Genomic DNA, 128973 nt, shown 5'->3' on the forward strand with positions numbered 1-128973 from the left:
AAGCCTGTGGGAAACGCTAAAAAACGCAACTGATTCCACTACAAAGGCAGGTATGCATAACGACGAATTCCACTATTTTAAATGGCGATTTTTCATTCCGCAAACAATTTGCAACAAAGATCCCCATGCGAAAAGGCCCTCAGAGAAGAGCCTTGCTGGATGTGCATATAGCTGTGAGCTGTACTTAGCATATTACGGGTACATATGCGGTCATGGTGAAATTATGCACATAGCCAGTTTGCAATACTGATTTAAATTGTATTTTAATTTTTTTAATAGTCTTCTAACAAGATTGTTCTTTGGGGGATTTCATGCTGTTTATTGTTATTATTTATTAATTTTATAGTGCCTTCTCAATATGGCTCACCACCTCAAGGCGATTAATCATGAGGGGGCGGTATAAAACTCACACAATAAATTAAACAGGTTACTCTAGCAAAAAAAATAATCAAGGTGACTGAACTGAATTCAATGCAAACTGTAATTGGGTGAACTGACTTCAAAGCAGTCACCCCCAAATATGCTTTGGACAGTCTGGTGGTCTCATTATATTAGCAAGGCTCTGGGTTAGCCCACAGATGCCTGCAAATCTGTATTACTAGTCAAAACAAATCTTTGCAGCCAGACATGGAATCAGGCCCACAGAAAAAAAATTACTGAGGAGATCAATTAGAACAGTGGTTGTGAGCACATAATTATATATTTACTTCATTATAAAATAGCTACAAGGTAGCACAAAATCTCTACAAGAGAACACACTACAAAGAAGATTAAACAATAATCCATTTTGTTTAAAACCTATTATCCCCTTCCTTTATCTACACATGATGAACAGAGTCTTGTAAATGCATGAAAATCTCCACCCCCATATTGTCCTATTTCCACATTCCTGCATTGCAGTGAGCCAAATAGGAACCTTTCCCCTACTAAAGTAGCACAATAAGAGTCTGTACCCTTCTCTGAGCATGAAATGTGGCTTTGCATCACGTAAGAAAGTGTATTTTTTTGTTGCTGGATATATGGCCCCTTTGAATCACAACACCATAATCTTCCATTGAAGATGTTGACCTCACCCCCCGCTTCCCAGAGAACCTGGGTGTAAACTGCACGGAGCTTTTATTCTAACCCTAGGTTGATTTAGTCCCTGCCCTCTACACAGAATGCGATTTCAGTTTGGATTTGGGGCGATTTAAAATTTCCTTCTGCAGCAAGAAGGATTGATCCGGAGTGACCCTACCTTTATTGTGCGATATCTTAGGGTGCTTTTAACCTTCAATATTTAAAGGCTGTTTTGAATCTGGGCTCTCCTCCGTGGTAGAGGACCCGTGATTGGCCACAGGTGGTCATGTGACAAACTTGTCTTAAAGGAGAAGCCCCTAATTTCTCTCAACTTTGTTCGGTTTTGGATTTTTTTTTTCTGCCTTCTTCGATCTCCCCCCCCTTCAAGAAAAGAAAGGATTTTTTCCTCCCTCCTCTGACTTCTTCGATCCTCTTCCCCCCTTCAAGAAAACAAAGAAAGAGTCTCCATCTGCCTCCCCCCCCTCCTCTGAGCTTCCCTAACCACATGCAGAACACTTTCCCTATTTCAATGGGGAAGGGGGGAGAGGAAGACTCGAGTTCAAATCGATCTGAATTCAACAGGATTGGCAATGGAATAAACAAAGTAAGTGCAGACTCTGGCCTAGTTAGTCAGTGTGGCAAACAGGATATTGCATTGGATGGCAGGGCTCTTCGTTGTTCTTATATCACACAAGCACTTCAGAAGAAATTCAATTTTGTAAAATGTTTAGCATCACTAATTTAATTCCAGTGGCACTGAATCAACTAGTCAGGAGAGTCATTTGATCTGCTATGTATAAATAATGAACAAAGTATATGAATATTTAAAAATACGGCACTGAAAGTGTGTAACAGATATACTAGCCATAATGCATGTAACTTCCAGTCACTTTGTACACTTGGAGTGTTTGATAATAAACATGCTGTTTTGGGGCAATGCTTATAAAATATATTTTATATAATAAATATAATAAAAATATAAAACAAATAAAATAAAATAAATATCGGAATAGTCTGAGTCGTTCATTTCTTTAAAAAAGTAGCAATTCCCTGCTAGAGGGATGCACTATTGTAGTGGAAACAACCAGAAACTACAGAATATCCAAGGTTTATGCAAGATTTATTAAATCACAAAAAAAATCTTAGCCCAAACTTACTCTGCATAATAGTTTCAGGAAACTATTACTTAACTTTGGTAATAAGTCTTGGAAAAAAGACAATCTAAGTCATTCTTGGATAATATTGCCCTAAAGCAACCTTTCTCAACATTTTTTACCGTTGAGAAATCCCTGAAACATTCTTCAGGCTTCAAGAAATCCCAGAAGTGGCACAATCATGCAGAGGCATAGCTGTGTATATGCCCACCCAAGGTACCTCCCCTTCCCATCCCCTCCAGGCCCAACATTGGCCATTCCTTTCCAGGGGGTGGGTTGACATGACCATATATGGCCCTATCACCTGATATTTAACACATTTAAAATATATATTAAGATTAATTAACTTCTACCCCTGCAGGAACCCCTTCCAGGGCTGTGAAGAAACTCCAGGGTTTTGCGAAATCTTGGCTGGGAAAGTTTGCCTTACAGAAAATCAGTAGAGCCTGAAACAGGTTATGTTCAAACAGCAAATACATTTGTGATTTCATAAGTCATCTGCAGACTCTTTATGTTCCTGTTATACATCACTGTGTAATGCCATTACATTCGTTTTTGGTAAAAAATGATTAGACCACACAATAAACTCATGCTTAATTGGGGTAGCCACAAAAATATCATAAGGAATTCATGAGAATATCTGCCAATTTTTAACTACCCCCTCAATGTTATTAAAAGTAATTTGATCTTTAGACTTTACTAACTGATAAGACTCAGCTCCACAATGTGAAGAGGTTTATCTGCTGAGCTGCAAATTAAATTGCTGTTAAACAGCACAAGAGCAAGCCACGCATGCCCATCTAGCTGTAATCAATTAGGTTGCCAAGGATTCTAGAGATATAGAATTTGATCTGCCCCCCGGGAGAGACGCTTATTGTGAAGGCACAGGGTGGACTGAAATCAAAATACATTTTTCTTCAATGTGTTACAGATCAGGTACTACAACAGGTACATTCTATCTCTCAAACGTATCACGAGAAAGCCAAAGCTAGCTGAGCAAAGGTTACAGGAAAACAGTACAGCTTTTTGCTCCCTGTATGCAGTGTTTAATTTTTCAACCTCAGGTTTTCTTGGCATCAAATAGAAACTGGTATGTTTAACTATTTTAAAAGGTTGTGGGTATTCAATATTTAATGATCCCCCCCTTAATAAACAAACCTCACCATATTTGTCCACAATTTTCCCCTCTCACATCCTTTAATCACTTAGTTTTGTGCTTGACTGAGAATTTTTTTAAAAAATTACTGAAAAATTCACATGTCAATGTTGCATATAGATGGACTTTCCCAAACCTCAAGTCAGATCACAAACATTCTATGTTGAATGATCAATAAGACATATTGAAAGGAGGGGAGTTCAGTTTTACTCATAAGCATTACTATAAATATATATACCACAATATCCCTAATCACATAACAACCCATTTCCTTTTTAGAGGAGCGCTCTGCATGGACAGGCCCCACATGGGACATTTTAGGAGATGTTCATACATACACTTTTATAAGTGTTTACTGTAATTGGAGGCTTTTGGCTGCTCCATTAATAGCAGACTGTCTGGTGAAAGTTAATTTCTGTTGCCAGAAGAGGGCAAATCCTTATGCTGTTCTCCATAGTTAACACAGCCCATAATGCAGAACATGAAGTCAGCACAGTTCAGGAGACCACTAGCTATTACACGCCAGGGAAAATTCCTTGAGGGCCACTGCCATAACAAGTGAAGGCCCAATAACTCAGCTGCTCTCACCTTAGACCTCATCAGTGATGCCAAGGATGGGTATTGGCTAATACTTTGATTCTTCCGGCAGTGGTGAGGTTAGACCTCCTTATTGGCATTGCTGGCCAAGTCAGAGCTAAGTGGCCTATGTTGTTCTGGCTCATAGAACTGCAGTCTGGAAAGGGGAAAAGACTGCAGTCTGTTTCCCTTTCCAGTCTGCCCTGGGTGCAGCTGACACTGTTAGGGTAGGCAAGACAGAAAAGAAAAAAGCCCCAAGTTTGGTGCATAAGAGAGGCATTTCATTTAATCAAGCATATCCCTGAAAATCAGCAGCATGGATGCTTATACCTTTTCAACGGCACTTTAGTCTACTACACAAGAGAATTGTACAAACCTTCAAATAACATTTCTTCTGGGAGAAACGGTATTTAAACAATAAAAAATGAAAAGATGTTGTTGAGGCAGAGCAGAAGACTAGCACACCAACCCATGGATGTATGTGGACTTTTTAAGAAGAAGTAGAGTTGGTTCTTATATGCCGCTTTTCTCTACCCGAAGGAGTCTCAAAGTGGCTTACAGTCGCCTTCCTTTTCCTCTCCCTAAAACAGACACCCTGTGAGGTGGGTGAGGCTGAGAGAGCCCTGATATCACTGCCAGGTCAGAACAGTTTTATCTGTGCCGTGGTGAACCCAAGGTCACCTAGCTGGCTGCATGTGGTAGAGTGCAGAACCGAACCCTTCTCGCCAGATTAGAAGTCCTAACCACTACAACAGACTATCTCTGAAGCTATTGGAAAAGATCCTGCAAAATTCTTCCTAGATTAAAAACCTTTAAATGGATTTTGTACATGAAGGCACTCATCAGTAACTCATCTCTGCTTTCTTCCTGAATGGCTGTGACTGTACACAGGTGCTAAAACAAGCTGCCAGCAACCCTATGGAAAGAATGCTGCAACTAGCACAGATTGTACATAATTATGCAGAAATTGAGCCAAACAGGTGCCAGCAAAACATTCTGAAATCCAGGAGCCATCCTGCTCAAGGAACCCTGCAAGCCGCAGTTTAGCTTAATCTCCATCTTAAGAGTTTATTAAATTACTATATTTTTATCTCACCCTTTTACTAAAAAACTCAGAGCAGCACACAACATTCTCTTCTTGTCTAATCAAGTCCCCTAAGCAACACTATGAATTAGGTTCAACAAAACAAAATCAGAGTCCAGTGGCATCTTTAAGACCAACAAAGATTTATTCAAGGCGTGAGCTTTTGAGTGCAAGCACCCTTCCTCAGACCTAGGTTATGTAGACAGAATGACTTAGGGCAGGCTGGAATTTCAAACAGGGTCTGTCCAGGTCTAGGCCAACACTCTGGGAGGGGGGGTAGCGGTGGCCTGAAGTAGCCCAGCAAAATCTGAGCCCAATAGCACCTTCAAGACAACAAACATTTAATCAAGGTGTGAGCTTTCATGTGCAGGCACACTTCCTCAAACAATGGAACAGGGATCATCAGAGTACAGCTATAAGGTGAGAGTAAATTAAAACATTTCTCCTTCTATCTGTATTCTGATGATCCCTGTACCATTGTGCGAGGAAGCCTGCCTGCACACGAAAGCTCACGCCTTGGACAAAGGTTTGTTGGTCTCAAAGGTGCCATTGGGCTCCGATTTTGTTGTGCATCAAAAAGCAAGAGACCCACGCCTCATGACGTCACGCCCAACCAGTCTCCGACGGACCGAAACCCAAGTCTCCCCACGCAGCCCAGCGGACGCGGAGGCGATCTTCAGACGCGCCCCTCCGCCAGGACCTCGCGCTCCACCTGGCCCCACGTGACAGCAGCTGGGCGGGGCGCAGCGCCCTCGAGCCGTCAATCGGGGCCTCCCCACGCTCCAGCCCGCAGCCAATGAGGAGAGCGGGGCGGCCGGGCTCCCGTCTGCGCCGGCCGACGCCCAATCCGCGCCCTCACTGCCCAAGCAGGGCCGCCGGCGCGCGCCCCACCTTCTCGATTCGGAGCTCCTCCCCCGGAGGGGGGGGCGGAGAACACATGACTCCGCCTAGCGTCGCCCAGCCTAATTCAACCGTGCCGAGCCGCGGAGCCTGGAGGCGGGAGACCAGGGGCGCCGCGAACTGCTTGCTGCCGCTGAGCGCGAGGGAACGGCTGCTGAGGTAAAGAGGGCGGCGGACGTCTCCACCGCCGTCTGGAGGGGGAGGCGGTTGGGCGCGCGGATTGACGGTTGGGAGGGGGGGTAGCGGTGGCTCCGCTCCGGCAGCGAGGGACCGAATCTGTCTGTGGGAGCGTCCGACGGTTGGGACGTTCCATGTGGCGGTTTTTTTTTTGGGGGGGGGGGGGAGGCAGGTGGTGAATAAAGCGCCGTCTGACGCCCAGCTCCTGGGTACCTGCTTGAATGGACGGCGGGGAGGAAGGTCCAAGATTCCTCCTCGTTTCTCCCGATTCCTCTCCTCCCCTTTCCTGAGAGGAGGGAAACGGGGGTGAGTGGCGCTGTCCTGGCCTCGTCTCCTCTGTGAAGTAAGGTTGCCACCCTCCAGGTGGGGCCTGGAGAGCTCCCGGAATTACAGCTGCCCTCCAGACGACAGAGATCAGCCTCCCCAGAGAAAGTGGCCGCTTTGGAGGAGGTGCTCTGTGGCATTATACCTGCCGAGGGCCGTCTCCTCCACCTGTGTTCCCCAGGCTTCACCCCCAAATCTCCCGGAATCTCCCAACCTGCAGCTGGTAACCCTAATTCTCGTCATGTCACAAGCATAAGCTGATTTTATATATTGTATATGTATGTACACTGATATGAGCTAATAATGACCCTTAAGCTGATATGCTGCTTTTTGAGCATTAGTCGTTCTTGAAGTGGTTTACCGCGCTTTCGTTGGGGGGAGGGAGGCCATACCCCAATTTTAAATTTCTTTGCATTTCCCTCTGAATCCCAGCACCTCTTAATCTTGATTTACAGTATTTGCTGGTGTATAAGAATACACGCCTCCAAGTGGGAGGCCTATACGCCGGGTGCACTTCAGTTGGGATAGACATAGCTGCCCATAGTGGCCCATAGTACTGTATTTTGAGTGGAAATGTTGGGGATCATCTTATACACCCAGTCATCTTTTAAAAAAGCTAAAGGTAAAGGTATCCCCTGTGCAAGCACCAGGTCATGTCTGACCCTTGGGGTGACGCCCTCTAGCGTTTTCATGGCAGACTCAATACGGGGTGGTTTGCCAGTGCCTTCCCCAGACATTACCGTTTACCACCCAGCAAGCTGGGTACTTATTTTATCGACCACGGAAGGATGGAAGGCTGAGTCAACCTTGAGCCAGCTGCTGGGATTGAACTCCTAGCCTCATGGGCAGAGCTTTCAGACTGCGTGTCTGCTGCCTTACCCCTCTGCGCCACAAGAGGCTCTCCCAGTCGTCTTATACGCCGGCAAATACAGTACTTTGGACATTTATATGCTGCCTCTCTAGAGGCTTACTCCAGGCAGCTCACAGAGTAAAAACAAATACAATGAAATAATTAAAGGAACAGTCATAAAACTATTGTGGTAAAAAAAAAGTACTGTAAAATATATTATAAAGTGGAATCTGTAAAACAGCCTCAGGAGAGAAGTAGATGGTGGGAACAGATTAAAAAATTGCATCTGGCTAGGCCTGTTAGTCCATTGCAACAAAGTGAAACAGAAATCTAACAGTGTCTAAAGACTAACATTTTTTTTTTAAAAAACAAGTATTTGTGAATCAGACCTCAATCGTATACATGGAGCATCCATCCAGTTTAAACTGCTTTAGATGGACATGCAGAACAGTGAAATAAGTTGTATGTATTTATTTATATTAATAGTTGCATTTGTTTACTGCCCCACCCGGTTAGCTGGCTCGGGGACAGTTTAAATCAGTATAAAGGTAAAGGTATCCCCTGTGCAAGCACCAACCATATTAAAAATAACAATAACAAACCAACCACTTCCCTCCCCTCTCTGCAGCATGGAGGCTGCTCCTAACCACTTCATGCGGCAAGGTTAGACTTTAAGATGAAACTGGTTTCCAGTTTGATTTAGCTTCAAGCTTAAACTCGCTTTTTTGATTTTTCCTTCCTCTTTGAGATTTTCTGAGGCAGTATGGAGAAAGAGATGGTAAAAAGTAACGGTGTATGTTGATAGGAGATATGTTTCTGTCATTCTTATTTGCTGGTACAACATGTACATGGTGTACTATGAACTTTCTGTAAAACGAGGAGATAGGGTTCAAATGGAAGGTCTACTGACTAATTTAAAATATATAGGAATGTGCTATGGTGTCTCTGTCACCTAACTATACTTAATGCCACATTTTCATCAAATCAGATTTTACAAATATGAAGAAATAGTGTTAATACTTAAGAAAAATACATGCTCAATCTGCTGTCATTAAACCTTGCAGTGCTGGCCATGTTGCAGGGGAAAAGAAAGGTGATTTAAGGCAGGGGTAGTCAACCTGTGGTCCTCCAGATGTTCATGGACTACAATTCCCATGAGCCCCTGCCAGCGTTTGCTTGACTACCCCTGATTTAAGGGAAAATTGCAACTTGTACAGTCTCATGCACCCGCGTTAAGCTGCCTTCTGAAATCAGAAAACATCCCTGTTAAACTGATGCAGGTAATTAGCCCATTGTTTAGATATGAGTTCTTAAGTTCTGGGGTTTGAGCTGTGAGTGTCCCTTTCATAAAAGAATATTGGCTGTGGTATTCTGAATAGATTTTGTCTGCTTAATATACAGTGTAACCAATCAGAATGGGAATCTTAACCTGTATTGTTTCACAGTATTGATGATTCGCTAGGCGCTGTATAAATGTCAAGTGGAAGTTAACACTTGTCTTATGGTGATTCCAGTTCCAGTTGGCAAGCCACTCAGACTGGAGTGCAGGTATATATGGCACGGTGAAAACTGGCAACAGAAGTGTAACAGAGTAAGTGTTGGTAGAACAACGTTTGAGTCCAGTGGCATCTTTAAGACCAACCAGTTTAATTCTAGGTATAAGCTCTGGTGTACATACACACTTCTTCAGTGTTGGCAGTATGAAAGGAAAACAAAGGAAAACAAAGGGACAGGCATGTGATTAAGAGTGAGGAATAATACTGACAGAACGGAGAGCAGGTTTTCTTTCATAGTTTATTAGTTGGAGCAGAATTATCTCCACTTGGCTGCAGGTAGAATGATGAAGTGATATACTGCTCCCAAGGAAATGAGACCTTTTATATGGGTAAAGACTAAGGTGGAACGGATCTGATCTGAAATAAGTATTAGTTATTATTAATTAAATATTATTAGCAGATAGTATTATTAAATATTAGTATTAAAACAAGGTCATAGAATTTTTGTTTAGAAAATTAATTGACCTTCGTGTAGGAAAATACCTTATATAACGTTGAATCTGCTGGTCTATTTTCCTGAAGATTCATAATACTAACTAAAGAACCATCTGTATTCAGGCATGTGCTCTGCCATTGTCCTTCTCCTTTTAACTATGACTCTATGTTTACAGAAGAATTATTTTCCCTTCTTGCACCAGTGGTAGTGCTTCTTTGGTGGTACTTGTTGTGACATGTATTCATGCATCATCTAAAAACAAAGACAGTATGCTGCTTTCGTTGGAATTCTTGTTATTTAATTGATTTGCAAATCTGTATAGGCTTAACTCAGCCCTTTTCAGCTTTTTTGCCATTGAGAACCCCCCCCCCTGAAACATTCTTCAGTCTCCAAGAAACCCCAGAAGTGGGGCAGTCATGTACAGTATGGTGAGAAGCATAGCTGTGTATGTGCCCACCTGGGGCCCCTCCCCTTCCCACCCACTCCAGCCATATGATTGGCCATTTGGGAGTTTGGTGGGTGGATCAGCATGACCATATATGGTTATATCACCTGGTAAATGTTTAATTAAAAAAAAGATGAATTAATTCTTACCCCTTCAGAAAACCCTTCCAGGGCCGTCAAGAAATCCCAGGGTTTCACGAAACCCTGGTTGAGAAAGCTTGGCTTAACTGATTAGTTAAAACTCATTATTATTAATGAACTGCAATTTATTTGACAGCTGTAATAACTTCCAACTGATGCAAAGGTATATCTTTGGAAATCTTTGTCATTGATGTGTCCTGGTGTCACAAGCAAGCTTATTTGATTTTTATATTAATTTATAACATTATGTTGCATCACTGTTGGCTGTTGATATCTATTCCATGTGACAAAGTTTCCTCCTTCATGTTATAGCCTTGGTTTGTCCACAAATGAAGAAAATATTGAATTAAACTCAAAATAATATTCAGTGGTAGGAGAATATAACATGGGGGGCATAGCACAAGAGCTATACTTGTTAATCGTGTTGTTGAAGTGGGATGAGGAAAGTTAAAATTAGGCACCTTACTAAGGCATGTCAAAAGTTAGAAGCTACTGGGAATAGTCAAGAGAAGACTTAATTATAAGATGTCATGGTTGTGATTAAAGTATTCTGTGAGTACGCTGCATAGCTAAGCCTATGAGACTGATAGCACAATTATTTAGGTCATCATGAATGTGAGGTGTTTTCATAAGTTCCTAAAATAAGCATCACTTACCTAACCTCTGAAGAATGCTCACTTTGTTAATACCTGTGTCAGGCAAGTTGTAGAAAAGCTTATAAATAGTGTGATCTGCCCAATTTGTGTACAACCACTATACATTATCATTTTTTATTTGAAAAGATTTAGCTGTGACTGCCTTATTAAAATAGCATCGATATGATGTTGGCTTCAGGAGTGGTTCCTTTCTGTACCTTTCTAGGCTTTTCATTATTTCGATATTTTTTCTGATTTAATTTCACATTAATATAAATGGGGGCTTGGCAAATTATCTTTGGCTCTAGGAACCAAGCCCAAAACGTAGGAGCTAGGCTTTTTACCGACCCAGTGATGTAAACTGGATCCAGTATGATTTTTGTGGCCATATTTAAATTATCCATTAGCTCTTTAAAGTAAAGAAGTCATAATGTGGGACATATACCACTAGCAACATCCGCTGTAATCCTCAATATTTTTTTTCCGTTTTATCTAAATCTCTGGGAACCCCTCTCATCCTTATTCTTCAATAAGAGCTTTAGAAACTGAGCAGAATAGCAGAAGCATTTTCAGATGTCATCATCCAGTCTCTACCATGAACAAAAAAGGGCCAAAGTATCATCCATCCAACTAAAAAGGCTGAGGAAGATGCTGGCTTTGGGCTGGCTCAAAAGATGGATAGAACCTTGCAATGCAGCCACCACAGCATCAATGCCCCCCCTCACATGCTCGTAATAGCAACATTCACTGTGGAACATCTATGGGTCTGACTTTCCCAAGTTGTAATTCATAATCTCTCCCCCCCTGGCCTAAACATGAGGCTTCTCAATTTCAAGGAAAATTTCTATTTCAAGCTTGAGGCATTATAGTCACAATAGCAGCTGCAGAATCTTGGATTGCTTCAGTTGGTGTCCCAAATGTCCTGCAGAGGGAAGGCTTCTTCCATGAGATGTCCGGGCTTTCCCTTGGAACTAGTCAAGGTAGTGCATTTAGTATGGCAAACACAATGCATTACCTTACTCGGAAGGCACTAAATTGCCTAGTTGCTCAGTCCCTGCCCCCAGCCTAAAGTGTGTTGTTTCTGTTGATGGCACTAGGATGAAATTTATAGATTCTTGCAGTGGTCGATAGTGAGTTGAAGTAACACACAACTGTTGTGAGCCACTTGCCCAGTGTGAAAGAGTAAATGTTCCTGAGGAAGGTGAGGCATGTTGGTCCTCCTTGTTGGGAATAAGGTTCTACCAGAGGATCTCTGCTTATAGAGGATTTCCAGGTGGTTGGACAGTTTGTGCTCTGTTGGGGATGCTAATCAACACTGGATTGTTCCAGCTAGTGATTGAGGGGGTAGGGGGTGGGAGATGCCAATTGACTAAACTCCTCAAGGGGCCCTGAGTCCATCATGTCCCTTTAGTACTCTTTCACATCACACATGGTTTGCTATGATACTTTCATTGAGTCTGTATAACACTACTTTAGAATTTCAACCAGGGTGAATGATTTGAGTCAAAATGTTTAAAAGCAGTCCTACTTCTATATTTTAATTAATATACAGTGAACAGAAGCAAATATGCATAGTAATTGGTTTCAGTGAGAATTATAATGCTAATTGTCTTTATGCTACCTACTAATACATTTTGGGGCATGCACACATGTAGTGTACTGCAGAATTATCTGCTTAGAGACAAGTTAGACAATTGGGAAATTAATGGATTTCTGCTTGGCACTCTCTCAACCTGCAAGAACACCAAGAAAGGTTACTTGGCTGAGGACTACGTACTCAGTACATTCCAGAATGAAGGGCTGATAATTACTGAACAGTGTTTCTTTTTGAAATGGAAAGAGAATGTTCACGCTTACAGTCATAAGTACTTGCTATAATCATACATGACGTTTGTCATATGCTCAAATCCAGGATCTTTCAACCTTCTATAGTTCATTCTTTATGTAGAAAGGAACTCTGTTAACTCAATGACATGCCATTCTAATAGAGGATCATTTAAAAATTTTTTATTTAAATAAAAATTTAATCTTTACTACTAAGTGGGAAAAAGCAGTTGGAAGAGACTGCAAAAACTCTTATTTGGTATATAAAAGCTCTTCTATTGCATTTGCCACACTAATGTGTATGTTGAGAAGTGAACTTCTGGCCATTTTGACATCTTTGCAACAGTGTTGTGGTGGGAAGGCATGTATTCCTGTATCAGTAGCAAATTCAGTGTATATGGTTTGCCTATGTGAGAAATGCTCTTGATAGCAAGTGATAATGTTAGTAAATACTGTCTCCCTGAATTGCTCATCTAGTAATACAATTGTGTTGTGCTGCCCAGCATAATATGGCCTTGACTGTTGCTCTTGCCAAATATTATGTGATACTTCTCTCCCCTCCCTGTATTCCAGCCCTCCCCTTATCTGCATATGGTTTATGCTGCCAGGAAGTGGATATTTCTATTTGTATTACAATCACTGTGTATGGAATGTTCCCCTCCATGATTCTCGTTTTATGGCCAGAAATCTGCATTTTATTGAATATGTTGCTTACAATTAGTTGGATATATTACTGAGTCCCAAAGGGGACATTCAAGACAGAGTGGTCTTGTTTGGTGCCATTCCACTTTTGATTATGTATATATGTTACTGTATGGTTCAAGTAATTCTAACCATTCAGGGAGATTATTTGAATTGTGAAAGAAATGTCAAAAATTACTGAAATAAATACACTGTATTTTCTTTCTTGGGTTGAATCGCGTCAGACTCAATACTTTCTTTTCACTGTCAGTCATTAATTTATATGAAATGTATTGTCTTATTTCCCTCCTTAGCTGTGTATGCAGAGGACATCTAGGGCAAGTTCCAGGGTATGGTTGTAGAGTATGAGGTATGGTAACTTTGTTGCAACAAAGCAAGTGTGCATCTGGTCAGTACTTTGATGGGAAACGTCTTGGGAACTCTGTGGAAGAAATGCAAGGTATAACTAGTGTTTTCATTATAAATCATAATTTTAAAGCTGCTTTATTATTCCTTATATTGTTGATTTATGAAGCTGGGGTGTCTGAAACTAGTCATGTTTTATAATAATACTTTCTTCAACCTTTCCACTTGCTCCTGGCTGGTGCACTTTTGTCTGTTTGGATAGGCATTTTTTGCTTTGACAGGCAATGGTTCTTCATAGTCTCAGGTAGAAATATTTCCTCTTACCTGAGATTTTTTAAAAACCCAGAGATACAAGGAAGCAAGCATATATTAATTTAAAATGTCTTGTTTTTGAGTAGTCTAAATCTATAAGGAATGAATGAAAATCAAAGCAAAACAGTTAAAACCATCCAACTATGAATAATTTGCAATGGAGTAAGTCAACATAAGGGCAATTGAATAAAGCACAGACTGATACAGAGGACTGCAGCAATCTAATTAAAAAGCTATTTAAAGAACATTTGGCATATAAAAGGTATTTCATGGGAAAAATAACACTTTCCTTCACAAAATTAAATGTATAAACATACCAAAATCAAGTTCTATGATCCTGGAAGCTCAGGCTATTGCTGTCTCTTGGATAGAGTAGGGAAAGGGTCCCTAGTGTGGTGCCTGTAGGTGCCATGTTTCTCACCAGCCTCGTGGAATTCTTCACAATCCACTTTGCTTTTTATCTTCCATAAAAGTTTCCATAAAAATATTGTCTACAAGCAATATCATCCTACTGCTAACCTAGAATTCCAAATCATTGATGATTAGTGCTGAAATCATATGATTACAATAGAAGCAGAGATGATAATATTAAAAAGCTAGTATATATGTATATGTTCAGCCATGAAGTTCCTCTGACTTAGCAGCATTTCCATTTGTGGAAGAAGGGAGTGGAAATTTTGGTTCTCCCTTACTTTATCCTCCATGCTGTTTCTCAGGATCTGCTGATTCTCAGGAGTTAAATTACAAGGGACTCACTGGACTATAAGCAGGAGGAAAAAGCAGGAAAGTCCTCCACCATAAAAGCTGGTTGCATATGTGTCACTGTTTAAAAGCAGTTGGAAATAATATCTGGGTTGTGTCTTCCTTCCCTACAATCAAATCACTTTCATATTACACTTAGATATTGTGATGGTTCAAACTTATATTATGGCTAAGGTTTCTTGCTTTGGTTTTATCTGTGTACTCAGAACCCTCTTATTTTCTGTTGTTAGCTAAGAAGGTCTGTGGGATTCCTGGGAGCATGACACTGGAGGATTTTTGTTAAAAAAATCATGCTTTCTAGAAGACCATTGTTTGGCATATTTCATGGTGAAAGCTTTGGATTCTAAAATATAGGAGCTGTGGTGGCCCAGCACATTTGTGGGTGCAGCAGTCTCCATTCCTTATTCTTTGGTTATTAGCTGTGTAAATGTATAGGATCCTTGGCAACCCTTTTGAATCTATCGTCAGTGAACCTCCTTTTGGAGCTCTTTGCACAAAATCCAGGTTTTGGATCAAGCACCACTACATTCCAGTTTACAGAGCCCAGTCTCCTGATTCAAGAAATGATTGGTCTACAGTGGTCCAAAGCTTATTTTAAGGTATAAAGTAACTTAAATAATATTCTTTGGGGCTGAATTGGAGAATATGGTGCCAGAAACTAGAAATCAGCTTAAGCCTCCTTAGCTATGGTGGGAGTTCCTTACCAGTTAAAAATGTTTATCCAGCCCCAACCATACTTGAAGTATGAGCTAACTATTTCACATAAGACACTAAACTGTAGTACCACATGACTCTGTTAATTTCATTATTTTATAAGTGTTTGTTAAACCAATAATAGAATTGAAAATAGGCAGTGAGTCCAAGCAATAAATATTCAATGAACAGAAGATCCTGGAGGGTGGGAGGAGAAGAGGTATTACAAAGAAAGGTCAGAAGGCTCAATTTCCCAGGACATAGGTGTGCTACATTACATTGCAGAACATAGATAAGAACAAGATCCTGTCAAAAGAGTAAATGATCTAGTCAGAGTGGTTGTGAACTGCTTCCAACTCTAAATGCTGCCACTTCCTCAATGACAGCTCTGTAGAACACTGGACACTCAAGCAGCCTAAAACACGGGACAACTTTACAAATACAGGTTTGTTTTCGGGGGGGGGGTACTTAAGTGCCCAGTATATAAATCTACAAATAAATTTAAAATCCTGTTAAGGCAGTTTTAGAGCAATGGATTCAGATTGCAAGAAAGGAGGTTTCACTTAGTAGTAGAAATTTGTAGCTGGAATATGCTGTCCTGGAAGGTGGTAGAGTCCTCTTCTTTGGGTTTTTAGGAGGAGATTAGATGAGCAGCTGTCAGGAGTGTGAGATTTTAAGTCCCCAAGAAAGTGGGGTGCTGGACTGGCTGGTTTTATGGTCTCTTCCAGCTTTGTGTGATTCTGATTTTTTTTGTTTAGTTCTTTCTGCTGCTGACATATTCTAAGCCAGAAAGACTAAGAGAAAGCATAGTACCATTATAAAAAGACCCCAGTTTTGTTCCTTCTTTTGACTGGCTAGTGGGTAAGATTTATTTTAATTAAAAATGAAATTAGATTAGACTTCTATTAACAAGCTTTTTCAAACCCAGGTATTTGATTTATGTTCAACCTGATCATATGTACATTCAGAAGCGATTCCTGTTTGGTCTGATGGATTTATTATTGCAGTCCTGAACATACAAAACTGCCTTAGCTGGATGGACCAATGGGCTGACTCAATATATCAGAGATGCCATATGCAATGACTAAGCTAAAACCCATTATCTAGAAAAAAAATTATCTGGTAAAGTAGACTGTACCATATGCAGAACATGTTGGTCTTTAAAATGTCATAGAGCTCAGTGCCTGAAAAATGTATTGTTCCTCTTTACTTTGGTAATAAATTCTTTGGCATAAGTATTCACCAGAATATATGTATTATATTTAGAATCATATCCCTTTCATTATAAGGTTGGAGTCATCCTGAAGCTGTTACTGCTACAAGTTATAGTGTGATGGGATCAGATTTTACAGCTGGCTAATAGGACATAATGATTGGCTACCAGGCACAGCCACAATTTTGAAGAATTATTGGCAAAGATGAGAGACAAGGATATTTTAAATCTCTACATTTATTCAAGCTATATGCAGGACATATCATAAGAAAGACAGGATTAGATGAAGGTGGCGTAAAAACTGGTAAAAGGAACATTAGCAATTTGAGATATGCAGATGACACATTACTGGCAGAAAATAGTGAAGATTTAAAATGGCTACTGATGAAAGTTAAAGAAGAAAGTACCAAAGTTGGATTACAACTGAACATCAAGAAGATAAATGTAACTTTATATTCGTCTTCCATCTTCAGCGCAGCCCCACATTGAAACCATATCTTATAGTTTAATGATGAATCTATTCTTAACGTGTTGTGTGATTTTGGGGTGGATGATGCTTTTTCTTTATTTTTAATTATATATTACATTTTTATACCACTCTCCCTTGCAGCTCACGGCGGTTTACAGCATAGATTCGTAAATTCCATTATGAATACTCACAAACAGTATACCGGAAAATAAGAAATTTAACCAATTTTTCAACTTTTGAAGAAATTTTTTCCAGTGTTCTCCTTTATTTCTCGAAAATGATGTCTACGGCAAGCATCAATGAATTTGGTTTGTTTTGAAAACTTGTAGGTCACCTCTCCTTGAGGGAACTCGCAACGCAATAAAACATAATAAAAAAAGCAAATGGACAAATCAAGCAAGTCAGGGAATAAAGAGCACACAAAATGGAATAGTGTAAAATGTGATGGACGAAACAGTCCTCACGCTAGGAGCAAACATAAAATAGCTTTAAAATACAGAACCACTGAGTTAAAAGCCTGGGTGCTTGGCCACTGTTGATCAGCCTTTTGGAATTTTGAGTATAGGTAGTAGACACTACTTGCATGAAAGCCATTTTATGATGATCACCAAATGTCCTGGAGTATCAAGGTTAATCACAAAATCTTGGGAAATTGCAAGATATGAAAGTGATCTTCTGGTGTGGTCTTCTGAAGAACCTCTGTACTGAGGTGAAGAAAAGCCATTACTGCCTTTTGGTTTTAGTGGAGAAATGCTTTGGCAAAGAAGCAAACGGGAGCTAAGAAAGCCACTGATAAATACCATGCTGAGGCCACTATTGTAGGGAAAGATGTTATACTTCAGTGAAAATACATTTCCTTGTAGCCTTTTTAAAAAGACAATGATTACATATTAGTGGTTGTGTGAGAGGTAGGACTTGATGTTCTATGACAAGAACTTGTTGCTTCTCCTTAGAGAACTTTGAAAGATTTGAATAACCATCTGCCTTTCTGTGTACCAGTGAGAATGAATTCACAAAATGTAACTCCTACTGCCAAAAACTGGGAAAGCATTCAAGAGCCAGTTTTTCCAGTTTTCTTGCGGGTGTGTGCTCTTTTGCACTGCAAAAGAAGAGTAGTCACTTGTTACTATGTATTATAATATCCATGAAGAGAACCCAGATTACTCTCACTGTGCTCCAAATATAGTTCTAAACTAACAAGATATATTTAATATACTATCTTAGAACAACTTGGGGCAATTCTGGAGTGGATGGTCATATATAAGAGTTGAGACAGAGAAGCCTGTCTGATGTTGACATGTTTTTTTTAAATACATCTAATAATATAGATCAAATAATACATCTAATATAAATCTATTAATATAGAAATCAAATGATAAATAAATTAATAATAGCTGATTCTACATTCTGCTAATATATTAGAATCTGCAACCTTATCAAAACTATGTTCAGATGCATTTTGAAAAATACCTTTCAACCTAAAAGTTGATATAAGTAAATTGAGCAGTAAACACAATTGCTTTACAAGTCCTTACAACTAGTATAATGATTTAGGAAATAAATGAAGAGTATCTCAAGCAAGTAAGAAACTTAAATTGAGCAGAATTTGCTTTATACAGTGTATCTGAACACTTACACATTAAAACATAGAATCATAGAGTTGGAAGGAGCCACACAGGCCATCAAGTCCAACCCCCTGCTCAACGCAGGTTCAGCCCAAAGCATCCTAAAGCATCCAATAAAAGTGTGTATCCAACCTTTGCTTGAAGACTGCCAGTGAGGGGCAGCTCACCACCTCCTTAGGCAGCCTATTCCACTGCTGAACTACTCTGACTGAATTTTTTTTCCTGATATCTAGCCTATATCGTTGTACTTGTAGTTTAAACCCATTACTGTGCGTTCTTTCCTCTACAGCCAACGGAAACAGCATCCTGCCTTCCTCCAAGTGACAACCTTTCAGATACTTAAAGGGGGTTATCATGTCCCCTCTCAGTCTCCTTTTCCCCAGGCTGAACATTCCCAAATCCCTCAACCTACCTTCATAGGGCTACATTTGTATATTTGTGCTACAAGTTACTAACTACAAAATTAAAATACTGCAATTTAAAATTTGCACGGTCAATAGTTTTAATGGCCTACCAGTGATGTGATTGTGTTTTTTCACATTTACATATTGTTTTGTAAACAACGTACCTAAATTCTTGTTTTGAATTTTCAGAGGCACAGTCCACCACGATCCCAAGTAACTCTCCAAGAATTGTGAAAGGGAAATGCAGCAAAGATCTCTCGTCCTTGCATGGTATGGCAGGCCAGGGATAATGTCAGCACAGGTGTTGTTGCATTTTCAGGCAGGACAGGGTACTTTGGGGCAGTATTTGTGAACTGCTGGTATTTGCCTACCTGTTGAGAGTCTGAACTATGGTTAATACAAGGCTCAACGCATCCCAGGAGCCAGGGTGCCATGGCCTTTAGGAATTCAGTAGTCATTTGTTATACATGTCTTTTGGTGATTCTCAATAGAAGTATAAAAGTTATTTAGGTGAGGGATAGAGGTTGGCTTTTTGTTGTGATGACACCCAAGGTTACCCCTTATGTATACAACACTTCTGTTATAGCTTTAAAAATTACCGACTGTAAAGAATCTAGGATTTGATTTTCAGACAGTAAAAAGATAGGTAATCCCGTTCTGACTAACCTATGGGGTTACAGTCATAATGTTAAACTGTTAAACAACAAGCAATCAAATGTTCAGTTGTGAGTGATGTTATTATTATTAATTGATGCAGCTATTGAATTTAAGTTGTATCTGTCATATGGTTTTCATGTTCCCTGTGAACTGCCTTGCGCCCCAAGGGATATAATATAAATGAAGAAATAAATAAATACAGGAAATAGTTTTAAATATTTATTGATTTTGTTTTTTTCCTGTGAAGTTGTGATTATGTTTTTATTCAGATTTATAACTTATGTTTTTACTAGTGTGTAAATGGACTTTTTGGAAGGGTGGTATAAAAATATAATAAATTATCAGTATTGACCTCTGGAGGCAAGGCTACTTCGCTGTGAACAGTTGAATTTATGGAAGGCGTTTTGCAGTTTGCAGCTGCACAGTAGACGAAAAGTACAGCCTGTAACTGACATCTGAGACCTTGTACTTTGGAATGTTGGAGTGTCTTGGTTCTCATGCTTGGCAGATCAGCTGCAGAGTGAATGGGTTGTGTAGTTCAGCCTATGCTAGTCTTTACCTGAACTTGCAAGTAGATATGTTGTTCATGATCTTTTCTTTGGCTCCGGTCAGGGACAAGTAACTCAAAGCTCAAAATGAAGTTAAACAGGGACTGTTTTAAGTTTTTTTTTTATTTTTAACCCCTTATCAAGGGGAAACTTAAATTCAGAAGGTAAAAAAAGGTGTTCAGATAAAGGAGCTTTCCTGCAGAAAATAAAGTGCTTTGGCTTCAGCCTCTAGTTTTAGATGCGTTATGATAGTGAACAACAGAAGGCGTTGAATATTGTGAACTGAAAACTCTCTGCCTGTTCATCAGAATTTTTGGGACTGCATATTGTAGGAAGTCGTGCCCAAGTTTTGACATGCAAGATTTCATGTATTCAATACATAGTTTATGATTACCATATTTTGAAAAGCAAAAAAGAGGACATTTGACCGCTGTGCCACGTCTCATTTTAAATACCCTGCCTATCTAAACTGTGATAATTGCTACTTAGGAATATTCCTAAGCTTTGAACCCTAGAACAGGGTTTTTTTTTTATGAGCCCAAAAGAGGATGGATACCAAAATAGAAGACATCTGGTATCACCCTAACATAGTTACTTTATTTAAAAGCCACTTTGAAAATATTGCTGCAGCAATTGAGAACTGTAGTTGCTTACTGGAAGACGTGTGTTATTCTGTGTGCTTGTCTCACTGACCTTTAGAGCAGCACGTAGAGAATTTAGTAGCTCATTGATATTCTGCATCATGTTGACAGCTGTAGAACAGGCAATAATCAAAACCATGATTGCTGGGTTTATACAACATGGATATAGATCTTAGGTTCTTTGCAGCTTGTGTAAAATGTCTTTAATTCTCTCTAGGAAATTGTTTTATTAGTTGTGGTACTGCAAATCTGTCTTTGTATGTGGCATCCTTGTTTAAGTAAACTCACCGCTCTAATTTGGATAAGAGTCTAAATTACCTGTGGTTGAGCTTTGTGGTATTAAATTATCCTACACTGACTTGTGTCTTCGGTGTTCCTGTAGTCAACAAGAAAATAATGTAGGGCCACACCAACAGGAGCAAAGGGGTAATGATAAAAATGGTGTAGTAGGAGAATTTTTTTATTTCAAATGTTAATTCCCAAATATCTTACGTTAACAACATTAAAGGTTTTGTATTGCTAATTCCCAAATATCAATACTGGTATTTGGAATAAAGCCCTCTCCCACACACACATACACACCATTGTTTCTTAATTTCTTTGGTGTTCCCGGTGTCCCTGTCTTATAAGGAGAAAAAAGTACTGATCTCTAATTTTAGTAAATTCTTTGGGCGTTATTGCTAACTTGTTTCCCTTTTGTACCCAAACAGAGCCCCTTTTGAGGTGAATATATAATTCATCAGATAATAGGAGCCATAGATCTCACGTCTCAGTAAATGTCTAGATTTTATTATTAACGGAACATTAAATCAACTATTTCAATGGGGGGATCCTATCATACGAGATTGTTATAAAGCTAAGACAGGGGACAGAAGAGCTCTCTATGTCACCCTGGGTCCCTCAGAGGAAGAATGAGATTAAAATGTGATAAGATACTATACCTAGGGATTTCCCCACTCTCCAGATAGGGTTTCTCATACTATTTCTGCTATCAACGTAGTAATGTTTGACTTGTCTGCATGAGATAGTGAATGAACTTGCTTCCTCTCCTCCTCTAAAGTTCCACAGGAACTATTAACTTGCTAGAACAAATCAGCTTATATCAATAGTAGTAGTTTCCTGGCCTGGTGCAGTGGGAGTTTGACCCATCCCTCTGAACTCTTAGAATTTTGGGGGGGGGGCGGGGGCGGTTGAGTGTCCTTAACACACTTGCCAACAGTGCAGTTGCCAGCAAGAAATTCTTGCTTATGGTAACTGTATTTGTGAAACATTGCTAAATATGGTTGCTAGAAGAAGAGATGATTGCAGCATTTGATAGTATCATGCAACATTATCTTTTGTGACATAACTAAGTTATAATGAAATGCCATCATGCCATGAGACCTTATTGAGCTATTTCAAGTTTTTTTTCCCCTCTGCAGCAACTTCCTTGTGTTCTTTAAGACAGTATCTTCTCTCTGCTCCAAAGTAGCGATCCCCAACTTGTGGGCTGCGGACCACATGTGGTCCTTTGACTAATTGGAGGTGGGCCCTGAAGGACGCCTTCTCCCCCCCCCCCCCCCCGGCCCTTTACAACACACTTCGGGTGTCATTGTCTCCCATCACTCCCAGATGGGACTATCTCGTTGCAGAGAAACAAGCTCAGGGTTCCCATTGATTTGTCATTGTCCTTATGTTCATTGTTGTGGCGTGTCTGTATCTTATTTTGAAGGGATGTTTAAACATTACCATAGCGATCAGAGAGCATTAGGGCAGTGGTTGAGAGTAGAGGAGTAAACTCCCCCCCCCCACCGGGCCTCAGTAAAAGGCGTTGAGTGGTCCCCGGTGATAAAAAGGTTGGGGACCACTTCTCCAAAGGGTTGTCCCTGCCTCTTCAGTCACTTTTAATGCATTATTCTGCCTCACAGAATAGAATCTTAATGAAGTTATTTCTACTCTTTTCGTTTAGATTTCTGTCCTGAAGATTACCATAGGATTGATTACTCTATGGTGAGTTAATTGCTAACAAATTGTTCTTAAACACTTGGAGCCTTCTTAGGTTCAGTTTGTTCAGTCCACACAATGCAGTGGTTCTCAACCTTCCTAATGCCCCGACCCTTTAATACAGTTCCTCATGTTGTCGTGACCCCTCCAAAAATTATGCATGTGTTCTTTCACAGAAATTAAATCGAAACTGACCAATGACATGAAGATCCGTTGTTCATGATTGTATATAAATGTTTTCCCCCCCTGGGGTTTCTCAGTTAAGTTCTGCCTTTTGCCCCACCATGCCGATCTCAATCTTTTCCGCCTGCAGGAGGAGTGGCAACAGTGGTGGCAGCGCCCCCCCCCCAGCAAAGCAGCTCACCCTGGTTTGAGAAACCCTGGTTTGAGAAAGCATGCTCCAGACAGATGCCTCCAGGAAGTCCACAAATAGGGAATGGAAGCAGTTGCCTCTTCTTTTTCCCCAGCACTATTTTGGGACACAGAAGTTTGATCTAGTCACTGGCTATAAATGTTAAATGAGCCAGAGTTTTAGAGAATCCTTTTCCTTTTGTTGTTGTTGTTGTTATGTGCGAAGTCATGTCCGACCCATCGCGACCCCCTGGACAATGATCCTCCAGGCCTTCCTGTCCTCTACCATTCCCCGGAGTCCATTTAAGTTTGCACCTACTGCTTCAGTGACTCCATCCAGCCACCTCATTCTCTGTCGTCCCCTTCTTCTTTTGCCCTCGATCGCTCCCAGCATTAGGCTCTTCTCCAGGGAGTCCTTCCTTCTCATGAGGTGGCCAAAGTATTTGAGCTTCATCTTCAAGATCTGGCCTTCTAAAGAGCAGTCAGGGTTGATCTCCTCTAGGACTGACCGGTTTGTTCGCCTTGCAGTCCAAGGGACTCGCAAGAGTCTTCTCCAGCACCAGAGTTCAAAAGCCTCAATTCTTTGACGCTCGGCCTTCCTTATGGTCCAACTTTCGCAGCCATACATTGCAACTGGGAATACCATAGCCTTGACTAAATGCACTTTTGTTGGCAGGGTGATGTCTCTGCTTTTTAGGATGCTGTCTAGATTTGCCATAGCTTTCCTCCCCAGGAGCAAGCGTCTTTTAATTTCTTTGCTGCAGTCCCCATCTGCAGTGATCTTGGAGCCCAGGAAAATAAAATCTGTCACTATCTCCATTTCTTCCCCATCTATTTGCCAGGAATTGAGAGGGCCGGATGCCATGATCTTTGTTTTCTTGATGTTGAGTTTCAAGCCAACTTTTGCACTCTCCTCCTTCACCCGCATCAACAGGCTCTTTAGTTCCTCTTCACTTTCTGCCATTAGAGTGGTATCATCTGCATATCTGAGGTTGTTGATATTTCTCCCTGCAATCTTCATCCCAATTTGTGACTCCTCTAATCCCGCATTTCTCATGATGTGCTCTGCATATAAATAGGCAAGGCGACAGTATACAGCCTTGCCGAACTCCTTTCTCAATTTTGAACCAGTCAGTGATTCCATGTTCAGTTCTCACTGTTGCTTCTTGACCTGCATATAAATTTCTCAAGTGACAAAAAAGATGCTCTGGTATTCCCATCTCTTTAAGAACTTGCCACAATTTGTTGTGCTCCACACAATCAAAGGCTTTAGCATAGTCAATGAAGCAGAAGTAGACGTTCTTCTGGTACTCCCTAGCTTTCTCCATGATCCAGCGTATGTTGGCAATTTGATCTCTAGTTCCTCTGCCTCTTCGAAATCCTGCCTGTACTTCTGGAAGTTCTCGGTCCACATATTGCTGGAGCCTAGCTTGTAGGATTTTGAGCATAACTTTGCTAGCATGAGAAATTAGTGCAATGGTGCGGTAGTTTGAACATTCTTTGGCATTGCCCTTCTTTGGGATTGGAATGTAAACTGACCTTTTCCAATCCTGTGGCCATTGTTGAGTTTTCCAAATTTGCTGGCATATTGAGTGTAGCACTTTTACTGCATCGTCCTTTAAGATTTTGAATAGTTCAACTGGAATGCTGTCACCACCACTAGCTTTATTGTTGCTCAGACTTCCTAAGGCCCATTTGACTTCACATTCCAGGATGTCTGGCTCCAGGTCAGTAACTACCCCACCGTGGTCAACAGGGATGTTAAGCTCGCTCTTGTATAGTTGTTCTGTATAATTTTGCCACCTTTGTTTAATCTCTTCTGCTTCTGTGAGGTCCCTACCATTTTGGTCCCTTATCATACCCAACTTTGCATGAAACGTTCTCTTCATATCTCCAATTTTCTTGAAAAGATCTCTGGTCCTCCCCATTCTATTGTTTTCTTCTATTTGTTTGCACTGTTCATTTAAGAAGGCATTCTTATCTCTTCTAGCTTTTCTCTGGAATTCTGCATTCAACCTTTTCCTTTACAACACCTTTTTGTTTACCTTCCGTAAATAAGGCTACCAGATCTCAACCTGGACAAAACTACATGTCCAGTAAATGTTATGACAATAACATCAAACTGGTTTGTGTTCTTTTAAAGGAAATAAAACATAAATGTGGAGAATATACCCAGTGTTACAAAGGGAGCTTCGAGGTGCTGACCCTTAAGATTCCTAAACAAATATTTTGCTAGTTCATTAAAAAGGTTGTCTAACATTACTTTAAAGAAAACATTACTTTTAGGTCTAAAAGTAAAATGTAGACCATATCATTCTAATGCAATTTGAATGCATTTATGGTAATGTATACAGCTAGAAAACTGTGCTTCAGATTCATTAAAAATGTTGTATGAAAATATGTTAGGCCAGGCAAAGAGAATTTTTGCTTGTCCATAAGAAGGAGTGTGTTAGAAAGTATCTCTTTTAGAGAATGAGCCCCCTCTTCTGGCCAAAGTCTATAATTTTCAAGACTTGTGTTTCTAAAAACTTTGCTTGTTTACTAGATATTTCCGATGTACAAAAACATTTTTTTGTTTTTAAACTTAAGACTATAACAGTTCATTATTTCTTATTCATTCAAGTATTAATTTGAGATGCACAAATCAGTAGGCTTACCTAAGTTTAGTTGACTGCCTAGGAGCGTTCAGAGAATTCATTATATTGCATTGAGCTCATTTTTAATCAGGGTTTGAAATATTTGTGTGTGGTGCTGAGCTGCAGCAAGAGGGAGAAGGAATATATGATCCAACAGACCGATCTTGGTCCCTAGAACCCAGTTCCTTTTGTGGCTCATGGCTGCACAAAGTAGCCAGAAATTAAGGAGTGAAATGGCTCAGTCATGGAACCATTTAAACCAAACAGCTGAGCCGTTTTTTATGAAGAACAGAAAGCAGAGATTTAAATGAGTTGGAGCCATTTAAACCACTACTTTGTGCTCTTCACAAACCCCCACGAACTTCCTCAAAATTTGTGGAAGTTCGTGGCAATTCTTCAATTTGCAAACATCACTTCATGAACCAACCTAAATATACCTAAATTCATGTGAATAGCCAAGTTGGTCTCAAATAGAAGAAAATTTGAGTCCAATGGCAGTCCAGTCCTGTAGGCTGTCTTGTTTGCTCCTTTCTCTGTTTTCTCCTGCAGGATTGAAGAAATTCTCTAGAGCAGGGGTAGTCAACCTATGGTCCTCCAGATGTTCATGGACTACAATTCCCACGAGCCCCTGCCAGAGCAGATGGGAAGTGTGCATGCACACGAAAGCTTGCACCTTGAATAAAACTTTGTTGATCTTAAAGGTGTCATTGGGCTCGAATTTTGTTGTAAAAATATACCTGTTATATTTTAAAGATACCTGTAAGCACAGTCGACTGTACAATTTGAACTCAAATTTGGATAGGAGATTTTTGTGCTGGATCACTGAATCATTATGGTTGTGATACTGGTATCTAAGCAATCTTGTTTGTCTAGAATACACAAGCTAATAAAGTAGTAATATAGATAATTAAGCTGCTAAATGGAACTACGTTGTGATTTTCCTGTCACAAATTTAGCATGTATAAATATATAATGCCTTAATTTAGGAAATCTCTTTTCATCATTTCACATGATGTAGTCCTGAACTTATTACATAAAATTCTAAATACACAAATCTAAATACCAGTTGCCCGGTAAGCACAATGGAGATAAAACAAAAATTACAGTTTCTCCAAGGAGAATGTCATAAGGCTTATGATATACTTGCATAGAGAGATCATGGAACACTTCTGCAGTTGGAGGAAAGAACCTTTATGTATTGTTGATGATAAATGAATTTGTATACTTTTCTTTATAAACATGTCACATTTTGCCCCTTCAGGAGTATGGGGGGTGTCTCCCATTCACTCAATTAGCAGACAAACTGAGTAGAATAGAAAGAAAATGTCCAAAATACCAAGGTTGATAAAACTAAACCCAAGTAGTGAAATTAGCAATGAAAGTATGAATAATGTGTTTAATCAAATGCCCCATAGGAAGAATGTCTGTGTGCTTAAAAAATTTTTTTTGCACCTTAATATCGCTCCCCTCTACTTCTGCCTTCATTATAGCAACATTTTCTGTTATGAAGTATATACTGTGGGCTATACAGGATATGCAGGGGCTCCAAGTTAATGTTTGCATTTCCTTTGCTTCCCCCCCCTCCAGTTCCCCCAACAAAATGAACAATGCTCCATTGAAATTATCATGACTTTAATAAAAGGATTGTGCTGATTTTTCTATTTAGTTAGAAACTATATTTGATATTTTTATACCTTTAAACAAAACTAGCAAAACTTAAATACAAATGTTGCTTTTTGGCTCATATGAAAGTTTAAGCTCCTGAAACGGAACTGGTCACAGTAGCTCTGTGACCATGCTTAATACTTTTGGCTCTGAAGCTGTAGACTTAAGGAAATATTCTGTTTTTGCATGAACAGGATGCTATTCACTGCTCTTGTTGAATTAATCCATGCAAAAGGCTTCAACTTCAAATGAACGTTCATGCTAAATCTTTAGTTTCTTGTATGCTAGGCCATGGTATTTTAAAAGTATTTAGAGGCTTTTTTCTTGGGGGGTGGGGTGAAATACTGTTTTGTACACACATACATGAAGCAACTAAAACACTTCAGAATCAGATCTGCATTTTCATTTCCCCAAATGAAGTAATAAAACAGCCACAAAGTATGGGACTTGAACATAATGGGTTGTAAATGGACTGTGGAAGAATTGTTAGGAATAGAAATAGATGTCCAGAGCCAGATTTAACAGACACTGCTAGTCTGTGGTAATTCATCATGAGGGTGAATTGTGAAAATAACGATTAAGGCGAGCAGCCCTTGCTTCAGACATACTGACATTTTGAGAGTTCTGGATGCGAAGCTTTTTAGAAATGTGGGATCACACGTTTAACTATTTTCCCATCATTCTCACCACTTGGTAAACTGTTAAAGCATTGCTTTTATTCTCATTTGAAATCTTCTACTAACAAACTGGAAGCATCTACCAGGATTATTAGACTTTGGAAGTAAAGCTGAAGAAGTTGAGTAAGGCTGTAATTGCCAAAGAAACATTGTAGCTACATTGTAGCTACAATCTACTGGAAGTCGCATCAAGGTCAATGCATCTACTGAAGGATATTTGTTGGTTGTATCCCAGGAGCCTGCTCAAGGTTGACTCAGCCTTCCATCCTTCCGAGGTCGGTAAAATGAGTACCCAGCTTGCTGGGGGGTAAACGGTAATGACTGGGGAAGGCACTGGCAAACCACCCCGTATTCAGTCTGCCATGAAAACGCTAGAGGGCGTCAAAACGCTAGAGGCTTTGCGCAGTGGCAGTATCGTAGCCAATGAGGTTAATCCGAGGCGCGATTATTGCTAATTGAAAACTTTTCCCAATACCCCACCATGACGACTTGAAATATAGCACAGGGGACACCTTTACCTTTACCTTTTTAACCATTTCTGAAAAGTCATCTGACATATTTTGAATGCTGAGCATTGATATATCACTTCCCCAAGTCTTAATATTAAAAAAACAGTTGTATTGTATACAGCCTGTTGTATTGTATTGATAGTTGTATATATGTAAACCTAATGCTAGTAGGAATAACAGCTCTCTGTATTTATCTCATTTATTTGTTTTGTTTTAGCATGTTTATAGTCTGCCTTTCTTACTCAGGATTGGCTATGCACTGTTTAAAATAAATAGAATCAAAAGGATTAGACATCTAAAAGGCAGTAGACTAGGCTTTGGTTTACAAAAATATGAAACAAACATAGATGTAATTCTTAAACTGTCAGTTACTGGTGTAGCTTTAAGCTTAATGACTGTAAAGGAAAGCATTTAGGATTGTAATGTTTATACCTGAGTGGACCTGCCTTTGTGTCATTAAGTATCGCAAATAAATGGCAGTGCACCATTTCACATAACCACTAGATGTCACAAGTATTACAGAAGCCTGAGAGGTTACTAAGGGCCTGGTGGAAATTCAACAACATATCACTGAACTTAACATATTTCACTGTTTCCACATAGTAGATGCCAAAAGAATCTGATACAGTGTGATATAGAAGCAAGGTACAACTGGAATAATGAAATTTTTTAAAATATGCCTTTTTAAAGGGCTGGTTCTAACAGTCCTATTGGGCATTATAAATGCCTCAGGTGCACTTGATACTCTTTTTATGTTCCTGGCTTTTGGTTGTGTTTTTATGGAAAGATGGATTGAACTTCAATTTAAGAATATTCGGTAATCCCTCTCAGGACATACTATAACAGCTGGTATTTCTGTGTTGCAGCAAATCGATTCCATGCAACAGTCAGTAGTACTCATAGTTGGGTTCTGACACAAAATTACAAAGCATTTCAAAGTAAATTTAGCCAAATCAAACATCACTAAAAATGTAACTTAATTTACAAGTTTTGAAGAGAAGAATCTTGTTTCGTTCCAGCAAAATATTAAGCTTTTTAGTACTAGGGATTTCATCAGGTCATTTATTTTTCACTAATATATACACAGAGATTCTGTAGGGAATAACTTTATACCACACTTCATATAGTAAAGGTTTTGAAAGTTAATATCGAAGAATTTGACCACAGTAAAGAAAAATGAGGACTGACATCCACACTTGATAATGTACATTTGTTAGATTAATTGAACTTCTGGTCTTTAAATTTGTGATCTTAATTAGCTCTGCAACATATACCATATGTTCATTAATATGGATATATACTTTTGATATAGCTCCAAAGGTTTGACTGAATGAGCACATAACTAAGATAACTTGACAGGCTATGTAATGCTACCTTGATTGTACAGTAACTGTCTTGTATGTGTGTCCAAGTTTTAAAATTTTCTTTTTTGACATGTGCATGTTACACTTGTAGCAGGACAGACTGCTTGAAAAAAGTGTATAATGTACCCTTGACTTGATCTCAAGAGCATATGATTAAAAATTGAAGTCTGTTTTAACTTGTATGAAGACACTTTAGTTTCAAGGATGACGTGCAATTGGACATAATGACCAAAGCCGTTTCGTCAAGTTAAGCACACAAGGCTATTGGGTGAATATTAATTGTTAGAAAGTCAATTTTTTTACAAACTTCTCTAACATTTAAACTTGTGCCTTAGAGCACAATAATTATAATATCAAAGAGAATTTAATCAGCAGCTAGAAAATCCTGTCAAGGTCCTGAACTAATTTTTTTAGGTGTATGTGAATGAATTACACTACTTAAAATGGTAAATAAGTATTACTGAAAGAGTTATTTGATAATATAGGATTGTTTGTAGGGTGAAAACGTCATTGTAATAGTGCCATTTATAGGGAAAATAACTGAGTCACTATAAATAGTGCATTAGCTTTAAATATTATGATAAAACATAATTAGTTAATATATCCATGTGGAAAGCCCAAATTAACCTTAAGTTATCACTTGTGACCAAGATTGTGTTAGAAATATCAATATGAAGACAAGTGTTATAATGCCTATCTTACTGCTCTTGTTTTTTGTTTCACTTCATGTAAGGCTTATTAATTCAGGCTCTGGTTTGTGCTACAATTCAAATTTGGTTAATAAGTACATGATAAGATCATCAGTAGTTTTAATAAAATGATATTGTTACATTTAAATGTTACAGTTGCATTTCTGACAGGCTATCCAGATTTTCAAAATACTTTGAAACAAACTGTGTTCCTCAGCGAATAGAGAAGGGTAGTTAGGGTTATGTTAAGTAAGAGTAAATAGCTGCAGCATTAGAAGTTCATTCAGGCTCCAGGTTCTGTTGGAAAAAATGGGGCCCCAAAAGAACTACAACTCGCAGGACTAAAAGGGGCTGTTGTTTTGTTCCTCCTGATCAGTCGTCTCTTGTGCCATATGCAAAACTATTTTTGAAATTGAAGAGTTTCAAAAGCAGTGTGTGATGTCTCAGTGGGGGAAAGAGTCAAATTCTGCTACAAGCAGTGCAAAGTGTCATTCTTAAGCCTGTACAGTTATTTGGATTCTGGCTAGAATTCACACAGATTTAATTTATTTACTCTGATTACCTATTAGATTACAAGAAACAATGCTCGGTATTTTTTGAGATTCTAAAATAATGCATTTTGTAATAACTTAAACATAAAGTGTTTTGAAATGGCGAAGAGCCCTTTGACCATTGTTAGTAATTTTCCATTTTAACCGCTTTATCATGGTGTATTTCTGTTCTTTCCAGGTTTGCTTTGAAACTACTTTGCAAGTCTTCATGACAAATCCTGAAGCAGCATATTGGAGTTAACTGTCACCTGTTCTAGCATATGTGCATTAGCTATCTGCAGACTGAACCATGCCAGCTTTGTCAACAGGATCTGGAGGTGACACAGGTACATAAACACTGGACTGATGACTTCTACACCGAGTGCTTATTAGAGCTTAGCGATTATGCATACATTATTTGCATATTGTCCCAGAGCCTGCTGTAGATGCATGCAAGAACATATTTAGGCATGACTAGATGTACTGGATGGAGTATGCCCCCATATGAATGCTTATGGATGAAGGTAACTGCAATGCAGCACTGTAGCATCCCTATTCGGATGTGTATCCACTGCCTTTGGTGATCCACAAATGGAAGCTGGGCTTGGTACCAGGCTACTATTTTGTACTAGCCAACTATAATGTTTAATCTCACCACAATATTATCAGTAACAAAGACTTGCTGGACCTTTATACCAAGTCGCTTAAAGAAAACCCATTTTATATGCCTAATTCCTCCCCCCCCCCCATTTTTGTACACAATAGGAGTTTAGAGTCATCATTTTACATACAGTTGCTGTCATCTACTACCCTAACCTCACAAAATGTTGTGGAGAGATACTGTCTGCCTCAGGGCCCTGGGAAAACGCTGTATTAAAAAAAAACCTGGAATAAATAAAACACTTAAGAAAGAAAAAGAAAAACATTTCAGATTTAGAATTTTCCTCAATGAAACAGATATGAGAATTTTACAGTATATGAAGATGGAACTGTGAGAAAAAATTAAAAGCAGAATAAACGACAATTCCGTAAGCATTGAAATCATGCCCCCAAAGTATGGACTGCTTTTATGTAGCAAATTAAACAGCAATTTTGATCTCAGTTTTAAAAAGAACTCCTCTGCTAGATAATACAAACATAGGGCCAAAATGGTGTGCTGTTTATGCATGTTGAGAAGCACTGTGATCATTGAGAGCTCTTGGGGACCTTAAGAAATAGATCACACTATAAACCAGTGGGGCTGTTTAAGTTAGTCTGTCTGGAACTGCTTAGGGGCACCCTCTGACTGTAACCCTATGCATGCTAAATATAAACCAATAAGGATTTTATTCCAAAAAAGATTATCCACTGCTGCAAAAAGTTTGGGTTTTTATAAAAGAGTTGCCATGCACACCTACCCATGTTTATTCAGAAGCAAATCACACTTTCAGTGCTGTTTACTCCGAAACAAGTGGTCACAGAATTACAGTCCAGACGGCAGTCTTCTTCAGATTTACGAGGATATAACCCATCTGAGTTTAATAGGGCTGAATAAACATCTATAGGATTATTCCATTAGGGAAATGCAGAGATAACAGCTGTAGCTGCTTCTGCATAAAATACCGCTTTAGCTCTTCCTTCCGTCCAACGCTTCCTATTGCTGTTTCTGTGTGTGCCCAACCCTAAATGCCACAAAATTTTGATTTAAGTCCTCTCCCCAGTCTATTACAGCAGAGACTTGAAATAACTGCTACAACGCAGCATGGTTAAGTCGTTGGGCTTAAACTTGCATAATTAGCCTTACAGTAAGCAGAGTGCGATCTTGTCCCAGGCAATTTCACTCACCAGAATTGCCTCTGGTGCTTTGGCAGACGGTTCTGTTCCTAATCCAATAAATGGTACATGTGTGTGCAAGCAGTCTTCTGTGTATGGGTCTTCTTTGGCTGACAGGTGTATATGTTTGCAATTCACATTAATAATGAATGACCTAATTTAAATTTAACAAAATAATGTAAGTATCCTTGGATAATGTAGGGTTCGGTATCAAAGTGCTTTCCATTCATGAAAGGAAACCTGCTTGTGAAAGGACAAATATTCAGTCAGGTAGTATTGAGTTAAACACAGCTAATTACTTCTGTGGGTGAAGTGCAGATTTTTACATGTGTGTTTTTAGCATCCTTTTGCATTTCTATTTTCTACAAGGTTACTGTGAATAATGTTTCTATGTGTGCCTCACTTCTACCCTACACTTGGACTAATGGAGGAAAATGTGTCTTCATGTCCTTAATTCTCTTCTTGTTGGTCTGGTACAGTTTTAATATTGTGAGTATTGATTTTAGTTTAGCAAAGCGGACGGCAGCTTAGATGTAAGCTAAAGAAGTCACTTTATCTTGTGGTGTTAACTTCCACAGAATAATACAGTTGGAACCTTTGCATTTATTTAGAGGCTATGTTGGTTTATGTTCCAAACAATGCAGGGAGCTGATCAAGAACTGAGTGGGGAAGCAGTTTTAAAACCATTGCATGCCCAATTTCTCTCTCTGTGATTCTATAAGCTTTCACAGTTTTGAGCAAGTTCACTAGCCCCCTTCTTTTCCTGAGCATAACTCTTCTCAACATTCTGTGCCTCTTGCAGCGTATTACGTTTTCATCAGGCTCTTTCCCACTTTTTTAGAAAGGAGATTTTTCTTCATGCCTTGGGAATCCACTGAATATGTCCAACAAAACCTCTATCAGGGGATTGGTAGATTTTGCATGGAGTTCAGTCACTTTACTGTGGAATATAGTGATATATAGAATCCTGAAAAATTATCATAAGTACTTTTGAAACAAGCTTGTGAGTCTGGATTTGCTTTTGTTAATCTGACTTGTTGAAAAGCACACATGTTTTCTACAACTTGTCGAAAACAGTCATTTCTTTTCCCTGTTAAAAAAACTGATCAAGAAAACAGAACTTCAAAAGCTGTTTGAGCTAAGCAAGAAGCCACACCGGGAGCAACTGACTGGCTTGATAAAATTGGTGAACTGAGTAAAATGGCAAAACTGACAAGCTTAGTACATAGAAGACCACTGGAAGAACTTCAGAAAATTGACACCTGTACTTGGATTTTGGGAATAGGCAGTCCTATAATGTACCTTAGTAACAGAGTTAAAGTAAAATTTGTAATAACCGGATTTTCTTTGCTTATTTTTCTGACTTTTCTATCTTATTAATGGAAACTAATAAAAAGATATTTTTAAAAAGGTGTCGGAGCTGCCTGTTTTTGAGGGGGTTAGATGAAACTAAGAATCCTCGCAGTTGTTTTGAGTTCTCTGTTAAGAGATAATAAAAATTGCCTTGGTGAACAAGGCTTAGTAATCTTATTGAGGTCCCTAGCCGCCCTGAGCCTCAGGAAAAAGTGGTCTACAAATATATATAAACAAATAAACAAATGAACGTTAGCCGTACTATTCCCATGCTGATGTTCCTGATAACAGATGTTGATAACACATGTAACAACGTAATTTGTACAAATAAAAACTGAGTGTATGCATGCCTTTGTCTATGAAGTGTTATGTTTGTATGTGTTAAGTACATGGACAGTTTTTAAAACCATATGAATGTAGTGCCTTATGTGAGCTGGAATAATGAAATGCCTAAACATATCTGGTGTGTGTCTGTTTCATTATTAATATATTCCTTATGCATACTAAAGTCTTCTACATAGGCCCAGGCTATCAAGAAAGCTTGATGATGAAACAGGGCCTTCTTGGGGATGGTGCCTCAGGCATAGTATAGTTAGGTGAAAACTTTTGTTCTCTAGGATTTTGTTTGGTTTGTATGGGGGGGGGGATTTTTAAAATTTGTTTTTGCTACTTTCTGCATTTTTCATTTACTATGGAAACTGCCTTAGAAGCAATGGTGGAAAATGTCAAGGGTATAAATCATTCTAGTAAAAAGAATATATAAAAAGTGTCAGTGTATATTAGATAAAACTAAAATGACAATTGGGTTGCATCTTTTTCAGGCAGTATTCATAGTCTTTCTTCCATTACACTGTACAGTAGCAAATAATGTCAAAATACAGGCACTGGGATTGCTGGATATTTAATCTTGTATAACAAATGTTGTCTGATCCTTTTACAGAACTGTAAAATACTTTACTTGTGAGAAATGTAAGTCTGGTAGAAATAGCAATGAACTGTACTGATTATTCTACCTTTGACAAAGTGGAAAACTTAAAGGTCGGTGTGTTCTGTTTTATTAATACAGTAAAAATTTACAGTGTTGTTTTGGGCTTAGGTGTATGTTCTTTAGTGTTTATTACCCCTTAGTAATAGTTTAAAAACTGAGGTCTTAGCTTGGCATTTTGTTTCAAAATTCTGATGTAGTAAATTACTTAATAAACGAAGGTAAATGGACATCCATTTGTCTTAATAGCAATTAAAAATCTCTTTGACAAGATTAGTGTTTTCTTGTAATATGTAAGAGTGATGGAACGCAGTGACCATATTTTTTATCATTCAGCTGTACCTTATAGCTTCTACAGACTTGTTCTAATAATGAAGCTATGAAGGATATGACAAGAATGGTGATATTAAATTTCTCTAGACTAACAGTAAATTTTTCCACTCTGATGTCAAGAATGTTGAGCATCTGGACTCTGCATTATGAGTGGTTTACCATGTGAACACTTTCCCCAATTTCTTAGCCATTTATTCTCCTCTTAGGAACTAGCTGTCTTGTGTAGAAAATAATAGTAGCGGAAACTGTTCTCTAGAATTCAAAAAAGATTGTGGGCTGTTCATTTTTTCTTGATCTATAAGAATTTGCAAGTCTTTAAAAATAGAATTACTATTATAACAATGGAACGGGACCATGTATTCTGTAAGACAGACTTGAGGAAGAAAGTTCAACAGATGTAGACAACTTTTTCCAGTCCATCCTACAATAATTGGTACTAGATTATCATTTAGGGTGCACTTTATGACAGTTGACCCTTTGAAATAGTTTCTTAAAGTAACTTGTAATTTTGACATCTCGCAGTCATGCATTCCTCCTGTTTCCTCCCCGCCCAAAATGTCATTGAAAGCTGGTCTGTCAGATTTCATTAATGTTGGACTGATTGAAATCTTGTTTTCCAGATCAGGTACAAAATTAAGCTATTTCTGAATTTGCTTTAATGACAGATACAAATAAATCAAAATGTAGGTGCAAATGTTATCATCATCATGCTTTTTAATCAGGTGGACAGATGTTTAATATAAGCAGCAGCAATTCCTAACATGAAAACTGAACTTTGCAGTTCTCCTCCTATCGTCTGTGTGCTATGGATATAAAAATAAAGCATACTAAAAATATAACTTCTATTTATTTAATTAATTATAAAGTGTATGATAATTTATGTGTAAATGTTTTTAATTGCTTTTGCCTGATTACATGTGTGGGAAAGATATTTATTGACTATCTAGCTTTCTTTCTTTCTCTTTCTTTCTTGTCTTTCTTTGAATTTTAAAAATTTGAAAGAAACAGAAGTCAATTTTTGCTGTCCCCAGTATTAAAGCACTGCTGTTTTGATAGGGAATAACTGCTAAATAGTTAGGCAGTGTTATGAGTGCTCAGGAAGCCTTGCCTTTTTTGAAAACCAGGATTTTTTTTTCCTATGAGACTGCAGTAGCATTTCTACCTGGTGAATTCAGCTGCTAAATGACCTTTCTTTAAGACGCTTCCATAAGCATATAATGGTTCTAGGGGAAGAGCACATGGCTAGTTAGTAGTGAATTGATATGATAAGATGCCTTTAATCACATTTCAGACATGCAAATATCATACCGGAAGTATTAGTCTAGGCTTGATGGTATATTGCATTTAACCAGCTCTGTTACTTTGCAAGTGTTGAGAAACATTCTCTTTTCAACAAGACAAACATGCCAGGGAGAAATGCATTTCCACTTTTTGTAACAAGCCAGCTAATTTGAAAATCCTATATCCTACATACCTACCACTACCCTTGTCTTGTTAGATCTAAAATTATTATCTGGGATCTAATAAATAACAGAAATCTGCTACAGCATGTTATAAACCTAGTGAAATTCATTATATAGTTCTGTAGCATTAATTGAAGGGGGAAAATCTTTTTTTCAGACTTAAAATACTAATTGTGTAATTATCAGAAAAGCTTTATTCTTCATTGTCCCAATGGTCATTCTAAATCTTTGTTCAGATTTCTAGGGTTTTTTTCATGATAACAAGGTACCTCACAGAATTTGTTCTGGAATTTAGACTATAATACTTAATCCGATATAGTGGCATTGTGGTACTGCTGAAGTTAATTAAGTTGTGATTATGGATGGGCAGAAAGAGGAAAATTCTGTTTTGGGGTGTTCCCAAAATGAACCCCCAATCAGAACCAGCCAGTTTGGATGGCCGGGAAGAAGGGGGGGTGCCCAGAAAGGGTTAACCATTCTGCTTCCATGCACTTCAAAACAGGAACTGGCTGGCAGCCATTTAAACATACAGTATATACTCGAGTATAAGCTGACCCAAATATAAACTGAGGCATCTAATTTCACCATAAATCTGGGAAAACATATTGACTCAAGTATAAACCAAGGGTGGGAAATGCAGCAGCTACTGGTAAGATGCATTGCAACGATTGGCTGGCTTCTGACAGCCTCAGCAGGCTGTTTAAAAGAATTTATTTCAATTACCATATATACCAGAGTATAAGCCAAAGGGGGCTTTTTCAATGTAAAAATGTGATGAAAAACTTTAGCATATACGGTAACAACTTGGCAGGTCCTCCCATCAGCTGTTAGGTTTAAATGGCTAGCAGCCATTTCACCAATGGATTTCACTTCTGCTGCTGGCAGCCATTTCAGTGGTCCATTTTTGCTTCCTCTCCCCCCCCCCCCCCATTTGACCCAAATATATTCAAGGCATGATAATATATTAAACAGTCCCAGCCACCTGACTTCCTAGATTTCTAAAAATGAAACTGAATCCTATATATTTCAAATGCCTTTTCCACTACTGCTACCTGTAATTTAATATGTCCTTCAAAATAAAATTATACCCAGGTAACATATTCAGGAGGTTGTAAGACAGTAATAAGAACAAACACGTGCTTTGGTTTTGGCCACAGGATCCTTGCTGGAAAACAATACTACTAGTAACACTGAGGAGTTTTTAGCGTAGTATATCTGACAGTGTCTTCATATACAGTCTTTTTTGTTGCTTTAAAGTTAACAAAACATGGAGCATTTAACACTATCCCCTGACAGCATTTGCAAGGGCAGTGGATTTGTGAAAGGGAGATCAGGATGCTCCTTTTCTTGTCTGGGGCACGTAATTCTTGTGACAGGAGATCTTGCCAGACTTCACTGTTAAGTGACCTGTGACTCACCAGGCTATATTTTGGAACATATTAGTCAAATGTAAACTAGGATTGATTTCAATTGCATTTTGGTATCTGCTACCATGGCTGACTGAGGCAAGTAGTACAAACAAGCCACTAACTTCTAATATGCAGCCAAACCCTGTTCAGCTGAGAATAGTAGCTGGGTAAGATGCAACTCCTGCTTAATCCAAAATGCTCTGTCCAATGCTGCAAAGAGAAAGAGTGCTTGAAAAGATTATGTAATCAATTTTTGTTGGGGAGAGGAACAAATGTTTTTGATGGGAAAGAGAAGCTGGAGGGGAGGTGACGGGTGAAAAGGTATAGGATAAGGCAATTTTATTAAATGTTTTTGCTTCAACAATAAATCTAAAATGTAAACAGTATAACTAGTGCTTCTGGGGTGCATGATGATCCTTTAGAACCCTGGAAAGTTTAATTCTCATTTGTGTTGGATAAAAACCTTATACAGATTTATTTTAGGAAAATACTGAACATATGTTCATCGTCTGTCTTGCTGTGCAGCCCCACATTGGGGCGCAGTCCCCATGTATGTCTGCACACAAGACGTCGATGAACAACAGTAAGCAACCCTGTTATGCCATTTTATACAGAGCTTGGGACGGTTAGTTCATCTTAACATGACATTGTCCACTTGCACTGGCAAGTGTGGCTCAAGGAGTCCATCCAGAGGCTTGTTGCTGAGGCACTTTAACTAAAGATGGCAAAGAATGAACAAGACTTGTGGTTCTTGTACTCTAGTATTCAACTATGGCCCTTCAAATCTCTGGCTATCACTGCAGGTGGGGACTGCAGCAAAGAAATTAAAAGACGCTTGCTCCTGGGGAGGAAAGCTGTGGCAAATCTAGACAGCATCCTAAAAAGCAGAGACATCACCCTGCCAACAAAAGTGCGTCTAGTCAAGGCTATGGTATTCCCAGTTGCAATGTATGGCTGCGAAAGTTGGACCATAAGGAAGGCCGAGCATCAAAGAATTGAGGCTTTTGAATTCTGGTGCTGGAGAAGACTCTTGCAAGTCCCTTGGACTGCAAGGCGAACAAACCGGTCAGTCCTAGAGGAGATCAGCCCTGACTGCTCTTTAGAAGGCCAGATCCTAAAGATGAAACTCAAATACTTTGGCCACCTCATGAGAAGGAAGGACTCCCTGGAGAAGAGCCTAATGCTGGGAGCGATCGAGGGCAAAAGAAGAAGGGGACGACAGAGAATGAGGTGGGTGGATGGAGTCACTGAAGCTGTAGGTGCAAACTTAAATGGACTCCGGGGAATGGTAGAGGACAGGAAGGCCTGGAGGATCATTGTCCATGGGTTGGATACGACTTCGCACCTAACAACAACAAAATGATAAGTGCCTGGATGTTTATGCAGTGGATTTCCTCAGTGGCTATTGCTAGGCAGCTATCGTATTTCAAACTTGATTTCTGTGAGTAAAAAGACAAGGAAAGAGGGCAGGGTCCTTTCCAGATCTATTTTGGCATTTGAAGGAGGACTCATTGGGGTCAGGCCTGATTAGGATTGCGAGATCCAGGCCGGGAAATTCCTAAAGAATGTGTGATGGAATGTTGGTGGGTTGGTGATAAAGGAAATTATTACAACTTTGTAATTGATCATACTGTTATTGGAAACTGGCTTTAGTTACATATTGGAGACTAAGATCTGTACAGAGAAAAATTGCTTGCTTGGCTAGGCTTTGCTATGCGACCTTTTACCTACAATGGAACATAGGGGAAATGGTTTATAGAGTGCTTTTCAGATATGCAAAGGAATTACATTATGACTAAAATTAACTTTAACATTTATTTCTAATAGTTTAGCATAAGCTGGCGCCAGAGGTAGAAGGTTGTTTAGGAATATGCTCTTCTGAGTATAAGCTTGAACAATAAGCACTGACCTGGTGATCCTGTCGCATTAGAGGTATGAGATCAGAGCTCCAGGGCTAGCCTGGAGACTCAGGGTGGGAGCTGCAGATGACTCTGTATGAGTGGCATTTTTGCACTGGTCCAGGCCTCTGAGCCAACACTATGAGGTAGACATATAAAACTCTATGTAACTCTTTGTTCTTTGCACAGGTTTTCATGGACATGAGTCCCCTATGACTTATTTTTGCTGCAGCTAAAATAAAAACAGAAAAATGGTTTTCCAACCTGGTGTGGTTTTGGGTGGCGTTAATACTGGGTACAGGACTGGGTTATCAGTCTGAGAAGGGCAGTGTTTGGGGAGAAGTGGGATATAAAAACCAATTCTTCTTCCTCTTCTTCTACTTCCTCCTCATTATTTTTCTCCAAACCTGGGGTCCATTTCAGGTCTATAGGAAGGAAGCTATTGCCCATTCACAGTTCTAGTCACTGGATTTAAGTACCCTGAAAATTTGACCAACTTCACTATTAGAATGTAAGATTATATAGATATATGAAGTCAGTTATTCTCCGCTGATGCAGTATGAGACTCAGTACGTTATGTGTCTACATTATATATGACCACTGAGTTGAAGCAGATGTCAGTTAGTAAAGTGTTTGAAAACGACTAGGTGTTTCTTTATGCTGCTTAGCAAAGAAGTGAATATGCATTGAAAAATTGCCCGTCTTGTTTCTTTCAGTGAAAACCTCTAGCCAAATATACACTTATTCCTTCTGTCTGGCTTAACTGTAATAATATGTTTTGGTTCTGATTTCATTGGCTGAAAATGAAAGGAGCAGAACAAAAAGTGTAAAAAGGTGGTCTGTAAGAAATGGAAATAGTCTTACCAACATCATTATCATAAGGAAATGCTTACAATTAATGTTCATTTAATAATACAAATTAGCAGTTATTGGTGGTTCAGAAGTACAGTGCTAACTTTCCACTCCTGTTTTCCAAAGCATTTATTTTTATATGGAGGAAATGTATAGTTGCTGCAGACAGTTCAGTAAAATATTTAGATTTCTTAAAAATAGATGAAATGGAAATACTCCAACAGGTATTCTGAAACGGAGTTCTGTATGTGTTTTGTACCAGGTGCTCGGCTTTTATAAAAAGCCCCCTGGCTTGAAACTTAAAATCTTTAGATGTTAGTGTAGCCATTGATATAAGGCAGTATTTAGCATAGGTTCAGATTCAGGGGAAATATCAGTAATTTGTGTATGATCCTGTACAAATAGTGTTTTAGAGCCATAAAAGTACCCTTTGAAGGGACACTGGACTTCACTCTCCCATATCCTAGTATGGAAAGAATGCTATTAACTGGAGGGGGCATTATTTTCCAGTGGTACTATATTTAATTTTAGAAGAGGCATCTGATACTTTCAAACACTGTGCGGTAGTGATGACCTAAATAATAACATTTCAGTATCTAAAATACCTAAGCATAAGACCAGTAAGACTACTGATAACATTTTAATTGCAGTGTGTTTGAAAATAGCAATATGGCAATGTTTTGGTAATCCTAAATCTGAGGAACTAATTGCTCTAATGGAGCTTCCTCCATAGATTATGAATGTGTTCAATGCTACAGAATAACATAGACAATAACTCAAGGTGTTAACTAACTATGGTGGTTAGATAGATCCTGTTGGTCTCAGGGTGGGTGGGTATATTGGGACTAAGTGGGAGTACACTCCATCTGTTTTAGCCTTAAGAAATCCCACTGGAAAAATTAGACACATGCTCTGCGTTGGTATCGGCTCATGTTAAGCTACATCCTTTGAGAAAGCTTCTACAAGTCATTTTGCCAAGTTTCTTAGACAGCAACATGATGGATAATTGTTGCTGTTTGCTGCTGTGAAAACACTGTGCTACTGTCTGTCCCAGCGAACTGCTTTGAGATGTGCTACAAAGAACTAGGAGCAGTCATTGCTTTAATCCCTTTCAGAGAAGCCTGGCTAAGTCCTCTGTGCGCATGCCCTTGCTCAGTGCAGCTTACACATATAAGGCTTTTGACTGCTGTTGAGCTGGTCTTGAAGTTTTTATTCCGCCGTATATCTCTTATACCCAAGTTCCTAAAAAAAAAAAACACCAATGTATCAGTGAGAAATATTTAGAGAAACCACAAACTCTTTTTAATGGACCACCCCATCCATTTTCTCTGTTCTTTTAAGGATGTTTTTCCTATTCATGACTCATTGCACTTTAATATCAAGGGAAATGGAATAACGATTAAGCAAAGGAATGTGTGTGTTTCTGGGATTTGTCTCTTTCCAGAAAGTATTATGAATTCTTGGTACAGTGCTAAGTAAATATGTTCCTATAGAAGCTTTAGCAACTGTTAATAAAGTAAAAAGTATCCCACTAGTAACACTAAGAGGGGGAGGAGGAGTCATTCTTTCTCTGACTCGAGTGTTCTTTGGCTACATCCAAACCTATTACTGGTTTAATATAAAATGGTACCGGCAGCAAGTTACACAAGAGGGTTAAGTGAAATTAATGAGATCACCCTTAGCTTTCACTTCTCGTGTTATTTTCACTTTATAGGTTTGTATGAGCTGCTGGCTTCATTGCCAGCCCAGCTGCAGCCACATGTGGACAGCCAGGAAGACCTGACCTTCCTCTGGGATATGTTTGGTGAAAAAAGCCTTCATTCACTGGTAAAGGTAAACCACACTTAAATGCTCATTCTCTTTGAGAAGCACTCATGGAAAAACATTTTGAGCAGCCTCTAGTAAACCAGGAATCAAACTGTTACTCAGTGAAAACAAAACAGCCTTGTTTCAGTGCTCTGCTTCTGCAAGGGATGGAAGTTGTTAAAGGATTCTACCAAAAATACAGGGATGATTTCATTTAATAGTGATGTTTTGGCAATATACACTGATGCAACAAACATATGATGTTTGCTCTTGTTTAGAATGAGGTAGCACGAAATAGTAGCAGGAAACCTGAGACTCCTTCATGGTCAACATTCAAGGCCTGGAGTTTAGCTTAAATAAACAAATGTTCACAGCAAAAATTAGACGGGATATATTTTTGAGGTAAAAGATGGCAACATTTCAGCAGCCACATTAATTTAAAATAATTTCCTTTAACAAAGTCAACTGAGATTCTGGTAAGGTTTTTTTTTTTTAATTGGCTTGCATCCATTGAAAATTGTGTTCAGCATATAAACATATTGAAATAGATCATGAATACATAGATGTGTCCAGTGAAAAATGGTAGTAGAATGTATATTCTACTCTTGAACTTGAAAAATGATTTACACTTTTTATTGCAAACATCTTGTAAATGCCAGCTGAGTCACTAGTATAATGGTTTTGCAAATGAGGAGTTAAGGCTGAGAGGGGCTTGCCTAAGGCTTTCAGCTTGAATTAAATTTAGGGCTCAGCCCTTGGTTGCAGAGGATGCACTGTATGGGAAATAGGTGGGTAGCCATGTTGGCCTGAAGCAGCAGAACAAAGTTTGAGTCCAGTGTCACCTTTAAGATCAGCAAAGTTTTATTCACGGTATAAGCTTTTGTGTGCATGCACACTTCTTCAGATACAATGAAACAAAATTTCGGCAACTCTTAAGTATTGGTAGAAAAAGAGTTGGGAAGTTTAATTGCCAGGAAGGGATAGTTGCCTGCATAAGAAACTGGGTGATTATAGCTGATATAGGATAAGGATATATAAGATTTGTCAAGGCAGTGAATTAGCACACAGTTGGGAGTATATTAGCATACAGACCTGTTGAGAATGCGAGAATGAAGTTTGAGTCCAGTGGCTCCTTGAAGACCAACAAAGTTTAGTCTCTGAGTATAAGTAGAGACAGCTAAGCCATAGGATTGCCAGGAGTCGGACACGACAGAATGGCTAACATCATCATTGTGAGAACTGAGTGACTTAGCATATATAGTGAGATAAGATCTGTCAAGCCCAGTGGGTTCCATTGTCCTGAGTATTGTAATAATTTGTAATTCAGCCACCTCTCATTCCAGTCTGTTGTGTCATTTTTGGATTGTTAGCTACACTCAAAATGTAGGACCTTTCAGTGTCAGAAAAACTTCCATGTTAAAGTGTTTGTGAACTGATCATGATTTGCATTTTAAAGAGACATCCAGGAATCTTTTTTCAACTGGTTATTGTGGGTTTTCCAGGCTGTGTGCCCTTGGATCTGATCATTTTCGTCCCTGTCGTTTCACCGGTAACTGGCTGGCATCTTCAGAGGTAGGACATGGCAAGATATGAATCTCTCCATGACAAAAGTATGGAGTGTGTGAACAGTTGCTGGACATTTTATATGGTCTCAGGGAGGTGAACATAATGTATCACATTCCGATCTTATTTGGGAGTCTCCCAGGGGCTGGAATGGAACTAGGATGCTCCTTTCCAGTGTCTGGGTAGAGTTTATTAGCAAATCCATTAAGCAATTTCAAAAGAATTCCACCAGACCCAGGAAAGAAGCTTCCTATTTCCAGTCCAGCTCCTGGAAGAGTCCCAGATAAGACAGGAACGTGATACGTGATACGTTACATAAAACACACTGAGAAGTATATAAAATGTCTAGCAACTGTGCACACACTCCATATGATAGCATGGAGAAATTCCCATCTTGCTATGCCCTACCTCTGAAGATGCCGGCTACACACTTACAGGTGAAACGTCAGGGACTAGTTACCAGACCATGGCCATACAACCCTGAAAACCCACAATAGCCAGTTGACTCTGGGTGTGAAAGCCTTCAACAATTCAGTCTTTTTCAAGTCTGAATTGTCTTTGAATGGTTATAATCCTGGAAGAAAGGAGTCGGCAGAAATTGCAGCAGTTTAAGTGGCACCCAATTCTGCTGTTGAAAAATTCTGATATAATAAAGACAAAAGTCATCTCAGTCCAATACTGGGCTGCTCTCTCTTCCAGTTGCCAAGTGGCTGTAGTCATTTGAGAAGGGAATCATATCCTGCCAGAGATTAATGGTTTTATAAGTCTGAAATCCATGAATTTGTACTGCAAAAATGGCAATGCAAACTCAACTGGATGTAGAAGAGGCGCTGTAAAATCCTCACAAATCCCCCATGTTCACTTTCAGGAGTCTGCCGTAGCCTTCTTAAGGGATTGCATGTTCTCATTGTAGGGACTCTTTCTGTACCACTTTTGGCTTATTTTACAAGGATATGCATATGCTTAATCTGGATTAACGATAGCTGTAGCTACTGGCTCAAGAAATTAAAGTATATTCTCGGAAATACCTTGTTAAGTGTTTACTCTGTAAGGCTTACTCTGCAATGAGCAGGGGCTTGGACTAGGTGATCTTCCAATTCCAGGGTTCAATGATTTCTTACTCCCCTGATATAGTGGTCCTTTTATTCAAATAAGCAACTTTAAAGAGTAAAGAGATGGCTATTTTAAACTGATATTAGACAGAAGTTTTGCAATAAATGCGATGCATACATTCACCTCATAATTTTTTGTACATGAATTTACTAAGTACATTTGGCCAATAGGATTAGAAATCCAGGAAAATATTTTTGTTTACCTTTGGTAGCAAAAAGCAAACGTTCCAAACAGAAGTGGTAATCCAGTCAAGATGATAACAAGAATTGAGCCCTATTTGTCCTTTAAAATAGCGATCCCCAACCTGTGGGCCTTGGACCACATGTGGTCCTTCGACTAATTGGAGGTGGGCCCCAAAGGACGCCTTCTCTCCCCCCCCCTCCCGGCCCTTTACAACACACTTCGGGTGTCATTGTCTCCCATCACTCCCAGATGGGACTATCTCATTGCAGAGAAACAAGCTCATTGATTTGTCATTGTCCCATTGATTTGTCATTGTCATGAGTTAAAATTTCCATGAAAATAAAATGTTCCTTATGTTCATTGTTGTGGCGTGTCTGTATCTTATTTTGAAGGGATGTTTAAACATTACCATAGCGATCAGAGAGTGTTAGGGCAGTGGTTGAGAGTAGAGGAGTAAACTACCCCCCCCCCCACTGGGCCTCAGTAAAAGGCGTTGAGTGGTCCCCGGTGATAAAAAGGTTGGGAACCACTGCTTTAAAACAATAGAATAGTCTATGAATAATGAATAACATTTAATCTTTGCATTGGATAATTTGTAGGTCTGGAGTTAGGTGTCTTCAATATGCCAGTGACATCCAGATATATCTGAGGTACAATTAAGCCTCTAGATGCGGCGCATCTGGAGGCAGTGGACAGATGGATGAGGGTAAACAAGCTGTAATTGAATCCCGATAAGATGGAGGTGATGATGGTAGGGGAAGCTGATATCCTAGACAGAATGAGGTGAAATTACCTTTAACAGATCAAGTAAAAAGGTTTAGAGAAACTCTTTGCAAATCCACAGAGCTTGTAACTTCTCTACAAGGCCATAATATCTCTACAACCCTAAAGGAAGACGCAGGGTTGCAAAAAAAAAAAAAAAATGAAGTCATTAAAAAGTATGTGGGGTGGGGAGGATAAGCCTCCCAATAACATAAATAGCAGCTGTAGCATTAATTAAATGTATTTATTTGGGGATTTCTGTACCGCTTGCTCGTGACTAGTTACGGGGTTGTTTACAACAAAATGTATAGCAATGCATGTAACCCGATATCAGTTATTGTAAAAATATAAAAAATTAAAATAAATGATGATTAAAAATTTATTCCTACTTAAAACTGCTAGCCCCATGGGGGTGAGGGGGGAAGAGGGTAGACTAGGGTGGAGGGAGGTCTGGATAAGTTGTTCAGTCAGTTTTCGCGCTGGCCTCAGCCATAAGCTTGGCGGAAGAGCTCCATTTTGCAGGCCTTGCAGATCTCCATGGCTTCCGACAGGGCCCTGATCTCTGAGGAGGGAGTGAAATCGATTGGTGAAATGGCTGTCGACATGTAAACCTAACAGCTTGGTAGGTCTGTCTGTCAACTGTTCGTTTTACTCCCCCCTGCTTCAAAGGGGGGGGGGAGTCTTGAGGATTGTATACCTACACATACTTAAATATTTTGCCCAGGGATGGGAGGGACAGCAAATAGTGTGTGATTCTTACATTTGTTCTCTCTATAGCCAGTAGTGTTGTAATTCAGCTTCCTTAACCACAACTGTGGCTTTGTAGAAGCAAATGAAATACAGAAATAAAAATGAAATACAGAAATGATTTAAATCAGAATTTATTCAGATGGATGTTTTGGCATGAAGAAATGGAAATGAAAGAGTCCGCCCTCCCCCAAGTCTTTTTATTGCAAAACGTATGCTTTTCCTAATTGGATGAACTGATAAGTTACATAGTGTTTTCCCTTTATTCCAGAACTGGAATTTCACTTCAGACCTTCTAATTCTGGTTTGGAAGGAAAATGTTAAATCATAGTTTGGTAATTCGAATGTCATGGCAACTCTGGTCTTGGCTATCATGGCGACCTGACCTTTCTGCTCAAAAAGAAACTGAAAGGGAAACCATGTATGGTAAGAGTGGCAGAGCGTGTTAAGCTGCCTTATACAGAGACTTTAGTAAATCTATTGATAGATAATTGATAGCTGTTCTCTGGGATCTCAGGCAGAGAAAGGCCAGTGCTACTACCTCCTTCCCAAGGTACTGTAACTGGAGGTGTTAGAAAGGAAACCTAAAACTTTTAATCTATTTATTTAAAGCATTTTTATTCCACCTTTCCACCCGCTTAAGGCTTGCAAAGTGGCAATTTTGACTAACCCCTGGCCTCTCCCAGAGGAGAAAGCATGTGAACCCACAGTTCATTGATTATCTAGGCCAAGGGTAGTCAAACTGCGGCCCTCCAGATGTCCATGGACTACAATTCCCAGGAGCCCCCTGCCAGCATTCGCTGGCAGGGGGCTCCTGGGAATTGTAGTCCATGGACATCTGGAGGGCCGCAGTTTGACTACCCCTGATCTAGGCGATGGTGCTGAAGACTGCCTGAATAGTCTCTGTATTTGTGCACCATGCCTTTCTAAATAGAAAGCTCTTAGGCATATACATGCCTGGAACTTATGTCCCATGACTTTATAGTTCCTTCTTAAATATATAGTGACTGGTTGACATTGAAAAATTTCTGGGGCAGAGCCAAGATGAATCCCGACACAATGAGTCTTTGTTGGTTCACTTCTTGTACTGTTTAAAAGGGAATACATTGGCTATGCCTTAACACTTTGTTTTTTTCTTACAAGTGGAGCTATTCCAAAATTTATGAGTAAGACAATTTTAAAAATTAAACTTTCATTCTGGTATCTCTTACTTTATTTCATGTCTACCACTTCAGTAAACTACTCTGCTGAATTATTGCTGTCTGCCCATTTAGGCATTCCTGTAGATGTTTGAACAGTCTTTGAGAGAAGAAGAGCATTGGTTAGATCAGGGGTGGAGAGCCACATTGTATTGGACATCAACCAAAAGAGCCACATGAGCTGGCCCTGTTTGCCACCTACCAAGCGTACCTAATTAATACAAGAACTACTCAATATTAAATCATATGGGTATACACGCATGCCTCTTCTCCTCAGCATGAGGAGCTAGATGAGAGAGATTGCCAAAACATCTGAAAGAGAGGGAGCTAGCTTTGAAGAAGCAGAAGTAAAATCAGCATTACTCTAGTATGGCCAGGTTGCTCTTTTCTTGCCTAGCTGCTGTGGTCTTGGTGGTTTTATCCTATCTTCTCTATGGACAGTTTACTGTCCTACCAGCTGATATGAGAATACAGAGGCTGAGGAGAACAGTAGGGGATTGTTGGAGATGACAATGCCCTTCTTTTCTTTCCTTGGGAACATGAGAAAAACACTGCATCAAGAACACTACCCAAAAGAGACATTGATGGTATATTAACAAGCCACATGTGGCTCTTCAGCCTCTGAGTGAGTTTCACTGGGCTAGATAAAGTAAGCTGTGAGGTTTCCTTGGAATATAGGTTGTGGAAGCAATTTGCTGTAACTTAAAGTAGAGGTCTGGGGTTAACTAATCTTCTACACCTCTGTATGCAAACATTGATAGATTTAAATGTCACATAATATCCAGTTCTTGTTTAGGTATATCTAATAAATATACTCTGAGGTTCTTATGGTTAAAGAAACAGAATAAAACAGATTCTGTAGATGAAGGACCTCAAGTTCTAAAGGAGGCAAGGTTAAGTCATGTAACGTGTGCTGTGTGCACGTGTGTTAAAAATAGATTTGTTACTAGGATCTCATGTTCACATTCGCATAGAGATTAATTCAGGTTTTGAAATATTCTGAAGAGTGTAAAAGTTCTAAGAAACTTGAGCTTAAAAGGGCACAACAAAACCACCTCCAATTTAGGAAATTCTTTCTGCAGTAGCTGAGCAGGGAGTTTGGCTCTGAAGGGTCAGGGGAATTTATCTTGGAGGAAGGGTAACTTGTCTGGCTTTAATCTGAATTTCCTCTATCCACCAAGGGGACTTCTTCCTATAAGCAAAGTCATCAAAACCTTTTCTTACTATCTGCTTGAAAAAGTTTGTTTGAATGAAGTCTCTGAATTCCCAAATAATAGTTGCTTTATTTTGTTGTTGTAAGGAACAAAGAAGTCAAAGTGGGAAAGACTTTTTTTTCTCAAGATCAACAAGCATTTAAAAAGCAGAACTGAGTAAGGGGCTTATAGCCAGCATTTAAATTGTTCTGTCTACTTAAAGTGAAATCATTTTCTGTATTAATTCAGTGCTTGAGAAATTTTGCCTTGTGGATTGATAATACATCAGTAGTCAATGAAAATAAGTGGTGGTAGATATTTGATTGTGCTGTGATTGGTGCCTCTTTAGGATCTAGGATTCCAGTCCAGGATCCAGTCTGTGATTGGATCATGCAGACCTCCTAAATAGAGTTGAGTACAGACTAAACTGTGAAGCAAAGTTCATTATCAATTTTTGCCCTGTTCTTGGCTTGCAGACTTTCAAAGATGTTTGTGGTGTTTTGTGGATGGAGCAAGAAGCAGGGATTTAAAGGGACTAGCAGCATATAAATCTGAAAATACATAAAAATCCTGCTTTCTGTTCCCTATAAAAGCCACAAAACTTTAAAGGGATGGCACAAGACAGCCTGAAACATTTGAGCAGCAGTTTTCGGGCCTTCTGAAATCCAGTTCAGTTGTGAACAAACTTCCTGATTCAGTTAAGTTTGTGGCTTGGCTACAAATCATGAACCAAACCTCATTTTCCTGATTTGTGCTCGTCCTTAAGATAGTGGGGTTATAATGAAAAGTGATTGATTCAGACAAGATAACAGTCTTGACATGAATCTAGTATCCAGGAAATAGGCAAATGGTACTTCGTAGCTTTTTTATTATATCATCTGGGACTTGTGACGGAAACAGCAAGTCCTTTATTTATTATGCCACAAAGCGTCCTCTTTTTATGATAAAAAGGTGTAAGGAGCTTTGAAAGTTCAGAAAAACCTTACTGGTATTTTCTCAAGAGTGTTCAGGATATCAGGCTGTTCTCTGCTGGGGATGCCCTCAGCAGTTCTTGCTTTAATCAAAAATCCTGTCTTTAATATCATACTAGATACATTCCCCCTCACTTATGGCATCTGAAGACCAAAAGATCTTACAGTGTCTCCAGGTTGGAGGAGGGGCCACACAATAAGGGAAGCATTTGGTTCTGATCAGTCAAGTCCTACGTAACTGTGGATAACTCAAGGCACCGCAGATTTCTTCCCTTAAATTCCACTTGAGAGGCTTATCCAGTTCTTTCAGAGTCAAATTGTCCATCAACAATGCTTTGAAATGGTGTTGATAAACTAAGAACATAAAAAGAGCTCTGGTGGAGCAATCCAGTGGCCGTCTAATCTTGCCCAGCCTCCTATCTCACACATTGGCCAACCAGTACCTGAGGAGGATCAACAACAGGACATAGAAGCTTAGACCCTCTCCTGATGTTGCCTCTTGGCACTGCTATTCAGAGGTTTACCACCTTTGAACATGGTGGTTCCTTTCAGACACAGGGGCTAGTAGACTTATCCTCCATGAATTGATTAATCCCCTTTTAAAGTTGTCTGCTTGTAACCATCACTACAACCTGGGGCAGCAAATTCCATGTTTTAATTACTTGTAATATAAAGAGATATTATTCCCATCCTGAATCTACTGCTGATCAATTTCACTGCAATGGTTGACTGTAGACTGTCCCCCCTCAAACATTACACACACCAGCCTGGCAAGCTAGGGAGTTCCTCTTCAGGAACAAGTGATTCAAAGGGACTGGAACAGATTAGAATCCAAGAAGAACTTCATTTGGTTAAAGTTATGTCAGGTTCTGTCTGAAGCTGTCTGCCCATGAGGCTAGGAGTTCAATCGCAGCAGCCGGCTCAAGGTTGACTCAGCCTTCCATCCTTCCGAGGTCGGTAAAATGAGTACCCAGCTTGCTGGGGGGTTAACGGTAATGACTGGGGAAGGCACTGGCAAACCACCCCATATTGAGTCTGCCATGAAAACGCTGGAGGGCGTCACCCCAAGGGTCAGACATGACTCATTGCTTGCACAGGGGATATCTTTACCTTTACCTTTATGTCAGGTTGCCTCTTAATTTCAATTTTAATTTCAGTGTTATTGTTACAGTCATAGAACAGTCACAGACATTTACAAAATAGCAATAAAAGGAATTGCAACTAACATTAATTCTTAAAGACAACAGCTATTAATTAAGTGTAAATTATCAGATAAAACAGTTATAATAACAATATAAATAAACAACTATTTATATAATTTTGTGTTAAAATGTAGAGCATTTACACTTGTTTAAATCATCCGCCTAATTCCTTTTTCAAGATACTTCATTTCTTACAAGCAAGATAACAAAATTTTCCCACAGCATATGGTATAGTAGCTTCTTTATCTTCTGATAAGAATTTGGTCAAGAACAACTCTGTACGTTCTGAGTTGTTCAGATGCTTGGATCACACCAGCAGGGGAGTAATTATGTTCTTTCTGTCATCACTATAAAATTCAGAATGGAGGACTATATGGAAAATTGTCTCAGTATACATTAGTGGTTACATGGACAGCAACATAGCTCTATAGGCCAGGATTTGAATTTCCATAAAGTACAGCAGAAGAGAAGCCATCAAAACCTCTGGAAAAGGCCCATCTAAATTTAGTAAAAATAGCAGTCAATAGATAAAGGGCTGCTGAAATTCCTGTCCACGATTTTAGGGAACAGTATGGCTTTGATAGAATTGCCAACTCACTCTGGATTTCAATATCAATGAGCCGCTGATGGACCAATGAATTGTCCTTTCTCAATGCCACCTCCAGAAGTTGCACTGGATCTAGACCTATAGTTAGTAGTTTTTTAATTACTTTAATAGACCTTTCTGCATATGGCACAGCCAAGAGAAAAAAAGGAATTAGTCCAATTGGGTTTTGGTGTATTTTCATCCAGTAATTAATGATAAACAGCCAAACATTTGTTTCTACCTTGCATAGACCAGCCTCCTGCCTAAGTACGGCATTGACTGTGCATTTGGGGGCATTAAATATCACTCTTTAAAAGTCTGATTGAACTCTCTCCATTGCACTGAAGTTATTGAATTGGGCTCCATAAGTAAGTTGGGCTAATGATTTAGCAGTATGCAACTTGATTGCAGCTGGAATAAATCCAGCTCCTTTTGCTCTAAAAAGCCTAGGTATTATATTTACACTTCTTTGATCAGATTGAATTATATTTTGTATGTGAATGGCTCATTTTCCATTATATTGGGAAACTACTCCTAGATATTCAAAGCACTTAACCTGCTCAATATAGTTCCCATTAATCTGCTAGACAAATTTTCTAAATTTGTTGTTAAAATGCATTGTTTTTCTTTTTGAATAATTGATAATTAGATGTTCTGCTTGGCATTGCTGGCTCAATGTTTCCAGGACTCGCTTTAAGCCCACTCAAGTTTGTAAGAGAATAATCACATTATTTGCATATATAAGTACTGGCACTTTTTCCTCTTCAGTTTTGGGGCACACGTATCACTGTTCTGAAGACATTTTATAAGAGAGTTTACATAAATCTTAAATAGAAAGTGGGTCAAAAGAACCTTGCCTCACAACTTTCTCAGAAGGGATAGGGTTAGACAGCTGGCTCTCATGACTGTATTTTACGTGAAGGAGCAATAGAAATTTTTCAGTTAAAGAGCCTGAAAGTTTTGCCCGCCACTGTCCACATGGGACAGTGTAAAAAGCAGCCTTCAGGTCCATAAGTGCTTCAAAAACTGAACCCTTTGTAGAGCATACATGCTTTTCAACAAAGTAGTCAAAATGAATCAGTGATCTATTGCTGACCTGCCCTGCCTGAAGCCTTCTTGTTCATCCTCAAGATAACCTTGGTCTAACCAATTGCAGAGTGACAAACAGAGATACTTAGTGTATAGCTTGTTGATTATGTTTAATAGACTAATCAGTCTAAAGTTATTTGGGTCAGCTCTACAATCTTTCTTAAATAGAGGTGCTTTGATCGTTGTCCACCCATGTTCCCGTAAAGATGAAAACCAGTCTAGCTTGGTAGATGAAGACATCCAACCCTATGCTGGGCCATAAGTATTGGGCTATAAAAGTGAAACAAATATTCACAGATGCAAACTTTTCTGGGTGGGTAGTGACGCTGGAAGGGGATCCGGTACAGGGGCAGTGGAGCAAGAAGAAAACAGCTCTATATATCACTAGAGCTCTGAGCCATTCTTCTAGCCTTTCTATACTTGGTAGCCATGGTCGCCAACTTCCATGTTTTGATAAGGACAGACAATATAGTGGCAAAAGCATATGTCAACAGAGGGGTTCCAGATCATCAGCACATCACAAGTAAGCAACCAAACGCCTTATACAGGCAGAGAAGAAGTTGCTATCCATCTGGGCAGAACACATAAAGGAAACAGTGAATGTACAAGCAAACTGGCTCAGCAGTTAGGTGATCAGGAGGGAGAATGGGCCCACAAGCAAATGATGTTCAACCTGATACCTTGTTCATTTCTGCCTCGCCACCAAACATGAGTAACAAGATGTCCAAGTCAGCCATCAGCAGATGAATTGAGACTTGCATCATAGAGGCTTACAAGCTACACAGTCTGGATGTTCCACAGAGAATTATGCTCCATTCTGTGCTGTTTTACACTGAACTTTCTTGTGTATTTTACATTAATGTTATACATTACCAGCTCTATCCAGTATGGGGTAGATTAACTGCTTTTGAAGTTGTCAGAACTGAAGCAGAGACAGGAGGGAGAAGAGGTAATTGGTGCACAGGAGCAAATGGAAGGAGATAGTCCTTCAAATATGTGGATCACAGGTCATTAAGTGCTTTAAATATTAGAGTTGATCAATTTTGCAATTTTGAGTAATTCAAATATTGACAATTTCTAATGAAGAGAGAATACTCTTAAAACTTATACTCCGAAAACTAGGTTCAAATCTAATTTCTGTCTATATATAATTTGGAGCCTTCCCCCAGAGTGTAGATCAAACATCTCTGTTCAGCAGGGCTAGAAACAAATGTTGGGGGGGGGGATTAAAGTGATAGATGAAGACACCTGAGGAAGGGTAAGTAGAAAGGACAGGGGGAGGATGAAGAGCTGCAAAGGAGAAGGGAGGTAAAGATGGGGAGAACTGTAAACTCTAATACATAATGCATAAAGCTTAAAAATATTACTTGCTTTATGATATGTCCAAATTAATGGCCAAACAAATTTCATAAATAATAATGTGCTTCATTTTCATATCCTCATTTTTATATCTTACGTTGTTTTTCGTAGCAGAATTTAAAAATATGATTAGAATATAAAATAGGTTCAAAAACAGAAAAGGAGGAGGGTATCATAAATGTTTAGTTTTTCTGTGGATTGTTCTACATGCCTAGCATTTTTTCCATCTGACTTCATACAGTGCTTCACCAGAAGCTGGTGATAGATTACATCTACATGTTCACTGCTAAATGCTTCCGTAAGTTGTTTCTTTGCAAATGTTTAGCTAGCCAGTTTTGGTTACCAGACTATTTCTGATGGTAAATCCGCTTTCTTCTCTTGTCTCCTAGATTCACGAGAAATTACACTACTATGAAAAACAGAGTCCTGTCCCCATGTTGCATGGTGCATCAGCTTTGGCAGATGACGTAAGTGTCCTTAGTGAAGCCATTGGGGGCACCATATTTCCCAAACCTGTCTCTGAGCAGAGTGTAAAACAAGGGGATTGTATAAAGTAGATGTCAAAAGTTTCCAAAGAGTATGTCATCATGGGGCTACTGATTTTGTTTTGATGTTATTAAACTTTTTACTGCTATGACAGCTAGGTAGACTTTTGTTCTACGTTAGTATTCCATACGAGAAGTTATATATTAGAAATCTTTAGTGAAACTGAAGCTGTCAGCTACTGATGGGTCATAGACCAGAGAAATGTTTTCCAAAAATAAAGACAAATAATATAGCTAAACTGCTGACAGAATAAGAAAAATGACAGATGATAGTGAAGAAACGAGTCTTGTGAAAGATATAGGAAGGGGCTGTCAGAAAATCCCCTTTTTTAAGCAGCAGAGATTTATGGATATTAAAGCTTTTCAAATTACTTTCATAACTAAAAAATAAAATCTAGAATGGCTGGCATTGATAGAGTATTTAATTTCCTGTTACTGTAATTTCTATTAATAAAAAATCAAGCCTGCTTTTTCTGCATTATATGGTGAGTTCTACAACCCTGATGAATTGTACGCACACCTGTATAAACTGTGACAAAACTTAAGGTGGGCAGAGTAAAGTTAAACTGATTTAAGTGAAACTTTAGGCATGCTTGGCACAGTGGTATACACTGAAGGGCAATTTTTGGTAAGATACTTTTTTTTTTTAACCATTTGTAGGTAACTGATGAAACGCTTGGTTCTAATTAGTTTCTTAAACATTATGGCACACTAAAATCATACAGTTGTACTCTTGGGAAGCAGAAGGAAATTAACCAGTTTTGAACATTCATATTAATAAAATTTGGATCTCCTTCCAGTGTGAAGTTTTAAAGAAAATCTGAAGAACAACAGAATTCAAAAATAGCTGTTTTTCTTTTTTAGAATGATAAAAAGCAGGTGCGAGTTTCTGCTATTATTAATGCATGCAACCTGTCCATATTCCACATATTGTCTGTGAGCTGGCTAGAAGTTAAGTGTTTCAGTATCAATGAGCAACAAATATATATGTATGATGATAAAGTCAGTCCTTTCCTTGTTTAAGGAACGTATGAACAATGGCTGGGCTGCACTGATTTCTCCGCACTTTTCAGGACCATTCTGAATCACCAGGACCATTTTTCAGGACCATTCTGAATCACTTTTCAGGACCATTCTGAATCACCAGTTCAGTTGTCCTGTTATGGCCTCTGCAATTATAAGCATTCACTTTCTCTTTGCTTTGTGCTATTTTACTACATGATTTTGAAAAGGCTCAAACCTGAGACCACGAGCACTGAATCAGATCTATTACTGTCTCATATTCAATGAATAGTTGGTTTATGCACAACTGAAGCTGCTTAGAGTATAACCATAATGATGAGAGGGGGTTGGGTTATGCCATTTTTCACTGTTAATATTTAACCTTACAGGTTGGGGCTTTTCAACGTTTTGTTCAGTGTGAGCATGCTGAATGCGACCAGTTTGCTTCAGCACCACACATAGTTCTCCATAGCTGGAGTTTTTTTTTAACCTAACTAGGCAGTCTTTTTGAGCCTCTTGTGGCGCAGAGTGGTAAGGCAGCAGACATGCAGTCTGAAAGCTCTGCCCATGAGGCTGGGAGTTCAATCCCAGCAGCTGGCTCAAGGTTGACTCAGCCTTCCATCCTTCCGAGGTCGGTAAAATGAGTACCCAGCTTGCTGGGAGGTAAAACAGCAATGACTGGGGAAGGCACTGGGAAACCACCCCGTATTGAGTCTGCCATGAAAACGCTAGAGGGCATCACCCCAAGGGTCAGACATGACTTGGTGCTTGCACAGGGGATACCTTTACCTTTACCTTTAGGCAGTCTTTAGCCTGAACGTATGTTACATTTAAGTGCAATTGTAAACACGATTGTATCCTCCTAAGCTCATTGAAGTCTTAGTAGGGTATAAAATAAAATATTTTTAGTTCACCCTTCCCGTGTTGCTCAGGGTGGGTGACAACATATTATAAAACATCATACAAATAGGTTAAAACATTATTAAATTAAATGCCCCCAACTAAAATTCCCAGATAGGATTTTGGCATTAGGAGCTGGTCTTTCCATCTCTTCCAAGGCTAGCATTTATTAGTGGTTGTTATTTTGGGCCCCAATCATATGAATCATAGAGTTGGAAGAGTCACCAAGGGTCATCTAGTCCAACCCCCTGCGCAATGCAGGAACTCACAACTACTGCACAATGCAGGTACTCACAAATACAACTATATGCTTGGTGGAATAGTTTTGTTTTACAGGCTCTGTGGTATAACTCTCCTAAATCCACTTAATCTCATAATATTGTACTAGGAAATTTTTCTTTTCCCTCTCTTGGGGTGGGAGTGGGATTCAATCTGAAGTAACTGAAATGCTGAAACAATGCAACATACCATGTTAACAGCTTTTCAATGAAGAATTTGGTCTTATCAAATTATTGTATTCAAGTTGGATACTTTGCTACCTCTTTGGTTGTATTCAGGTTGATTATTTGTGGTATGACCAAATGTAAATAATTGAGAGTTATTAAAAGCTGTCTTTTAGCTTGAATATTGTAATCTAAAACCAGTCTTATTACTCTGATTAACCTGTCTAACATTTAACAAGCTTACTTGCTCTGTGTATGTAAACATAATAAAGTTCAGAGTATTAGCACTGTAGGGGCACTATGTTTCCTTCTCCCAGCTCTAAACAGCATAGCTACTGTGGATTTTTGGAAGCAGTGTAGATTTCACCACTTCATTCAGAAGCTGTTTTTTATAGACAGTGTCAAAGTTTGATCCATTCGTTTTTACAAGCAGCCCTTTGTCTGCACGCAAAGGACCATTCACTTAGATGAAGTGCTGGGATTTGCCATCATTGCAATAAATCAGAATGTGATCTGGATGTACTGTTGCCAGATATGATTACTTTAGTTAAACTCAGTTAAAAGACCTGGCCAGAAACTAGCATGAAGGCCAGAAAATGAAGAGTAATGATTGATACTCTGTTTTTCTTCATGCTGAACACACTGGAAAGTAATAACCTTGAACAAGATTGATTTGAGGTTGTCACCAAAATACTGAGTATAACAATGGTCTTGCTGATGTTCTTTTGTGTCACCTCAATCCTCTTTACAGCTGACTGAGGAGCTGCAGAGCAAACCACTAACCAGTGAGATCAGAGAATTGCTGAAACTGTTGTCAAAACCCAATCTGAAGGTGAGGATCTGTTGCTTGCACCTGTTAAAATGCACTCATTTGCCCGTTCTCAGTTTTCAACATTTGCAAATAGTTTGAACATTCCCCGAGACTTTGTGGCTATACAAAACTGCAAAGGAAACTCTGCTTAAGTCATTTGAGACATTATCACTATGTTTGTGGTAGCTTGCTATGATTTGCAAAAGTCTTCCAGTGCCAGTGCTCTTTCAAATTGGATATTATAGAAGAAAGAATACAGGAACATTGTCCTAATTCATATAGGGCCCTGGTGTGTAGAGGGCAAAAGAAATGAAGGTTGAATTTCTTTTAAAAAATCTTCCTTCTGAGTAGGCTGTTTGGCATAAACTAAGTTGAAGTACTTAACATTTATTACAAGATAAATCAACATAGATGATATAATGAGCAAAAATTTCCTTCTGATACCACTGCTTGGTAGCGATAATCTAAATGATTTATAAATATATATATAAGATCTTAACATAGCCACATCAAAGGATACTTAAATCCAGGGATTGGGAACACAGGCAAACAAAACAGATTTCTTAAACTTGAGAAATGGGCAGAGGGGTGGAAGAACTCGGCAGATGGCCTCTCTTTCTTCCCAAGACCTGGAAAGGCCGGAGGCTCCCAGGCAGGGAACTCACCGTCAGGGGCAGCTCAAATGCAGCAGGGATCTGCAGCCTCTGAGCCTCGGAGGGAAGAGGAAGGGGTGGTCAGTGGTGGGGGACAGAAGGCGATTGGCTGGCTTCTGGGCAGACAGGCAAGCCAGTTGGAGGAGGCACTCAGGGGCAGGACAGCTGCCCTGAGTGGGTGCTAAGCGCTGAATGGCACTTAAGTCATGAGACCAGATCCTCCTCCTAGGCCTTACCAGAAATATTAAGTGGAACAGATGTTACTGTATAGCAATCTCTTAAATATTATGTTGTAAGGAATGCATGAAATGGGGAACAACCGCTTAATTCCCACTAGTTACAGATACTCCTGGCATAAATTGGGCCAGTAGTTTAATTTGGCTTTAAAATATGTATAACTCCCCTTTTGATAAGTCACCAAATCCACCTTTGCAGATACAATTTCAAAAACAGTTCCAAAGGCTGCATACCAATATAGTCTTCAGCTCCATTTTTGCAATCACAATTGTTTTGCCATTTTAAAAAATGGATACTGCAGGCCATACTCATGTAGACCTTGGATCAGGGAGAATTTTTTCCATACGATTCTGTATATGGAAGAGAATACGTGGAGAAAACCTGTCGCTGTATATAGGAACCAAGCAGAAGATAACTTGACACCCCTCTCCAGATGTTGCACACATTCAGTATATGAGCACATAGAGTCATATTTGGCAGCTAAACCATAGTTGTGGAACTCTTAAGGGTCAAGATGCAGTGTGATGCTAGGCAGGCATCTTTGGCTGGCTTTTGGTAGCAAAGCAAAACAGAAGTCCTTTGGCACTTTAAAGAGTAACAATTTTTACTATCATTTATTATGATGGGAGTAATAGGCTTGGTGATTGTTGGTTAGGCATCTGTGTACATGTTGTTGATCCTAAAAGTACATTCACAGTCACAAATCAAATTTATTTCCAAAGGCAGTTGATCCTCCTGCAACTCATCTCTCTTGGAATCTTGCCTACATGCACGTTCCTTGAGAATCATAAAATCACCCTGGTTAAGCACTTGCTGTGGAAGTAGGATAGAAGGGAAAACTTTAGATTTAATTTCTTTTTGCTGTAACCCACACTGGGCATTCAGTACAGAATGGGATTAAAATTCCTAACAAATCGACATTGACAGAACAGTATTTTACCCTCAACACATTTGCCATTTTTTTTTCTGGATGAGCTAAACGGTCAATTACAAGTTATTGCTCTGAGCCAGGAAAATAGTATTACACTGCTGGCTTGTGTTTCTTTCAGCAGTTTCTTTTTGGCTTCAATTAGTTCATAATAAACCTATGGCAGAAGTTTATTATAAGCATTAATTACCGGGCAAAGCTGAATGTTCCGTGGTATTTTAAAAAATTACACTTTATTTGAAATACAGGTATAACTTGGTATTACCCTCTCATAGGAAGCACCTAAAATAGAAACATTATTTAAGTGAAAATACACTCTTAACTGTGTTAATGCTCAAAATACCTCTGGCCCTGATTCAGACCAGCCGGTGCATTAGCGCTCATGGACATGTTAACCTGATTGGTATCTATAACCAGACTGTGATGTAACAGACATCCAACCCCAGCAGTGTTCTAAAACCTTTTAATAAGATTGCATTCAAAGCAGGAAAGCCAAAAGATATAAAAAGTTGCTAATCATTGCAAAAAGAAAGATATCCTAAATGTTGGGAGATTTAGCACAGATCCAGTTAGGACAAAGAGATGGTATTTGTCCAGAAGCCATGGGCAGCTCTGCGCAGATGCATAGAGCAAGGGGTTGCTTGCTACTCGGAAGCTGGGACTGCTGCAGCTGTTGGGCTGGAATTTAAACCATGTTCCTCTAGCAAAGAAAGATTTGCAAACAGGCAAATAGTAATGTAGGCCCAAGGTTATCAGGCAAGGTGTCCAGAGCTTCACCTGCATGTAGGAACACATCATGCTGGTAGCTGCCATCCAGCTGACCAATTGAGGAAATCGCATATCAGACATTCTGTGAGCAAAATAGATAACCTCCCTACTGCAAGAATTCATGTGTGCCCACTTAGCTGGCCTGACCAGAAGCCAATTCATAGTCTTGGATTTTACCTGTGAATGAGGGTAGGAAGAGAAGGATTAGCCTCTCTTCATTAAGCACATGGTCCTTGGAAAGTGGCTCAAATGCCAGAGCAGTAGAGTACTGGGAAGGTCATCTTTGTCAAGAAGAATTAAATTCAGAGAAAGACTGGAAAACGATACAAAATTCATTTATAACCATGATTTATTAAGGTTGTATACAGATCTTATAAATATTGAAACAGATGGTTAACTTCATAGAACATTGTGCCCTTCTTAGAGATGCCCGGGGTATTTATTCCACATTACTAAGGTTATGAGGTGGTAGTGATTTTGACCTACTTTAATTTATAAGATTCTAAACACTATTTGTCATTGTGCTGCAATGATTATACACTGCTCCCAAATAAACAGGCATAGGCCCAGCATGCAAGTTGTGAAAGCATGTGATACAGTAGTGAACGTCAAGTTACATATACAGAAAAATATTTTGAATATCGTTTTATCCTGTTGTGACAATAGACATGTCAAATGAAACACTCCAACCTCTTGTGAAGCATTGGAATGTTTAACTAGATGTGAGAAGTGCAGTTTACAGTTTACAAGTACAGTTCAATAATTTAAGTTCATGCCTATTTTGATAAGCATAACTCCATTATTGAAAAGCAGCATTACATGAGATATGCTGTAGCAATATTCTTCTGACTCTGTTTTGCTTGGGAATTGCCTTTTCTGCTTGATGGGGGCATAAGGCTCTTTGGGCACTCATGGTGAGTTTGAACATCTGTGCATGCAAATCGAGCAGCAGGCTTGTCTTTTTTCAGCCTACTTAATGCTGAACAACAACAGCTTGAATACCTTGTTTCAAAATAACAAAATGTCTAGTCTTTCTTTAAAAATAAAGCTGCCAAGGAGGAAAAAGGCAGGCTCTGTACAGCCCCCACCCCCAACTATTTCATTTTGTTCATGAAAGTGTCCTGACTGTCAGGAACAGACTTTGGAATCTTGGTGAACTTCGGGGGGAAGGGGGGTGCAGGAAGGTCTTGTTTTCTGAGTTATGCTCCTTTCTATGGTTCATTGAGTATGAATACGTCCCAGTATTTCTATGGAACAGCAAGAACCATTTCTCCCTATTGGTGCCTTCACATTTACACTGATGTTGGAGTTTGTAGCTCTAGCAGATTTAATTGGCGAGGAGCCTAGCTGCAGGTGGGAAGTGGGGTGGAGAAGCCCCATAGTTCAGTATCCAGTGCAAGTTTAATGGTTTGGTGAAAGTGATTAGACTCTCTTACATGCAGATTCTGGTTTAAATCTCTTTCATTTCTAATGTAAATTTAGCATTGACTTTTATCCCCTGGACATGAATGGTGATGACATTAATTTATTTCCACAAACTTAAAAATGAATGAATGACTCTATACAGGATGATAGTTTATTTATTTACTTATTAGATTTCTATACTCACAAGTGGACTCGGGATGATTTACAATAAATAATAATACAAATAAAACCTATATCTCCCACAGCCTCTTAGTTCCCCTTTGTCAAGTTAACTGGATTTAGAGAATATTAAACAAACTTAACTGGGTTTAGAGAATTTTAAGCCAAGGGGAATGGGAGGGAAGCCTCACTAACCATGGCATCATCCATAAGCCTGTTGGAAGAGTGCCATTTTGCAGACTCTGGAACATTGATTGCTTTGACAGTTCTTATTTTTTCTAGCTTGAAGAGTCTACAGCCTTTCTCAACCTTTTTACTTTGAGAAACTCATGAAACATTCTTTAGGCTTCAAGAAACCCCGGAAGTGATGTCAGCGGGCCACACCTTTCTGCCATGCCCCCAGAACTGACATCACCCAGATACTCCCACCAGGTGTGAGATCATAAGGCCACTCACATAGTACAGGAAGTGATACCACCGAAATATTTTCAGATTTGTGAACAGAACCGTACCTGCACTCTGGGCTGTTTACCAGTTTGCTCAACTTCACTAAAGGGAGTCCTCAGTGGGAGCCTGCAGAAACAGAATGGGGGCAAACCCATGCCACTCCATCACCTCCACACCCACCCCAACACCAGAAACAGGGCTGGAGCAGGCCTATGCTGCTCCATCTCCCCCCACCCCACACACACAATCAAGTGGACTCTAGTTACTCTAGTTACACAATTAAGTGGACTCTAGTTACACTAGTTACACAATTAAGTGGACTCTAGCCATGCATGACAAGCCTCAGCCAGCAAGGATTTGTGTGGCTGGAATCCCTCTCTGTCCCACCCCTCCACACCAATCATTCAGGGAGTCGACATGACCATGTTTGGTCATATCACCCAAATATATTTTTGTAATAAAAATTAAAAATATATACAAAACTTTCTCCCATCCAATTAGCAAAACCCTTCCAGGGGTGTCGTAAGCCCCCAGGGCTTCAAGATGTACAATAAGCATGCACAGTGCATGCAAAACAGTTCAATAGTAGTACTATCATCTAGATTTTTAAAAGAAAGTTAAGTCATAATTTAAATACATTTATAATGTGAATTTTTTAAAATTGTCATCTTGTATCCTGCCAAAAGGAGTCAAAACCAAAACAAAGTGTGTGTGTGTGTGGCGGGGAGATGCTTAACACTTTTACCAGATTACATAAACTGGCTGCATATTTATATGAACTTGAATAGTCTAGATCAGGGGTAGTCAAACTGCGGCCCTCCAGATGTCCATGGACTACAATTCCCATGCATTTGCTGGCAGGGGCTCATGAGAATTGTAGTCCATGGACATCTGGAGGGCCACAGTTTGACTACCCCTGGTCTAGATAGTCAAAGGTGTCTGCTGAGGTTATAAACTGCGAGCTAAAGCAAGTAGGAGTCTGAAGAGACAAAAGTCTCTTGCTTTTTCTAGATGGTTCCGTGCAGGTAAATCCATCAGTTCTGACTAGTGGGTATAAAACATTTTAAAATGTATTTTCAGAACAGGAAATTGCTTATTTTGTGGCAGGAAGTCGCATGCTACAATAACTTTGCAAGGGATAAAAAAAAATTGATTCCATATCGTTTTACTGAGTATAGCAGTCATAGTTTGATGATAAACACATGGTATCATATGGATGTAAATACTGGAGTACAATTGAATTACAATAGTAAGTGTCTGCTGTGGAAAAGATGTAACTGTCCATTTCATTTCTTGTGATAGCAAATATAAAGTATTCCTTTGACAAAACCAAGAGTGCTATGTTGCTTGACTGATGTGGCAGTGATGATCCTACCCTCTGAAAATGGATGTATTATTTATTTCATTTATACCCTGCTTTTTTCCATTGGGTTTCCATAGCAGTTTACATTGTTAAAGTCAAAATTCCAAACTGGAATGTAAATGCAAATGTTCATGTTTCCTTTGCTCTTAGTTTTTACCCTACAACATAGAGAAATGAAGGCAGATAAATGCTTTAATCTGGAAAAAAATGCACCAGACATAGCAGGGGATTTTCTAAGTATATGCATTTTGAGCTAGATCATGTCTAAGAATGTGGCTGAACATCAATATTTATATTTAGGTTGTATAGGAATTTGACTCATACCACCCTTTAAAGTTCTAAATATGGACCATGTTTACATTAGGGAATCATATATACAGAACTGTAGCTAAAACAATTTTTCTAAAGCTGCCTATAATGAATACAATCTTATATGTAGATTGTGATTCTGAAAACCTAGGCCACTTTCCAATAGCAGCCTGTGATGTAAGGCATACCCTCTAGTCCTTTCAGTTTAGTTTCATGAACAGGGAGAGAAACCTTGGGTGAGAGGCTTTCTTCTGATGCCTGAGGAATATGTACATGTGATATAATTTGAAAGCTCTTAACATAGTTGTCCTATTAACATATAGTTTGACTAGCAGAATTTTCTCTTGCATTATTCTAATATTTTGCAAGAGCAGATTTAGAGCATATTCACCCTTTCAAACCATAATAGATTGTTCCTAGCACTCACTTCAACAACAAAGTACTTAATTTCTCTGTTCTCTGATATAAGAATAGATTACTACTGTTAGGCCCAACCCATACAGCAGTGGAACCGGAATTCAGCATTACTGTCCTCTTCTGTAAACTGCCAATATGAACTATTTTTACTTATTTCCTCCCCCCCCCCGAGTTATACTTTGTAGCTGATGATGTATTTGTTAATTTATTATTTTCAGGCTTTGCTTTCTGTGCATGACACTGTGGCTCAAAAAAGCTATGATCCAGTATTGCCTCCCATGCCTGATGACATTGATGAAGAAGAAGACTCTGTAAAAATAATCCGGCTTGTCAAAAACAGAGAACCACTGGTAAGTTACTGAGATATGTGAGTTACAAGGTAATGGAATTATTTCTGTGACACTCATAAATGAGCTGGAGGCATAGCATAGATACGTGCATATCTTTACTACTTTTGATCTCCACATTTAAAACACATTGGGCAAATGTTTTAGTGTGTTCAAGGTGTATTTAATTGTATGCTTAGTCACCTGCAGATCAGTTGTGGTCTACAGCAGGGTAGTCAACCTGTGGTCCTCCAGATGTTCATGGATTACAATTCCCATGAGCCCCATGCCAGCAAATGCAGGTTGACTACCCCTGGTCTACAGCAAGGGTAGTCAACCTGTGGTCCTCCAGATGTTCATGGACTACAATTCCCATGAGCCCCTGCCAGGGAATTGTAGTCCATGGACATCTGGAGGACCACGGGTTGACTAGCCCTGGTCTGCAGGACTGCCTATGTTTATAGCATATCAAGGTCTTTTGCAAGGTACCATCTTGCAGGCAGGTAATTTATGTCAATAAAGGTTATCTGAATCTGCAGTCAGGTAAAGACAGTTGCTGCCTGCTCTGGAGGATTTTCTGTAGAAGCTCCTGCTTTGTAGAATGGTGTTCCTGAATTTGTCAGGAAGGTCTTCACTTTGTTAGTGGTTTGGAGACTTTACAAGACAGAATTGTTCCAATGGGCTTTCTCCTAAGTAAGTAGATACTTGTCTAGGTTTCTCTGAACTGATCTTTGTTGCTGTAAGGCAAAGTGTACTGTGCTATTGTTTTTAATTAGCATTGTAATCTGCCTTGAGTACCTTTTGGGAGTAAGGAATGTTAAAATGTTGATGATGATTGATAAACGCTGATCATTTCCTTTCCTTTATTATCAAGCTCATTAGACCAAATGTCTTGAGCATTAAACCAATGTCTCACAACAAGGCAAAGAAACAAAAGCGCCATTGCAAAACACGACATAACTAGCAAAAGGCAAAACTCAGAACAATAAAATACACCAGTCTCATAAAATACTAAAAAGCATTGGATAAAATATAACAGTAGACTCATTTTAGCAGCATTTTAAGGAGATCATTATTGTAAAATATTTTGCATCAAATTTATTTATTTATTTAGATTTTTATACCACCCTTCCCTACGGCTCTGGGCGGTTTACATAAAACATTTTGGAACATTAACGTAGAACACTATCAAAATCAATATAACAGTATAACAATAACAACACACCAACTAGAACAACTAGAACAGCACTTCAACAATAACTTTGACACTCCCTCAGCAGGTTCGATCTCTCAGATCAAGTTATTACTGGATCAAAATATGCTAACAATAGATACACAACCAAGGATTCAACAAGAACCTTATATCTGGACAGAATAAATATATCTGGGGACAGATAACAAAATAACAAAAAGTGGGCTACAATCACACTTGTCCTGATCAAGCTTTGATGCTTCCTGGTAATCCATATTCCTGAGCATTAAGAGGGAAAGGTGAAAAGGCTCAAGCCTATTTATTTATCTGTATATCTTTCTTCTAAAGGTTTAAAAGCCCCCCACCCCCCATGGATAATCAAAAAAGGACCTTCAGCCTCAGATTTAAGGCAGTAATCCCAGTTCTGGACATGAATATGAGTGATGTACAATCTCTAAGTGCAGTTCCTTTGACACAGTTTGGTGCACCTACCATCCAGGTCAAGAACTGAAGAAGTGTATAATCCATTTATCCAAATGCCTGCCCAAAAAAAGACCTGAAAAATTATTTTAGCATTAATGGTACATACTGACCTCCTTTTTAATTAAAAAAAACCCCTTGTGTTTGTATTGGCTCTTAGCAGTTTCAGTAGCTGAGTGAACATGGGCTTTCCAGGTGAAACTATGGCTGAACATAACTTCCAGATATTTAAAATAAGCCATGTGCTGTATTTCTCCTCTTTTGACAGTCCAGGTTTTCTGTCTAGAACAAGGTCTTTTTGAAAAAAATCATTATTTAAAATTTACCATAATTTACCAATAGCCTCTGCTGAATACAATAACCCAATAAGCACATTTAATACAATTAAATACAAATACAAATGAAATAATAAAATAGTGCCTTGTGAAAACCAACTTCTGATCTAGATTGTAGCAGCATGTCATCTGCATAAAGCAAAATTGGGGTTTTATGGCCAGACAACTTTTGAAGGTAAGGAATCATGTCATTTGCATAAAGATTAAAAAGTAGAGGGGCTAGAAAACAGCCTTATTTAACACCTTGTGAAAGGGAAATAGGACCAGTCAGCTGCCCTTCTGGTACCCAGCAAATTTGTGCCATTAGAGTCTCATATAATTTAAGAAATTAGCCATAGCAGCCTTTTGCTATTAATGTTTTAGCCAGTTTAGTTAGAAACATCTTGGGACAGAATAAAAAGCACCTCTAACATCCATAAGGGCTACATAGAAATGGCCTCTTGGGAGACAAGGATAGTCGTCAGCTAAATGCTACAGTTATGATATTATGATCAAGGACTGAAGCATCCCTCTTACATTCTGCTTGCTCAGGATGCAATATAGATTCTGACTCTACCTGATTCAGAGAAAGGAGAAAGGTGACATATATCTTGCCTATAAGGCAATAATTTGTATATTCTTGGCCTCTTTTTCATATATGGGAACTATTATTGCTTGTTTCAAGCTGTGGGAATGATTCCTGAGACATTAATTTGCTTAAAAAGAGTGGACAGCAGGTTGTTCTACAATAACAAATTGGCTTTCAAAAGATTGACTGGTATTAATTCAGGCCCAGGCACCTTGCTTTGATTGTATTTGCTTAATTAGAAAAACTATGGTCTCCAGGAGAACTGGGAACTATAAGTCAGTCTCTCGGGACTTGACCAGAACCCATCCTTCCCCGGTCCAAGGAGCAATACATGATGGAGTACTGGACAGTATGGAAATGCTATTATTAACTATTATTAATTGTGTTCCAAAAAGTCCATGCCTCATTCTTATTGATAGCAGAGATAAGAATCTTCTATCCTTTACATAAAAGAAGCCATTTTTCTAAAGCATGTTTCAGTCAGATGAGATCTGAAAAATGAGCATGTAGGCTACCGTGTTTAAAGCAATGAAGTTTGGCTCTAATCCTTCCAATATATTCTCTACACTCATCATCAAACCAGGTTTTGCTTTGCACAGTCCTAGAAGTCGCTGATGATTTTGTACAAACTGGATTGAAAAGATGCAGAATACTACATAATACTTCTGTAATTCCTACAGTATCCCTCTTTCTTATAAATTCCATAAGCAGGAGTTTACAATCCCCAGAGCCCATAATATTAGTTGTTGCAAGGATAGGTGTTCATTTAAAACCATCAATGCAAGGTTTAAGCTGCACAGAATAAATTATAAAAATAAAAGGAAGGAAGAAGGGTAAAAGAAATTCCCTTTTGCTATGGGTTTAATTAATTTCCATGTAATTCAGTCATTAATGTTCATATTTTGGGGATGTTGCAGCTGAAAATGCAGGCTTGTTTTTCATTAATAGAGCCTACTAATTGTTCTTTGGGAGAAACTGTGTTAGGTAAAGTGGGGGCTGGCCTGAGCTTGGTGTAGGGAGCCAGCTTGACGTACTGGTTAAGAGCAACAGCATCTAATCTGGCAAGCCAGGTTAGATGTCCTGCTCTTCCGCATGCAGCCAGCTGGGTGACCGTGGGCTAGTCACAGTCCTGTTAGAGCTGCTGTCACAGAGCAGTCTCTTTCAGCCTCACCTACATCACAGGGTGTCTTGCTGTGGGGAAAGGAAGGCGTCTGTAAATTTCTTTGAGACTCCTTTGGGTAGTGAAAAGCGGGGTATAAAAAACTACTCTTCTATGTCAACTGATGATTCTTGGAAAAATTCTGACATTGAATAATGAGGATTTAAATTAAGGAAGTAAACAGATGTAAGGATGGATAGTTACTGCATAGACAAGGATTTATGTAGGACATGGAAAGTAAATGTTTATGCTGGTTGCATTTGGATATCAGTGGCACACTTCTTTTCCTTAAGCAAACCGTCATCTACGATGCGGAGTCAACCACACAGTGTATTTTTCTTTTCTTTCTTTCTTTTACTTTTTATATTTGTCTGCAATACTGAGGCTTTCTGCACCAGAGAAAATCTCCCTGCTTATGTCTGTGGTCCCATTATGGTAACGTTTTTGGTTCAAACTCTGTGGCTCAGTTCAGAATTACATGATTTTTCCCCCCTACTGTTATTTGTAGTATGTAAGTTAGGCCTTATTTTAATTGTGCTGGCAAGTCTAAGGTCTGCAGCTGATGAGCCAAACTGGGACACTACAAGGAAATTTGTTAGCAAGTCTGAATTCATTAGCAAGTCTGAATTTGGGGGCAAATAATCTAAACATGAGCTGGTCCTTGCTGAACCCATTTCCAAAAAGCAAGTTCAGCTACACTCGTATATACTGTGTGTCTGCATACTGGAATCCCAGACTCAACAGTGCATTTTTATTTGCTTTTGGTCACTCTCCATTTAGTGCAGGGGTAGTCAAACTGCGGCCCTCCAGATGTCCATGGACTACAATTCCCAGGAGCCCCTTCGCTGGCAGGGGCTCCTGGGAATTGTAGTCCATGGACATCTGGAGGGCCGCAGTTTGACTACCCCTGATTTAGTTGATTGAGATGTCAAATGGAATTGGCAAGAGAAGCTACAATAAAAATCTTGTACAGAAATATGCTTTTTGGTGAAGTTCACCTTCTTGGTGATGACTTGAATGTGAAAAATTGTTGGGTGGGAAGGAACTTTGTGCCTGGAAAGGGGACTGAAAACTGGGGCTGGGGAAGATATAGGGAAGAGATGCAAGAATAGTTTAACAAAATCTGAGTCCAAGGACACCTTTAAGACCAAGATTTATTCAAAGCATGAGCTTTTGTGTGCAGGCACTCTTCCTCAGATAATGGAACAAAAATCCTAAGAGTACAGATATGAGAGAATAAATTAGTAAATTGATAAACAGCGTCACAACAAATATGCAGCATGATGACGAAGATTGGCTGGTTCCATGCTAAAAAACAAAACCTGTCCTTTGGGTTCAGTTGTTGTTCACAAAAACATGGGGGGGATATAAAAATATTAAGATTAGTGATTAATATTAGAGACTTTCCCAGTTGTAGAAAGCAGTAATTAAAAGAGTTCTTTCCACAACTGGGGAAGTGTCTACTACTAATTTACTTTCTCCTTATATCTGTAATCTTATGATTCCTGTTCCATTGTCTGAGGAAGTGTGCCTGCACATGAAAGCTCACACCTTGAATAAATCTTGGTTGTTCATGAAGGTGCCATTGGACTCAAATATTGTCATGCTACCTCAGACCAACAAGAGCCTCTTGTGGCGCAGAGTGGTAAGGCAGCTGTCTGAAAGCTTTGCCCATGAGGCTGGGAGTTCGATCCCAGCAGCCGGCTCAAGGTAGACTCAGCCTTCCATCCTTCCGAGGTCGGTAAAATGAGTACCCAGCTTGCTGGGGGGTAAACAGTAATGACTGGGGAAGGCACTGGCAAACCACCCCGTATTGAGTCTGCCATGAAAACGCTAGAGGGCGTCACCCCAAGGGTCAGACATGACTCGGTGCTTGCACAGGGGATACTTTTACCTTTTACCTTTACTTCAGACCAACACAGCTATCCACTGGAAAAACTAGCTTGCAAGAGAAGGGAAAAGTGAAGAGTAAAGACCTTGTAGAGAAAACTTACCTGCACTGGGGAGGGTGGTAAGTGATTGACATTGGTAAATGTGCATGCTGGACAGGGGCATGGCTCCTGCTTGTAATAAGTGACTCATTCCCCACCATCAGCTCCTACATATGTCTTGATTCCTGCCGCACTTGTCTTGTACCTGTTACATAATTATAAAAACAGTTACGGTAATGTAAGAGGGACCACTTTTTGTAGCACTGAACTCTTCCCCATATGTGCTCCAAAGAAAGTGGTGCGATGTGGAATGATTTTCAAGGTCACTTTTTTCCTTTGGCAAACTCTCTAAGATTCCTTGGCTGAGCAGGAATTATTTTGTTAAGTGGGATGCTCTTCTTTTAAAGACAGATAATATAAGAGATGTGGAAAACATATTGTGTGTGTATCTTAAAAAAAAAAATCTGAGCAGTTGAAAATGAAATTTTAACCCTGTTATTTCTAAAGGGGGCTACTATTAAAAGAGATGAGCATACTGGAGCGGTTGTTGTGGCTCGGATAATGCACGGAGGAGCTGCAGATAGAAGCGGTAAGAGCTTTTTAATTGTGTGATTCTATAAATGTGATGACCAGCTGGCACGCCAAATAAATCTTAATTGAGCCTTCGAGGAGGGCGGTATATAAATGTGAATAAATAAATAAAATAAATGAAAACAAGTGTTTTCTTCTTGCTGTACAGACTCCAGCAAAGCCATAGTTGTTGTTAACACCCCCAGTTTCTGACATGTCGATTACACAATTTTTTTTAGTATTTTGGTAATGGCAACTGGTATTTTTCAGTTCAGGACTACTACACTCAATTTTGTTGGTATTTTCAAAAAGCTGTTATGGTATTGGAATCCAGGATTTTTCAGAAATTCTGAATTTTTTCAAGCCCAATAGACATGAGAAGAAAAATACCAGCCAGGACAAAAGATACTCGATCTTGGGGCTGATCCCAGGATCTGCTTGCAGCAAAGAGATCTCTCCCTACTGCATGCAGACGTGGCTGGGATGGCTTCTCTTGCAGCATGGCATACGCTTATACTGCTGGGAGGTTTCTCCCTGCCACACCCATATCCTAGTTGAGATGACTTCTCCCAGCTGGCAACAGGCTCTGCCACAGCTAGCAGATTGTTCTTGGGGGCAAAGCAGTTTTAAGGACTGGCTTCTCTTACAGCCCAGTTTAAGCTATATGAGACACCAGCCCCAAGCTGAACCCACAGAAATAGTTTGCTCCCACATCACAGCTGATCCTCAGGGACTGCAGTAGAAGTCCAACAAACAGTAGAGAGGCAGAAGTGATCTACCAGTAATTTCTGAATATATCCAGGATTTTATCTGGATTTTTTCCTGGTTTTCCCGAGAAAACCCAGAAAAATACTGATTCGGCATAGCTGTGCATTCTATCATTAGTGAAAGACGGGGCTCAAATATGTGGTCATACCCCCCCCCCAAAATGTTAGACAGATCCCTGGGAATAGTTTAATAATGAATTGCTCACCTGGTTATTAATATCAGCAGTCAAAATATGTACCACAATTGCCCTATAGCTGTCATCTTTGAGTAGGTGACTAAAGAAGATTCCTTGTTTAGCATCTAGTGTTACAGTGCAGCAAATGCAATATTTTTTTCCTTCCCTGTGCTGCTGCATTAAGGTACCTAAGCAGACCAGTTTCTTCATTGCCTTTTGATTTGAGTACTCCACTGTCTTGTATGTTCCCAAGGACAAATAGAACACCCAGTCCTCATTCTTTGTGAATTTCCTGCATTCTGCAGGGGATTGGACTAGATTACCCTGGAAGTCCCTTACAAATCTATGATTCTGCATACCTTGGGAGCTCCCACACTCTTGTCTTGCACTCAGCTATGATATTTGCTATATGCGAGGAGAAAAAGGATGTACAACATGTTGCAGTGTATTTCCAAGCCCTAACAGGAATAGTTCAGTTAGCAGAACAGGGGCATTGTAGAACAATATGCTATTCTTGTTAGAAGTGGTTGGGGTGTCTTTATAAGGAGTGAAAGTAAAGTTGAGGTTGGCTGCTCTGAAACCTCTTCACATACTTGAACTTACCCCAAATTTTCATTAGCCTTTGTCCCTTAATAACTGGCCCCATTATGTTGCTTTTGGGATCAGAAAGGAGGCAAGGGATTTCTCTAAGGCCCATTATGCACAGAGGGGATAGCGCGCATTCGGGGTGGAATGGCGGCGACTAAAATCACCGATAGCGCACGGCGCCGGCTGCAACCGGCCGCAGATTCAGTGCATGCCGCCGAAAAAGCCGCGTTAGCGAAACGCGGAAGAAAGTGCAGCTTCCGGGTGACCGGGGCGCAACCAGAAGCGGCGCTGGGGTCGCCGCGTGCATAATAGGTTATTCTGGGTTTTGCCGCCGTTACGTCCCATCCCGTGCATAAGCGGTTGGCTTCGCTTCTTCCCCCTCTGCGTTTTCCATGTGACCTGAAATCGTGGTTTCGGCGGCCGTGCATAATGGGCCTTATAGAGAATAAGATGATTTCAGAATCTAGACTTGAAAAAAGAAGGGGGGGGGAGTTTTCTTCTAACTTGCTTTGGTACCTTAATGTACTTGAACACCGAACCCTGAAGGCAGGAAGTTTGTCTTTAAAAAAAAGTACTTTCTCCCTTCAGATTATCTGCATTGGTATTTCATACTGTCATTCAGGCTGCAGGACCAGTACTGCTAAAGTTAGTAACAAAAGAGCAGGATGGGATCCAGATTTAACTGTTTTCTTCATCACAGATGAGTTGAAGGATATTTACCAAAAACTTAGATATGCCTTTGCTATCTTATAGTTGAAGAATATCAGGAGAAATACAGATATTGGGGACTTTTTGCCTAGTCCATATTGGAAAGAATGTGATTAGAAAGTATTTTGGAATGGACCATATTGTGTTAAACGTAAAAACAATTTATATTAAATAATGTTCTGTAGGCCTCATTCATGTTGGTGATGTTCTGAAAGAAGTCAATGGAATTCCTGTGGGTGATAAAAAACCAGAAGAAATTATACAAATTCTGGTAAGTTACAGACATAATAGTATTTTTAACAGAAAAGTGAATGTTTTACATTCATGGCTCGTGGAGAACCATATTCATATTCTGTAATTAGGTACTTTTCCAGTTCTTGTCTAGCATTTATATTGCTTATTTATACACAAAGAGGTACTACAGATAGTTTCTGTAAGTGAGTGAAAGTGAAACACAGTTTCCTGATGCTTAAACGCTGCCGCCAATGGCACCTATAGTGCATTTTGAATTGCACAAATTCCATTGTGTGGAAAAGTTACGACACTTCCCAGCATCCTAGACAGACAAACAAGGGCTTAACACTGAAAGAGACACTTTGCAGGTTTGTTTCTTTGTGTGAGCCTAAGTAGTTCTTTGGTTCACAGCCAGGCAGTTGAATAAAAGCCCAACTCCTGCTGTTGTGTTTTACAAAATTGAACCTGGTTTTAGCTTGGGCCTTTGGAAGAAATAAAACCAATGGCTTCAATATCCTCATTTTCTTAATGTGTCTTGCATTTTATTTGAAGATTTGGTCTAACTGTGCTATAAATCTGTTGGACTTCTGGGTCATGTGAGAGAGATCCAGACCTCAGTAGAGGTATGTGATCCATTAGTAGTTTACCAGTTATAATTTACTGTTGTGCTGAAAGAAAAGAATGTGTGTAAACACCTTTGTTTTTCATGCCCAAAATATGAGCTGGCTCATATCATGTACACCTCTGATGATTCTGGTGCTATTGGCCATGCAGCAAGATGTCTCCCCTCTTCTTCTTCTTCTTCTTCTTCTTTTGCTTGATCTTTAAATAAATATAAGCAGTTAAAATATATTTTTATATTTTTCAGTCTCAGTCTAAAGGAGCCATTACATTTAAGATTGTACCTAGTATCAAAGAAGAAACCCCATCTAAGGAAGGCAAGGTAAAAACTTCTTTGTTCTACAGAAGGCGTTTCTGTTCCATATGTAAAAAATGTTATAATTGTCTTTCAGCATATAGTTTGCATGGCTGCCAATTGGCAATAAGGAGCGGGGCTGGGGGTTAAATTAAAATATTAATTCTAGAACACTCTTCTTCCAGATTTTTATGAAAGCTCTGTTTGATTATGAACCCAGTGAGGATAAAGCAATTCCCTGTAGAGAAGCTGGACTTCCATTCAGAAAAGGTGATATTCTTCAGATCATGAGCCAGGATGATGCAACCTGGTGGCAAGCCAAGCTTGAAGGTGATGCCAATCCCAGAGCAGGCCTAATTCCTTCAAAACATTTCCAGGAAAGGTGAGCATCTAAAGTGGAATGAAAGCTTCCCCCCCCCCCCGATCCTGAAATATGTTATCAGAATATGCTGAGTATAATTAGTATGCTTACCTTTGCAGCTTACAAGGTCAGTAAACTTTCAAACTTTGCCTTGTGGTAAATTGTCTGGGCTTTGGTAAGTCATTGCCCAAATAGTTTGGATTTCCTTACTTGTCTGGTTAGATTAATAATGACAAAACCTGACAGAAGAGCGCTGATCTGGTGGGGAAAACAGATGGGAAATAATACATCATCATTTGTATCTGCATTGATGTACTGTACTATCCTGTGTAGGAAAAAGGACTGCAGCTGTTTCTGGAGCACTTACAGGCTTTTTTCTTTATATTCCAGTATTGCGTAGAGCTTGAATAGATTGTATTGTTTTAGAAGTGCTTTTTTTTTTTAAGGCTGCTATGAAAAAGACTGATACTGGATTTTTATTAATCCCAAAATAGCAATGAAACTTGTCTTCGTCTGAACTATTTTATAGGAGACTTGCATTGAGAAGATCTGATGTTCAGGTTCAGCCACTGAAAATTTCCAATCGAAAATCATGTAAGTCTGTTACCCCATGGAAGAAAATGCTCTCTTGGTCTCACTTAAAATGCCTTGAATCAGCATGATTTTGAGTTTTCGCTTTTGTCCTTGTTGATAGGCCCAAGTCAGTACTACTTTAGGACAAGCACTCTAACTTCATTAAAAGAAAGTGGTTGTTTTGTCTGCTAGAACAGAGCCTCATTCAAATGAAAGAAATACCTAATTACTTCACTGGGTGTCATATTCAAAACAGTTTTTTCATTTCAAGTGATATAATTTTTAAACGTTATTACAAACTGTAAGCCACCCCAATATTTACATACCTTCCTTCCCAGTATGCTCAGTTATTTGGATACACTCAATTACAGCTTCTTTTCTGCATCCAGTGAATATTACTTATTCCAGTATTGAATAACTGGTGACCGGATTTCTTTGCTAAAATTTGCAACATTGTCTTCCTTTCCCCCATAAATTGTAATTTTATCCATTAACATAATTTGACATATTCTTTGTAGCCATGCCTTTCTTCATGGTATAGCTTGGTTTCTCCATATGTGTATGATCATCATTCTTGTGATGAAATTTCTGTATTTCTTTTTGGTTCTTTCTGAAAAATCAACTAATATGTACATTATTGGAGAACATTCACATTTTTGATTTACCATTTCTGCAGTGTGTACATTATATGCTGGAATTTCCCCACCATAACACATCCTCACTACATATGAAATAATGTCCCTTTGCCACATCTCTGATAACAGTTTATTCTCCTGTGAATTCTAGTTTCACAGATCATTAAAGTGAATGTAAATGATCTGTCTGCCTACAATGTTGTGTCAAAATGCATACAAAGATATGTTCTTCCATATGCCTTTACCTCCTTTGTTAAGTCAAACTAAATATTTCCTCAAGTAGCATATGTTCAAATGTGTGTCCTCTTAAGCAGTCTGGTATTTATTACTTTTTCAAATTCTCATTCTGTATCATCATCATCATCACTACCACCATCAGGCTTTTGAGTATGTTTTGAACTTATCAAGAAATATCGTGCCTTATGCATCAGGAGCATTCAGCTATAATGTTCTACCATGTATCTGAATTAACTGACATTACATCAAAGCAAATTCTTTGACAGGAGGATTTCTCCTGTCTATTGCATAGCTATGCACCAAGAATTAGTATGACCTTCATCATACTATAAAGATGCCTGTCAATCTGAGGACTAGGTGTAGTAGTGTTATCTTAAATAAAATTATTGTAATAGCAGAGTTGAACTTGGGCAGAATAGTTGAGTGGCACTTTTTCTTTGGGTTCTGGAAAAACAAGTATTGGTTATCTGCTTGAATATCCTACATAGTGACCTGAGGAGTAGGAAATACTATCTTTAAAAATGTGATAAATAGAATGAAATACTGGAAAAACAGTGGCAGAAAATGGAAAGGGAAGGATACATAAAAATGTGCTATATATTATTTATTAGCTGCTTGGAGGCCTTTGGCCTATGGGTTGGACCCAGCCAGCTCTTTTACTTAATCACACAGAATTCCCCTTTTTACCATAATAGCTCACATCCTAGATGGCTTTTGCCTATGCATGTCCCATGATACTGCTAAGACAGACTTCTTGTTGGGTAAAGGGGACCATTCCTTCCATTTGTTACAACAGAAAATTATTGGATCAAACCCTGGCGTCCATATTCAGCTGTTTCTGGATTATTAAATCTACTTGAAAGAGATTGTTGGGATGGATCTCAGAAAGCTGCTTTGTTAAGAGAGTTGGGAATGTAATAGATCAATTAGATATAAGCCCAATATATTACTCACCAAAAGAGTCTCCCCCTATCGGTCATTCTCTTTTCCTTCCCATTCAAAAAAATAAAATTAATATGCCCAATATATTAAAAGTATTCCGTGCTGGTTTACAAGTGGGAATGCAAATATATAAGATATACTAAAAGCACGTTTTTATAGAGTCATGCCAGTATATTAGTAGTTTAGTTGGGTAAGTTGATGTTGGGTAAGTGCATGGTTGTTGTACCAAATTTTCATGATAGAGAAACAGGTTGAGGTGCTGTTTCTGAGTCCCTTCTGAGCCCCATCACCAAGCCTCTTAGTGACTGACCTTTTTCATCTGCCTCTTATGGCATCATGTGGTGTAGCTATGTTGATGCATGCTGTTCTTTGACGTCTCTGTTGGGCATAGCAACTGGATATTCCTTTCTGAGACAGACTGTAGTTCTTGTAATTGTTTAGCTGAATGGTGAACTGTTTTTGTAGTGCATAATTTTTCATGTGCATTTCACAGGATGTGCATTCCATAATTTTGCAGAACATTGTTTTACCAGAATTCTGTTAATGTCAGAAGTGAATTATCCAGAATGCTTTTACATTTAGAAGAAATTTATATACAAATCTAAAAAGTACATAAAGCCTTGTAAAAGTACATAAAGCCTTTCTCCACCCTTGTAAGCCAGTGCTAGTAGTCTTTCTGGTAGTCTTTTTGATTACTAGAGGTCTTCATAGAGAGGAGATCACAGATAGAGATGTTGTGGAGATGGAAATTGCCATTAAGTTGCACCGAATTTCTTACAATCCTGTAGAGTTTTCAAGGCAAGAGATGATCAGAGGTGGTTTGCCATTGACTCCCTCTGGTCTCCCATCCGAATACTAACCAGTGACAACCCTGTTTAGCTGAAGAGATCAAGCTAGATTGGGTTGTCTGAGCAGAGAATGGAGTAGAATTTTAAAAAGCCATTTGATGCCTCTTTCAACTGGAAACTTCCCACCATTCATTTTGCATAATGTTAGATGCTTTTTTCTTTACATTGTGGCAAATAAAATGAAGAAATGTCTCATTCATATGACTGAGAGGGAGCATAATTAGCAAGAGATTTAATAAGTTTCTATCTAAGAAAGAGTGGGGAAGGCACTGGCAAACCACCCCGTATTGAGTCTGCCATGAAAACGCTAGAGGGCGTCACCCCAAGGGTCAGACATGACTCGGTGCTTGCACAGGGGATACCTTTACCTTTATCTAAGAAAGAAAATAAAAATAAACAATATTAAATTGCATTTTTATTTGTTTATATTTATTTGCGGATTTATATACCATCTTTCTCAGTAAAACTGTCTCGATAATGCAGTAAAAAAAATCATATTTTATTTTCACTATAAGAGAGAAGAAATATTTAACTATAGCCAGATATAATTTATGCACTTTCATAGTCATATCTTCCCAGTGAGAGCATTGGCCATTCAAGGTTATAACACATTTCATGAAATATTCAGAGTATGTATATTATAAGACTTTTGGGGAGGAAAAGTTTTGAGAAATGCACATAATACCAATTTTATATGTCAGGCAAATACTGAAAGTAAAATATGTAAGATTTCAAGATCTACAAGCTGTTCATTCTTCTGGTATAATAAAAGTAAGGCACGAGGACATTTTTTATGTAGATTTCTCTTTGTCACTCAGCCAGATGCAAACTTTCCATTATTTCAGAGCTGGCGTTGTATTTTGACTTTGAGAGTGTCTTGGTCTACTTCTCAATCACCATTCTTAAAAATACGCCAGACTTGGATTTTTGTCTTAGGAACACTTTCTTATAGCATCTAGGTAGCATGTCTTGGGGACATTTGTTCCTGTAGGCATAGCATTCTTCTGAAGTTCAGTCTCTTAGTTTTGCAGTTTCATTAGAAGTATACTGTTGAAATTTAGGATATTGCACCCTATTTTAAATACATCACTACTTTTCATTTTGGGAAGGACTGAGCTGCATTGCTTGAACGTCTGCTTGGCATGCCAAACGTCTCAAATCCAATCTCTGACATTTCTAGAATTAAAAAATTGATTCTGAAGTGTTTTTTTTATTATTATTAGTATTAGTATTAATATTTAGATTTTTATTCCCTGCCACTCCCGGAGCTGGTTACAACAGTCCATTAAAAAACCAATAATACGCTGTTAAAATTACAAATAGGATATAAAAATACAACATAAGGCGGTGTAATCAACTATCCATCTCCCCCACAAACATCCCAAAAGGGGGAAGTGGCAAGAGGGAGCCATGACCCGTCGCAAATAGATGACCCTAGCATACTGCTGCCTTTAATGCTAGAGGGGGGCCACCAGATCTTCCTCTCAAACCATGGCCTCAACCACAAACCTGGTGGAAGAGCTTCGTCTTGCAGGCCCTACAGAATGTTGAAAGCTCCCACAGGGCCCGCAGCTCTCCCGGGAGCTAATTCCACCAGGTGAGGGCCAGGACCAAAAAGGCCCTGGCCCTGGTCGAGGCCAGGCAACCTTCTCTGGGGCCAGGAACAACCAACAAATCAGTACCCGCAGAGCATAAGGCTCTATGGGGAGCATAGGGCGACAGACCGTCCCTCAGATATGTGGGTTCTCATTGGATCTTGGCCTCTTCATTTTTCCCCCCTGCTATCCCATCCCAAATGCTGCATAATTTCCAAATAAGAGAAAAATATTTTCTCACTTTGTGTTTGTGTGAGTGACTGAGAGGTGTAATAGATAAGGCATATGCATGTATTTTGTACGCCAACTGTCTGTAACACAGCATAAGCTCTGCATCAGAAATGAGCTGTGATAATTGCTATATGGTCCAAGGGGATACGTCATCTGAAATAAAGTTAGCAACACTTGTAGGAAGGTTGTGGGACAAACAGTTCAAAGAAAGTGTGTATCATTGCCTCACAGGTTGTGAACAAAGGAAAGGGCCAGGCAAGAGCTTTGAGGAAGGCACCAACTCATTAAAAAGTTATGTTAGTGTAAAAATACATTTGAACGTATCCCTTCTGAGTGGTAAATACAGTTTGCATATTTACAGTTATTTTTCCTGTGGATAAACTAAATCCAGTACAGATAAGACTGTTCCCTAACCAGTGCCTAGGAATTTGTCAGATTGCATGACTCCCTTTCCTCCTGCTTTCTTTGGCTTCTAATTTATGTCTTGACAGCATTAGCTGTGGTTGATACTAACTAGAAGAGGTTGAAACCAGAGTTTGAAGTTTGTTACAATTCTAGATTTCAAACACACTTTGGTTTGCCTTAACGATGATTGAGGTCAGCATGAATATCACAGTGAAAAGAAAAAGAAGGAATCATGCCAAACTTGGGGGGAAAGGATTCTTTGGCTTCTGACCTTTCCTATAATTAAAAAGCAGGAAGCACAGATTCTGCACTGCCTTTTGGAAACTTTAAATCTTCTGGTTTTTAAAAGGGCAGGTTCTCTTCGTCTCTGTAAACCAAGTTGGCTAAATACTGTTTTCAGTGAATGCCCCTCTTGTACATTCTTGCACGTTGCAACTTGAACTACTGCATAGGATGATCGATATGATCTTTATGCTGCTTTCGAACTATGTCCCCCCCCCCATTTTATTAAGTGTTTAAAATAATGTTTTAAAATGTAAATCATGTTTGCTTGTTTTTTGGCTGTTCTAAGCTGAGGAAGCGGTTGCGTGTGGTAGGTGTTTTTTTTCCTCCTAAGTTTAAACTTTTAATTGTTCCACAGTGTCTTCAGTCCATGTAATCACCCTGCCTCCTATTTTTCCCTTTCGTGCTTCTCAGAGGAAATTGAAGGTACATGTACAAGCTTCCCTGCAGAGACCAGTAACTTTATTCAGCAAGCATCCAGATGTAGTTGGATTTCAGAGATGGATTGTCAAATACATGAGCTACACCATCTGTGCTCTAGAAGCATAGAATTAATCTAGAGGAATTATAACTACAGATAATGAAGTACATTAAGAAGTAATATTCCATTGCTGTTATTTAGTTCTGATCCCAAGAATCATGGTAGCAGAAGTCTCTGGACAATATACTGTGCTCACAAAGAAATAGTTCCAGTACACTTAGCAGAGAATGAACATTCTCCTGTTGTCAGAAGTGAGCTGCAATGCTAATACTCCTTTCTTAAGAGTAGTCCCTTTAAATAAAGCATACTCGTGAACAAACCAACTGAAGATTTTGATTCACCCACTTGTAACTTGTTTTACTATTTATCATTTTTAATCCAGAAAGCTGTACCTTGTTTTTTAAAGGACTTCTGGCACGTTAGAAAAATGAGGACTGTTACTATATTATATTAAACAAAAGGATAGCCGTCCTAAAAGAGCCCTTTCTGTCTCATCCATTGAGCCAATGCGAAAACTCTTAATATTCTTTGTAAATATGGTTCTCTGCCTATCTGTTTCAGCCATCCTATTTACCTTGTAATATAAACTAGACTTTTTCTTTTAAAATATTTTTTATTTGCTGTCACGCGGAAGGCATCAAAAAGGTGAAAAGTTAATTCTGCATGCTGCTGTGTTCTAGGCTCTCTTGCTGAACTGTAGAACAATACATTGATTTATTTCTAGGCAATGGCATATTGAAGGCTTTTTATGCTATGCTTTTTTACTGTACAATCGACATTTTAAGTAATTCTTCTTTTTGCATTTATGGCTGGGCTTCTAACTATTCTGCTTTATTTCTTGGCTTTTGTTCTGTATGCTTTTACCCTTCATCCAGAAGAAGCCGAATGTGCTGGTCACAACAGTGGAGTCCTTCTAGGTGAGCGGTTGCTTACAGCATACTTTCTTTCGCAGCTTTTTCCTGGATGGGCTGCAGAGTTTGCGGGTAATGAATGGGCATGTTCGCATGTTGTGGGGCTGTTAATCTTTTTTTTTAAAATGGCTCACTGGATTTGACACAAAGGATTTGCTTACGATCTGTGTAATATATGATGCTAACATTGCAGTAGAGAAAATGTCAAAACACGACCTTGATCAGGAGTGAGAAATATTCTTTCTAAAGCACTTGGTAACCCACTGGTTACTAATCAAAAATGCTAGGCTGACTGTATTCAGCCTATACTGGTGCAAGATGGCTTCTAAGGCGGGGGTCGTCAACCCCCGGTCCGCAGCCACTGGACTGCCTCTCCCCTCCCCGCAGCGAGAATCTCGCCAGGCCGCGAGTGAAGCAGCCGCTTTGCTTGCGGCCCGGCTAGCTTCTTGCTGTGATGGGGGGGAGGCAGGCGCAGCTGCTGGCATGCCGGCGGATGCAAATGTGCATGCGCGGAGCTGCCGCTCATGCGCGTTTGCGCCCCCTGCTGGCACAAATGCGATAAATGCGCATTTGCACACAGCTCCCACGCGTGCGCGGCACCCAGGCCGTCGGCTCTCCCCCACCCCCGGAGGCGGTCCTCAACCGCAAAAAGGTTGGAGACCGCTGTTCCAAGATATTTGTCTTCGGTAGTCGGGTTAGAACCAATAAGAGAGTCATTACCAGTAATGCCACCACCATTTTGTTTTGTTTGGTCAAAACTTTAAAAAAGAGAAACCTTTGGGGAATTAAAACACAGAGAAAGTAAGAGTGATTAAATGCCAAAAAAGTACTCTAATTACAATTTTAAGTGGAAGGAAGAAAAGCTGTTAGTTTTGCTTTTCTAAATTGTTCCAGAAAACTGCATCTTTCAGCATCACCTCTTCCATATGACTATTAATGATATTAACATTCTAGAAAGAAGAATATGGTATATAAGAATGGAGGGGGCATGTTTGATTCCCAACCTTTCTGTCAAGTCTCTGTTGCCTCCACTAGAGGCCTGCCTGGCTTCAGCCATGGCAGTTAGAATACTCCCTCTGACACTCTGGACAATAACATTGTTTTTTACCACTGACAGCCTTTGGTCTACCTATTCTTTGGGCGCAAGTGCAACCAACCTCAGCAACTGAATTAAAGTTACAATTTGAGAATCCTACCTACAATCCTACAAACGAAGGATGCCATTGTGCATAGTGGAACCACTTTATTAGGGGGAGAGGGGGAGGCATTGGTGCCGGTGCGCCAGTCGACGCACAAACACAGGCACAGAGTTCTGCGCCTGTGTGCAGGTGTCAGGTTGCGCACCGCCAGTGGCCCCTCCCCTCCCTGCCGTGGTGCTGGCTTCTTCGGGCACCCAACCCTAGTCACCGATATGCTGATGACACCCAGCTCTACTTGCATGTGGAGGGAAGGCCAAATGCCCCCCCCCGACCCATTGGCCAGATGCTTGGAGACGGTAATGGAATGGCTCCAACAGAGCCCCTTGAAGCTGAACTCCTGTATCTGTAACACGCCTAGTTATTTCCGTGTATTCACACAACCAGATATGAAATGTATTGCCTAAGATTTTCCAAAACAGTCTGGGGGACAATTTCCCATTGATGAAAGAGAAAACCATCAAAATAGGTGCACAAAAGAGCTCTAACAAGAAAACTTCAGCACAGCAACCATCTTTAGCAAGTGAATTTCTGAACTGCTTTGGCAGCTACGGAAACAAGTGGGTGAGATGCTATAAACCTGGCCTCTAAGCAATATTTCAATGTCTTTTATTAGTGAGGTTTCTAAATACCATAAGGTTTATTTTGTTGTAACTTTAGTTAGTGCATCGTTACCAGAGTGTTCAGCTGGAATAAAGAGGTCTAAGGTTCTAATGTACAGTCATCATGAAATGTATTGAGTCAGGACACACTTGGTGAAAAATGCTGTCAAGTCACAGCTGACTTCTGGTGACACATCAGAGTTTTCAAGTCAAAAGAGGTTCATGGGTGGTTTGACATGCCTGCCTGAGCAAATCCTGGGATTCCTTGGTGATCTCCCATCCAAATGCTTATAGCTTCCAAAATCTGCCTAAACCTATACCATTGCCTGCCTCTACATAGCAACCTTGGGCTTCCTTGGTGGTCTCCCAGCCAACTACGAACCCGGGCCAACCTTCATTAGCTTCCGAGATCTGACAAGATCAAGCTACCCTGAGCCATTGCTCTTAATCGGGGTTTAAAAGCCGATTTCGGCAACCTGAAAAGCACTGGTACAGGTCTAATGCTAAATCATAGTTAAGGCTGGAATTCATGCCAGATGGTGTAGGAAGGGGGAACAGCCAAGGTCTATGGCTCACCAGCCAGGGTTGTAACATTAGTAGCATTTTAGCAGTACTAGGCTGAAATCGAAGGATTCATGTGTTTCAAATTCTTAATGAGAAACTGTAACATTTAGAGGACAAGATTATTTTTGCCTTTTAGAAGTCTTATTCCTATGTGGGAAATTACATGTACTTACAATGCAACCCTAAGCAGAGCTGCAGCCTCCTAAACGTTGACTTCTCTGGGCTTCAAGGAGGTTGCATACCTGAAATACTGATTATTTTGGAAAATGATACATGATACTGTACTTGTCCATGATTAGGATGAAACTTCATTCAGGTTGTGTAAATTGAATCTTTAGTTTTGTATTGTGCGCCTGCAGGCAAGGCTTCATTTATTTCTGTCTTCATAAAATGTCTAATTTGTTATGGATTCTTGATTAATAAGCATAATTTCCATAATATGATTTTTGTGTCTGTCAAGAGCTGCTAGGAACTGGACAAAGGATTGTTTTTCCATGGAACAGAAAGTAAAGTTTCTTGCATAGTTGGAAGATAGTACTACTTATGTAGAAATGAAAAAATAGCAATGCATAGGGGACTGAAAGATTTTAAATCATATAAGTCTTAATTATAAACAGTTAGAAACAAAACTAAATTAAAAAATTATAGATTATTTCCAAACACCTGCCATTAAAAATAGTTACATTTTTTTGTGATATGTGACAAAGCTGTGGGCATTTTTGTTGTTCCTTGTCTGAGTAAGTTCGGAATACAATTGAGAATCAGACATCTTTTCTGTCCCATTAACTAGGATCAACAGATTTAGGTTCCACTGCAAGGCTGCAGAAGTGGCCCTATTCTTTTCCCTATATAGATCAGTGACTGCTGTCATTTACTTCAGTATGCAAATGTTTCATTTGCAGTAATATCGCAGAAAGCATAAAACTGAATGCATCTCCTGAACCTAGGTGATCTGGCCTCCATCAGCCAGAACAGCTAGAAGTTGAGTGAGATCACTGGTTTAACAAGTGCAGTATTGTTCACTATGACCAGGAGAGGTTCTCTAGGGCAGGGGTAGTCAAACTGCGGCCCTCCAGATGTCCATGGACTACAATTCCCATGAGCCCCTGCCAGCATTTGGGAATTGTAGTCCATAGACATCTGGAGGGCCGCAGTTTGACTACCCCTGCTCTAGGGTCTTTTGAAGAGAAGTCTCTCCCAACACTTGAGATCCTGTTAACTAGAGGTGCCAGGAATTGAACCTTGAACTTTATTATGAACTACATGTGTTGTATCATGAGCCATATTTCCTATCAGAAGCACATTATTTCAGAGGTTTAGTATCTGCATATCATTTCTAAACTTCCAGGGAACGTTTGTTTTGCCTATAAACAACTCTGTAGAGCGTGTTCAGATTTAATGCCACCTCCTGGCTTGGTTTATATGACTGACATTTGAGTTTATCGTTACCCAAATGGGTAACATGAAAATCATCCTCTACACATGTAAATCTGGCATACTGGCTCTAGAATAGATAGAATCTAGCAAATGCACAATTGAATCTAGGATATACACAATTCCTAGCTTTGATGCTAGGAGAAGGAGAGAAAAGGATAGCATTTAGTGTATTTAAATAATAAAGATATATAAACCTCCTTTTGGTAATTTGTGTAAAAAATGTTGCGTATTAGTAAATTTAGGTGTGGGAGCTTCAGTTTGAGACTTGACGGGCAGCCATGGACAATTTGTTTTCTCTGGAATTGCATCTTGACATCATGATAAATTGTGAGTTATAATTAATCAGAACCCAATCAGTTGAAATGTCTGAATGCTGACTGTCCAATAAGTCAAGGATTGTTGATTGACACCAAATCAGGATTTCATACCTTGATTTTGTGAACAACACTATAGTTTGCAAATATATTGGAGACAACAGTGGAGATAGAGGAAGCAAGGAACAGATAAATTAGGGCTGATCCTGATATCCGAATGCCGCTTCAGTGACTCTGACATGGTGGTTGCAGGGTCAGTTCACCATGCAAGTAGCTACCTGGGATACCCAAATAGGTGGTGGGGTGTCACAGGAGGAGGTGCATGCCACAGTTGCCCAGCCCAGATTCAAGACAGGTTGCAGACCCACTGCCTCAAGGATCTGACTTTGGAGCCAGAGATAGGCAGCATGGAAGGAGGTCATGTAGGGCAGCATAATGCCTTGATCTATTCCACTGTGGTTGACGCTGAATCACTGCTCTCACTTCTCAGTGCTCAGAGAACAGGGCTCTGGAACACCTAAAGGAATGGAAATTCTTCTTACTGGCTATGAAAACTACTAATGTACTGACTTTTAAAAACGTAGTGCTGAATACAGCTTTGTTAGTTGTGGTCTGTTTTATGCCATATTTAATGTAATGCCAATGATTTATTGGTTATTGCAGTTAATATTATTTTATTACAGTTGTCAACATTTGATTAACATCATGCAAGGATGCAACATTAGTATTACTTTAAAGAAACATTCATCATTAAACTTTCTTTGAACCAATGTGAGCATTAAATATATGATATTAGCTGTAACTGGGAACGCGTAGAGATGAATTCGCAGTTTGTAGCCTGTGGTACTCTTCTGTTAAGCTGGAAAATAATCGTTGATATCATGATTCTCTGTTTCTCTCGTGGAATGCAAAATTCCCTAATTTTCATGGCAACACCGATAAATTAGAATATGCGGACATTTTCATGTTGTTACTGTGTTAACAGATTTCTATCCCCTGCTATATCAGTGAGATTTTTACAAACTCCTCTGAAACATTTTTCGTTTTCTTCTGCAACATATACTCCCTGAGATCAACACTTTGGCGGAAGAGCTATTTGCAGTGCGTTTGCAGCAGGTTGCATTTTGACATAGAGGAGAAGCTGCAAGCAGCATGCGCAAGGGTGTGTGCGTTACAAATGGGATGGTTGCTTAGTTGATTTACAGTTAACACTTGAATCTTTCTTTTAAAATCTTGTTGACTACAGCTGGTTTTAGGAGAAGCTTTCGTCTGAGCAGAAAAGACCGAAAAACAAACAAGACTATGTATGAATGCAAAAAGAGCGATCAATATGACACAGCAGATGTCCCAACGTATGAGGAAGTAGCAAAATATAGACGACAGCCTAATGAGAAATACAGACTTGTCGTCCTGGTTGGTAAGTTTTAGGTCCCAAACTGGGAAGCTAGGTCGAGTAAAACAACAGAGCTTGAACTGTGTCTCTTGTTTTTTTCTCCCCTTAGCCAAATGATATTGTTAAATTAGAGCCTCTTGTGGCACAGAGTGGTAAGGCAGCAGACATGCAGTCTGAAAGCTCTGCCCATGAGGCTGGGAGTTCAATCCCAGCAGCAGGCTCAAGGTTGACTCAGCCTTCCATCCTTCCGAGGTCGGTAAAATGAGTACCCAGCTTGCTGGGGGGTAAACGGAAATGACTGGGGAAGGCACTGGCAAACCACCCCGTATTGAGTCTGCCATGAAAACGCTAGAGGGCGTCACCCCAAGGGTCAGACATGACTTGGTGCTTGCACAGGGGATACCTTTACCTATACCTTTATTGTTAAATTCCTGGTTAATGCTTGCAAAATTTCCTCCGGAGTTTGAAGCTTGCTTAGAGTGCCCAGCTCTGTTCATGCTGTGTTTGTATGGCCTTGCAAAAGCAGGCAACTTAAAAAGGTTATGAAGCTCTCATCCTGCCCCTTTCCCATTCTCTGTAAAAAAAATGTCAACCCACTATGGAGCCAGTAATTCCCAAACAGGACTGCAATCTTAATACAGGCCGCCTTATTAAGGTCTTTTGGCATAGGAGTCAGACTTCATCTGCTGCACTTCCTTTAAATTATTAGAATGTTGCTTTCATACTGTTTCTATGACTCAAGGGTATACTTAGCCAACAGGCCATATCTTGTGCTATATCGGTACTGAAGCATAGGAATACAATTTCATGGCAAATAATACTCAAGCTATTATTTACTAATGTGCTGTGTTTTATATACAAGTTATATTGGTCTTCAAATTGTTCAGAATCATTCCATTATAATTAAGAAATAGTTATAAGAGGTCTAGCAAGCTAGTCGCTGCTTGAAATAGTAAAATGAACCATTTATTGCTCCAGTAGAAATTATATTTGATTGATTGATTGATAGTTGGATTTTTATCCCGCCCCTCTCAGGAACAACTCAAGGCGGGTGACAACAGTTTCATAAAATCCCTATTAAAACCCCACACAACACATGATCGGCAGCAGTATTCCCACATGGCCCACCCAGCCTGTCCAGACAACCCCTCTGCCTTTGGGGTATGGGGTTCACCTGATGTTCTAGTGCAGTCCAAGGAGGGGCTCCTGATCTTTCACAGCTCTGGCCTCAACCAAAGACCTAGTGGAAGAGCTCCATTTTACAGGACCTGTAGAACTCAGACAACTCTGTCAGGGCCCTGGGAGCTCATTCCACCAGGTCGAGGTCAGGACCGAAAAGGTCCTGGCCCTGGTTGAGGCCAGACACACTTCCCTTAGGCCAGGGATTTCCAGCAGATTAGCACCTGCAGAGCAAATGGCCCTGTGGGGGGCATAAGGAGACAAGCAGTCCCTTAGATGGGGGGGGGAGCCGTGGGTGGCCTAAACCCGTCACTGTCTCAGAAATGGACACAGTTCATAAGCATAAGGATGATTTCAAAATCAGATGGTAACTGTGCTTCATCTTAAAACTAGGCTCCACTGCCACTTCCTGGCTTGCAGGCTGCTCATTGGCTCATGTCCTGATCGTGGGTGTTCCAGTGAATAGGGGTATGCATTTGGGTTTACCCAGAAAATATACCCAGAAAACACCTTATTGATATTTTTTCAGGTATATTTCTGTTTGCCAGATATATCTTGTATTTTTGGGGAGAATTGGGAAAAGATTCCTGAAAAAAATCCTATATAAATTCAGCAATTGCCAGCAAAACCGGTCTGCCAAGCAGAGCCCCAAGAGAGCCTGGGAGGAGAAATCTGACCACAGGACTTACTCCTGGGTATGCTCTGTGGGACAGTGGGGTATAAGTCAGGCTGCCCAGCAGAACCTGCAAGGAAAACTGTTCTTGCAGAATTGGCTCCTGAATGGGCTTTGATGGGCAGTCTGGTTTAAATTGGGCTGCCCAGCAGTATACCAGCTGAGCCAATGCAGGGAGTTCTCCTCGGCAGGGTCTGTTAGGTAGTCTGCCTAGCAGAGCCCCAGCTGGGCCTGCAGGGGGAGTTCTCCAGGATCGGTTGCTCAGCCAGCTCTTTTGGGCAGTCTGGTTTAATGGGACCACCCAAAAGAGCCCCAGTCACCTCTCTGCTCTTCTTTTCCAGTGTTTCTCAGTTCAGGCCTATTGGATCCCCCCCAAAAAATTGGAATTCCTGAAAAATCCCATATCTGACTACTGGCATTGGGATCTGGGTTTTTCCAGTAGACCTGGACTGAAAAATCTTGGGGGGCGGCGGGGGGATTGCATACTTCTGGTAGTGAGACAAACTTTTCATACTTTTCTGAAATAATACATAGTTCTCTCCTAGAGTTTGAACATGACATTGACCAAGAATTTAACTGTTGAAAGCTGTAGTCAAATTTCATTTCAAAGATACTAGGAGATCACTGTGTATATTAGTTTGCATGGAAGTGCAGGAGCATGAATTGGAAGTCTCAAGAGGATTACCGGGAGTGGGGGAGGGAATGAGCAATAATATTAAAAGTGAGTGAAAAAACAAAAAAGTTTCTGGTTGAACGAAGTGGGAGGAAAGGAAGTATGTTCTTTCATACACCCTGTTTCTGCTTCAGAGGTTCTGTTTGAAGTTTGAGAATTTCACTGGTGCATCCTTAGAACCAATCCTTTAGAATACAGAAAAAGTGAGTTTTTAACAAGATGGATCTTTAGGAATTCTACCATCATGCCTTGGGAAATCACCTTGGGGGTTCTTGTGTCTAGTCAATGATCTCAGAGTCTAATGCCTTTTTCTAGGTTTTCCAACTCATAAAGTATGTTGCCTTTTCAGGAATATTTTCCTAAATCCATGTTAAAGTACAACGGTTAGCCTTTTTTCTAGTACTTGTTGCACCACATTCTTGTTTCTTTTGCAGTAGTATATAGGCTAACGCTTCATTAGCAGAATTTCTTCCATTAAAAAAAGATGCAGACCAGAAGAAATATGACCCTCTATCAGGGACTGTTATGAACTGTAGAACTGCTGTTTTTATAGAGCTCATATCCAAGGGAACGCTTAAAATCAGTTTTTAATAAACAGCTTTGTCATTCTTTAACGTGCAAGTTCAGGCACCTACTACTGTGAGCCAGAGATTGTGGGTTGTACACAGCAAGTAATAACACGATTGAGTTGATTTTACACCTATATCAACAGAGTTCTGTGAAAAGTGTGATAAGTAGGCTTTTTATAACAAGTCACATATGCTGGCTCTGAGGAATATCTAGAAATTTCATTTTATTTTGGTGGTAATAAATCAAATGAAGAAAGTATGCTTTTACAGGAACAAAAGCAGTCCACAAATGTATTGCAGAGTTCAGTAATTCTGCTGTTTTTCTTTTAGCATTAAGGGCAGCTGAAGTCTGGCCAATATCATAAAAATGTCTTGGGTAAAAAGGGGGGGGGAAACTGGCACTGTTATAAGGACAGTAGAAATGATCAGATTTAAAAGCTTTCTGGAAGCTAGTAGCAGTATCCAGTATGACGTGTGAAGTACAGTTTCACTGTTAGTGCCAGGAAACCCAAGGACAAATAATTAAATTTTCACATAATTGGTCATGGCAAAAAAGTTCAGCGATACTCACTGAAAACAACAATTTAGTGTTGGAGTGTACTTGAAAGAACTGTCTGCCAAAAAAGATATTTCTTTGAACTTTATTTTAAATCACTTTATTCTAATTTATAGAACATAAATTCTTTGTAACGGTCTCAACTTTGGTTTATACTTTTTAAATTGGTAGTAACAATAAGCTGATTTTTAAAAGAGCTTGATTAGTCAGGTTATCAAGCAGTCTTCAGAAAGCACGTTCCTTACTTGTACACATGGTCTGAAATAAGTGCTATGCTGATCCTTGACACACTTATTGAAATTACTTTTGGAATCATTCACCTGTCAATTGTATCATAGACTGCTTTCACATGAAGCTGCCTACTAGTGAATCAGACCATTGGTGCATCGTCAGCAGCAGCTCTCTAGGGTCTCACATAGACCATTTATGCACTGGGAACTTCACTGCCCCACCCACCCCTATCAGGAGCACAGATAAGGGGTGGATGAGGTGCACCAGGCCAAATGCTCCCCCATGGGGATGAAGGAAGAGGTGGGGCAACCTGCCACGACTAAAACTCCAGCCTGCAGCCCGGCATGAAACCTCCAGTGCATAAATGGTCGTAGAGATCTTTCACATGACCTTCTGCCTGGTCATAGAATCAAAGAATCATAGAATCATAGAGTTGGAAGGGTCCATACAGGCCATCTAGTCCAACCCCCTGCTCTACGCAGGATCAGTTCTAATCCCATCACTTTCTGCCACTCAGGTTTGGTGGAAGAGTCGTGCTCTGTCTTGCAGGCCCCATTCCACCTTGCCCTCCAAAGCATATGGGTTTCAGTTGTTGCCCAAGGTCTCTGCCTGTCATGAGCCACCCCCCTGGTTTTCTCAACACCTGGAGGAGCTTTTTTTTCTCCTTTTCTCAGTTCAAGCGCTGGTACCACCGGATCTTTGTAGGGCCAGTGCTCCTAGCTTCTTCTCTGTGTTCTGAGGCCTTGCCTCTGCATCTCCCACTATCCAAGGGTACCACAGGAACAGCTCATTTCCTTGTGTGCCACTGATGGAGTAGCCACTCAGCAATTGACTACCCGCCTTCCCGGTGTTCCTGTTTAAAATGGCGTGCTCAGCATGCTTGAGGTCTAATGTGATATAGAGAACCATTGCCAGCATTAAAAGTTACCAAGTATTTATTAGAAAGAAAATGCCTACATGAACACTTTAATCATGACCACAGATTGAGCGAGGGATCCAAAACAAACATTAAAACACAATTTCTCCCTCCCTCCCTCCCTCCCTCCCTCCCTCCCTCTCTCTGTAAGTGCCCCAGTGGATGTTAGTATAAGGCAGGCTCTATAGCTTGAAAGGTTGTAGTTTCAATAGGACTCTCATTACCTTGAAGCCTCTGCCCAGGGCAATGGCTGTCTCAAACAGACCTCAGGTAAGAGTTCTGTATGTCTTGGTAGTACCAGCACAAAACAATAGTTTTTTTTCTTGCTCTCAGAAGTTTTATTATCTCTCTTTTTCCTTCCAATGACCAGATCAGGAAATATTGCCAAATTCCAGGTGAGATTCGGAGATCTCCCAGAATTAAACTGATCTCCAGACAACATAAATGACAATAGAGCCTAAATGTCCTCTTCCTAATATCTACTCTACCAGGCTTCACTGTCAAATCACCAGTTATTTCCAAGCCAAAATCTGGTGACCCTAAGGTCAGGCCAGGTCAAAGAAGCTTTCCTTGAGTTGTTCAGGAAAATTTCTAGCTCTGTTAGTCTTCCTAATCTCTGTTTCTTGCTAGGTATCACCTGCCTAGCTGGCAGTAGGGTTGGGCACTTCGGTGTCCAAAGTGGCCATTCACGCCCGAAGCAGCCAGTACCGCATGGCGGGGGGGAGAGGAGAGGTGTGTGCGCCGGCACAACGGCAGACACACACACGCAGAAGAAGAATAGTTGTTGTTTATACCCTGCTTTTCTTTACCAGAAGGAGGCTCAAAGTGGTCTACAATCGCCTTCCCTTCCTCTCCCCACAACAGGCAGCACTGTGAGAGCAGTAGTATCAAAGCTGTGACAAGCCCAAGATCAACTAGCTGGCTGCATGTGGAGGAGTAAGGAAGCTGGCTGCACGTGGGGGGAGCAAGAAATCAAACTTTGCTTACCAGATTAGAAGCTGCCACTCTTAATCACTACACTAAGGACTTCACCACCTTATTATGGCTACCAGGCTGGCTATTTACACGTCTAAAAGTTTAATAGGTCCCGATAAGCAATTGACTCCTCCCTCCTGCCAAAAGATAAGAAAAAAAAAATAAAATTCAAGGTGAAGGTTTTGCTAAGTCAAACTTCCAAAGACAAATGTGTTTCCCACATCTCCCTCTTCCAGGGTTCAAGCGCTAGAATACCCGTTTGCAGAAGGTTGCTCTGCAGGGAATGAAACACAGATCTCCGGTAGTGTTGTGGTGTGGATAATATGGACAGTGCATGAGTGTTTATCTTTATTCTAGTTCCTAAATCTAAGTAGCCGTTCCTCTTAAATAAGAGGGCTGGATCAGTCATGTCCATGGGATGAGCTCCTGAGGAAGCCACAAGAAGATGTGGCCATTAGCAACTTGACATGCTTTTTTGAGGTGTGACAATGGTGTGAGAATGCTGAGGGATCTGAAGTACTAGAATTTAATCTGAGAGCAAGCAGGAATGAGTTATAGTAGAACATTTCCCCTAATGCTCATACAAGCACACAAAGAAAGTGCATCCTAGTTGGTGGATGGAGAACTTAGAACTCTACTAACTCTAACTAATGCACTCTAAGCAGATATGAAGAAAAGGGGGGGGGGTGGACAGGATGTTCTAAATTGATAGAACATCACTTAGAGAGCTACCAGTTGATTGGTTCCTTCCCTTGGTAGAAACTGTACAGATGACCTGGCTGGTCATCCAGGTGCTTCAAGAAAGCAGTGCGAGATCAGTTACAGTTTATAGGAACTTTGCCAAACAAATGGTTCAGATTTCAAGACAGAATGCCACATTTCAATCAGTCAAACCCTCTCTCAGATGTGAGGATGGGTCCAGAGTAAATTTTCCAGTAGCAGGGTTGGCCATTTCTGCCTCACCTCTCCCACTACAGCCTACTGATCTGCAAATGCCATTCCTGGAAGATTTGGGACCTTGTGAAATGTTTGGGGGGGGGGGGACTACAGCAAGAAGAAGGAATCAGAGGGAATTAACTGTTTAGTCTAGATCCAACTCACGATCTGCGTACCTCAGAATCATGAGCAGGATGGGCAGATATGCTGAATTTTGAAGGGCTGTGCAGAGCTGTAGTAGTTCTTCGGTAGCAGGTTTACTTCCTGCTGTTGCTGCTGAAAATTCGTGTTTCATTATATAGTTAAATTCGCGCCAACAGCTATTAGATATTCTGGAGAGAAAGGCACTCAAGTTTAAATTTCTGCCACCTAGTAAGTGCGGATGAACGTAAGCGAAGAAATACTCCTAACTATATTTAAACATGTGTTACAAACAATTTCCAATGGAAACATCTGATGGTGATGGTTGAGCAGTGTATTATTTTTATAACGTGTCTGTGTTGATGGATACTGCTTTTACATTCCAGACGTTAATCCACAGCAATAAGTTAATATCAGAGTAGCATGTAGTTTAATTTGACATGGCATTTTTTTTTCTATAAGCAAAGTTTAAATTCAGCTACAGTTTACCTTTGCTAGAGAAACTCCAATTTGGGGATAGTGAAAAGCAAAGAGCCCTTATTAGTATGCCTTATGGCACACAAGGGGGGTGTTACCAGTCAGTACTACAGTATTTGCTGGCGTATAAGACTACTTTTCCCCCCTGAAAAACATGCCTCCAAGTGGGGGGGGGTCGTCCTATACGCCGGGTGCACTTCAGTTGGGAAAGACATAGCTGCCCATAGTGGCCCATAGTACTGTAATGTAATGTAACAACATTGAGTGGAAATGTTGGGGAGTCGTCTTATACGCCCAGTCGTCTTATATGCCCACAAATACTATTTATTACTGTCTAGGGCCTGAATTCTATGCTTGGTCTTAGTACTTACTAGAAGCATATCACACTGATCCAAAAATGGTACGAAGATTAATTGTTACACTTAATAAATGTGTACGTTTTTTATTTTAAAATGGATAAGATATTTAATGGGTAAAATATTTTGATATAGCTTCTCACTTAAAGCTGAAATAAGCACTTTCAGGGGTTCGTTACCTTTAGCTGGACGTTGCAGATGTCCAGGGAGGGGCAGCTTACTTACCAGGTAAAGGTAAAGGTAAAGGTATCCCCTGTGCAAGCACCGAGTCATGTCTGACCCTTGGGGTGACGCCCTCTAGCGTTTTCATGGCAGGCTCAATCCAGGGTGGCCTTGCCAGTGCCTTCCCCAGTCATTACCGTTTACCCCCCAGCAGCAAGCTGGGTACTCATTTTACCAACATCGGAAGGATGGAAGGCTGAGTCAACCTTGAGCCGGCTGCTGGGATCGAACTCCCAGCCTCATGGTCAGAGCTTCAGACAGCATGTCAGCTGCCTAACCACCCTGCACCACAAGAGGCTCTTACTTACCAGTTAAAGCCCCTCAAACTCTACTAGGTTACTCCTCTTCTTTCCTCTTGCCACCTTTGCTTTCTTTTCATTCTTTCATCCTTTGCTTGCTTTCTTGCTTCTTTGAGCCCAATGCTGTGGTGGGTGAGGCACAGAAGACACAGCTGCTGCTCTCCCATCTCATGAAACAATGCAAAGACTTAGGCATACTAAATGTACTAGGAGATATTCCTGATTCTTTAGAGAACCCTGTTTAATCCTCTTGTTCTGTCCGTATTTCCTCTTTTACCTTGAGTAGCTCAATATATATGTCACATTTGGGGGGGAACAAAAAAGGCAACAGGATTTTCATTTCACAGATAGCACAGATGTAGAGTCGGTGAATCCCGCAAGTCATGTGAATTCAGGCCTTTGGCAGTCTCTTACATCTGCATAGTGAATACTGCTGATGTTGGAGTTGTTCCATTACAAATGTTTTTTTGGTGTTATGTCTCTAGAATAGCCTCTCAGATTTTTCATCTGAACATAATATGTGGTAGTGTTGGTAATCAAAGAAGGATATTTGATTAAAATGTGTTTAAACTTTCAGGTCCTGTGGGTGTAGGACTGAATGAACTAAAACGGAAATTGTTGATCAGTGATACTCAGCATTATGGTGTAACAGTGCCACGTAAGTGAAAAACTGTTTTGTAAGTCCTTAATGTGTCGGTTGAATTTTGCTTAAGTTGGCATAAGGTCAGTACATTTAAGCTTGGATATGCACATCCATATTAAATTACTTTTTAAAAGAGTACTCTCCTCCTTGATTAAAAATTTAAATTGGCTGTGTTTTTCTTTGGAGTATTTTTCTTAGCATAAGGTTGATACTGTTGCTGTAAATCACCAAATATTTTAGAACACTCAGTTCTCATTTAAAATCTACATGGGAGATGGGAAACGAAGAAATGTACTCTACCAGCATGGTAGAGCACAGCTATTCAACGTCCCCCAAGTGCCATAGAATCATAGAATCATAAAGTTGGAAGGGACCGTACAGGCCATCTAGTCCAACCCCCTGCTCAACGCAGGATCAGCCCCAAGCATCCTAAAGCCCCAAGCATCCTAAAGCGAAAGTTTGTACTCCTTGAGTGGGAACAGCAGAGTCTATGGGCTTGTCACAAACTAGGCATGCACTCAGTTACCTTTCTAGTGCTGCACAGCTTCCTGTTAGTTCACAAAAGAAAAAACATTTCAAAGCACAGAATGGGTTTGTGGGTTTCATCTCATTTTTGTTGCATGTTGTTATGTGCGAAGTCGTGTCCAACCCATCGCGACCCCATGGACAATGATCCTCCAGGCCTTCCTGTCCTCTACCATTCCCCGGAGTCCATTTAAGTTTGCACCTACTGCTTCAGTGACTCCATCCATCCACCTCATTCTCTGTCGTCCCCTTCTTCTTTTGCCCTCGATCTCTCCCAGCATTAGGCTCTTCTCCAGGGAGTCCTTCCTTCTCATGAGGTGGCCAAAATATTTGAGTTTCATCTTCAGGATCTGGCCTTCTAAAGAGCAGTCAGGGCTGATCTCCTCGAGGACTGACCGGTTTGTTCGCCTTGCAGTCCAAGGGACTCGCAAGAGTCTTCTCCAGCACCAGAGTTCAAAAGCCTCAATTCTTTGACGCTCGCCCTTCCTTATGGTCCAACTTTCGCAGCCATACATTGCAACTGGGAAGACCATAGCCTTGACTAAACGCACTTTTGTTGGCAGGGTAATGTCTCTGCTTTTTAGGATGCTGTCTAGATTTGCCATAGCTTTCCTCCCCAGGAGCAAGCGTCTTTTAATTTCTTTGCTGCAGTCCCCATCTGCAGTGATCTTGGAGCCCAGGAAAATAAAATCTGTCACTATCTCCATTTCTTCCCCTTCTATTTGCCAGGAATTGAGAGGGCTGGATGCCATGATCTTTGTTTTCTTGATGTTGAGTTTCAAGCCAACGTTTGCACTCTCCTCCTTCACCCGCATCAACAGGCTCTTTAGTTCCTCTTCACTTTCTGCCATTAGAGTGGTATCATCTGCATATCTGAGGTTGTTGATATTTCTCCCTGCAATCTTGATCCCAATTTGTGACTCCTCTAATCCCGCATTTCTCATGATGTGCTCTGCATACAAGTTAAATAGGCAAGGCGACAGTATACAGCCTTGCCGAACTCCTTTCTCAATTTTGTTGCATACTAAAGTTAAATCTTGGTGACCCAGTACAGTGCTATAACTCACAAAGGCAGTACAGTGCTATGACTCACAAAACTAGAGTACAGTGCTGTAACTCACGTACCTGGTACAGTGCTATAACTTACAAATCTAGTACAGTGCCGTAACTCACAAAGCAAGCACCTTATTCCTAGTATATGTTCAGAAACTGATGAGAATTTACCGTAAATAGCATTTTTTAGGTGTTTGACAAGTAGCGAGCATTTATGCAGTTTACAATTGTTTTTTAAACAAAAAAGACAGCAGTGTGCTGCAACATATGATTTAACATTTTGTTTCTAAATAAAAACAGTGGCATGTCTCCCAGTGCTCTGCTCAGCAGTATTTGAAGTCTTCCTTTTGACACAAGTTGGAGGAAAGCTCCTTAAGTGCAAGGAAGCTTTCAGACTTTGCTGGGCAGAGTGATAGATTTCTGCGTTACTAAAATAACAGTATTTCAGGAATGGGGGAAAGTGGAATTAGTGCGCTGAACTTCAAGAAATTTTTTGAAGTTTGAAATGGTTTCTATCATGTCACACAAAATGTCCTGAATAAACTGTTTTGGGGAATGTATCAGTAATATGTTCTAAGGAACATGAAATCTTGACTGTACATTCTATAATGAAGCATAATTTAATTGCTCTAAATGTGCAAACAGGAGCAGTCATAGGCTATAAATCTTCCATTTTAAGAGAAATCTGTTTTCATTGTGTGGCTTTATATACTCTTCTAACTCCCACTTGTATATTTGAAGTCACTAGATCAGGAGTCACCAAACGTTTAGTTAATAAGAGCTTTTCTGAGTAATTAAACGTTCTTTTGCCACCTCCCCACCCAAGCATGTTATTGGGTTTTCTTCAGTCCTAGAAACAGAGCATGAACTAAGAAGAGGCCCAGAAATGAGGCCATCAGCTAAGTAGCACCAAGAAAAATCCTATAAACTTTTTTTTTTTTAAGCCTAGATCATAATTTCCCAGAATCTCCTTCTGAGCCTTCTGGCAACTGCATGAACTACTTTGCAGCAACCAGTGAGCTACTAATAACTCACAAGCTATCTGTTGGAGGCCCGTGTGCTAGAAAAAAGAATTGTAATGTTAGGTGCAGAATTCTCATTTAGATAACCATAAGACCGTTTATTTGAGCTGTGAGAGACATGTATAAATAGGTAAAGGAAGTAGACAAGCCTAAAATAAGGTGGCCAGATTGTCCCACTTTTGGAGGGACATCTGGGGGCACCTGGCAAATTGTACTTACGTCGAAATTTTAAATATATATATTACAATACTGTTTTTGTGTTCTATGCATTCTATGAAACTTTTTGTTGCTCCATATAGACCAAATTTTAAATCAAGACCCCCCCCCCCCCATCAATGGTGCCCCGCTTTACCAATGTTAAAGTCTGGTCACCTTAGCCTAAAATCTACTTCTGACTTCAGTGTGTTCCTGGTGGTGTGCATGCATGTGAATGTCTTGAAGGCTGAATAGCATCCACTTGCATTTTGACTCTGTGGTGGTGATCAGCACAAACGGTACAGGACCTCCTTGTTTGTTTTTTCCTTCTGTAAACTAGTTTTTAATTCTCTATCAAAACCAGACACCACAAGAGCACGACGAAGCCAAGAAAGTGACGGCGTTGAGTACACTTTTATTTCCAAGCACTTGTTTGAGACTGACGTGCAGAATAACAAGTATGTGGGAAACAACTAAGCAAGAACTACAATAACAACATTTTGTCGTTTTTGTGGCTAGACATCAGTCTGGTAATTGGAGGAATGTTCCACATCTGAATGCTTAAAGAAATTAGAGCTAACTTCATTTGGTTTCTGGGAGGCCAGCAAGCTGAGTGCAGTTGTACTTAAATTTCTGCCTACACCCTTCCCAGCACCCTGCCTGTGATTGGTGTGCTTATGTGAGTTCCCCGGCCTCAACTTGGACTGCTGGCAGTTGCCCATAATTAATCATTGTTATGCTCAGCATCAATATTGCCAATCCATATAGATAATATAAGAACGCCAGTAATGGGGTATAAAAAGCAGGTGTCCAGCGCTGATGTTGAAATGGGGATGGTATTAAAAGAAGCTTTTATAGGAAATGATTGTTTATAGCACAAAGTAGGTCTTTAGTTTCTGTGTGTGGTCACTGCCATACTATGACCCTTTGGTACTGTTCAGACATTCGTCTGTTTCCATCGACTGCAAGGGCTGAAGCTGGGACTCCCTGTAACATTTAATATAGCCATATTCCCCTTAAAAACCCTGTAAATCCTATCCTCAGAAGTAATTTTCATCCAGTGTAGGTTTTGCTTCTTCCTGCCTTTCCTTTCCTTTCTGTTTTACAGTCCTAAGTATTTCCTATTCTCTGGAAGGCTGAACAGATTCAAAAATCTCATTGCTAATTATTGATTCTTGATTGATTTGAGAGAAGTGAGGTCAGGAGCTGTGTTTTATTTTATAGCCAAAGCAACTGCTTTTTAAAATGACTGCAAGTCCACTGTAACAATTACATAGGAGTAGCTATGCTGGGTCAGACTCATGGGCTGTCTAGCATCTCATTTCCAACCTGCCTAATGCTGCAAGAAGGTGCCTGCTAGCAGCAGTCCTCACCTGCTAATTGCTCCGTGACATTTGATATTCAGAGGATTGTGAATCCAGAGCTTGTTCCACTCTCATGGCTGATAGCCAACCATGGGTCTATTTTCCATAAAGCTGGTCCAATCCCTGTTTAAGTCCATCTAAGCTAAAAGCCAACTCCGTTTTTGTTTGTCTTGAATCTGTTGTGAATTGCTTTAAGAGGGTGACCTTGAATTGTTGAATTAGAAGGAGAAAAGATTCTCTTTGCTCCATATAATTTTGTAGACTTCTTGTTACCTCACAGTTGCCTATTTCTAAACTAAATGCCTGAGTGTATTTGCTCTGCTTCATAGAGCAGGTGCTTCGACCCAAAATCTGTTGCCTTTTTCTGCCATTTTCCTAGATCTTCAGCATTATTTTTGATCAAAACTATACACAGTATTTGTAGATATTATTACTATACTGGCAGTTCTGCTCTCAGTCTGTTTCCTGGTGATCCCTAGTTGGAGTTTGCTTTTTAAAAAATCCATGCTGCACACTGAGTTTTCAGCAGACTGTCTGCCACAGCATTTAATCGTCTTTTTGCTGGGCTGTGGCCACTATTTCAGACCTCATAGGGCTATAGCTGAAACTTGTTTTTTTATTGACCTGGCGTCCATCACTTGATACAAATATGCCAATTGGTTCTTCAATCCCCCTAATGGGAAAGGTCATTTTGGAGCTACTCATAATCCCCTTGTGTTGTTTAGCACCTTAAACAAGGTAGCTTTGGCTGCAAAGCAAAATACAATAATCTCCCCACCATAAAACAAGAACTGATAATTAACAAGAGTTCAGGAATGCCACTTTTTTAAGAGCCTCACTCATACACATAAAACAAATCTGGAAAAAGTGGTAAACACCAAAGGAAACACTGAAATGCAGCAGTTTATTGGCAGCTTCAAGAGTTCCATTAAAATTGAGTGAACAAATGCTGGTCATTCCAGGCTGGATGATTAGTGGTAAGTGTTCACATGCACCTGCTTCAACGTAGGGCCTTGCTGGATCAGAACTATTAATTTTACACTGTCTGGTCCAATATCAAGCCGAAGTACTAATACTGAAGATAATGTTATTCAGAGAATTATACAGTTGTGTGCTTTACAAATGGTACATATGTTTCTATCATACCACATTAAAATCCTCCAACAACATGCCAAGCTTCTGATTGGCCCTCAGTGGGAGACATCCCCCATAGGATGATGACAGTCCCCATCTGAGGGCCAATCAGCAGCTCAGGTTCAGCACCCCCTTTTCTCTTGGCCATAGTTGAAAGAAAGGGTGGACACATCCATTAAGGATTAAATAGCTCCCTCTTACTTTGAAGTGGGAGAAAGTGAAACTGATTGATGAAATGACTGACTGCCGTTTCAGTGGTCCATTCCCCCCCCCCGCAACTGGGAAGAGGGGTTGCAAAACAGTTACACAGTCTCAACGGCTATCATCCATTTAACCCTAATATCTAATGAGTGGACCAACCTGCTCAGTTGTTAGGTTTAAATGGCCTGTACTCCCAAATTGAACTGGACCAAAGTCTGGGAAATGTTTGGGAAAGGCACCTTCCCTGAACATTAATTTAGTGGCCACATACGGGGCTAAATTTGTGATGAATTTCGGCTTGCGAGCTGGTTTGTTTCTATCCCTAGTTATTACTACTGTTTCGTTTATCAACTCTCTTACACTGATTGACACGAGGATGATGGAAAACACCAATAAGTTATCAGCCCTTTTTTGTTGATACTAATTCCAGATTTGTTTCAGGGTTCTGGAGTTAACCTTTAAAGCCCTAAATGGATTGGGCCCCTCATATCTGTAGGACCATCTCTTCCACTGTGCCCCGCAGAGAGCACTAAGATGTGGTGAGCAAAATTTGCTCAGGGTCCCTGGTCCCAAAGAGGTTAAATTGGCCTCAACAAGCTCCAGGGTCTTTTCAGCCTTCATCCCAACCTGGTGGAATGCTCTGCCCAGTGAGATTAGGGCCCTGTGGGATCTTAACTTGGCAGGGTCTGTAAGACAGAGCTGTTCATCCTAGCCTATGGTTGAGACCTAGAAATGGTACAAAGAATATACTGGCCTCCCTGCTAGAAAGTCTACCCTTTAGACAAATTCTTAAGCACTCTATATGCCCCCTCCCAGCTCAGTAACCAAATTCCTTGTAAAAAGGAGGTGGCCATAGGTTTTGAACCAATTGATTTAATTTTTGAGTTTAAAAAAAAATTTGGAACTTAAATTAATATTTAATTTTACTCTGTGTCTTGAACTTTTCTGTAAGCTCCCCTGAGCCTCTGTGAAACGGCGGGGCATAAAACCAAAAATTGATACATTAAATAAATGTCTCCGTTCACGAATTAATCCTTGCCAGCCGTGTATATATTCATTTTGAGGTTTAGAGCTGCTCAATTGAAAGGGGAGTCATATCTTTCCAACAGACTTAAAAAAATTCTTTTCTACAGATTTATTGAATATGGGGAATATAAGAACAATTACTATGGTACCAGCATAGACTCGGTTCGATCTGTTCTGGCTAAAAATAAAGTCTGTTTGTTGGACGTTCAGCCTCATGTAAGTATATCGTAAAGCTTTTGCCTTTTCTGTTGGCAACATTATTTTGAATTGATTTGATTTGCATTGTGTTGGGGGGGGGGGAATACCATGCCTCATTTACTTGGTTTTCAGTTGGTTTCCAGATAGCCTTTTGAACTTACTGACTAGGAAGAATCATCAATAAATCATTCAAGAGTAATCTAAACTAAATCATTCACATTTTTTTTCCTGTGTTTGGAAATCTAAATGAGCGGTCGAGTGCCATCTAACAATGGCATTTAGGATATTTCTGTTTCATGCATAACAGTTGAACAGATACCTTTATGTGTACAAGGCTGTTGATTCATACTGAAGTCAGACGCATTAGAACTTCAGGAAATTGTCCATCATAGTAATGTATGTCTGAGACCCAGACTCCTGCAGCAGTATAGCAAAGGATTATAGCCCCTTGCATGTGCCAAAGTAGAATGCTAGGGTGCCCAATTGTGTGGATTACTTCAAATAAAGTAGTATGTGGGGAAAGAAGGTGGATGGCCTGTTGTTAGTGCTGAAGGGAAGTGTCTCTGTGTCTCACTAGCTACCACTGGGATTGAACAGTTTGTACAGAGAGTGCAGAGACCTGAGTACTAGAAGATTAGGTGTTTCACATGCTAACTGTGCACACAAAATTTATTTTTGCTGAATTTGATGCTAGTACTCTTCGCTGCTTGCTCAGAACTGGACCTTCATTGATTCTCATTCCTGTGTCAATAGAATTTTTAAAAACCTAGCTAAAATGAGAGTTATACAAGGAAACGCTATGGATGGTTCCGAATAAAGGACTGTAAATCATTTTCCACAACTCAAGTGCTATGTATATATAAATTATGCATAATAGTGGTAGCTTTGGAAGATGAGGGAAGGAGAGAGCTAGAAACTACAGTGCCAAATGATTTGTCATCTTCAAAAGTAAATACATTTTTAAAACAAGCTGCTTATAACTTGGCATTTTCTTTTCCAGACAGTGAAGCATTTAAGGACATCAGAATTTAAACCATATGTCATATTTATAAAGCCTCCATCAGTCGAGCGTTTGCGAGAGACCAGAAAAAATGCCAAGATAATTTCAAGCAAAGATGAAAAGGGTTCTGCCAAACCCTTCTCAGTAAGTACTTTTTGCCTTTCTACAAGTGTGAAAAGTTGCCAGATGATTTGTATTTATTTTCTAAATTAGATTATTTGTATCTAGCAGTGAAGCTGATCAAATGTTTTTGGAAAAACGCTGTTCAAAATGCACATATGATAGTCTTCAATATAATTTTAAAAACTCAGCAGCTAAATAAGTATGGATGGGCATGCTAGGCCATACCATTTTTGCTTCCTACTCTAGCTCTTCCCTGCTTTGGCCTAATAATTTCTTCAGCAGCAGAACTGAGTTGAAATTATCAAGGTGGGAGGGGAAAGGAGGCGAACTTTCTTCAGGGTTGGCTGCAAAACAGCATTGCTGCAGAATCCAAGGAGTGGGGACAGAGACAAGACAAAGCTGGTCTTGCAGGAGGGGAGGTAGTGAGACCTGTTCGTCTCCTGCTCACTTTATGTGGTAGAAGTATTTAACATGAAAGGGGGAGCAATTATTTCTACTCCCTTCTCTTGTCAGCTATGATGGAGCCCCTTCACACTTCCCCAGTTCAACCCAAAAAACGAAATAGTGTTCCTTCACTGACTGAGCTGCTCTTTTGGCATCGTTTCTTTGTTATAAACAATAACGGTGACTATCCCACCCAGTCACTGACAGTAGATTTAGCTTTAACCCAGCCCTGGAACGTTATAGAAAGTTATAAGAGCTCTCTTTTCTTAAATCTTTGCAGAATGGCACTGAGACACTGTTAAAGTTCAACCAAGACAAACCAATTATTTATCACACATGGCAGGATTACATGGACTGGGAAGACCAAGCTTTGATATAATAAGCAGTTGTGCAGTTTGTAGAATCTGATTTACAGGCTTTGGAGAGGTTTCTGAGTTTTCTCACAGAAGCTTTTGTTTCTGTGTTTATGAAAACGCATCTGAATTTTCTTTTGTCTTTCTCAGTTCCTCTGAACTCTGGTTTTCTAAAAGGCAGGTCCCCTCTGCTAGTACCCCACTCTACCTTCATAGAATCACCAACTTCCCTTTAACTTCTGGGTGTCTGAATCAGGTTTCTTTCCACACCAGTCCAAGAAAAATATATACCAATTTCCCCTTTTTTTGTGGGAAGGGATCCTCCTTCTCTCCCTAGAAGATTTCTCCCCCCCCCCTTCCTTTGGCTTGAGTTGGGAATATCACAATACTACCCAAAAACACTGCCAAATATCATTCATTGTCCTCCTGACTGTGTAAAAATGTTGAATTCAGAGAGCCAGTTTGGTGTAGTGGTTAGGAGTGTGGACTTCTAGTCTGGCATGCCAGGTTTGATTCTGCGCTCCCCCACATGCAACCAGCTGGGTGACCTTGGGCTCGCCACGGCACTGATAAAACTGTTCTGACCGGGCAGTGATATCAGGGCTCTCTCAGCCTCACCCACCCCACAGGGTGTCTGTTGTGGGGAGAGGAAAGGGAAGGCGACTGCAAGCCGCTTTGAGCCTCCTTCAGGTAGGGAAAAGCGGCATATAAGAACCAACTCTTCTTCTTCTTCTTCTATTAGTCAAGAACACTTTCTGTGACTAAAATTCTCTTCAGAGTAGTTATTGTTCAGCTAAGGCAAAGACAGATCTTCTCTAGATGCAAGTTCTGGCAACTCTGAATCAGAATAACTGTCTTCCAACACACATCTCATAGCTGGCCAATCGGAGCACTTGGAGCTGCCTGTCACTTAAGCTCTTTGCTTCAGTGAAGAATTAACCCTTCACTTCCTGTTATTTCAGCATTTGGAGCCTGGATTTTAAAGTGCTGCATGTCACATCAGCATTCCTTCTAGTTGCTGATGCTGCCACTACTGTCAGTGGCGTTGTTATCCTTGTTTGGATCACAAGGGTGTTTAGCATTTCTTAGGGGGATTCAGCTTTTCCCCACAGAGACAAATGCTGAATATGCTAGCACTAGGAAGTACAGTAGATAACAAGGAAATACAAAGCTAGTGATATGCTAGCTTCCGTGACTTGGATCTTACCATGTTGCATGAAAAGGGGGAACTATGAATGCAGGGCATTGGGGTATATCCTAAAAAGATAAGCAGCCACTTCAAGAACTCCCAGAATTACATAGAACTTACCTAATATGCATCTGCTTCTGACAATGCTTCCTGTAAGATATGATTTCCAAAGCTCCATAAGTTTGGAATATTTTATTCAAGTCAACTAGAGTTCTCCAAATGGTTAAATGCAAAAAAACAGTTTGGGAATGTGTAATGCTCTACTCAGTGGTTGCTCCTCTTAAGATGTTCTGTCTTAATTTTATACAGTTGCAGTCTGTATTTCAAACTCCTGAACATAAACCTACTGAATGAGCTCTAATAAGACCCAGGAATCCAGAAGGAGTGATTCTTTGGATTTATACCAAACTTTCAAAAATACAGACTGTGTTCAAGTAAATCCCTTGCTAATAGCAGGCTGAGTCTTAGGTAATGCCGTTGGTAATACATCACTAATGCAAACAGCTTATAAACAGTTTTCCAGTGCTGTTTCTAGCACACATATATTCCTTTGATTATCAGTGACTGGATACTGATACTGATACAGGGAAGAAGCCGATTGAGCAGCTGTCAGGATGCATTCAAAGCAATTTTTGCAATAATTTGAAGCTATGCTCTGTGTAAACAGTCTAATACGACTTGCATTTCTTTCACTGCTACTTTTGGCCTTTGGTTCAGAGATTTTGTGCAAGCAGAAAGCAGTTTCACATGCGTGGGAGAGGGGAGTTGCTGATTCTCTTCCTCCTTCATCATCAGCTCTTTGTGGCCCAGAAATGGGATTCCAGGTGGTTGTGGAACCGAGAATATTGTATGTGCTGGGGGTTGGGGGTGCTACAGATGCAAAAATATGGTGACTAGGAATGTCAACCTGTCTACTTGGAAATAAATCTCATATTCAGTTGGTCTTACTCCCAGGAAAGTATCCCTACGATTGCAGCCTGAGGATGGCAGCTCTAAACTGATTTGCATTTATCTTGACTGGGTGTTCCTCTTTTGTATTATAGGAAGAAGACTTTCAAGAAATGATTAAATCAGCACAAATAATGGAAATCCAGTACAGTCACCTTTTTGACAAAGTGATAGTAAATGATGATCTAACTGCAGCGTACAATGAGCTGAAAACAACCTTTGACAAATTGGAAAGAGACACTTTTTGGGTTCCAGTCAGTTGGGTGCATTCTTAACCCTTTAAACAAAAGTCTCCATGGAACTTTACAAGGGTATTTCGGTGGACCTAAAACGCCATTCTGTTGGTGGAAAGCTTTTCTTGCTTTGGCACATCGATGATTATACAAACTTTGTGCAGTGGAATGTTGCTCTTTTCTGTGTGCGAGCTTTCCTTTTTGGAAATAAGATGTAGGAAGCAGAAGGCAGTAATGAAGCCTTATTTAACTTGATTCAAATAACCACTTTTTAAAAAAAGAGCCCCAATTATTGCGACACCATCATTTATAAATGACTTGTACCAGCATGGGACTTCCATGAAGCCACAGTGATCAGAAGGTGTGCGATCCATGTTTAAGTGGCCTTGAATGTTGCTGGTTGCCAAGCAAGGAGGATTGCTAATGCTCAAAGAATGTAAAAACTGGAGGAGATAAAAGGGGGTAGCCATTTTTTTCTCTGGTCTAAACATTGAAATTGGATTACGATAAACATAGTTGTGTGTGTGTGTGTGTGTAAACTGTTTTCTGTGTTTAACCTGACTCCAGTGTAGGGTTGCCAGGTCCCTCCTGGCAACTGACAGGGGATGGGCAGAGGTTTAGCAGGACTGAGAGGGACACCCAGCTGACACTGCAGCAAGGTGTTGACATCACTCCCAATGTGACTTGGAAGTGATGTCATCAGGCAGCAGCATCAGAGCAACAGTCTGGTATTTGGGCAAAAACTCTATAGTAAATTTGGCTTCTCCCATAGTTTTTGCCCAAATACGAGAGCATTGCCCTGATGTTGCCAACGTGATGACATCATTTCCAAGTCACATTGGAAGTGACATAGATATGTTGCTGCAACATCAATTGGAGCTTGCTCTTTTTCTAGGTAAGTGTCTTGCGCAAGGCAGCTGATCACCCTACTCTGGTGTCTTTCTCAAGAGAGCAAATTTAATATACTATGTTTTAATGTGGTCTTTGAAGCTACAGTCTCCTACTCCTGTAGCTGTGCTTTGAAGGGGGCATATGCTGGAATGCATTGCATGCTTGGAGGTAACTTGAATATTTTAAGTGAACAATAAGCAATAAAATGTTTTACATTTAAAATTGTAAAGTTAAACTATGGTATTCAAAGCAATGGAAAGCTTTAAAACTAAACATCAGATAACTGGGTTAGTTAGAGTAGCTTTTATGCAACCCAAGATTTGGGGTCAAAATTTTGCAATATAGGCAGCAGCGTAAATGGAATTGGTTTATATCATTGTTTGAAAAGTGTCTAAAGTAGCCTTTGTGCGACTCCAGAAGTTATATTTTTAATTTGAATACTTCTTAATTAAAACTTGGGTATCATTCCCATTTTCCATTCATTTTGAAATTAGAAACTCAAGTTGTTTTCTCTAAAATGAGGAAAGGTTTTTTGTCTTGTGTTCCTGTTGAGACAAAGTATATTAATAGCTGTGGATGCATGTTATGTGTAAGTGCATCTGTTTTACCAATAGTGTGTGACGGTGACACATCACAACTTTGGCACGCAAACAGGAAGCCCAGTTATTTTATGTTAACATGTACAAGATTTAGCTGACTTATTTAAAGGCAAAAGAATTTAGCGAGACTCTATATATTTATGAAAAGCGATGAGAAGGGATATTAATTTTTTTTGAATGAGTTGTCAATGTGATCATTTGTTACACAGACCGCTAGGTGTCTGTGATTTTAAACCGTGGCTTTATAAACTTAACATTCCATATAAATATTTTACTTCAGACGCAGGTAAACGACCAGGCCTTTGCAAATGTAGTCTAAATAGATTGTTGGATTTTTATTTTGTTTTATTTTTTGGTTCATTGCACCTGTTTTTAAATTGTGTAATACAAGGGAAGTGCCAACAACCAAATGTAGCCTTTTGGAAACATTTGAGCTGGTTTGACGCATCCTGGCACTGAGCATTTGCAATATAATCTTGAGTGTATCTCAGGTCTTAACTGTTTTGAATGCATTAAGTGTGACTGTGCTTCAGCTGCACCAATTTGATGTGTGAAAATACCGAGCTGCAATTTTTTTTCCCTACTAGAACGTAGTCATTTTTCAAGCATCTCATTGTAAAGTTCACTTTGGTTCTTTAATTAGATACCATCTATATTTGACTTCAGTTCATAGAGTGAGAACCAGTGCGAGGATTACCCGGTAACTCTCAAGGTCTGGTTTGGGCATACAGAAGAGGGCAGTTAAAAATGACCCAGTAAAATGGGGGCTGTTGCAGTAAACTTTTCCAGTCCTGGGACTCTCCTTTAACTCCCAGGTGCACTGAGCTACGAGCACACAATACCAGAGTGATGTGACAGGAAAAGGAGGAGCCAAAGTTATGACCTCTTTGGTATCAAGACCAGGGCAATGGGTAGCTGACAAAGGAAGCTGGGAAAAGGAAACTCAAGGTGAACACCACTACGTGGATCACAGTGTGGAACCAACCAAGGCTCAGAGTCACGGAGGAATTCTCTCTGCTAAGCAACATTGGCTCATCATCATGCTGCTGCTAATGTCGTGCATACAGAGCAAAATTGAAACATGATGCACTTGAGCTCTAAATATGCATACAACAAGCAGGCCCTTCAAAAAGGAGCAGAAGCATGCAGCTGTATAAGGACTCGTGATCCAGCAGGTGTGTTTCTGTGATCCACCTGAGGATTGAAGTATATATAGTATGTAACTCCCTCCATGTTTGTTTGAAAATGGGCATACTTTAGGACAGGGGTACTCAAACTGCAGCCCTTCAGATGTCCATGGGCTACAATTCCCATGAGCCCCTGCCAGAGTTTGCGGGCAGGGGCTCATGGGAATGGTAGTCCATGGACATCTGGAGGGCTGCAGTTTGAGTACCCCTGCTTTAGGATTTTACATATCATAAATTACAACAGCCTTCTCTCTGCAAGAGTAACCGACACCTTTATCTGTGACTGACGCCTGGGCTATAACATCAAGTACTGTGTTCTTACTTGCAATAATCTAAATAATTAGTCAATGTAAGATTTGCCACTGCCTTTGGGCTGAGAGCACTTGCAGGCCCGTGATAGCTTCGGCATAATTTCCCAAGCTTCGGGTGAATTTTTAACATCTTTTTAAAAAAATAAAAATGGCTTACCTCTGACGTGCACATAGCTTTGCACAAATTGGAGCTCTTTGGTGTTATGGAATGCTCCATGTGCACACTGGAACTGTGCTGAGCTTTGGATTTATGTACATAGGACTGGTAAATATTAAAAGCAAAAACTTGATATCTATTCCTGGCTAAAGGTGAAACTTAAAATTTTGAACTCCACATTGTATTGCATGTTTCCAGGAATTCTGTTCTTATGTCTGTGTGCAGATATCCTTCTTGTATTTTTGCTGTTTTGTCACTGTAAAACAAATGTTGGACTTTTATATTTTTTCTGAATTTACAGCAATACTTGAAGTTGTCTTCACTTACATGTAAATAGTGCCAGAACTACAGCTTTATCATAATAAATTATTGTCATAATGTATCTCAGGAAAAGGTCGCTTTTGTAAAAAGCACGCAGTTGTACAGTGGAATTCAAACTGGTCATCATCTTAATAAAATGTGTTAAGTGCACCACGATTGCTTTCAGATAAGTAAATGTACAACCAGTTTCACATTAGCAAAATGCTTTGGTTGAAGCATACCAGTCAACACAGCTGGGCAATATTTTTTTTTTAAATTATAGCAGTATTGAGAGTTTCAGAACTATATATTAATGTACATTTTTGATGACCAGCTTCCAACTTTTTCTTTGTCACTTTAATCACCCACATTCAGAAGCACAGCGAAGGTAACTCAGCACAAAAGCAAGTGGTCCTAACTGAGAGGTAACAAGGTCCTGGATTTATTAGTGAAGTTACACTATTGTTGTTTAGGAGAAACCATTAGCAGATGATGGCAGGAAACCAAAACATACTATTGGAGTGTTCATGAAATTTGCCTTTTAAAAATAATTAACCAAAATGACAAGAAATAATATATATATATATATAAATAATGGTGGCAATTTACAGATAAGCATCTGTAAAAGAGTTCCATGTATCTGAAAATATACATATACAAGCGCCACTGGAGGTAGGCATTTATGTTTTTAGCGTTGTAAAACAAATCTAGCGATAGTAACAGCACTGAGGGTCCATTATTGCAGACCATGAGATAAGCAAATAGTTTAAAAGTGCATAAAGGTAAAGGTATCCCCTGTGCAAGCACCGGGTCATGTCTGACCCTTGGGGTGACGCCCTCTAGTGTTTTCATGGCAGACTCAATACGGGGTGGTTTGCCAGTGCCTTCCCCAGTCATTACCGTTTACCCCCCAGCAAGCTGGGTACTCATTTTACCAACCTCGGAAGGATGGAAGGCTGAGTCAACCTTGAGCCGGCTGCTGGGATCGAATTCCCAGCCTCAGACAGCATGTTGGCTGCCTTACCACCCTGCGCCACAAGAGGCTCTTTAAAAGTGCATACACATCCTCTAATCCTGGCAGAAATCTCAGCCAGAGGCATATTTCAGAAATTAATCAAGAAGGACTTTTTATTGAAAAACAAGAATAAAAGTCGCTAACGCACAATTACAATGTTTAAACTAAACAAGCTCACAGAAGAAAGCAAAGACCTGAGATGGTTAGAATAGAGAATTAAGTTTTTTAATCAGCAAAGGTTTCGATAGCTACTGTCCATGACATGCAGAAGTCCAGTATAGGGGCCTATAGACAAGCAGCAAAGAACAAGCCTTCACACAGTGTTGGGTGAATCTCAGGTCTAAACAACACACACGGACTGTGTTAGGAGCATTGGCTTAAGTAGCCAGAAAGGTACCCTGAGGCCAGGATTGGGTGGTTGGTCCCAAAAACAAAGTGTGAACTAATTATTGCTAACAATGACATTGTTAATGTCTGCTGCAAGTCTGCTGCAAAGAAACTTTTATTGGGTTAAGGAGAAATCTCTGAGTGAGTTTGCAAAGTGGGGGGCGGGGTTGGCCTTAACGGTGCCACTGGACTAAAATGTTCTTCTTTTGCTTCAGTCCAACACAGCTACTCACCTGAATTCTTGGAGACGTGATGTTAGATGAAGAAAAGACAATTTTGATATTTGTCTGCAGTCCGTATCTCGATTAACTTTGCAACAGTCTGGGAACGTGGGCCATCATTCTTATTTCACAATTGGAGGACTGAGACCGAAAAGCTCCCTGAAGAATTTGTGACTAAACCGAGCTTTGAATGGGAGCTTTCCTAGCTCATAGTACAGGGGTTGAACTACAGCGGTTCCAGCCAGTTCCCATGGGGACACACCGCCTCCTGTTTTGTAAGTGAAAGATCAATTCAAGACAGGCAAATCCAGTTGTGCACACTGATCATAACCAAAAAGTAGTCTTGCTCTATCAAAATCAGGATGTTCATTGCTGGATAGGACAGTGCTGTCTACAGCTGCTTTAGCTCATCATCACGGTATTGGAAAAAGGAAAATTGTTGTTGGTTACTTTAACAGAGAATTCTGGTTACATTTGCCTATCCACTGTCAAGTCCTCATATTGGCTTCTGAATGTGGTTTCATTGGGTCACACAGTTATCTGATTCCCCAAATAGTTTGTTTATCTCTCTCTCTATCTCCGGAAACAACTTGTTACTGTGCGGTGCTGACTGTGATTAATGTGCATGTTGCCCCAACAAAATACCGTTTACTGTCCATTTAATGCATGCATGTGCACACACACACAAAGTTGTCCCACTGCATGAACGCTTGTGTTTTTGTTTCCTTGAAAGAAGCATGCCTACAAGAGTTCCTTTCTTGCCTAATGGAAGAAGCATAGCATTTTTCTATCCAGCACAGCAGGCCGGTGAAGATACATAAACTACACAAAGTAGATCATTCACACATCTTGGGGGAAACTTGAATTTAATATTCCTAAACACAGAGACTTTCCCTATATTATTGAAGAGAACCTGAGGAAGCCCAACCTGCAGAACTTTGCATTTCAAAATTTGGCATGACCTGTAGTTTTGCAGGGATAATTTTATACGTTCCAAGTGGGAAAAGTCTGTCCACTGAATGAGATTTTTTACTGATCAGATGGACGGATGCAAATCTGTCAGGAATGAGAAGAGCTTGTAGGAGTGATGGGCAATACTACATATTTAAAGAAAGGCATCAGAGAGCTCTTCCCGTAGAGGCACTAAACAGCCATGTCTAAGGAATAGTTCTGAATTCTGGCATCCAGTTCTGGGAGTTTGTGCCAGCTGAATGTTGCGAAGGAAAGTCCAAGAAAACCATTGTGACCCTGGTGGAGTATTCTGTATGCAGGTCTAACATTTTCATCTGTCTTCGATGTCACATGGTACCTGGAGATATCCCAGCTAAGGGCTGGACGAGACAAAGGCAGAGGAAGAGCCACGTAAATGGTAGCTGCAGTTTGAGCACTTAAGTGGTAGCCTGCTTCACATGTGCATAAATCTATCTCTGCCTAGAATGGTGCTTCTGGGGACCAGGGAGCCCCCCAGAAATGACATGAAGGGGTGGGGAGTCAGCAAGCACAGCCCTTTCCATGAATGGAAAATGTCCACAGGCTCCAAGCCACATTCTAATTTTTATTAAATAAGACTGCATTTCCAAGTTGCACGTAGCGACTTTATTCGTGGTGTGCTGGGGGGGGGGAGGGTGGGTTCACTGATCTCATGGACTTCTCACCTCTGTTTTCAAATGAAATATTGGATTTTCTCCCCTATTCTTTGTGTTTTTAAGATTAGGTCCCTCTGCTGTACCTTTCAACTTGCTTGGCTCCTCTAAACCCTGCCCTTTATTATATTCTTGTTTAAAAGCCACCTGGATATTCATTTTCTTGCCTCCTTGGATAAGCTATCCCTAAGCTCTTTTATATGCTTGTCTGATGCATAAGACAGACTCTTAGGACATGAGCGTTTTTCAAAACACGGGCGCAGCTGGGAAGTGTTTTCGTGTGTCTCTCTTTTAAATTCGGCCTGCCATTTTTTGTCGGGTGCGAGTGCCAATATGAGTCAATTGGCTGTTGTTTCAAATGTGAGGCCCCTGTTTTGCAAGGGTGATATCAGCGCTCCCAGTGGTGTGTGCTTACACCTGTGAGCTCGTAATATTGGAGGAGGGTAAAGTGTAGCAGACGTGTGGAAGTAAACGAAAGAGAAGTGGTGCCAAGGTGGCACCATAAATCTTTGATACTTGAGTGTGGTGCGATAGATTCAGAGAGTGGCAGATGAGAATACAATCAGGTGTTTAGAAGTTATTTCAGACCCAAAAAGTATATTGGACTTTTAAAAGGAAGAATTGCCTAATTCGGGTCAGCAAATGTTTGGAGAAAAGACTGTCCTATACCAGAAATCGGGCTTTCCCAGAAGCAAACATCTTGAAGGTTGTAGCTTTAACGGCTAACGTTGATAGTGGTGTAAACTTTCAAGGACAATCTGGTATGTTGCAAAACTATTTTTGTTGTTGTTTAAACCTGTTTTTCCCCTAACATAGCTGGGGCCTGACGACCTCAAGAATTACAGGACAATATTACAATTGCAAGCCTTCAAATCAGAGGTGGGCAAACTGTGGCCTTCCAGATGTCCATGGACTACAATTCCCATGAGCCCTACCAGCATTTGCTGGCAGGGGCTCATGGGAATTGTAGTCCATGGACATCTGGAGGGCCACCGTTTGCCTACGCCTACTTCAAATAAAATAGCAAATGATAGCTGGAATGTTGTCATCTTGGGACAACTTGTACACCCTATGTGCCAGTATCCTCAAAGCAATGCTCAGCATGCCCCCAAATGCCTTCCTGAATACCTTGATCTTACAGCCCCTCTGGGAAGAAAATGTCTCTTCCAGGTGGCACAAGCTGCTCTTCGGGACGTTGTGCAACAAGCTAACGCAGCAAAAACTCTCTACCCAGAGCTTCCCCTTTAAGGACCTGGCAGTATTGTTTGACTGGCAGCCGCTCTTCAGAGTCTTTTCACCTCAACAACTAGTAGACTTTTAAACCTGGAACCCCCTCGGGTGTGGTGTGCTTTAAGAGCAGCTGCTTCTAATCTGGCGAGCTAGGTTTGATTCCCCACTCCTCCCCCACATGCAACCAGCTGGGTGACCTTGGGCTCATCACAACCCTGTTAGAAGCTCTTCTGTCGAGCAGTAATCTCAGGGCTCCCTCAGCCTCACCTTCCTCATAGGGTGTCTGTTGTGGGGAGAGGAAGGGAAAGCAGAGAAAAGCGGCATATAAAACCCAACTCTTCTTCTTCAGTAATATCAGGGCTCCCTCAGCCTCCCTTACCTCACAGGGTGTCTGTTATGGGGGGAAGGGAAAGAAGGTGAATTTAAGTCACTGAGACTCCTTTGAAGTGGGAAGGTAAAGGTATCCCCTGTGCAAGCACCGGGTCATGTCTGACCCCTGGGGTGACGCCCTCTAGCGTTTTCATGGCAAACTCAATACGGGGTGGTTTGCCAGTGCCTTCCCCAGTCATTACCGTTTACCCCCCAGCAAGCTGGGTACTCATTTTACCGACCTCGGAAGGATGGAAGGCTGAGTCAACCTTGAGCCGGCTGCTGGGATCGAACTCCCAGCCTCATGGGCAGACAGTTTCAGACAGCATTTCTGCTGCCTTACCACCCTGTGCCACAAGAGGCTCTTTGAAGTAGGAAAGTGGGATATAAAAACCAATTCCTCCTCCTCCTCCCACCCCCCAATAAAAAATTCTGCCACTATCCCCTAAGATACCACATTTCTAACCAGGAAAAAAATTGTTTGTAGAAAGATGATGGGGATGAGAGAAGATTTTTTTGGGGGGGGGGGAGAGGATTGTCTTAAGCCTTCCCCCATGCCACTAGATTGTATCCTTTATTCAACTATGCGTAGACCCTTCATCCAGAGGAGGATCCTCTTTTACTGACAGAAGGCTCTGTACTTGTTTGAACGTAATGGTAGCATCCAACCCATCCCAGGAGGAGAGAAGGAGCAGAGAGCAGGGGAGAGCCAGTTTGGTGTAGTGGTTAAGAATGCAGACTTCTAATCTGGCATGCCAGGTTCGATTCTGCACTCCCTCACATGCAGCCAGCTGGGTGACCTTGGGCTCGCCACGGCACTGATAAAACTGTTCTGACCAAGCAGTGATATCAGGGCTCTCTCAGCCTCACCCACCCCACAGGGTGTCTGTTGTGGGGAGAGGAATGGGAAGGCGACTGGAAGCCCCTTTGAGCCTCCTTCGGGTAGGGGAAAGCGGCATATAAGAACCAACTCTTCTTCTTCTATTTCATTTTCTCCTCCACCTCTCAGCGCCCTCCCAAGAGTTTTCTCTGGGCCTGGAATCCAGCCAGCGAAAAAGCCATGGGCAACCCAAAGCAGGAAAAACGACAGGAAAGGCTCAGGGCTCCTATTCCCGGCTGCTTTTCTGATCTCGACGGAGGCTCCAGAAACCGCTTTTCCAGCTTCCAAAGGGAAAAAGTGCTGCCTGTTTTGGTCCTAAGAAGGAATTCCTCGCTGTGTACATAAACCAGCTAAAAATACCACGAAATTCCTGTCGTTCCTTTTGATGGAGTGAAAGGACAGTAGTCATTCCCGTACCTCATCCGGAGCCCAATTTGTAATGCAAGATGGCAGCTCTGCTCCGGCAGCTCGGCAATGTTTTTCTTTTGCGCAAAAAAAGCGAACTCCCCCCCCCCAAAAAAAAAGACCCAAAACAACCTTCTCACTTCTTAATCAACCTAATGTAATGCAACAAGGCCAGCTGACAACTCTCCCAAAATAACAGTCTGCACTCTGCATATAACAGAGCGGGGCTGACATAATGTTGGCTTCTCGCAGCATCGATGTAACCATTTAAAAATAGCCCTCTTTGTCGTAAATGTGGTGGTGGCGGTAGCCAGGTTGAGTCATGATTGATTGTCACCTGAAAGAACACTTTGAGCTTGCAAAGCTGACAGAAGAATCCAATGAACTTGGGATGGCTCGCAGAGTTCTTAGAAGCAGTGTCTGGCATGGGGCATCCGGCTATAAATCCCGAAAGCTACTTTGTGGATGATGGACAATACGTTGTCCGAACAGGAAGGTCTACTTTGTACAGATCGGGATCGCAAATGGCCAGACTCGTTTTGGACCAATAGATGGCTTTCCTGTGTTTGTGGAAATGTGTTTGTCTTGAAGTTAACGGGATGTTGTTTCCAAAGGAATGTTCCCTCAGCCTTTCGACCTTATGAGGAGGGGCACTTGTGGGGCAATGGTCAGAGTGCTGGTCTAACCAGCCTATCTCAACTTTTTTAGCATTGAAGAAAATAAGTTGGTTCTTAAATGCCGCTTTTTTCTACTCGAAGGAGTCTCAAAGTGGCCTACAATTGCCTTCCCTTTCCTCTCCCCACAACAGACACCCTGTGAGTTCAGGGAAGCTGGGAGAGCCCTAAGATTACTGAAGGAGAAGAATAGTTGGTTCTTATATGCTGCTTTTCTCTACCAGAAGGAGCCTCAGAGTGGCTTACAATCGCCTTCCCTTTCCTCTCCCCACAACAGACACCCTGTGGGGTGGGTGAGGCTGAGAGAACCCTGATATTCCTGCTCGGTCAGGACAGCTTTATCAGTGTGTGGTGAGCCCAAGGTCACCCAGCTGGATGCTTGTGGGGGAGGAGCATGGCTCACCACAAGTCTGGAAATGAGCTATAATTCCAGAGGATCCCCAGGTCCCACCTGGGCACTGGCATCCCTTATCCCACCCTTCTCCCACTGAGGGCACTCAGCAGCTTGCCTAGCCCTTCTCTCCTCCATCTTATCTGCACAACGACTCTGGAAGATAGATGACACTGAGAATTTATGCCTGGCCCAAAGTCACCCAGCAAGCTTCTATGGCCGAGAAGAGATTCGAACCTGGATTTCCCAGGCCTTAGTTTGACACCTCTAACCATGCCTCCACACTGGCTGTCTTGCACACCTGACAGGTTACATCTTAAAAGCACCCATATTATTAAAAAGTTCCCAGGCAGCTGTTTTTAGGGGAACCATGTAACCCATAACCACATAACTTACACACAGTGTACTCTTCACCAGGGCAAACCAGGTCTGCTGGGTTTCAGACTCAATGTTTAATTTGGGAGGGGGGCGTTCCAAGTAGGGAGTCGAGAATTGCCAACAAAAGGATGAAAAAACTGGTGAAGGATTGCTTGGGGACAGGTCTCAAGACCACTCCCCTACACGGACCCACAGTTCCTTAACTATGCCTCGGTTTTGTCACTTCCTGACATTATTACTGCTGTAGAGGTTATAAATGAGCATATAGTAATTTTTTATATGTTAGCCGTGGCCAAATTGTGGAGAGAATGTGTGGAAGCAGAATACCCCACGCTAATCATTTTGTGAAAGAACTTGGCCGTAGCTTTATTGAAAACCAAGGGGCATTGGCACAGCATGGGGAGGGACCTATCCATTGATTGGACAACCCAACTGTTAATAGATTAAACCCATCCCCCCCAGCCCACCTGCTGGGGGGAGGAACCCAAGGAATGACAATGGTTGTGAGGACCACATGCTACTTAGTGGCGACAGCTGGGTGATAATCCCTGAGTTTGACACTAGTGACTCCACCCACAAGACTCCTTAAGGGAGTCATCCAACTGGAGGGTGGGTGCACAGGCCCCCACCCTCCCTCCACCAAATGGATCTGCCCTGATGTCCAAACTGCTGAAGCTATGGGGGTTACACTCAATACCAAAAAACAAAACATTGTGAGACTAAAAAGAGGGATGGTGGGAGGGAGATCCAACACTCCAGCAAACAGGGTGAAATGTTCTGCTGCAGCAGCTTAAATGCCCCAGGGGAGCCTGCCAAAATCACCAACATCACATCTCCTCCCAATGGAAGCCCAATCCCCCTGGAGGTAAATTCATTAGGAGGTGGCCGGCCCCAAACACTTTCCCAATGCCAAGACAATTACCAGCCAGCCTGCCCACGCCATGTGACTCCCAACAGCCAACCAACTCTTCCTGGATTCCCCCCAGCTCGGGCCACAACACTCCCACCCAGCAAGTCGGGTTCTTGCACTCCATTGTGCAATAATCATATCTGGAATGCTTCTTTGCAGCTACAAGAATAACACATGAATCCTGCAGGTAATGTTGAGTTCCGAAGATAACCCATAGGATCTGGCAGGGGAGTGATGTTTCCAATGTGAGTCATCAATTTGAAGATGGAAAATGTTAACAGTTTTACGACGTTTATCATACGTTGACTTTATTGTTCTTCGAAGAAATGGCAGGACTAAGCAATGAACTTCCTGTGCCTCCCTTAACAAATGCACACCAAGTGCTTGGCTTGCGGAGAACTGAAGTGCTTTGGAAATGAGAACGTTGACAATCCTTTGAGGATGGATGATCCTTTCCCAGTATTTGTGCAATCAGAGGCATTGCTGAATGCAGATGTCATTTGCAGGTTAGGTTTGCCCAGGGCTTTACGGGGGACGCTGATGAATTCAACAAATGGATTTGATTTGTACAAGTGGCGATGCGCTTCTGAGGACGTTTACGTGCCACTGTGTCCCAGGGGAGCTGGGTTCGGAATAAACAAAGAGGATCCAAAGAACTTCTCAGACCGTATCCCTGTATATCACTTAAAACAGGGGTAGTCAACCTGTGGTCCTCCAGATGTCCATGGACTACAATTCCCCTGAGCCCCTGCCAGCAATCGCTGGCAGAGGCTCGTGGGAACTGTAGTCCATGGACAGCTGGAGGACCACAGGTTGACTACCCCTGACTTTAAAGGCTTTCTAGCCCCACAGTCGTCATACAAACACGGGAGAAGGAACTTGTTTAAGCAGGCCTATCTGAATCACCTGTCTTTCTTCTCTATGTGCCAGCCTTTCTCAACTTTTGAAACGTTCAAAGGTTCGAAACATTCTTCAGGCTTTGAGGAACCCCAGAAGTGGCACCATGGTACAGAATATGATTGGGGGAAGCATAGCTGTGTACGAGACCACCTGCGACCCCTCCCCCTCCCAACCCTTCCAGTCACATCATTGGCCATTTTGGGGAAGGGGGAGGCAGGTCAACATGACCAGAGATGGTCATATCACCCAATAAATGTTTAACAAATTTAAAATAGATATTAAAAACGAATTAACTCCCACCCATTCGGGAGACCCTTCCAGGGCCATCAAGAAAGGTTTAAAAGGACCTCGGTTGAGAAAGCCAGCTATGCACAGATTCAGGTTTGCCTTTCCCAGTCAACTCTAGTGAAACTGATATGAAGCGTAAGGAAGTGATTCCTGGGTGGAGGAAAGCATAGCCTTGGGCTTGCTTGCATGCATCACAGTCTTGGCCCACAGACTCTCAAGGGTGCCCCACCTGCAAGTCTCATGGAATGCTCCCTTTTCATTTGCAGCAAAATGAGAGATCAGTATGCAGCAGCAGCCCGGCTCTCCCACCTGTGTCTTTCAAAACAAAAAGACCACGTTGATCCAGCAGCCCAGGATAAGAGCAGCATGCAGGATCCAAATATTTTAAATGCTAGAAAAGATACATAAAACGATCAAGCGCTATGAGGTTCAGCTCTTCTGCCCTTGGCTTGACTTGTACACTGGGGAAAGTATAGCCCTCGAATCATACTCCTATATCGATGTAAATTTTATATTCCCCCCCAACCGTACGGCTAAACAGCACCAGGGATGCTCAGTCGGTGTTTTTGTATAATTAGAACGCGCCGAGAAATCACGACAGCCGAACATGTTGCTCTCGGATGAAACAAACCTTTCCAGGCACGAGAAGCACTGAAGGCCTATAAAAGAGAAACTCATGCACATTTATTGTACAAAGTGTGGATTTCACAAAACCACCTAAGGGATCTTATGGCTGAAGGGCTTATTATTTGAAAAATCCTGGACCGAACATGAGCCACCTGCCAGATTCCCTAGACCTATTTGCCATAGGTGAGGATTCATTTGGTGACTCATTTTGATTGGCCCAGATTTTAACGTTCTGTGGAATTAGTGCAAGGCTTACTGGAGTGTACATTTCATGACAGCCACTACAGGATCAAAAGATTAATCCGAGCAATTTGCAGCTTTTAAATGTCTAACTTTCACTCCCAGTAAAATGTGAGAAGGAGGAAAATGCATTGATTCTCAGCGTGGCCTTCTGCATAACCCCCTTGGAAAATCCTCAAGACCTAATGCTGTCATTACGATCACGTAACCATGTAAAATGGCTGCAAAGGTCTTCCACGAAACTGGAAATTGCTGTTTTACTCTAAAGTGTGTGTGCAAAGACTGCCCCTGCTACAAGCATTTTTCATACCATAACAAACAACAGCAGTTATGAATTGGGTAAAGGTGTATTTGTCTGCCCCGAATCTATAGCCAGGCACCTCATAAGGAGCTCCAACTTAATTCGATCTGCTTCCTCTGCACAGCACATCACTTGGTAGAATTTTATCATGTTTCCCTGTAGTGATTTTGTCTCAAAACCAGAATGTCGAAGATACTACAGACTGGCACGACGGTCACACATCGGCCTATTGCATTCACCGTGGGATGTCTCATGCAGTTTGAATCAGAATTGCGCACAGCTGGAAGAGACCACAAATCCAGACCAGACACACACACACCCATTCTTGAGGACTTTAAAAACACACACACTCCTGACAGGGACTCATCCAATCTCCTCCTAAACATTACCAATGAAGGAGACTCCACCACCTTCCGAGGCAACATATTCTATCTACGAATCTCCGTCCCTGTCAGAAAATGCTTCCTAATATTTAATTGGAACCTTTCCCATAATTTGAAACCCACTACTCCTAGTCCTTGTCTCTGAGGCTGCAGTAAACAAGTTGTCCCCCTCTTCAACAGGTCTACCTTTTATGTAGTTAAATCATCATATCACCTCTAGCCCTCTTCTTCTCCAAGCTACACATACACAATTCTCTCAGCCTCTCATCAGTTTGATTACATTATCTGGCACTGTGTGATCCACTTTAACTCTCACAGGCTACAAATGAAGTGATTGGCCTGGGTTTTGAGGGCTCCCCTCCTTTTTCTTTCTCTTACAAAGGTTATTTTTGTGCGAACTTAAGAGAGTTCCCTGAGGAACTACAGGAAACACACACCCCACCACCCGCCCTTGCCTGTGGGATTAATCCACTGTTCCTGTTTCATCCATGAGGCCAGCCAGTTTACTATTGATCACAGCATCCTCTTGGGCCCATCCTCACAGCAGGAGGCTTTACCCTACAACTGGGAATGAGCGACATGGTTTGAAGGACCACGTAGCTTGGGACAAGGGCATGCTGTGGGCCTAATTATTGCCATCTCTCCACCACCACCTGAAGGTTTATTTCCATACATCACTCATTGTTCTGCAGATTTTGAGCACCTGCAGGCACTCATGCCAGGGGTATTGATTGTATGCTCAGATGCGCTGCAGCAGCACGTTTGGAAAGGGCACGATTCATCCTGGGCACCTGGGATGAGCATGGGCTACGGTCAAGGGTGAGGGATGAGGTGGGGTTGCTGCCATTGGTGGTGCACACTGGCCACCCAGACATCCCTCGTTCCCTTCCTCACCTGTACAGGGCCAGTGGAGGTTGGTGACGGCATCCTCTTCTTCCCAGCTGTAGAACGTGGAAAAAAACACCAAACTTTCAGAAATGCCATAGACATTTCTACCATGGTTTGTAGATGGAACACAAGCGGCTTTGTATGAAAAAGGCTTTTAAAAAATCTCTTAACAAACCACAGTCAAAATGGTTGTGTTGGAGATGTCACCCAAAAATCTCCGATTGGTGTCCAAAATGGTTTATACAGGCTGGGGGAAAGGGCTCCTCCTTCAGTTGCTGCAAATCGGCATCTATTTGTAATATTTCCCCCCTTTTTCGAATTATTTGTACATATTAAATGAAATATGTGTTATTGAGGACTTTCTGTGCCTTCCAAGATTCACTCTCCATGGTCACCCACAAGGGCCATAAGCAAGAGGTGTAAAGAGGTCTTCCTTGAGGTTCGATTTCCAACTAAGCCCATAAATTGGTCTTATGCTCAACGTTAATATATTGTAGGGAGCTGCGTGAATTTGGTGGCATTCCCTTATTGTATTGTACAGTTATTTTAACACGATCCCTTGAGAGAAAAACTTGGCTTCAGTTATACTTTTCACTTGTTACGTTGGTTGCTGACTGTGGCCGATTATGGCCTAGCAGGTCCCAGATCAGGCCTTGCCTGTGTTCCAATAAAGTTCAGAACTCTCTTGCTATTAGGCACTGTGGAGTTATTACACTGAACATAAACTGTCGTAAATTGCAAATTGAGAGCCTTTGGAGCTTGTTTGGAAGAGAGACTCCCTACACAAAAGTACCTTAACAAGACAATTTAATGACAATATATTTTCTTTAGTATGGCCAGATTTCCCCCTGGCCACCAGTAAGGGATGAGAGTGTGCAATTGACAGAAATCTGAACAGGAAACTGCTGGAGATTTGGAGAAGGACTCTGAGGAGCACAGAGACCTCAGTGGGGTACAATGTCACACAGTCCTCCCTTCAAAGGAGTCATTTTCTCAAGGGGAACTGACCTCTGTCATCTGGAGATGGTCTGAAATTCTGGGGGATCCCCAGGTAAAGGTAAAGGTATCCCCTGTGCAAGCACCGGGTCATGTCTGACCCTTGGGGTGACGCCCTCTAGCGTTTTCATGGCAAACTCAATACGGGGTGGTTTGCCAGTGCCTTCCCCAGTCATTACCGTTTACCCCCCAGAAAGCTGGGTACTCATTTTACCAACCTCGGAAGGATGGAAGGCTGAGTCAGCCTTGAGCCGGCTGCTGGGATTGAACTCCCAGCCTCACAGACAGAGTTTTCAGACTGCATCTCTGCTGCCCTACCACTCTGCGCCACAAGAGGCTCTCCCCAGGTCCTGCTTGGAGGCTAATTTTTAAAAGTAGACAAAATGAAGACCCGCCAGCTGATGAAGATCACAGATAAGAAGAAAGCTGACAAAACAGCTATATACAAACACATGATCTTCTTTGTTATTAGAAATGGAAGTCAAAACAAGATCTGGTATTTAACTCATTTTCAGGGAGAACTCTCTTCCTCAGTGGCTCATATTTCTTAAACACCAAAGATTTTATATGTTCTTAATCAGTCACTACAAGTTTCCAACTAAAGAGTATGCAGCGGACTTTAGGTTCCAGTTATTTTCAGTGGGGGATCTGCATGGCAACAGTTCACCTACATAAAGGACCTCCCGTGTAGGTAGACTGTTGCTGCACAGATCCCCCACTGAAAATAATTGGAACCAAAATATCTACTTGGAGGCTGGCTTATCTAAAGTTTCTCCTTTAAGTGGTAGTTACAAACATAGAGGAGAATGATCCCCCCCACCACACTTTGCAGATGGTAGAATGAGGTTGGGAGGTGAATTGTTTCTGAAGTCTGCTTACCTGGTCTTTTATTTCTTTATTTTTATTTATAATCATATTTATATACCACCACTCCCAGGGGTACTGGCTCATGGTGGTTTACATACAAGATAAAAACCCCATACATATAAAACCAAATAAGACATTTTAATAATAAAATTCTAATCTAATGATCAAACAATCACTTAAATTTCCAAGTTGGCGATGCAATGCTATCTGATGACGTCCACTGAGCCTAGATCTCATAAGAGTGCTGCATAACAGCGCTGCCGACATCAATCTTATAGAATGCCAGAGGATATCAAACATTATCAAGAGCAGGAGGAGAGCAGCAAGTAGTGGGGAGGAGTAGCCCAATCTTGTCATCCCGGTCCATTAACCAGCCTTATCCATTCCTCACCCCATTAAAAGGGGGAACAGGTAGAGACTGTTTAATCCCACCTCTGAAAACAAATTGCTGGTGAGGGACAACCGTAAGGAGAGCGGTGTCTTGTTTGTGGTATCTGGCTGGCAGCAGAATGGATGGAGAGCCAGTTTGGTGTAGTGGTTAGGAGTGCGGACTTCTAATCTGGTATGCCAGGTTCGATTCTGCGCTCCCCCACATGCAGCCAGCTGGGTGACCTTGGGCTCGCCACGGCACTGATAAAACTGTTCTGACTGAGCAGCGATATCAGCACTCTCTCAGCCTCACCCACCCCACAGGGTGTCTGTTGTGGGGAGAGGAATAGGAAGGCGACTGTAAGCCGCTTTGAGCCTCCTTTGGGTAGAGAAAAGCGGCATATAAGAACCAACTCTTCTTCTTCTTCTTCTTCTTCTTCTACTTCCATGGAAAAGATGGTGTTTGAGAAGATGTTGGGTAACATGAAAGTCCTGCCTGGCGGCTGACAATACATTATACAAGTGATAATGCACTGACCAAATGATAACCATGCATAAGTCATCTTCTATAGCCTGTGATGGTAAAATTCACTCTGTTTTCTTCCCTAAATACACACTCTTGTGGGGAACTGGCCTGTAGTGACACATTGCGCAACACTTTCACACGATACTTAGACTTTGTGGGCTGCCTTCTATAAAGTACCAACAATGAGAGTCAAACCTGATGTTAGTTACCCATATAAAAAAGGGTCTTGTTACCATCTGGCAAGACATATGTGAGCCAGTTTTACTATTCAGCCTCCAATACCACCATTTTAAACAAATCACAGTAAATAACTTTCTGGAATTGATCACATGATTTTTTGGAATGCTGGCATTCAGAAATAAAGAACTTGAAAAGAAATGCTTCTCGGAGTCTTCAATGCATTACTGAGCATCCAATGAAAGAGTCTCAGAGCAAATCTCCAGTGGTATATAAACTCCTAATTGAAGAAAAAGGAAACCATTAGATTTGGTTCTTCCAACAATAAAATATGTAATTGCCAAACCTGGAAGGCGTCGGCTCTTTTAGCATGACTAGAATGGCTCCAGTTTTTTCAACTCCAAAAAGCTTGGTTTAGAAAAGTTATTACCAGAAAAGGAAATGGAAAAAAAATGAAGAGTAAATGTACCCATATGGACAATTGGAATATCCATGGCAGAGAGTTTGAGAAAAATACCAGAAAATTGGCCGAATGAACAGTATCAGAATGTACACTATGCAGGAAGACACGTATTGTAACACACAGTTCTGCTCTGATTAAACAACAGCAAAAAAAAAATGGTGATAAAAGGGTGTCCTTTGTTGTATAATTTGGACACCTAATTGAGATGAATGTCAAATGAGACCTGAAAACTCCATTTTTAACCTCCTTCGACAACATCAATTTGTCATCTATATAAAGAGTTAATTTCACTGGTGGAGGGGAGTGGGGGGGGTAGATTCCTTGGCTTGAAGGGACTACTACTTTATGTTTTGCTGGACTGCTGACATAATATGATCAGTATGGTGACAGAAACCAGATATAACTGCAATAGATTTTCCTGCCTCTCAGTAGCTGGACTCGCATTTTGCCAATCAGCCTCTTGCTTGGCTTGCTGTAGAACCTGTTTTCTTACTTGAAGCAAAGGTTGTTGTTGGGGTTTTTTTTGTTGGTGATGAGCTCACACAGTTGTAGCCTCTGGTATAGTTCTACTGGCATTCAAAAACATGGGCTTGCGACACCCTGGGTCTGTAATTTTCTTCCAAGGTGTTCTGTTTTAAAGGTTGCTGGCGGGGAAAGGGTGAGCATTCCTCCATCCCCTGATCTATTAATGTATTAAAACGTTTTGTCCACCCCCTGCAGTGACTCAAATGAGGAATAGTAGCTGGAAAGCAAAACAACAAGGCAATTTGGAGGGTCAAATTTCAAAGCCCCCCAAAAGAAATCCAGATATGTTTATTACCACTGGGAGTTATTCTTCATAATCCTGAGTTTGGTCTAGGACCAGGCCGTATTTTCCCCTCTTTATTTGCATTTTTGGGTTTTTTGCTGCTTTTACTAGTAATCAATACTGTAAACAGATTATAGAAAATGCCGTCATATATATGCCGTCATAGAAAATGGCAGCATATATAACAATAGAAATCAGAACAGTAGTCTGTATGGTCCATTTCTCACTCCTGGCTGGCTAAACGCCATGAAGCGCTATAGCCGTCATTACTTAAGACAGTCAAAAACAGGTTTGATAACACTTGTGAGAGATTGTTTCAGAAGGATTCTGTTAAAAGGAAAGGTCCTGCAAAGGCTTGAGCATGTTTCAGTTAAGCATTTTCACAGTGTCAGCAAGCAACAGTTCAGGGATGACCAAACGGTAGCTCTCCAAGTATCCATGGACTACAATTCCCATGAGACCCTGCCAGCTGCTGGCAGGGGCTCATGGGAATTGTATTCCACAGACACCTGGAAAGCCACAGTTTGATCATCCCTGCAATAGTTTTTTTGCTGTACCTTAACCACAAACTAAGATTTGTTCTCTTTCCTAATTTGGAGAAAACATTTTTAAAAACCTCTAGTTTGTGGTTTGGCGGTATGTCAGAAAAAGAAAATATTAATTTCCAATTCAGTTTCAATTCAACTCAGAAAACCTTTATTGGCATACTAATTTCCAACCCAGGAGGCAATGCACAAACCTGACAATCCCCCATCCCAGGTGTATTCCCCAGGTGCATTCATGTAAAGACGGATCATGTCAATAACTGTAAAATGTAACACTTTCCCTGTCATTCGCAGTCTGAATTCTGCCCATGAGATTACAACGGACAAATGAGAGGAAAATGCTGGCATCTGCCTTATGCCTTCCTGTTTTCCAGTCTTGTTAGGAAAGCTTGTTAGAACAGTCACAGCTTAATAGGTTCAAATGAATGTGTCAATTGCACAATCTGTGCCCTAATACTTA

The 128973-nt window shown here is 40.5% G+C and overlaps 1 protein-coding gene and 1 pseudogene across 7 annotated transcripts; both read left to right on the top strand.

Moving 5' to 3' along the window:
- Positions 1–5774: 5774 nt before the first annotated feature.
- MPP7 (MAGUK p55 scaffold protein 7) lies at positions 5775–111714 on the top strand. 7 transcript variants are annotated; one of them, XM_077304644.1, is made up of 20 exons: positions 5778–6088; positions 22636–22676; positions 31291–31438; positions 42911–43029; positions 55359–55436; positions 58611–58691; positions 65595–65726; positions 71875–71956; positions 74362–74447; positions 75279–75353; positions 75512–75708; positions 76217–76281; positions 81725–81745; positions 82792–82833; positions 88187–88357; positions 97114–97194; positions 100339–100432; positions 103807–103915; positions 104898–105041; positions 108050–111714. In XM_077304644.1, exons 3-20 carry the CDS (start codon positions 31402–31404, stop codon positions 108227–108229), a joined length of 1794 nt encoding a protein of 597 aa, XP_077160759.1. In that variant the 5' UTR covers positions 5778–6088; positions 22636–22676; positions 31291–31401; the 3' UTR covers positions 108230–111714. The 7 variants fall into 7 exon arrangements, with proteins under 7 accessions (XP_077160761.1, XP_077160764.1, XP_077160763.1 ...); XM_077304646.1 differs by lacking the exon at positions 22636–22676 and having other exon boundaries at positions 5775–6088; positions 42911–43023; XM_077304649.1 differs by lacking the exon at positions 42911–43029 and having other exon boundaries at positions 5776–6088.
- Positions 28394–28554, top strand: LOC143821169 (U4 spliceosomal RNA; annotated as a pseudogene).
- Positions 111715–128973: the final 17259 nt, after the last annotated feature.

The sequence above is a fragment of the Paroedura picta genome, chromosome 11 (genome assembly GCF_049243985.1).
Source record: "Paroedura picta isolate Pp20150507F chromosome 11, Ppicta_v3.0, whole genome shotgun sequence".
Lineage (NCBI taxonomy): Eukaryota > Metazoa > Chordata > Lepidosauria > Squamata > Gekkonidae > Paroedura > Paroedura picta.

Bases quoted from the DNA above. Each gene is read 5' to 3' on its own strand.
- MPP7 (XM_077304644.1), top strand. From the start codon at position 31,402: ATGCCAGCTTTGTCAACAGGATCTGGAGGTGACACAG. The intron at 76,282-81,724 runs GTAAGTCTGTTA...GGCTGTTCTAAG, and splicing joins AATTTCCAATCGAAAATCAT to CTGAGGAAGCGGTTGCGTGT. The intron at 97,195-100,338 runs GTAAGTGAAAAA...TATCAAAACCAG, and splicing joins TTATGGTGTAACAGTGCCAC to ACACCACAAGAGCACGACGA.